This window comes from Polyodon spathula, chromosome 23 (assembly GCF_017654505.1).
Source record: "Polyodon spathula isolate WHYD16114869_AA chromosome 23, ASM1765450v1, whole genome shotgun sequence".
Taxonomy (NCBI): Eukaryota; Metazoa; Chordata; class Actinopteri; order Acipenseriformes; family Polyodontidae; genus Polyodon; species Polyodon spathula.
Genome location: NC_054556.1, coordinates 9,694,242 through 9,812,952, shown reverse-complemented (window position 1 = coordinate 9,812,952; position 118,711 = coordinate 9,694,242). Strand labels below are relative to the sequence as shown.

The 118,711-nt window shown below is 38.0% G+C and overlaps 1 protein-coding gene and 1 long non-coding RNA gene across 4 annotated transcripts; one reads left to right on the top strand and one right to left on the bottom strand.

Annotated features, from left to right (window-relative positions):
* Positions 1 to 6,925: 6,925 nt before the first annotated feature.
* Positions 6,926 to 83,456, bottom strand: LOC121297874 (semaphorin-3F-like). 3 transcript variants are annotated; one of them, XM_041224462.1, is made up of 19 exons: positions 83,071 to 83,456; positions 76,027 to 76,180; positions 33,888 to 34,048; positions 33,394 to 33,456; positions 31,343 to 31,462; positions 29,787 to 29,876; positions 27,884 to 27,977; positions 25,825 to 25,944; positions 23,457 to 23,596; positions 22,086 to 22,200; positions 16,419 to 16,488; positions 15,010 to 15,154; positions 14,232 to 14,454; positions 12,759 to 12,847; positions 12,406 to 12,447; positions 12,033 to 12,190; positions 11,383 to 11,450; positions 10,978 to 11,111; positions 6,926 to 9,591 (listed from the first exon to the last, which is right to left on the bottom strand). In XM_041224462.1, the coding sequence occupies exons 2-19, from the start codon at positions 76,136 to 76,138 to the stop codon at positions 9,118 to 9,120; spliced, it is 2,418 nt and encodes an 805-aa protein (XP_041080396.1). In that variant the 5' UTR covers positions 76,139 to 76,180; positions 83,071 to 83,456; the 3' UTR covers positions 6,926 to 9,117. The 3 variants fall into 3 exon arrangements, with proteins under 3 accessions (XP_041080396.1, XP_041080397.1, XP_041080398.1); XM_041224463.1 differs by having other exon boundaries at positions 83,267 to 83,456; XM_041224464.1 differs by lacking the exon at positions 29,787 to 29,876.
* Positions 50,869 to 65,057, top strand: LOC121297875. Its single transcript, XR_005947234.1, has 3 exons — positions 50,869 to 51,056; positions 51,353 to 51,400; positions 62,977 to 65,057. It is a non-coding gene; the product is annotated as an uncharacterized LOC121297875 (long non-coding RNA).
* Positions 83,457 to 118,711: the final 35,255 nt, after the last annotated feature.

The window sequence follows — 118,711 nt, the reverse complement described above, 5'->3', positions numbered from 1 at the left end:
GCATGATACAGTGTAGTAAAGCATAATGAAATTATGGTAAAACACAGACAAGCTTTGTTACTCACTTGGGACTATGGTAAAACATGGTTAAATGGTAAAGAGCAGGATATCAATAGTATAAAAAATGGTTAATTACAAAAATAGCTGTACTGTGGCATAGAGGAAAATATATTGAGGGAACTAATGCACACTGTCCCAGTCCAGACAGAGTACTACAGGGTCAGGACCACCGTTCCAATCCATTGTGCTGTCATGAGTGGCAATACCTACTTATATTTCTGCCAGGGTTTCTTCAGGCCTATGAAATGCAGCCACTCATGTTTCACACAAGTACTGTACAGGCCTTCTCGGTGCACGGCTTCCTTGAGTTGGTCTATTCCTCTCACAAGCTTGGCATGATTAACACCTGGTGGTCCAATGTAAATGCATGTTTGTTTTTAGCATGACACCTCAGACCTTTCAGTATAGGAAATTCTCACCACTGTGCAGTTATATTTAGATATTGCAACTGTCCAGTGTTTTGTGGAAGGTAATAACCAGGCAGTACAGGACCAGATAACTAATAAAGGAAGGCTCAAGAATCACTTAGACTTTTCTACCTCCTCAGCCCCAGTGTGTTGTCCTGCTCAGTTGGAGCAAGAATCTGTTTAAGTAGGTTAATATAGATCGCCAACACAAAAGGCAAGGGCTCCATGGTTCCAGCATGACCATTCAATGACAGTCATCCTCCTTAAATCCAAGGAATCAGAACTGCAAGAAGAGATTAGCATGGCCACTGTGCAAGGATGACATGCACATTTGTGAAGCATTCAGGCAAAAAAAATGCTTACCGGCTATTTCAATGCGCTGAATATTAATAAATATTAACATTGTTAATTTCCTATATAAACAATGAAAAAGCCAGCTGTTTTGTGGTAGTGTGATGGCACAGTGGGCTAATTTACTAGCATGTTGCGCTGCTCCTCCTTGGAGGACTGTTTAAATCCAATTCCTTCCTTAATTTCAAATAATTGGTTAATTTTAGTCAATGATAAAGGGCTCTTTTCCATGGCAGTGAGATGGCACAGTGGGTTAAATTGCTAGTATGTTCTGTTGTTACTCTTGCAGTACGGGCTTCAAATCCATCTGATTGTCCTTTATTTTCCAGAAAATTCGTTAATTTCCTATATAGACAATAATAAAGAAGGCTTGTTCATTAAAGTGAAATAGCACAGTAGGTTAATTCACTAGCATGGTGTGTTGGTTCTTCTTTCAGGAACTAGATTCAAATCCAGCTGATTCATTCCTTTATTTTGAAAGAATTGGTTAATTTCCTATATAGACAATAATAAAGGAGTCTTAGTTGTAAAAGTGAGATGATACAGTGGGCTAATTCACTACTATGCTGTGTTGGCCCTTCTTGTGGAAACTGTGCTCAAATCCAGCAGATTCTTTACTTTTTCAAAGAATTGGATAAATTCCTATATAGACAACTAAAAAGCAAACTTACCCACGGAAGTGAGGTGGCACAGTGTGTTAATTCACTAGCATGCAATGTTGGTTCATCTTATGGGAACTAAAGTTCAAGTCCAGCAGATTCTTCCTTAATTTTCAAAGAATTTGATAATTTCCTATATAGACAATGATAAAGGAAACTTGCTTGTACAAGTGAGATGGCACAGTGGGTTAGTTTGCTAGGATGGTAGGCTGTTGTTCTTGCAGGACTGGGTTCAAATCTATTTGAGTCCTTCCTCTATTTTTAAAGAATTAGCTCATTCCCTATAAATCCAAAGAAAAAGTTTTTAACAGAAGGAAGATAGTTCAGTGGGCTAATTCAGTGGTATACTGTATTGTTCTCCATTGGGTGCCTGGGTTCAAATCTTGCTGATACCTTTTATTTTCCAAAAATGGGTTAACTGACCTTATAAGTCAATGTGCAACACAAGTTTCCTGTAGGAGCTGGTGGTGCAGTGGACTAATCCCACAGCCTGCTCTCCCTGAAGATGGTGGTTCAAATCCAGAGGTGAGTTCCTCAGGTAAGTAATAATGCTGGTTGTAACTAATAGTGTTGGTTGTGTCTCCCCAGATGAAAGAGATGAAGTCCTTCCTTGTGGAGGGATGAAGAGGGGGGGGTCTGGCCCCCCCCCCACTTGGGAGGAGAATGGTAGGTTGGGGTATTGTTGTCCTGAAGCTACAAAGCAGCCTTGTCCTGCAAGCAAGAGTAATTAAAAATATCCCTTGTAGGTGATGAAAACTATATTCTTATTGTTTGTGGGAGAAAACCTCTTATTTATAACAAATATTGTTTCTTTCTGCAACATCCCAACCTACCATTCTCCTCCCAAGTGGGGGGGGCCAGACCCCCCCCTCTTCATCCCTCCACAAGGAAGGACTTCACCTCTTTCATCTGGGGAGACACAACCAACACTATTAGTTGCAATCAGCATTATTACTCACCTCAGGATTTGAACCACCATCTTCAGGGAGAGCTGGCTGTGGGATTAGCCCACTGCACCACCAGCTCCCACAGGAAACCTGTGTTGCATGTTGACTTATAAGGTCAGTTAACCCATTTTTGGAAAATAGAAGGAGTCAGCCAGATTTGAACCCAGGCACCCAATGGAGAACAATACAGTATACCAGTGAATTAGCCCACTTAACTATCTTCCTTCTGTTAAAAACTTTGCTTTTTCATTGGATTTATAGGAAATGAGCTAATTCTTTGAAAATAATAGAAGGACTCAAATATATTTGAACCCAGTCCTGCAAGAGCAACAGCACAGCATAGCATACTAACTCACTGCACCATCTTACTTTGGCAAGTAAGTTTCCTTTATCATTGTCTATATAGGACATTATCTAATTCTTTGAAAATAAAGGAAAAACTGCTGGACTTGAACCCAGTTCCTACAAGAAGGGTCCACTGAACTACTTGAGTTCCACAGGCAAGCTTGCTTTTTTGCTTCCTTTATCATTGTCTATATAATAAATTAACCAATTCCTTGGCAATAAAGGAAAGAACCCACAGGATTTGAATCCAGTTCCCACTGGAAAGACCAATGCAGCATGCTAGCAAATTAGGCCACTGTGCATCTCACTTTTGTGACTAAGTCTTCTTTATCATTGTCTAAGTAGGAAATTAACCAATTTTTTAAAACCAAGGGAAGGAATCTGCTGGATTTGAACCCAGTACTCCAAAATGAACAGCAACATATACTATTGAATTAGCCCACTGTGCCATCTCACTTCTGTTGAAAAACTGTCTTGTTCATTGTATATATAGGAAATTATCCAATTCTTTCTTTGAAAAAAAAAAAAAAAAAAAAAACGGCTGGATTTTAACCCAGTTCCCACAAGAAGAATTAGCCCACTGTGCCCTTTTACTTCCATGGAAGTGCTTGCTTACCAAGTTTTTAACAATAAAGGAAGAAACTCCTGGATTTAAATCCAATGTTCTCTAGTTTAGATATCTCAGTCTGATTTTATGAAAGTTTGCACACCCTCCTATCTTTCCAGTACAAAATGCTTTAATTCACACTGATAGCATCTGTAGGTTTCAGTTACGGTAAGAACTATTGTGCACAATAGCTGAATTTTAAATTATGAAGCAAAATGTCAATGTTAAAAAATAAGAACAAATATTAACGCTAACTCAACTAAGGTGCACAGTGGAGTGTCCTTCCTGAGCTCGGGTTACTTACCAAGTGACTCCTTGCACATTGGAGAGTTATATTTGTTGTGTCCATAGGATATCGTGGTTGAATCTGTAATTGACACTCAGGGTCCCTAACCTCCCTCCTTATTGAAGCCATGCCTTTAGCCTAATATAGTCCTAGTTTTCATTGTTATGTAAACAGTTTTCTTGTACCGCACCTATGTGAAGTTGGTGGAAACAAAACTTATAATGCTTTAGGGCTGCTGCCAAACAACTGGTTTGCTGACAACAGTCCAGTAGTTTACATACTGGTACTGTAAAATACAGGAATGTATATAACAAATCATGTTATAGCTGAACATCATGTATTGCACTTTCAAGAGCACTGCTTCTCATAAATGGAGTCAATTTGTGTGCATATTGTTTGTAGTTATAATAGCCTAGGTTATGGATGTTTGCATTGCATATAGTAATATATACATACGATAATATATAGATTCTCTGTCTTTCAACAGACCAAAAACAGCTGGCCTATTAGGAGATATTTTTAGTATTCATTTTCTAACTATTTGAGAACCCCCCTCCTCCCTTATCTCGCGTGAATATGTAGAGGAACACAAAGCCACTTTGTAGTTTGGAACTTGGTTTCAGGATACTGCATACATACATGAAATGTTCCTTCTACACTTTTATTTAATTCTGTTGCCCTTTAAATATGCTAGCAACAAGCAAAACACATCATGATTTATAACTTATGAAATAGCAGTTATATATTGTGTACTTCTAAATAACTATGTTTATTAAGTAGAGTGCAATTCTCAAGTTAGATAAACAGAAAATATAATGGATCTCAGTGAGCGAGATTTACAAATTCCATATGTGAGAAAAGCCAAAAGCAACACAATTTTCTTCAGAAATCTTAAAAGACAAAACTAATCAACTCTTACTTTAATCTGCATTAAATATACAACATATATTGCTGAATATGTCTGCACAAAGGATGCCAATAAGCATAACATTTTTAGATATAACTATATAGAAAACTAAAATCTAAATATTCCCATGACATGATGGGTGCATAACTCATCTTGCAACTGATTTGTGGAAAAGGAATTAAGAGTTAAATGACTTGTGCCTTACTCCCCAGTTACAGTGTTTTCGGTGTCCTCCAGTTCCCAGGATATATGTTTATTAGTATATAGTGAACAGCTTCCATAATCCATTTGAATGTATTCCTTGCATGCACATTAGCTGTGATGCCAAAGTCAGAGATCAGGATGTTGGCGTTGATAGCTCAGGATCTTAAGGTGTGACCTCCTGGGTAGACGGTCACACATTCATATCCTGTTTAAAGTGAATCTGGATAGGTACAAGTATTCCTGCTAGCAAATAAATTCTGCTAGGACTTCTGTGCTGTTGGGGTTTAGGGTTAACCTTGATCTACTCAATCTATCAGCACCAAGGCATTGCGTGTTTGATTCAATATGGACTGCATTATCCCAGTTATCTCTATAGAATCAATACAAAAACAAAAAACTGTTGTATGAAAATAAAACTAAACATAATGGAATGTTTACTCTGTCCGTTTCTTCTTCCCTGAACCATGACATCTGAGACTTAACAGTGTATGTTTGGCGTTTCAGAGATAGACAGTCAGAGATTATTGACCCCAGATTTCCAGATCTCATCCCAAAACCAATGCATCCAAGATTTAGAATATCGTTTGTTGTGATACTGCGTGAGAAATTCTGTATTTATTTATAAAAATGTTTATTCATGCACTTTAACTGAAATTCAATTTTGTGTAAACTAAAAAATGATGTCCTATTTACATTCATGTAAAGTAAACATTCATGACACATTGTGGCCAGATCTCTGTCCAAAGTAATACATACACAGACGTTTATTAAGAAAACAACTGTTTAATTAACAACCAAATGTTGCAATAATATATAATGTAATATATAATATAAGTAAGAACAGAAATGCTTAAGTTGTAAATACATTCTTAAAGTTTGTATACATTCCTTACAGTTGTGTATGTGTCCATCCATAACGTATTTCACAATTTAAAATATACGCGTTAAAGCAATGTCTTTCTTGGTTCTCACTGACCTTGGTATTTGTGTCTTGTCATCTTGTGTCTTGTCTTGTCAAGTATTGTGCCTTAAAAAAACAGCTAGTCTCACACTCTCCTGCTGGTAAGTGTGCTCTACAATAACATCCTCTTAAAAACTTTTTTTTACTCACTTGGCTGGACTACAGCAGGTTCGAGAGCTATTTCCAGGGTCTGTGCATTATGATGCTCCAGAAAGAGAAAAGCAACAGGTCACATTAACAAGTGAACCCTGACGTCAAGTGTGGTAGGAGAGCATCATAGGCCAAGATGTTACTGGCAGTAAAGGACACTCAGAAACAGGGAGGCTGCAGCAGTGAAGCATGGTTCGCACAGCACCGATCAAACACTCATCCAAACAATGGATTATCCTTCCTTTATATAAATGTGGTCATTCCCCAATTATAACTCAATTAACAAATTAGAGAATGGCCACACCTGTGATTGTTGGCAGGGATACATTTAACCCCATCACTGCCAAACTTACATTCACACGCCTATTGACACAGTGAGCGTCACCGAAATCATACAATTGAATTCTTTTCAGAAATCATATAATTGAATTCTTCAATTCAATACAAACTTTCTCAGTAGCCATAGCACGTGTGTCTTAGGATAACTTTCTCAATTCCCCATGGATACAGCGTGTTTATCAGCATCTTGTACGTCAATAGCTTTAGTTCTACACTCACTGGCTAAAAAACTAAATGTAAAAAGTGTGTAGTTAGAAAATTGTCGACAATGTATGTGGTCACAGGCCAGCCACTAGACTAGACCTATAGGATGTGTGGAAACGTGTACAATTATGTAAAAGCAGAAGGATTGCAGTGAATTGACAAGGAGCTGAACAGTGGGTTCCCATGTAACCAGCTCATACCTCTCAGTTCTGTTCCTGGAACAGCAGTTTGCAGGACAAAGGGAGCCTACAGACGTCAGCAACCTATTACAACTAGCAACATAAACCCGTAAAACTGGAAAAAAGACACCGGTTTTCGCTCTAGCAATTCTCTGCAGGCTGCATGATCCTGTCCACTATTAAGGCCATTTTGTGATTTCTTTCTTGAACAGTTAATATATTTTCCTTCCTCACAGTTATTAAATATATACTGTACATACCACACCAAAAGCATTCCATAATCATCAGAGAACATCAATTTAAATAGAAGAGAGTTTTGTTTTTATAAAATATAGAGCTTTAATTTATTAGTCAGCAACATCAACAATGGGAAAAACAATGTCATTTACACAAGAGCCAGTGAAATAACATCACCTGCGCATTTTGTCTGATACAGCAAGTCTTTCTTAATGAAACTAACAGCAAAATAATCCAACGATTAAAAAAAAAACATTTCTATTAAAAAAAATTACCAACAAATTATACAATCTTCTATTTTAATGCGCAATTTTAATTTATAAAAAAATGGTGGTGGAGGGGGGGGGGGCGGTTCAGAAGCAAGATACAATGTCTACAGAAACGAGAAGAGAAAAGGAACATGGGTCAGTTTGAAAAGCTCAAAAAGTCAAAATGGCTATAACAAAATGCCTTCCTGCTTTTGACGTTTCAGTTTCATTCAAACGTTTCATACATATAAAATTCCTTTATGCAGCACAGTGTCAGTGTCACAAAATGATAACAGAAGTTCACAATCTCCTGTGAGTCTACCAACAGATGCATATCTCCCTTTATTTATATATACAGTACATAGAAATGGCATGCATTCTCTGAAAAGCCAGCTTCCCACTGTTTCCAGTATGTGTAACATACCTTTCTCAAGGGAGCATGGGTTGTATATACATACATCAAGCTACGTGTCTATGTGGATCATATGCTGAATGGCCCCAACTGAACTAGCAGACATATTTCCTTTTCTTTCTTTTTTTAACATTCACAGGTAGAGGCAGCGCTTTAAAATAATAATGCACAGACTACACTGAATGCAAGAATATACAAACTGTACCAAATTTGAAGGGATTCAGTGTACTTAGAGATTGTATGCTGTATACACATATATACCACAGTTAACTATACATTACTTCTCCAGTAAGTCATCTTTATCCAATGTACATTTTGTGCTTTAATAACATTATTATTAATGAAAATAATTAGTTGAGTTTCCTAAAAACTTAAATGTGAGTTTGGTACAGTCTGAATTGTAACATCAATGCTGTAACAATCATTTTAAATGCATATTTATTTTCAATAAATACTATGTTAATAGCAGACAAAAACCTTTTGTAAGCCAATGCATACATACTGCAGTTTAAGGGTCAATTTCATATCAGCTCAACAAGGCGAATGTGTAGTATGGAGTTTCTTTGTATACTTTGTCTGCAATATTTTGTGTCTGATTTGCCTTCAGTTCTTCCTCAGTTTATGGAGGTTGGAGATTGGGTCTTGGTGGAATCAAAAAGACTGAACTTGTTACTTTAACTCCTTCTGTGCTTTCAAACTGTCGCTGTCCAAAAAGATACCACTCTCCAAAAATATCTGCTGTCTGTAGCAAGACACCATCAAATATCTCGATTGCTGGGACAAGATTGGTCCATGTGCCAGGAGTCATTGGGTTCGAGTTAATGTGCATGCATGTGAAACTTGGCCAACATTAATATATTTTAAACATGAAACATAAAACATGTCAATCTTAAAAAATAAATATTTGTAATTAGAGGGGTTTTTATTTTTTTTTTGACTCTTGATTATGTTTCAGAGTAGCACTGGAAGTGAATTAAAGAAATAGGGGCACAGACTGTGGTTTGCTGTACTGTAAGTCAATGTAGTTTCTCTCAGACGTCTTTAACGGAAACCCAGACAGCAAGAGGATCTGGACCAAACTCAGTTAACGGTTGTGTTTTGGTCACTCACCCTGGCTATCTCCGTGGCTGTGGAATAAAGATGAAAAGTGTAGAAATCCAGGTGATTTCATTGGTAAATGACTCCAGTTCGATCCAAAACATTAAGAACCCCCTCCCCTCCCCTAATTTACAACAAAACCCTTTCAGACCAATTTATACTTCAGTATACACACTTTAAATGTAACATTGGTTTTCTGTAGTTCTTTAAGCTGTATTAACAAAACAAAAAATACAGCGCTCTCACAATAATAATATTTATTTAAAATAATAATAATAATAATAATAATAATAATAATAATAATAATAATAATAATAATAATATTATTTGCCCAGAAGGTACCTATACACAAAGAGCCTCTCCTATTTAAGTACAAAGAAATCCACAGAATCATACTATATACAACCTACAATAAATACTGCATTTCTTAAATTGTTAAAGGGAACCATGTATTTAAATTTAAAAGATTTTTTTTTTTGTTTGTTTATCTGTTTCAGAGTCTCTCTGTTCGTAGGCTCATGTTTGCTGTCCCCCGTCCTGGCCCTGGTGATTTCGGCGGTTCCGTGGTTTCTTTTGCTCTTTGAGTTCTTTGAGGTCTTTCCCTTTCAGAGCGCCCATCAATGGCTCTTTGGGGCCAGCCCCTGCCAGCTGCCAGTAGTCCTCGCAGTACTGGTTGATGAGCCCCATCTCTGGCTGGCTCAGGATCTGCAGCAGGTCCTTGTACTGTCCGGGGCTGGGGGTTCGGGGGCTGGAGGGGTTCAGGCTTGGGGATCGGGGGCTGGCCTGCAGAACAGCGGCTGACAGGGATCCCGACTCGGCTAGCACGGCATTGACCGCTCTTCTGGATAGCACCACAAGCTGCAGCCGCACCAGCATGTGTTTGAAGTTGTTCTCGGTGGCGGTGCACAAGTAGAATCCAGAGTCCGAGGGCTGCAGAAAGCGCAGCAGCAAGCCCTGCTCCGTCTTCAGAATGCGATCATCCGAGCGCATCTGGAGAGGGAGAAACGGTGGAAGGTAAGGAATGGGCTCTTTATGCTAAAAACAAACTGTCTTTGGTCACCACTCTGACTAAACCTAGTGACCAAAGTCAATTTAGTTCAGCCCTTCTTTATTCCTTTTACAGTACACCAGACTGGGCTACTAGAGTTGTGCACACTAATGACCCCTACGGAGAATTAGCTCACACTTATTCCTAGGAGGCAAGATGCAGAATGCAAGTACTTAACACATAAAACAAATGCTAGTATGTACACTGCACTTATCTTTGCAGTTCATGTAATCACATAATCACTTTGCTTAGTTTGGTAAAGACTGTGCACAGCACTTACTGTTGCATATTAAGGTTGGTCCTACTAGTCCTATATTAGGGAAAGGGGATCAAGTGAGAGGGAAAGAGAACACCAATTCAATCTTGTTTTTTAACCACACCAATCAAAGTGATGAAGTAATTATAAGAAATGCTAAGTAGTGCATGTCAATACAGTGTCTTGCACCAACTTGTAGGTACAGTCTAAATGTCTAATTAATCGACATTGTACACAGACATAGTTTTTAGTGTTTAGTTGTAAGCCCCTCTATCTGTTTACCTTGTGAGGAGTATTGAGGGATTACCACCACACACACACACACACACACACACACACACACACACACACACACACACACACACACACACACACACACACACACACACACACACACACACACACACACACACACACACACACACACACACACACACACACACACACTGCAGTCGTTCCCAATGCTGTCCAGTCCCAAGCACTAACTTGTAGTTCACATGGCTCTTAGAAGCCGCCCTGTGTGGTTTGTTATTTTTGGAAATGAACAAAGATAAATGCAGACGTCATGGCAGTGCAGGGTTCAGGAATCGGGACTGGCCATGGCCGTGTACAGGTTGCACATGGAAATGAGCTGCCTTAACAATGACATCAGGCAATTACTTTAGAGGTGTTTCCCTCCCCAAGGACCCAGCCTGTTTTTCTTTTTTGACCATCAAAAGACGGAACAAGCAGTGGGAGGCCCCTTTGTTCTTGTTGAGAAGAAGGATGTTTTCTTTACCTCCTCGGTGCAATGACTAAACCACTGAGCTGCACGTGTGCCAAGGACGCTCCTTGGCTGTTCAGCGTGCCAGTCTCCACACAGGCCTTTTCCTGTTCTTGTTGGCAAACGAAACTACACCCCCTCCTCCTTACCCCTTACATCATTTCATGTAATGAGATAGTGAGAATAGTGTATAAATGATGTAAAAGGGCTACTGGCAGCACTGGGCATTATAATTGATTTTCCACTGAAGGTCAGGTGCCAGGATGAAGTAAATGGTGCTGATGGGTTAGCGACTGTTTGTACTCGTACCTCTTTCTTTCTGTCGCTGTTTTCTTTTTGCAGGTGCCACTTGATAGATGCTTGTGGAGACCTGGGCTGGCACTCGAGGAAGGCACTGCTGCCCTCTACTCCATACTGCACCATCTCCAGTGTGTTCTTACTGGCTGCCAGAGAGAGACAAACACTGTAAGACTCACTCTTGTCTCATTCTTGTCAAGAGATGCTAAGGAGTCACTTGGCTAACCTACGGGGTTGCTGTGTGGAATATGCACTGTAGAGTGTGAGACAATACGTATAGCAGGACCAGCTGTTTCTATAATGACATGTTTACACAGGTAAAACATTCTGCTGTTGAATTTGATCCTGCTGTTGAATTTGATCATACATTTCCCTGTATTCTTGGGGTATTATTTTGATCTCTGTAATACGACGTACTGTTGGAGTTGTAGCCTCTGCATTGCCTGATGGGATTGCCGTGTTTCACATCTTGTCTTCTGCTGCGCCTGAACAAGTTTAATAAAGAAAATAATAAATTCAGTAATTGTGAAGCCGCCACTTATGTGAAGGTCAATAATGACAATACACATTGAATAATTTTCACTGAAATAATAAAACAAACCAAAATTATACTTGTAATCTTGAAATTACTGAGAGAGAAGAGAACCATATTGTATTCCAGGACCATATTGTACCCTTAACTGAAATCCTGAGGTATTCCTTCATATGGTATCGAGGCATTTTTATCATGTTCATAATATCCTGGACTGTCAACGCAGTTATGACGGTTAACCAAAAAAAGAAGGTTTAGCAAACTCTTTTTTTTTTCTAAAAATTCTGTACATCTCAAACTAGATTTTTATAGTGCAGTCTTATAGGAGTTTATTTGTTGGGAAATGCTACTGGGCACATTTCTTGATTTATAATACTAACATTGTCTTTCTCCTTGTCAAACAAATGGCGACAAAAATGATACTGATTCAAGCAGAACAAGCATCCAACCCAGTGACAGGCCTATGAAGCCACAGCTGGGGTTCAGGCCTTCTACATTTTAACAAGCGGAACCAGGGGCATTCCCCTTTCCCTACCTCTTGGACGAGGCTGAGTAGCGGGAGCAGAACTTGCCGTCCCAGGCGCAGTAGGGGTCTCTGGCCAGGCAGCAGTCAGCACAGGCCTCCCCGTACACATCGCAGCGATGGAGGGCCAGGTGAGTGACTCCCACTGCTGAGGCCACATACAGCTGTTGCTGTGGGAACAACATGCAGACAAAGGTAAACTCAGTGATAGCAAAATTAACAGAACTGCTTTTTTTATTGTTTTTGTAAACCTATACATGTATGAGTACATAGTGTTTAAATGTTGACAGTACATATATAATATACAATAAAAACGATGTGATTTATTTATTGGTAGAAATTCATGTGATATACACATATTAAAAGATACTGCCAAACTGCTTACCCGTTTTGAGGAAAGCTTCATCGTTGTAATCGGAATAGGAACCTGGAAGAAATAAGAAAAATGAAATCCATCCTTTAAAATTGTATGTCACTTATACTGAATTTGGACCAGGTTCCAACACTAACAAGTCATTGGCATGCAGAGAGAGACACTACATTATTCATACTCAAACTAAATTTTCATTAACAAGTAAGAGCACCAAGGGACACAAATATATCCTAACATTGTATACTGTAGTTATTCATACTGTGTCTCCTGCGAGTTAAACTAATTCATAACCCAGCTTCTGTATCCAAGCACGGAACTACCCCTGCCCTGTGTATAGTAAATGTTCTAGTGAACGCTTTCCTTACCTTGAAAACTTCCACCTCTTCCAGGATTAGTTCCTCTGTTTCCATATCATCCTTTGGGAGAATAATCACCTTCTGCACTGTCCCGATATCTGTGAGAGAAAACATTTGGAAAGGTCATTGGGTGGGTTGAAGGTTTATTTTATATATATATATATATATATATATATGTGTGTGTGTGTGTGTGTGTGTGTGTGTGTGTTTACTGTAACAGAACACTATATTATACGGTGAATATAACTAAAAATGCATATCCCTATGAACAGTGTAGAGGATGGCCAATATGAAGTTGTTCCAGCTTTTGCAGCAATTCCATTGAAACTTGGCAGGTGGAGGTACCTGTGTTGAACTTTTCAAAAACACCACCACAGAGAGGACAGAGTTTTTATAGCCACACTGTGAATACATTAAAACATTTCCATCTAAACGACATTTCACTTGGTGCTGTAGCCCCTGTTCACATAGGCAAGAGGAGAGCACCCCGATTCCAATATTACATAAGGTACAATAAGTAACCTAATGTCATTTGAATTCATTAGTGTGTTTTAAACTCATTATTCAACAAGTACACACAGTGATTTAATATGTGAATGTAAGTAAAAGCAGTTGGTGGAACTGTTAAGAAGAACGATGTAACTCCATCCCTTGAGGTTGTTGCATGCAGGTTCCAGGGCCAGAGGAAATTTCAAGGGTGAAAAGAAAATATATCTTGAAATATATAGACGTCACTCCTCTGGACTGCTTTCCCTAAAGTTGCAATATAAGGTTTGGGACACTATAAATAGTGTTTACCTGAGCTGTACTCAATTAAATGGGGAGAAGCAGATTCCACTCACGAGTAAACATAATTCCAGGAAAAGCCACTGATTGCATTTTAAAATGGACCTCCCAGTCTTCCATTTGGAGTCTCTGAAAGTGGAGCTAATCTCCTGGATTTCAATGTCTCAGTCACCGTAAATATATAGTGCATAGCAACGTCAGATGTCAACACAAAGTTCATTCAAGGTTGTTGATCATTAAAGGTGCTGTAGTTTCATTAGGAGCTGGGTGGCTTAGTGGATTCGTAATGGGATATGAAAGTCATGTCTACCACCTGTACTGTACCAGCTCTGTGGATAAATATAGCTTGTGTTACTTTTTTATTAGGTCAGCTTAAGTCACAAAATGTCTCTTCACTGAGGAGAAATTAGTCTACAAACAGACCTGTGAAAGAATTTGTAGCTGATTCCAAATGTGGTCACACAATCTCAAATTTGTACATATGCCAAAAAATGGATGTCCCCGAAAAATAAAAAACAAAACAAAAACAAGTTTGCCACAAAAAATACAACAGTATTGATAGTAATATCATTACAGGAATTTCCCAGTGTGAAACTGGATTCGAATAGGGAATCCAATTTCACAATAATAGAGAAATGTCACAAAAGCACCAGATCCAGAATAGAATCTGGAAGTAAAAATGAAAAATGAACTGACCTGTCCCCAGGAAGAGGACCTCATAGCGCCCATCTGCTGCATCCACCTGGTCTACAGTTATAGTGGTAAACTCGTAGTTGACATTGGTTCGCACCACTAGGGGGCGCCTGTGCACTGGGTAGACAGCGTTGTACATGGTGGGGTGGTTCCGCATGAAGTTAATTACCTCGTCAGGGTAATCTTTGGTGGATTTCATGTTGGGGGTGAAGGTACCTCCAGGGCACTAGAATTCATAAAGACATTATTATTAATACAGCTAGTAAAATTGATTTTAAATATTCCAACCACAAAATAAAGGTATCTGCAGTGGCAGGGAAATGTATTTTTTAGAAATGATCAACCAAACACCCTCATCTTTGATTCAGATCTAAGTCTGTCATGGATGAAAAGGCTTCTAATTAATTAGTGCATATCTATTTATATAGATGTGTTAAACCGCATTCATTACCTAAGGGCTCATGAAATGTTACACTTTTCCCTAACCAGCTATTGACTCAAGTTCACACCCTCAAAGCAGAGAACATCAAAAATATAGATAGAGCCCTGTGTTTTTCGCAACTACTAAATAAAATGAAATGCAACATATAATAAAGAAATAGACGAAATGCAATATAAAACTAAACAAAATGAACGCAAATACAAAACAAGCAGTCACGCATTTGTAACAGCGCTGGATTAAAATGCTGAGTTTGTGTTGGAGGATGGGGATGGAGAAGAGAGCACTGCTTGAGAGTGAGTGTGTAGTCTATAGCACAGCTATATCAAAGAGAAGCCTCACCGTGCCAGGGCGGGGGTAGGGAATCTTGCCGCTGTAAGGTACCCACTGGTAGTTGGGTCCCTCCTTATGAGCAAAGGGTCCGTTGAACACCATTCGGATGTCAGCCATGGAGTAGACACACACCGCTGACCCTTTAAACACAGATCTGCAGGGGCGACCAAACACAAAGTAGAAACACGAGTTAACAGTGCCTAACACTAGACTATAGTTCTGGGCTTTTCGAAACCCTAACAGCTGTGTGTCCCTCACCAACTAGAAGGATGCAAGTTAAATCTCAAATAGCTTATTAAATACTGTAAGAGGCAAGGGGGAATCAAACTCTTTATCTAAAACTATTTATAAAAGGCAAAAGTACTTATTTATTGTGAAAAGGGATACTCAGTCCATATCGTGAAAGGACATTTGATCCATTCATAATTGCGGTGCCACTTCATTCACTGCAAGGAGACTGACTTGACCAGTGCTACTTTTAAAGCCTTTTAAATCACTTCTGCCTATAACTGAAATCGTGTTGTTGCTACTGGATTGTTTCACAGTTTGAAAGAAATACTCAGGAGACCGGAGATACAGGCAGATGTATCTTTGGTTACAGACCTTGTCTTCAAAAACATAGTGAAACTACCCAGAAGGCAAGGGAAGAGCAGTTGTTACAGTGCAACTGAACTGAAGCTCATTTACTACATTCTATGTTTCATAGAAATTGAGGCAGCTGGGCGGGCTTTTGCTGGCCAAGTATCAAAATACCTCAAGTGAAAAATGGCAAATTTACAAAAAACAGGTTTTTTTGCTGCGCTTATGGATTTCTTTTGTCTGTTTCTAGTTTTGACCTTCGCGCTAGACCTTAGCAAATCCCAGTCCCAATCAAATCGCCATATGATAGAGCACTGCAATCATGTCTCAGAACGAAGAGGTTTTTAACTACCCAGTGCAATGTCTCAGACAACGTTACATGAAACAAGCAAATATGGAAGATAAACCATGGTTAAAAAATGATTAGAAGTTAGGCACAAGTGTTATGGTTTATGTTATTACCAATTCATCGCTTTCATATTGTTTGTGTCTTACTAATGGAAAACATTAAACATGCTTGTTTTTCTTTTAACTAAAAAAAAAAGATATAACAGTTTTAAACTTGATGAAGCTTTCTGTTACTGTTTGTATATGAATAGGACATTTAATTAAGTTAGAGGATAAAGGATGATATCACAGAAATGTTTTAAGTAGGCTTAATCCACGAACAATACATGATCATTGTCCATACCATAAAGGATAGCTATGGATAGCCACTGATGGTAAATGGCCAATTGGCATTCAAGATTATTAGTCATGAACCATGGAAATTATAAGATGTAACAAGGATACCCTCTTATTACTGAGAACACAGTTGAGTAGAACACTATGGCACTCACCCTGATGCAGAGAAGACAGCGTATATGACAGGGTTTTTGATGTCCTGTGTCTGCTGTATATAAACATCCTCTGAAAAACAGAAAAAGACAGCACTTTAATATAACATAAAAAAAAAAAAAGTTTGAAACTGAAGCCCTCTTTCTGTCTGTCTGCCAATCTGTCCTATCACAGGGCAGACATAGCTGAGCAAGGAATCCACCACTGTTGAAGACATTGTTATCTTTAGCAAAGTGTGGGTTGTGGAATACATTTAAAAAAAAAAAAAAAAAAAAAAACTCAGCCCAGAAAGTCTGTTATGATTAACGAAGATGCTTTTGTAGAGTGCTTGATGAAATGTAAGAGATTTCTTTAAACAAGGACTGGCCACAACCAAGCTTCTCTCTTTGAGTTAAAGAGAGACCTGAAAAATAGACCAAAAATGTAAAACCATAATACTAAATAGCAAGACTTATGCAAAAAAAGGAAAAGTAGAGAAAAATTTCTACATAGACCCTTAACACAGCAGAAGTAGGTTTGTAAGATCGCTTTTTAGGGAAACACCTGTCTTTGGTTATCTAAGCCCCTGTTTTATGCAGTTGGGGGGCCCTGATCCTTCAGCAAGAGCTAAGGGACTTAAGGGCTCACTTTTCTCTGAGTTACTGGGGCTTTTACCGCCCGGGACGTTTGTCTTAAATGTAGTAGCACAGCTGCAGACTGAGTAGCTAACCCATTAATACTGCCGGGACTCACGCATCCTCTTCAAGAGATCTACGGGACAGATGAGGCTTTACACAGTGTTTCTACTTCTGGGGTGACTACAGAGTTGAAATTGATAAAGCGCTACAGGAGAACAGACCTCTAAAGGGTTTACAATGGCAAAAGCGTGGTCAGTTCTCAAAGGAGAACATCACTGATGAAACATTAACAGTATTAAATCCAAATTATTTCTGTGCCGGGGGCGTATACTGTATGTGTTCTCACAGCACCCAAGCCGCTTTCATTCCAGCAGCGTTAATCTCCACAGTGCAGCTCTTCAGATCTATGGGTTCCCCATGCTGTCTAAACATTTGTCAACAACCTCACAGCCTGTCAGGACGGCACTTTACCGGCTCTGCTCCGACACGCTGCTGCATGGTTGGAATTGTTCAGGGATCCATGAGCTTGCTACATTTTATTCTTTTTTTATACAATACTGTCTCACTTTTCAAGGTGTTTAGCTGCAAGGTGACCATTAGACACCCACCTACTAGAATGCCCAGATCCTGTCATACTGGGCAGCCATATATAAAAATAACTGGTTTCTTAAACTAGGAAACTAAGTCAACACATATTTTTGGTTAATGTCTTCCATCTATATGGATTTATATTTTTTAGAGGTTTATCAATTGTCTTGTATTAATGTGATTGCCCACCTTTTCAGCTCTGCTTTGCTTGTGCACAGCAAATACAATTACATGCAATTAAGTAAATTACTCTACTTGTGGGTTCCTTTAAACAATGTAATATCTTTAACACAACTAAATCATTACTGTGTGTGAGGTAGACCACCACCATCATCATCAACCAGAGATGGTAGAGATGGAAGCTTCACTCATGAGGTACTGTAGGAATGGAGAGGAAGCCTGTGGCTGCAGAGGATCTACAGTCAAAGTCCTACAGCTCACCCCTTCCCCAGGGCCCAGGTTTTCTCAAAAGGTGGGGAATATCTCATAGGAATTAAGTAGAGTCCAGAACCACAAAACATTTAATATTCAACCATATTTCTACAATAGTGTCTTTATGTGAGCTCCTGTTGAAGGAACTGCTATATATTAGAGGAGGAAGAAACAAGATACAGATCAAACTTCTGGCAACTAAAAAAGAAAGATATTCATAAAATATCTGACGCCAGTATTTGGGCTACAGACTAAAACACAAGGAAACTTGGAACTTGCGGCATCATTTACTAATCTTTAATTCTTTTTTTGTGTGTCCAAGCAAAGATATTGTGCATTTTAACTTTGTGTGTCTTTAATCTAATTACATTTAAGAGAAAATACATATATTTGGTACAGGTAAAACCTACTGTGTATTTGTATTATGTAGAAGAAGGAGTATCTAGAGCTTGAATTTCAACCCAGAGTTTAAAGTAACCTTCTATTTAGACAGAACCCAGTTAGACAGAATTAATACACAGAGGGCATGGTTTAAAATAATGAACACAGCAGTAGGGGGCATACACAACCATTATTAAACAACCATTATTTGGTAGATAATTGACTTTGTAGCACCTACACCACAGGTAACACCAGCTAAATAGGATTTAAATTAAAACTAGAACACGCAGCCAACAGTATCACCTAACACCTTATTTCATGTTACTGACAACCAAAATCACTTTCTCACACTTTCAAAATCAGTTTTCTCTTCATTTGTTTTTGTCTTCTGCCTTCGTGAGTAATAATAACATAACATTCACATTTTTCTTTCTTTTAAAGAAAGTTTATTTTTTCTGGATTGCTGCCTGTTCTCTATCAAGGCACTACCCCAACTCATTCTGAATTTAGCGGCTTCTCTCCTTAGCTGTCTGACTATGCCTGTCTAGGCACATTCAGCAATGCCGACTGAATTAACTAAGCACTAGCACTGGCGCCCCACAGACAGGCTTAGTCTCCTTTTTGATAACTGCACCTTTATTAGTTGCGTGGATTAACTCCTACTTGACTGCTATTGACTTTGGGACTCGAAGTTCGGTTTGTGTTGACTTTAGGTACCTCAGCAGAAGTGTTGTTGGTGTAATTCTATAGTAAATTGTGAAATGAACATTCTGCAGCCTGTCATCCAAATACAACACCCTAGCTAAAGAGACACTGGTGACCAAAAATAAGTGTGCCGTTGTTGGTTTCTTTTGGTTTCTTTTATTTTATTGAAAGTGGTGGGTTAAGAGTTCATTTCTGTTTGGTATGTATGTGCTCTATTTTATTCTTTACAATTATTTTAGTTTTTTTTTTTCTCGAAATGATGGTACTTGGGAGTCGTTTTTGGATGAAAAAGTTTTAATTTCATCTCCACATTGTTATTAAAACAAACAAACAAACAAACAAACAAAAAAACACCCAAGGCATTAGTCTTTATGTAGGCTAGTTTACTTTTTAAGTACTTTGCAAGTCTAAAACTAGAAAACAAGGAACTTAAAATCAACAGCACTTTGTAACTATACAATTCGTTTGCTGTCTTGCAACAAATGTTCCTAAAGAAATGTAATATTATAATGTATTTAAAGGCTATTATTTTCACGCTGTGTTTGAGAACCTAAAAATCTCTGGCTAGCCTGTTCCCTGCCTAGGCTTGAAGAAAGGTGTAGGGTATTAAGACACTGAGCCCTGTGTGCTCCTCATCAGCTTTCTAGAGATAACAGTAAACTGTAGATTTAGAGTTTTATTAAGTTGATATTGGAGCGTCTTTGTAAATAAGCAGATCTGCCATCCACCAGTACAAAGGCATTCACATAACCTGTATAAACAAAAATCAAATGTACTGAAATCAGTTTCAGAAATCATTTCTGTATGTCACTGTTATGTAATGGCTTTCAACTTTAAAGGGATGCAATGCTTATTGCAAGCTGATAGGGTCCTGTGTTCTCGATGTTAAGTGTTCAAATCACAAGACAGTGAAGCCCTGGGGGGCTTTATTGTGATACAGTACAAAATTGATTGAGGTTGTTCAAACTTCAACACAGTGATGGAATTTAAAGCATCATGCTGTGCATAACCTAGCAGTGAATAAATAACATCCTGCAAACCTAACAAAGGATGCATAATGCAGCAGCTGACAGAAACTTTGCAATGACCGCAGATTTTCACATGGCTCAGTAGAAACTCTTTCTGGCCTAGAATTCAATTCAAGTCATTCCAGCATACTGACAAAAGGACTGAATTGGCATGAACCAATGTTATTTGAAAAAAAAAATCAATGGTCTATTGTATTTTGAATAGGATATGAAGAAGCTAGAAGGTAAGCTGATAGTCACTTTCTATCTGGAGTCTCTTGAGGGGTGATGTGAATTGAATTCTAGTTAACTTAGCATATGACACATTACAAAAGGATTGGGTAGGCATGAAGTGAACTACTATCTCAACAATAAGAGTCAGCTAGTGCTGAGTTGCAGCATATTGGTTGGGTAGTACTTAAAACCATGACAATGTGAAGAAGACAACCAAGGATAAACAGATTCTCCTCTAGTAAAATTACATCTCATCACGAACATTCATCACATGCATGGGAATTACTCCACATTAAAACTGAAGCAGGTACCCACTGGATATGAAAATAAACAACACCACGTTTAACTTTTGGGGAATGATTTAAAAAATTACTTTTTAAAAGATAAAATGCTGCCAACCTTGCCTAGAATGACTTCATATCCCATTGCCCATAGCTACCCTCTGTCGATAATGGCGTCTTGCTGAAATACTGAGATTCATTGTGCGATGTCCTGTTTTTTATTTTAGTTCTGAAAGGGGATCCTCTCTCCTTTCCCCGATGGACAGTGTCTGGAGGAGTGGAATCGAAGGGTGTGGAAACCTGACCCCAGCATGGAACAGAGACCAAGCCAAACGTTCCCCTCACTCCTCAGCTGGCTGCGATTTGGCAGCCATCCCAGATAAACTAATGAGTTTGAAACCAGCTGGTAGAATTTCAGTATTTTAGATCCATTTGTTTTAAACACTCATCTGGGAAGAGCAAGCGAGAGGGAGTGAAGGGAAGAGAGAGAGAGGATCCCCATCTTTCGAAGTGCTCTAAAAAAAAACATGTTCTCCCACCCAGTAAGGCACAAGAAGTAAAGCAAGGCCAATGTTAAAATGAGATGCTGTCCGCTGCTCAACATATGGGTGATATATTAGACAGATGTGGGGTTCACCATTCGTACCATCTTCCAAAATGAATTTCCCTTGGATGAAAGTAAACTCTGCTGACACACACATATTTCTGTTACTTGACATTTAACATCCTATACTGGCACAGCAATTTTATTTTGTCTAAACTAAAACCTGGTATTTAGAAACTGATGACTGCTAGCAAGCCTTCATTTTATTAGTGAATGCATAGAACTCACCTTTCTAAACCTCCCTTAGGTCTGAGATACCAACATCACCGTATCCGTACCCTAGTAACAGTAAAAATGACCTCATCCTAATAAAACAAGAAGAGAGGTATACCCACAATAAAAGTCCTTATTGTTTAGCAAAAGAATGCAAAAGATGCTGACACCATTAATCCTGCCGTCAAAGTCTACAAACGGCTGTTTTTTTTTGGTTTTTTTTTGGTTTTTTTGTTTGTTTTTTTGGTTTTTTTCTGAAGGCTTGCAGGCTCCACAGGTATAGGGTTGAGGCCTGTAGAGCCTTTGTCACCAGTTATGCAAGGTTTGTGTTTCCTCTAGACCTCACTGGTGGGGGAATGACAGTCTCTACTGGAGTAAATAGACTGAAGCATAGCTGAATGCAATTTCACAAAACCAATTAATTTATATAGGGTAAGAAAAAGAATAACTTGGCCGGTACAGTCATGTGTAAAACAGTGAATACATGGTTTGATGTATGTTTGCTACTATTCCCTTAGTTGAGAATTAGACGTGTTTCATACTGTTTGACATTTGAGTTAAGGACGAGGACAGATGAAGACAGATAGAAAAACAAAGCTTCACTTACGGAGCTCGTCGAAGTGTGTTTCAATTCCGTCAGGCCCTGAAACTGAGCAGATCAGCCTAGCCTTGAGGAAGGAACTCCATTTGTTCACTAGACAGCAATGTCCGCCATCATCATTCTGTGGAGCAGAAACTGCCATTAAAATACATAATACGATACACAGGGGGCTCATTTATTTCAACACTTCTTATTTATTCTAGCAGCAAGTCAATACATTGGGAAACACTGAAGCTAACACAGTTTGCAATAATATTTTTTGGGACAGCCAGTTCATATCAAGGCTTCCCAAAAGATTTCATTTTCACCCAAGTGCTGTGACACAAATTGAAACAATTTAATTCAACTTGGTCAACCTTAGGGGATCAACTTTATAACGTGCCTCTAGCGAATCAGTTTGACAATTAAGTGGTTTTGGTTTTGAAATTGGTAGGAGGTTCAATTGTTATATAACCCTAGAAGCTGTGTCTTACAATATATTAACAAACTGAAATTGCAACAGAAGGGCTGTGTGAATGCATATAACTAATCGGTTACAGGCATTTTTTCATAAGTTCATAATGGTGCCCATATGCGGCAGGTAATGTTACACTTTGAAGGTCACAAACATAACCCGTGGTGGTAGTCACAGACCAATTAAATTTTTTCACAGTGAATGTTTTTCCACAGCTGCCTGTGAGACAGCTAGGAAAGCTGCTTGCATCTCTACAAGAAGCTGAACACAAGACCTTTACTTCCACATCAGTAAGATGAAATCCCACGAGACTGGCCAAACAAATATTGAGGCAAATTAAAAGTTTACATTCAAGTGCACTGACTGATCACGGCCTTATAAACATCATGTTAATAACAGGTCTCGCATCGGTTGTGATGTATAGATGACAGGATAAACATAGAGGCTTGTGTAAACTAAAGCAGGCAGTGGTTTATGGAAGGGAACAATAAATACCACATTGTTTGTTTTCTCTACCCCCCCCCCCCCCCCTCACAGTATTGATGGGGACTGTGCACCGGAAATTATTTTATTTAAAGATCACTGTGAATCAATTCAACCCTAAAAAGTCTAATGGGGACTTGTTTTTGGAGAGGGTCCAGATTTTTAAGAGCCCATTTTCACTGTGATATCATCTGAAGCTGCATTTATATTGGAGTAAGGGGTGGTCCAGGTGTTTACACTCTATGGAAATGAATGTTCTTATGCAGTATTTAGGCTGACATCCCCCTCAATACATCGGATGCATATGTGTACAGGCCCTGTCCCCATGTTTGGGTTAGAGGTAGTAAAGGGGGTTGTGCCTGTAACCTCAATATAAGCATTTTTAAATTAGCATGCAAGGATTTTGATGATCTACCATCAACAAGCTAAGAGAGACCTACCAGACAGATCCTGCCAATTCGTGAGTGCGCCACGGGGCTTTGTCCCGCATCTGATGACTTCTCCCGGAAGAAAAAGTAGAGTTTATCATCATTCTTCTCTGCACTGTCTGGGATCAGCTGGGCATGTATAAATGCAGGGTCTATGGCAAACACACAACGGAATAAGAGATCTTCTGATTGATAGTTTAAAACAGATGAATAGAGAGAATACATGTGGCCAAATCACTGTAACCTTATATTTTACTCTTTGGTTAATAAATAAAAAAAAACTTTTAGTAGATGGCGCTGTTGTACCACATGCGCCTCTGGTACACAAAACATGTAGGGGTAGATGTACTAAAGTGTTGCGTCTGTCGCAATCGTTGCAAACCAGTCAGAAGTGTAGCGTGAAATGTACTAAACAAACTCAGTGCTGTTAGCATAATTTTAACAAATGCTTTGCAGCCGCAGTTCTTTGCGCTTTAGCCTTAAATGAATATGTAATTCTGGGTGTTCATGCAGAAATTCATAAAAACAGGATGGAGATTCAGTGCAAGAGGGATCAAATATGTTGTAATGAGATGTACTAAAGCTGCGGACAATTGCAACACTTACAGTTGCATCAATTAGTTAGAACTTTTGAAAGCATGTTTTAAACTAAATAAACTCTGAAATATTACCAGATTTTTTTAAAAAAAGATAAAAACCAAAAATGCAGAACACTATGTGCACTGTATAGGCTTACTGTACAGATTTATATTTTTACAAAATATAATGTGTAGCGTACCCAAAACACATTAGTATTATTTCAGCTCAAAGATTTATATTTAAAAAAAACACGAGAACTGTAAATGTATGTGTGTGCTATTTTATTTTATTGTTTTTAAACCTCCTTATGTCAGACAAACATGTCTGGTTTAGCGTGGGGCTACTGTATGATTATGTAAAGCTTTTTGGGGCCCAACTTTTGACTACCCTAATGGGCTAAAATGCCTTATATATATATATATATATATATATATATATATATATATATATATACAGTATTACAAAAAATGAAGATGGAACAGAATGCATTGTACAGATTACGTTTACATTTAACAAAAACAAATATTATTTTGATTCTTACACCCATGGATGTATAGACATTATACTTCGGACACCCTCTGCTGCAGCAAACCACAAATCCACTGACGCTATTTTATTTGAAAAATTGTCGTACAAATCTCGCTAAGATAGCGCAAATAGTATTTTGATTAGTATATTGCAGCTGCCTTCATTAACATATTCTTTCTTAGTACATACGACCAAATGTGCACTTTGCGAATTGTCGTAACCAAAATGCAGACTGCGGTATGTTTGCACTGCGACTGGTCCATCTTAATACATCTACCCTGTAGTGCAGTAGGTGTTGATTTGCTTCAGTTGGGAAATGCACAAAGTAAATTAATGTCATACAAAAAAGAGCTTTACATATGACTTCTTGTTTTGGATCAAATATTGAATTAGAAACCTTCAAACACATCTCCTTTGTATGATGGGCAGATTTCTTTTTAGATCAACATGGGCATAAAAAAGACAGACAGGTGGACAGACAGATATATACTGTCTGAAATAAATTATAAAAAGGACACCTGATCCCTCAGGATTTAAGACTGTAACCTTGGATGTCTTTCCCAAACCTGCTCTGCTCCGTGCCAGGTCTAATTAATGACTTTGTGGTTAGCTTGTATGCCGTGTGCGTTGAGAGGTTGAGAGTTTGATCTGATGCCAAGCCTTGCTCAGATGAAATGCCAGTGTAATATGACCATCCACCTGTCAGCTGGGAAGCTAAACTATACTTGATTAGATAAAACTATCGTCATGGGGAAGACTTAGCTGTCCCATAGATTTTGATTGGGTAACTATAAAAACTGAGCAAGCATCATGCAGTTATGTCCACTGTGTAGCTTAGGATTTATCTTCCAAGTCTGTCTAGCAGAAAACCAGGATACCTCTGTGGAAATTACAACAAGCATCCACCTAGGGGCACTGTGCGCAATGCTAATCATTTTGCATTATAAATATGAATTTAGTCATAATCCGTTTTTCACATATCAATATGGTCTAGCTATGCCTTATGTAATACACATGTTTATATGATGTCACCGCACCAGGTCATTGCAGCAATTGTAATAAGGATGTGAATCTACATATCGTGTAGTGGGGAACTAAACAGAAAATGATTATTGTCCCAGGAACAATAGCTAATGTAAGTCAAGGTGTTTTGTTTTTTTGTCTGGTAAATATGCTGAGTGAAGGTTATGGTATTTAAATATTTTGAAATAATATATTAATTTGAACATTACACAGGTCAACGCAAAAGCATACAGTGCGTTTATACTGGTACCATTGAGCCAGCGAGAGTTGTACTGGTCTGTGCGCATGGCCGTCTGCGTCCCCATTGTGCGGAAAATGGCTGCATCCGTTCCCATGAAGTCGATATAAACACCCGCATAGAGCTCGCCATCTGTCCAGAAGAGGGAGAAACAGAGAGGGGAATCAGAGATCAGACAGCAGACAGACAGCTTCAGTCCTGGAATTCAACCAGGGAGCCAATTTCTTCGGCTCTTTGATATTCAACTACCATCACCCAAGGCACAAAGCAAGTCAGATCTTCTTACCTTTCATGCCCCCGCAAGAAAACAGGCACCCCGTCCATCCCTGCCCCAAATTCTCTAAAGACTTAACTGAATAGTTTTGGAGTGTCATCACTGACATTTTTGTGTCAGTTACTTCTTTAGTGCTCTGATGCACCAGGAGAGAAATGGGACAGTAGATTAGGGGGTTAACCCATCAGCACTGTGTTTCACACACCTTGATTCAACAATTCAGAACAGAACAAAGGAACCATCTATTATGTTTTGTTTTTTTGCAACATACAGTAACTATCATTTTCACTTATTGAATTTAGATATAGGACAGTAATTCGTAACAATTGTATTTCTTCTTTATCAACCCTTAGACCTAAAAGTTATTATAGTACAGAAGCACAAACTTTACAAATTTCTATTGAATTTACTGCAAAGGAACAGTGTGCTATGAAGGCTTATCTAAATTAGGCAGTCCCAACCTGCGGTCTCCTACTGTCACAATAACAGCAGCACCAAATGTGAATTTATCCAGGGACTTTCATGTAGGACTTTGTCTCAAAGTTCTTTTCAGTTGAATTTTAACACAATTCATAAGGTGAAAAGCCATACAAAATAAAAAGGCTTTGCATTAGTTTTGGAAGCTAAAGAGAGAGAGAAGTGGCTTCCATAATAGGCAAACGTCATTCCAATGGGCAAGAGAGGCATATGGTCTGAAATAAACTAATGAAGTCTTAGTTCCTGACTTGAGTCAATCACAGTGGCGAATATGTGACGTGAAGACTTCATTTAACTACTCTGGAGAAAAAGTGGGACAGTTGCCTCACTCTGAAGGCATGGCAGGTTCAGAGGTATCTTACAGCATAGCAGCGATGCCAGAACATACAGCTAGCCTGGGACTCACAGCTGCTGTAGCCCTGGCTCCATGGTACAGCAGGTGTCTCAGCATGGTAGTGGGGTTGTGTATTCCCATGCATGGAAAGTGGGCAGACAAACCAGGGTTAAAATGAGCCACAAACTGCAATCATTAAAGAGGAACTCAAATTCTTTGCATAGTCCCGCCATTTTGAAGCATTGAGCGAGCTTGTCCAAATACCAGCTGGTAAGTCATGAGAACTTTGATTGGGAAAGCAGGGAGGGGGGAACAATTTATGGCGCAACATGTGTAATCCTTAACAGAACCTTGTTTCAGAGTCACATTGATGTTGTGTCACTCAATATCTCTGGGCCTAATCCTTGTCATTGATGCTGATTAGAGCAGAAGGGCAGTAAATTTGTTTTAACCATGCTCGTTAGTTCTGCTTGGGGCGGCTGCTGGAGTGCCAACATGGGGAAAGTGCAGAGACATTTACACTTGGTAATTCGTGGCTGCTTGTTTCTTATGTAAGCAGTAAGGCCCTCTGAAGTGGATATGACTATCTGGTAATGTCCAGTTTAAGTTTCCCAAGGTCAAACCAAAAGCTCTCAACAAAGAAAATATTGTATGCTCACAGCACAGCCAAGATCCTTTTGGGCTATATAGTTAATGTTTTTTTTGTTTGTTTTGTTATAGTTTTACTGTCTGCTGAACTCTCACCGGCAAGTATGACAGCCTCCCAGTGACCACAGTGGCAAACATCTAGGTAAACCTGTTCTTATTTAAACCACTATTACATTATGCCATTATGTTGAAAATTAAATCATAAATAATGAGATAAGAACAAGATTAGCAACAGTATGCCCTATACATTTTTACTGCCCCAATAAATGAAATACTTGAGTAACTGTTCTATAAGGCAGGTGTAGAAGGTGTACTAGAGGGAAGAAGCGGTGACTCACTTATCAAGGCTGAGACGCTGTTGAATTTGGGGTCATACGAGCATTTGCCTTTACCAGAATCCACTTTGCCAGGCTCCAGGTGGAAGATGTATTCCTGGAAAGGAAGGCACAGAATGCAATCTATAAACACTATAATGTACTCCATAGTAAACAAATATTGATTCATTTTATGAGCCCATTAGAAACTCCATAACGTTTTACAGACTTTGGCCCAATTAAAAATAGCTCGTTGAGAGACTTTAGGCTCTCAGCTATCTTCTACGATGAAAGGACAGTCTGTCTGTAACCCATAAGTACTTGCATTCAACTTTTTGCATTAAACATAATGCAGTTCTATGTATTATATTTACTGGCTTTCACATCCCAGTATTGAATTCTTGGTATTGAATTTCCCAGCAATATCAAAAGCTATCATCCGAGAAAGAATGCATTTAAGAAATACAAACACTTAAGAAATACAAACATTTCAGTAAGACGTTGACTCAAATAAGACCAGGCCTTTTTCCAAATACTTTTTCTTGCCATGACAAGAAAATCACAAACAATGCATTTACATGGTGCCGTCAGCCATCAACACAAAGTTAAATTAAAGTAGTATTGTAACCTAAACCATGATCTATCAATGTCACCTTGAAGCTACCATGTAAGTATGATCGTACAGTGCATTTCACTTCTTAAAAAAACAATTAGGGACTAGCAAGCGTATTCAGATGTATTCCAAGCTCCAGGCTTCATTCACACACTCCAAAGCTTCATGCTTCATGCTTAAACAAAGAAAACAGGGAGAGAACCTTTTACAGCTTACAAGCTCAGATTTGAAAGAATCTTTTAACAAAATATTAAAAAGTAGTTCTTGAAGCGGAGCCCTGGGTCTGAAAACATCCACACCTTTATTTCAGTAAATTTCCTTGTTTGGACGTGATTAAAGGCCCTTTTTCTTATGTAAAATAAGTTCTGCTAGGTCTCATTGTGTTCCATATTAAAAAAAAAAAAGTATTTGAAAGAGGTCAGGACTGTACAGACATTCATATACAATGTATAACCATTATCCCATATAAAATACATCATTCTTCAACACAGAGGTGCAGAGGCACAGGTTTTTTATTTGTGTGACAATGCTTGGCCTGTACACCACAGACTTTGCGGATAAACAGAGGACTTCACTCTCCAGTGCTGTCAGGCACCAAATTCATTATGAATTCAGCAGTCATGATTGGATCCCACCCAGGCTAAGGAATGCGCTGCATTTCCCAGCACAAGCCCCATTTAAAAATAATAAACTTAAAAGCCCTGTCCTGCACAGTCCTCTTGGTCACCAATATGGTGTAACTATTTAATCAATTTAATGTTGTATTTTTGTTAATAAAAGTTTACATTTCTTTCCACGTAAAAGTTTCGCAGTAAGGCTGTTTTACAAGTTGAGTCCTTAAGTACGGGATAATTTTTAAACATGGAAACTTCAGAAGAACATTGTTTCTGGATCCGCATTCAAAGAATGGCTTGGAACAATCATCCTATACATATAGGAATCTGTATCTCTGGGGGATTTTAAAGACAAAACATGCTTGTTATGGCAAAACACATGTAACTGAAGCTAATTAAATTGGTTGGAATGATATATGAATGATGTAACTTGTAGTGCCGGTTTCCCCCCCGGGAACCCCTACGAAAATTAAATGATCTGTCATTTTGTGTATAAAGGCCTATACTTGTATGCCAATTTTTAAATAAAATGAAATAAAAAGGGTCAAGGGGCAGAGACATGCACCCCCGATAAGGTCGTGCTGGGTCTGACTCGGTTTGGGAAGGCCCCCTGACTCCCTGCCGGGACGGGTGTATGGCTTGGGGAGAGGCAGGACAGCCTATGCATGGGAGGGGTGAGTGACCTTAGGCCGTGTCCCACCTTGTGATCATTCGGCATGGAGGGTGAGGTGATGTCTGCGGCTCTGCTGGCCCTCCCTCCTGGTTGGGGCATCTGCAGGTGCAGGGGGGCCTAAAAACAGAAGGACACAGGGGATTAAACTAAAACTGCAAGCAGTTTGGGATTGGTTCATTTGAATTAGAGATTTGTCAGAATGAACTGGAGTTACAAAACTACAACAAAGATGGAGACTAAAACCCCTCCATCATCACTCGAAGAGTTAACAGTTTGGATTAAAGCTTTTTGTCTGATTTTGTTTCCAAAGGGCAGGTACAGTGTAACACCATGATGCATGCAGTGCCTATGTAAGCAAAAGACTTATTATGGTTTCTTCTACTACTTGGTGCTTTCATCAGTAGACATTGAAGCCAATGTTCACCAACCCACATTCATTACTCTTACTCCATATACAGCTCAGCCAGATAGTAGGCATTTTATGCTTTCCTTTAGCATTTTGGTAGAGGAAAATAGGTTCTGTAATACTCTATAATAACTTTTTATTCAATGAAACAATACTTGATAGGCTGACGAATATGTTTTCTGCAAGTGAAATGCACTTTGGTTGGTTTCATGGGGTTCAAATATCAAATAAATAGCTGGACCACAGTGTATATGCTGTTTCACATGGTCGTGTAACTTTTTTGGAAATGGTAAATGGGTCCTGGAGGGAACAGTATAAGGAACTAAAAACCTAGCAAGCTAAATGAGTCTGAGCCCTTACGTCACCAATTTGGCAAAGGAATGGAGAGAGATTCCTAATAAAACTCTGTTCATGAGATTCCTAATAAAACACTGTTCATTTTTAAAAAGCCCCCTAGCAATCATTAGAGGATAGCCAAAGCATACGTGTGTGTGTGTGTGTGTGTGTGTGTGTGTGTGTGTGTGTGTGTGTGTGTGTGTGTGTGTATATATTATATATAGATATATATATATATATATATATATATATATATATATATATATATATACTTTGGTGAATCCTCTAGGAGATTCCACATGCACTCAAGTCAGAATCATTGGCTCAGACTTGGAAATTTAAACCTTCCTCCTAAACTTCAAATTAATTTATGAGACTAAACAGGCAGAGGAGTAACTGTGCGCTGGGGACAGCAGCTGCCTTTGCTCGGATCACAGGCTGGAGGGGGGTGGGGAGGAATAACAAGGCTGGTGATAGAAGGGAGGCCAGTTTGCTAATGACGGACTTTCAGAGGCTTCACTGATGAGCAGCACTGACTGGGAGACAGACTGACCCAGCAGGATTGGGAAATAAAAACTACCCGAGAAAATACGGAAATAGAAATAATGAGCCTTCCTTTGATGCCTATCAAAATGAACCAACCACCTGTCACATGAAGAAATCATTCCTCAACCTGAAATAGTTCTCCTACTTTTATTTTGGCTAGATTCTCAAATAAAAGGATGTGAGTCTCACTCCAAGTGAGAATCAACATTATCAACTGGCTGAGCTGGTATCTTAACTATAGAGTGCTTTTGCAAAAAAACCTGTTCTGTTGTTTTAAAAACATACAAATCCATACCAGAGGCTTACGTCCTCGGTTGATGTAGGTGCATATGGGATTGTAGGCCCCGGTTCCACAGACATATAGGTGGGTTCGGTTCCATGGCTCAATCAGGCGGATAAAGTTCCCACACTCCCCCTGGAAACCAAAGACAAAGAGGGAGATTAGCTAGGAATTTATTTTCCATCAGGACTATTCCTCGTAACACTTTGACCCTGACCACCTTACTTATTCTAGGGGTGATGTCCCTAAGCAGCCTTTGAAATAATCACAATATTTTGTTTTGTATTTCCCTGTGCTGTATTCCAAGTGACCCAGCCGATTGACAAGCTCTGGGGGTCTATCTCCTCTTGGCTACCAAGCTGTTCTTGCTCTGCCAATCATACTGCTAGACCAGGCGAGGTCAAGGGTCAGTGTCCCAATGGTTCTGCTTGTTCCTTGTCACCCTTAAGGTCAACGGGGTCAAGTTTCTGATTCCTGAATTGAGTGACCCCCTGATTGTTTTTTTTTTTGTTTGTTTTTTGTTGAAGTGGGGGACTCCGACTCTGGAACATGTCTTGGGCTACCGAAACCATTCAATGATCCGTGGTACATCAACACCTCTCCTTAACCAAACATACTGCTGCCTGCATCCCCCATATCTGCCTCCTCTTTATTCAGGTCACTCATGAAACGGGTAAACCAAGAAAAAAAACTCAAGAATTAGAAAAGGCATCCCAATAGAGAGACCGTTAATCTAAGGAAATATTGCTCTTTTTATTATATTCCACTGTGTTTTTTTTTCAAATGCTCCCTTAAACCTCACACACTTCTCTTTATGCTCCTGCTTTTCTTTTGCTATGCATTTTGTCTGATCTGACAGCACAGCCCCTTTCATCATTTCCAAACACATACAGGTTTTGCCTTCAAAGCATCAGATTTCTCTCACTCATTGAGGAGCATGGATCATAAATTGATTAAAAAGGCTGCATTCTGTTCTTGGGATGCTGATCACTTTCAGAAATATCCTAAGCTCACTTGTGTGAAATACAGATATTTTGAGCTCTGCAGCTTATATAAGAGAATGCTTTAGCACCATGACATGAAAAGCTATTAGGGCATCCGGCAGATTTTTACAGCAGTCTGCCAACTAGGCCATCACCCCATGAAATGTGTTTACAGTCTAAGGCATTATACTTGGAGTAGTGTGTACAGAAACTTTTAAAAATCTATGACAGAGGTGCTACACATACCATACAAAACTGACCATAAATGAACAATGGAAGATAGTGAAGGTAAAAATGAGGGGGTTTCAGATTATAAAATGAAGGTTAAGTGTGTAAAGTATTAACAAGCAGAGCAGCTTTGTAGCATAGGCTGCATTAGAGCCATAAGCCCAAGACGCTGGAGTGTGGAAATGAGTTCAACCCAGGGGTCTCCAGGGGACCTCAAGACAGTTTTATGTGACATTTAAAATTTTTTTAAAAAATCCATCTGCTCCCGTTTGGAAAATAAATAAAAAGACGGGAGACCAGGCCTGCGAGCGCTGCTGTGAAATGAAGCACATGCTCCCTTGAGCTCGCAGGCCATTTCAACAGCAATTGTTTTGTTAAAGCATTCTCCGCGCCAGTGTTTGTTTTTGCAATTGCTCCCCATGCTCCATTGAGCTGTTTATTTTTCAATCTAATAATGTGGCGCGCCTTCCGGGCAGTAAGAGCAAAGGGCTGGGAGGGGTGTACAGTACTGTCCCTTGTAATGAAAAAAACTGCAGGACTACACTTCAGGCCTTGTGTAGGGAACACATAGATTACACTCTATATATAAAGGATATACAGTGTAAGTAGATATACATACAGTATATGCACTATGGAACTTCAAACGTAGTTATGCAAAATGAAATGATTCAGTGGTGATTTGGTAAAGCAAAACTATTAATACACCACCCTTTCTTTTCGCATGTATCTATGTAAAACATACAATTATTATTACATAACCATGGTACATAGAGAAGGTGAATATGTATTATACAGATATACAGATTAATATACAGATTCACATACCACACAACACTGTCTGTAATAAATACTTACATTTGTGTCTTTCCCAGATAAAACACACTCGTCCCTTCTTTGCTCAGAAACTGGCCAGTGGATCTGAAAAGGACAAGAATTGAATAAAGGGATGAACAAACTCGAGTCAATAAAATAAAATAAAAAAGTGTCAGTATATCAATCTGTTACATCAGGTACGAATGCAGTATTACAGTATTCTTTCTTTTTTTACGCTTTTCTGCCAGTACTAGGAGAAACCAACACTGTCCAAATTCTTGATAGTTAGGTAAGATAGTTGTTTCTGTGGGTAGAATTGAGGTCTCATAATATATGTTCCTCATCACAAGGTTCCTATGCATACAAACAGTTCATTTACAGATCATTTGTATGTTTGTCGCACATATTGCATAAGAACCCATTGCAAATGCTGGCACAATTACCTGTTTTTCATAGTTACCTATACATAGGACACTTTGTTAATACTCTCTAGAAACAAGGTAACAGAAAAAGATTGCCAATGAGGTTCCTCTTACTATAAGTGGCTCCTTGTTGATATCATGAAGGTCCAAAGACAGGATGTAATCTTTGCTCCCGACGTACATCCGATCATGATCTTCATCCATCCGCAGGATCCGGTAGTCTGTCGTGTTCAACAGGAACGAGAAGTGGTGGGATGTGCCAGTGGTCTTCAGCTCTGTTATTACAAACATTCATGAAGATTGTTCATTTAATGAGCAATCCATTCTGTGCTCCTGGCCTGCAACTTAATAATAAGCGTCAAAATACTTTGAACAATCCACTATTGTTATTCACAGTAAAACCAATCCGCCAGAACAAATAATTGAGCACGTTGCTTGGGGCTGCTTGAGTTTTATTTTCTAGTACAGTGCCAGTCAATAGACAAAGCCATTGTGTTACAAAGACCACCCCTTTAACACAAACACAACTGAACGGTAAAGCAGGTAACTAACAAAATGCTAGTACATAACACACACACACACACACACACACACACACACGCACGCACAAGTAATTACTCACAAACAGCAAGACGGACTTGCTGAATAATACACCCTTGATTGGCTCTTAGTTAGATTATAAACACTCTTCAACTGGTTTCAAAGAAATAAGGTCCATGCAAACACACTTCTCTAAACTAGAGCACAGTCTGAATAGATCTTGTTGACGTTGGATGGCTCAGTGTCAGAGCATTATGTCATAAGGGAAAAGGTCTCAGGATTTAATACATACTTTGGACAATGAGCTTTACCAACAAAACTACAGCATGGGTTATTGCTTTGGAAACAAGACTATGCATAGTACTTGGAAATAGTGCAAGTCTCCTAACTTTGATTCCAAACTTATTTCACAGGTATCTGTAGCAATGCCTTGGACAACAGGAAGGATTTGTTTTACAATTTGTCACATTGCCCAGCACTTCTGTGCAAATACACATTCCCATTTGAACCACTTTGCTGCTTTTTTTTTTTTTTTTTGTTCGATACTAGCAGTGATTAGGGGGGCTTGCTTTTGGACAATAGTCAAGGTTTTGTGACTGGGGAGGGTGCAATGAGAATAAATGTCTAAAACAATTAAGGGCCCCATTTTTTTTTTTTTTTTTTTTTTTTTTTTTTTTTTTATTGGAGGGTAGTGTAAATAACTGTGTCATCATGTTTAAATATTGTCCAAACTGATTTAACAGCATAGGATGCTGTAAAGTTAATAATGAAATGTCTGTCCATCTGTCTTTAGAATAATTGGAGCAATTCCCATGGTGACCACCTTCCATTCATGTATTGTACCAATCTCTGCTTCGAAGTATGGCATCTGTGAGTCACTCTCTCTCACAACCCCCCCCCCCCCCCCCCCGCCCTGCCCTGCCCTGCCCTGCCCTGCCCTGCCCTGGTACTTGCGGAAAGTAGGATAGACTGCAAAGGGCTAGAGATGAGCTCCTGTGGAATGGCTTTCATTAAGGGTTGCATATATAGGCACTGAATTCCAGAGGCCAGAAGTGAGTTTAAGCTGCAGGATCCATGCTTTCTTCAATCCAGCTGTCAATAACCTATCAGGGTCTATTTGTCTTTAAAGAAAGGCACATTGGGACCATCTGCTGGGTGGGCCAAACTCAACTCCAGTCTTAGGTATCAACAAAAGGAGCACAGGGTGAGGAGTTTAGAGATGGTGCTGAGTAAAGAATTGACAGCGATGGAGGCCAAAGTCCACTGAATGTATTTGTGCTTTCGTAAAAAGGGCAAAACAGACAAGTTGTGGCTAAAGCAGTCAGACACTAATGATCCCATGTAAGGTACAAACTTGATCTGATCTACTTTGGCCATAATGTTACAAGTTTTTTTTTAAGTCTTAATTGCAGAAATTTGTCAAGCTAAATATCTAAAAGGGACAAAAGTTTTAGTTTTTAATTCTTTCAAAATCATCGCGTATTGGCTAATTCTGGTCACACTTTCTATCAACCAGTGAAGAATTACAAATAAATGCTGAGTAATTAAGAGGGTAATTATGTGCAAAAGTCTCCCAGTAATAACTGGTAATAATGATATGGTTAAGGTTAAACATGTGTTAACAATGTAATCAATCTTACCAATTCTCTAAATAGAAATTAGCGGATGTTTAAAATCATATAGTAGTACAGTGAGACCCCGTTAATATGTGGTTGTCGGGATCCATTCATTAGGAGACCGAGTTATTTGTGTTTCGCCATATAACAAAATATTGTTCCCGAAATGACTGCAATGCAAACAAGCCAAATTAATATTGTAGCGTACAGTGGAAAATGAAGGAAGGAGACGCACACAATTTACAGATACTCGAATCCACGGTTTATTGGCACGATTATTCCCGGCCCTGGTTAGCCTGGGCCATACCAAAAACAACAAAGTCTTGCACTCTCACAGCAACCCATTCACAAAGCTTGTCTCACTCTTTAGTGCAGCGTATTTCTTTCCTAGAGCAGCCCTCTTTGGAATCAATCTTATCAAGAAAACCTCTTTGCTTTTCCTCGTCTTTTAGCCATCAACACAATGTAGATTCTACAACATTGATATCTTTTGAAACTACTTGAGTTTCACCTTTTCTTACTCTGTCCACCACACTGTGATTCATTTTAACAGAGATTTTAACGATTTTCGTTTTTTGCTGTCTGCTATGCTTCGTACTGTATATCTGGAACATTCACCCAACGTTTGCGAGTCACATTGCATTATGGGGGAAATGGGAGCTACGACCTTGATGTGTTATAACCGATTCTGCACTATAAGAGGTCGCTTTATAACAGGGTAGCACTGTATATAGCTTCAGTTTAGTAATGTCTGTCATTTTACATTTTCAGCTCCAATATATAGGCAACGATACTTCTAAAATTAATATTTATATTAATTATTTTCAACCTACCGCACCATATATTAAACAATGACTGCATTCTTTCTACTGTCAACAAACCCAACCCCTCAGTTGAGCCATATGATTTAATCAGTCAGGCATCTATTGACTTCTGAAGTCCCTTTCTGACAGCAGACATTGCAATCGGCGTTTGGTATTGTTTAAATGTGTACAAGCACTATGAGAACCACAAAAGGTGTCACTTACTTTGCTAAAGCCCTGTCAATACAGCTTGAGAAGTACAACTGACCCACCTCTCAAAATACCCTGGAAGTACCAGCATAGTTGAAGAGTTGAAGAAAGCCATCAAGCTTTCTGCTCCCCATTGAACTCATGACACAGAATGCATCCAAAACTTGTGTTCTTTAAATAGCTAGTTACAGTGAACTATTGCACTTGAAAATATATTGAATATTCAGTGAAATGCTGGGGGAAGCCCTATTTTACATCCACCACCACTTAGATCAATAGAAAAGACCTCCATGCTTGACCTGGATCTTGGCTACATAATTGATCCATGGCATATTGCCAGTAACTACTTATAATATATTTTCTTACTAAAGCTTTAAATTATGTTGCTTGTTAAACTGTTGTTTTAATCGAGTAATTTAAACTATATAATCTGATACACTGTTTCCATAACAGACCACCTGAGGAAACAAGAGTCTAACCATGCTACACTCACCAAGCCTTAATTGGCTAAGATGTTTCATTGACATATGTACATTTCTAAACTGTGACAGCCTCCATTAAATGCCACTATATGAACATGCACTTCAAGGTCGGGCAACAGGATTAGAAACTTTTATTTTAAAAGGATTACCCAGATTTCAATAGTAGCCTGTTTAGAATTCTTGAAAGTTGCCTTAATACACCCCCTGTGGATGCTTCTCCAGTTGCAGGGTCCTTAACCTTTATAAACCCCCAGCAAATGAACAGCATATTTTGTTTAAAAAAAAACAAAACATGGGAAGAAGTCTTCATTAAGAGAGAAGTGAAACTCTCTGAAATTTTCACGGAGTAACCTGACCTTGCAGGACTCTCAAGGTAGGCAGCAGCAGCGCAGGATGGGAAGGTAATACCAGCTGGAGGTCTAGTCCCAGCAGGCTGTCTGACGGCAGCCCTGTTCTCTTTCCAGTCTAATGAACCCAGACAATTGGGCGTGCTGTCTGGGGCATAACAACCCAGTCCCCTTCTCTGACCTTTTGAAGTCTGTTGGGCACTACAGCACTGGAATCCCAGCACAGCCCATGGTACCACACGCTTTTCCCATGTCTTGAACATTTACCATACTTTACCTTGCTTTTACTGTGTTTATTATATTGTTCTCTTTTTACTTGGGCACACCATATGATTGGTAATGGTTCAATTCCTTAATAAAAAATAAATTAATAGTGGTTTTGTAGTTGTCTTTAAATGTTGAAGACTACAATGCTAAACATGTTTTGTTTTGGTCTACTTTGAATTAAGTTCTTCTAATTTATGCAAAGACTCCCCTGCTGTATCAAATTGATGTATTTTGGAGACAGTTTTCAACTTGAAGTGTAGACTTCAACTAGACACACATATAGGAGTGATTGAGCACACAATTTTAGGATAAGTGGGTTGAATATTGAGCTAAGTCTAATCTAAACGATTCTCGATTCTTGAACAAGATAGGGAATGCTGTTAGTCAGTATTAGATTGGATGGGGCTCCTGGTTTACCGAGGTTTAAACCAAATCAACTGCAGAGAATAATACATAAAGTGATACATTTCTGCAGCCCTATCTACTCTGCTAGAAAGTCCTGCTGAATCATTATTGTGTTCATTTATTTATCCTGGACAGACCCTTGAGATTAAAAATATTTTTCAAGAAAGTCCAAAGGGACGTGCCCGGGCTGCTAACAATCCACATGTATTTATTTATGAAATGTGTTAACCAGGATTATACAATTGAGACTAAACATTCAACATTTATTCATTAATTCAAACATTAAAACAAACAAAAAATAGTTCAATGGCAGGGATCCCTATGCAATTCACAGAGCTTGCAATATCCCACACTGCCCAACTGAATCCATGCAGCTGACATTCAGATTTGAAGGGCATTAGCAGCTGAATGGAAAGCTGCAGCTGCTCTAGCCCTGCCATGCCCAGTAGGGGTCACTGTTTGGCAGTATGAGAGTTGGACGGGTGTTGGGTATGGGTATTTAAAAATGCCCAAAGGATAATGACCTCTCTCCACTGTCAAAACTGAGGCTTTGCATTCCCCTGCCTGCTGTCCCTGGGCTGCTGCTACCCTCCGATGCCCAGGCACAGGTGTGTGAACTCACAGGGCTGGGAAAAGAAGTCATCCACCAGATACTTTAATCCTCACAAATACCAGCACACTGCCCCGCACCTGCACTGCTACAAATCCTCTCCATGCCACAGACCCCATCTCAAATCAACACTGTGTGCCACTGCAAAGGCGTCAAGTGTGGATTAAACTCTTACACCTCATCAACAGCTTTTAAATAAAATAGTAGGTAACAAACACTGCAGATGGTATGTGCTAGCTGACCTGCTCTGAAAAGCTGCCAAAGCCTCTTTGCTGTGATTGAGTCGTTCTTATCACTTCCAATGTGATCTGCAGCTTCGTCAGACATAAAGAGGGTTATGTTATCAGTGGAAAATGCCAAGCTGGCCGTTTGAAAATGAACAATGCAATACTAAAAACCATCAAGGGACATTTTCACTTTGCTCCAAGATCCTTATGTAAATCTGTTATAGTAAGTAGATCCTACTAGCCCACCCAGGTTCTCCATCAAGAAAGGCACATCTCCACTGAACATGGAGGTCCTCTAATTCTCTTTCCCCACACAGCACCCTATTACAGCAATAAAGACATAGAGCTGTAGCCCTGGGTTAAATCTGTGTAATTTGTCACGGTGTAAATTAGATGCATTACCTGATAGCCATGCAACCTGTTGAGTAACAGAGCTGTGCAGTGGCTAACTACAGGAAACACAGGTTCAGGGTCACGGCAATGAGATACGGGTGCGATCGACATGTGTTCAGCGTTAATAACAATGTTGCATATGGCTCTTTCTACATAATGTAGTGAGGGTATTAAAGCAGGACTGATTTTCACATTTCCCCAAAGGGGGTGCATTTGGAATGTGACAGGTGAATGTGCTGAAACAAAAACACCTTCAATCAATCTACACATACATTATCGTGATCAACCACATACAGTAATCATGAATGGTGCTACATTCTAATCTTCTGTTGCTTTTCTCTGTGTTATCAAACTATACTGATGAAGACATCTGAGTTTTAAAACATAAAATCATGCTGCTGTTTTTTATTGTACACTTGACAATAAAAACAGAAATATAAATAAAAACAGCCTAAAAGAATCTGATTAAAACTGTGGGTGAGCAGCTTTCCAATGTTCTTAGTAAGAATGTAGAAAATGTAGGACTACATCCCAGCAATATGTTCTTAATTTCCATTTACAGCAAATTCTGCTCAATGCTAATCCAGGCAATCTCCCCCCTGCAGTTCAGCAGCATAGTGCACCAGTTAGCTCTGATAGCCCAGAGAATTCATTACCTGCTGTGATGGCAAATCGTGCAATAATTTGCTCGCCAGCTTAAAGTAACTCCCTCTTGGCGGAAACTACAGATTGCAGAGCATTCTCATCAGCTGCTCCCTGCAGCTCTCGTGAACAGTGCAGCATCTGCTGCTGGGATCCAGGTAATTCACACCTTGCATTCAAATGAGTGAGCTGTGCATTATTCTTCAGCTCTGCTTGGAGTAATGTAATGCTAACAGCTAACTCCATTTCACTTTTCTAGACTGACCTAACTGAAACCTAATGCAAGTTTTCCCTTTGCTGAGACCATACTCAGAGTGGTTAGAGTTGGAGGGAGGCATCACCTCCAGGTTAGCAGCTAAGTTATTGCTTTGTTTAATTGGAATGACATTCTTATTAAGTAGGGGTCCTCAAAATAGAGCAGTTACTTAACAACCCAACATTAACTTTTCTGGCATATCCCTAATATAAACGTATAAATATAACAATGTAAGGCTGCATACGCACCTGCTTAAAAACAGAAATCTTGGCTTAAACATGTTGCTGTACATTACTGCATATTTGTCTCTCGATAAATAAAAGAGGTAATTTAGAAGCAGCTTTGCTGCCAACTTCAGGACATGTTTTGGCATGCTATTCAATTGAATCTCCATGAATGCAAGACTCAGGGTGGGGTGGGAGGTAGTATTTTGGTTTTGAGTCTGTGCCAATGGCAAGGCAATACTCAAAAAACACACTCAAATAATTTCTGCCACCCCATCTCACTGCTGTTTGTTAGAGAAGGGCAAGACCCCCACAGCAGCAGGACTTTCCCATACAATTTCAAAGACATTGTTTCAGCATACTTTACTAGACTTGGAAGAAATATGTTATTTGACAAGATGAACTTGTTTTAAATAGGTATGAATAGATAGATAGTTATCAGTGCCAAACACAAAACAATGAATGGGTGCCGAAGTAAAAAATCTGTAGGAATGCATACCTAGTGCAGAACATATAACTATTACAGACAAAACATGACCTATGCTGTTCTTCTTTGGACAAACAAACACACTTTATTTGATTGAGACACCATTCCACTCCTGTAATAAGTCGAGTGCTCTGGCTATGAAGATTCAATAATGATGTCCTTAGCCAAGGCCTGGAGAGAAAACAGGTGGATATCCTATCACCTCAATAAAGGGTCACCTCCCTCTTCCTCTCAAGGGTGCTGTGTAAATCAGCAGGTCCTCCTGCGGAACACAGCCGCTCAGCCCCCACGCTGATGTCCCGACATCTCCTGAGACGCTACAGGTGGAGTTGAAGGCCAGGGCCAGTGAACGAGTTACCAACTCCTTGATTTAGGGACATCAAATGGTGCGGTGGTGGGGGCTGCCCTTGATCATGTTATTTATTACCTCATTCCATACTTTAATCAACATATTTATTCTCAGCCTAAAGCAGAAAGTGCTGTGGTTTTGGGCCACCAAAAGTTATTTTCCATTGTATTTATCCAAGTTTTTCACTGTGCAATTATGTGCACCATGAAGACAAAACAAGCAACATTACAAAACCAATGGGTAACAACTCAAAGTGATAAATTAAGGGCTCCATAAAAAATCGTGTACATTGCACCCTAGAGAAAGCAGCTTTGATAACACTATGTAACACAATTTTTGTTCCTGGGTAGCAAGTGTTATTTCCTAATTTTTAGTTATTTCCTAAACTTTGCTTTTGTGACCAGGACAGTGATATTTCAAAATATCACTATTTCCAATGGGAAATGTGTGTCTTTTCGTTCACATAAAGTCAGAAAAAAACAACATATGAATCCAAATTAACATGTATTTATACTAAAGTAATACAAAAATGACTACAAAAGATTTAGAAGTGAGTAGTTTTTCGAGATTGACGATTATATTGTAAATACAGTGTAATCGTAAATCTCGAAAAACTACTCACTTCTAAATCTTTTGTACTCATTTTTGTAAATTTGTTACACGGTGTAATTAGTGTCCATGTGTTTATGATGTTTCTGCTGAATCTATACTTCATTCTACTCTAAGTTATGGCAAAATTTGCTTTAAGACTACGTACTGTTTTTAGTTTAGTATACCTGCTAATTTTTTCTTAAACGATAAGCAAATCCAGAGAACATGACTTCTCACGCCAAGCACTTAGCATTTCAACATAATACAGTATGTGAGCCAATCTGCATGAGTTGGCCTAAGGCTTTCACAGGGCTGTGCAGCTTTACAATTTCGCAATTTCGACACTGCAAGGCAGCCTTTTTTCTGCAGTTGGATGTAACCTTCAGGTGTGAGTTGGCAACAAAAGTTTACTCTGATAAAAAAAGAAAGCTTATCAGGTAGATTTTTTCTATGCTTTTAGTAACAAGAAAGTCGGTTGCTTAACTCTTCAGACACAAGATTTAACCAACGGATTTGTTGTTTGTTTTGGATTTTCTCCCATTTTTTTCTGAAAGTATATAGACACTAAACTCACAGGCTACTGAGCACACCCTGATAATAGAGATGGGGCTTGTGCAGCTCCAGACCCCCCACAGACACTACTACCATCAGGGTATCGAGGTACTGGGCTACATCCAGGGGTAGAACCATCAGCTGCTCTACCCAGTGTGTGGGCTATAACTTATTAAAGTAGAGTCCCTGCCTGCCAAAACCTTTAGCAGGATACAGCAGGCTTCCTTGGTTAAAAGTGGGAACCATCTAGAAAAAAAATGTAGCGCCTGCTCTGAAAATGACCAATTCCATTCTGTCATCAGTTGCAGTATCAGGGTTTATATTACATCAAACAAAATTAATTACCTTTTTAGAGAAAATTAACTCAGTCAAGATATGCGTGTTAATTTCATAGCTCTGCATTCAAATGGGTTTATACTGCTGTATACCATGCACTCACATGTGCCTGTGCAGAAGTGTGGGGTTAGGTGGTTAATTCTGCATTGCAAAAAAGTAGCTTTTGCCTACTTTTGTATCTTGCTTACAGTCCAATGTAGTCAGTGGTCGATTCCATAACCCTCAAATGCAAAGGCCCTTATAGTTGTTTGTTTGTGCAGTAAATATTTATGTTGGAGTTAATCAACTGGACTTCCTGTGGTTAAAAGATAAAAGGACTCATCTCTAAGGTACACAGCCCAAGACAGAGATAAGACTAACAAGCAGACAAGTGTATAATTGCCATGGGATACATTCTGCCAAGTTCCTGGAAACAGTCTGATACAGGTTTGAAAACTCTGACAAGTATTATGATTCTGGCTACTATTTTCAACTAACTAAAAAAAATAGTTTTTATGGTCCTTTTCTTCTGAAGGCAGAAGTCTCTTCTATAGCAGGAAAGTGCTTTGTATACACATACAAGACAAAACTTTGTAGAAAAACTTCTGGGATTTTTCCTCCATCAGACTAAACAGAAGACAATCTAAAAAATAAAATACAAATTCTGAGAAAAAATGTCCCATATCTGTTTATATAATTATTATAGAATGTATAATTATTGATTAGAATGACAAATACCGGTAAGTGGCTTGTAATTTAGACTAGACAGTACTGTAATAAGCCGAAGCAGCTAAAATCCAATGAGCCATATTAACACACTAGGTGTACACAGTGGATATGCAATATCAAACTAATGGGCTTCACATTTATAGTGACAATTTAAGGCTTCAAATTAGATTTGATGTAGATTTCAGATTAGATTTGACTACAGTGATCAAATGACCAAATCCAGATTGATTACTGGATGATAATGGACCTGTGTACAAGCCTGTGTATAAATAAGTATGGCAATAATCATTATTTACAATTAACAGTACCTCAAATTAGTAAATAGTTGATATGCATTTGTACTATAAAGTTAAGGTAGTTCCCATGAATACAAGTTAAAATAAAGCTGTTCAGCTGGGTATAATACTCCTTTAGCAAAATATGAGTTGCATAAAACAAATCGCTTTAAGATAAATGTTATACCGATACCACATCTATGACTAAAACTAGAAGCTGAAAATGTCCAAAACACACCCAAATAAAAACAAGACTGAAAATCTCAGTCAAAAGAAACACTGGAAACAGTTCTTTACCAAGCAAGATCTACTCCACCCCTCACCATAACTTGTAGAAGAACTTTAAAAAAATGAAAAATGAAAAATAAATCCTGGGCCCTGTGGCACTTAAATGTTCTATTAATCTCTCTCCAGCTCTACTGCTGGGAATACATTCTTTAGTGGAGAACGGTATCTCTATTAAGATAAAAATCTTGCGCAGCCGCTTAATCCATTCTTTTGAAGGCAGGGGTAATTAAATATATTGTTGGTCTTAGACCAGAACTCAGATAGCAGCATGTGTAGACTCTATCTCCCAGTCCATCTCTGTGATTCCAGGCGTTGAATGGGGACAGTGCTGGGAGGAAGGGCACTGACAATAACACATACCTGCCCTAGCATTCTCTGCAAGTTGTTTAAATTCCCTTTCTGCACTCTTCTTTGGAATCTTTTAGAAGTCAAGGCTGCTGAGCTCAATGTATACGATGCATACAACTGTGTGCGTGTGTGTGTTTCTCTTTCTTTACATATGAGATTAAGTACATGCTTGTATGGATGTAATGCTTAGGTTTCCACTGCTTTCAGGTGTAGCTAAGCTAAACTGGTTTGTTGGACGTGTAGAGAGAGATTGATTTCTTGATTTCCATTATTACTTGACAGGTGTCAGAGGAGAAATTAGAATTTTGTGAATTAAACACAGGAAAATGCATTGCTTTAAAAGTAAGTAAATCTAAACAAGATCAATTAGGCTACAATACACAGTGTTGCTATGCAGTTTACTATAAGCCATCTCCATGCAAATCTTAAAAAAATAAAAATAAATACAAAACAAATGGTAAATGTACAGTAACCTGCAACTGATGGCTTCTTTCTTAACTCTAGAAGTCCCTGCCTCACTGGTTCTGGTTTCTTAATATCTCTGTCACTGTACTTTGCGCAACATATTGCCAACAGCCGATAAGCAGCTCAGTTTGAATATAGCTTCGACTATTTTAAACAAACGGCCGGTAAGCATTGTGTTTATGAAGCTTGCTTTGTTTAATTCAAATGCATTTAAAAGCTACAACAACACACCGCCAATATCTGCAAGCGTGTGCTCCATCATATAAACACATTGGAAAAAAAAATTGTAAAACACAAAGCCTTCTCAACTGGTGTCTTGAAAGATCACTGCTACACACAACTGACACACGCACACAGCCCGTCTCTCTTAAAAGGGAACGCACCCAAAGGCTGATTGCTATGACGCTTTCTTTCTATTGCGGACACTGCACTTGCTGCCAATATCTTTACTCTCGTAGCCTAATTTTAATATTTATTTATTTAGTGAGGCAGTTAATTGATCAGGGCGGTTATGTGATGGTCAGATATGCGACGCTCCACTGTATTACCCAAAGGTGTCAACTACAGAGCCCACCCTATGTATACCTCTATCTTTGCCCTGCTCCCATGATTCAAAATGACAGAAACAGGGAAATAATATTGCCTCAACAGAAGAGCTGCAGCAGGCAGCCACGAGATGGATCCAGCAGCATTGAAAACTTGGTTAAACAAAGGCTATACCAGTGAGGATTTTGTTTGAAAGAGTGATGTAGTTTTAAATCTTCTGCCATAAAATTCCATGAACCTTTCCCTACAGCCCAAGTGCTGCATTAGGTCAACAGGTACAAAAGGATTGTGTGATAGATTTCAAACCATACTATATCAAATACTTTACATTAAATAGTACCCTTTCTGTGCTGGCATACTTTACCAAATGAGCTCAGCACAGCAAGTGGGTACAGTTACCTGTAAATTAAATACATTTTCAGGGTGCAGAATATTTCTGCTGCTTACTCCTTTGTAAACAAGATGATTGATCTCAACAGGTTAATAATAATAGAGTTTATAAATAAATGCATAAACTGATTGCAGCTGGTTCAAATTGCCGCTGCTAGGATCCTTACCAGATGTAAAAAAAAAAAAAAAAAACATGATCACATTACCCCTTGTCTTGCCCAGCTGCCCTGGCTACCTGTAAAATTCAGGATTACTTTCAAAATGCTCCTGCTTGCCTGCAATGTTCTTCATCACACAGGTCCAGAGTATCTCTCCAAACTGCTGACCTGCTGTGTCCCTGCCCGCAAGCTGAGGTCCTCTGACTCTGGCTTGCTTGTTATATCCAAGCAAAAGTGCACCACACTCGGAGAGTGCTCTTTTAGCTTCTTGGCTCCGACTCTCTGGAACACTCTCCCAGCTTTAGTGCTGCAACTCCCACAGTCACTCGCTTCAAATCAACTCTCAAGACCCACTTGTTCTCGCTTGCTTTCAATGCTCTTTAAGACTGATATCTGTTATTAGCTGTTGTCTAAATTACTATTTCAGGTCACTCCATCTTATTCGTATGATTCTGTATGACACACGCATCCACAATGTCTAGAATTCACATCCTTGCCCTGTATTTAATGTAATATGCCTGTATTTAATGTAATATGCCTGTATTTAATGTATTTGCATTTTCATTTTTCTGTTTGTATTTAATGTACTAAGCCCTGTATTTCACTGTATTTAATATAATATGCATTGTTCCTCACTATCTTATAAAGTGCTTTGTGATGGTGGTCCACTATGAAAACCGCTGTATAAAATAAAGATTGATTGATTGATTGATTGATTGGATAGTCACCAGGCATAATAATTTGGCCGCAACAGCCTTTCAGAATCTTGGGATTGCAAACAGCCCAGCACTAGCCAATAACAAAATGTGGCCACTCAGTCAGGAACATAAGAGGTAAACTGATGATAAAATAACAATATAATAAATCGGTGACAGCAAGAAACTGGTAGTTAAATAACCACAGACTGTATGCGTAAACAAAGTTTACTTCAAAGTACTAGAGACAGGGGACAGACAGGGCAGTGACAAGACAGGGTGACATGAAGTGCAGATAGGCCTCAAGGCCAGCCTTATCACCAAATGCCATAAAGCCTTTTCAATGTGATCCCAATCAGCCTTGTTATCAGAAGTTGCCCTCAGGCCCATACTATTGGCCTGGCAAACAGACTCTCTAATTAAAGCCCCATTGATTTCCAATTCTCTTGCAGTCCAATGACCCATTTTAATATATTATCAGATCTCAAAAGGGCCTCCACAACAAATGAAGAATTCACTGATTGTTCATTTAGCACTACACATTAGATCACAAAGCCATAAAAGATCCTAAAAATGCAGTTGTATTACGTTTGTCTAACATAGGTCTTATCTCCCCAACCTGGCAAGAAGAACCTCACTGGAAATGGACATGGTCCATGGCTTTTATGTATATACAGTATTCTTAATATTTTCAAATAGTAATACTGTTCATGTCATAAGTTTTGTTGCAGCTTTCAGAAAGCTCCCATTATTACAAGATTTTTGACAACCAAATGTCACTGCTAGAGTACAAGCCCTGCTTTGAAGACACCTGTGAACTTACACCGAGGGAAATAATAATTTTAAACAGCTAGTGGACTGTGATAACGTATCCCATGTTTTAAAACAACTGGTATGGCAACAACATGTAAGAGTTCAAAAAGCTACTTTCAGAGTCCACCTTCCATAGAGCATTTAGGACCTGAGAATATAAAGGATTCTGATATACTGACTTTATCACTATTTTTGTCTGTGCAATACCTGCCATGCAGTTACTGACAGAAGGCTTCAGTCTCCAGTGTTGCCAGTCCCTCTTTTTAAAACAGTACTAAGCTCATCACTGTGCTCTATCTGCCAAGTGCACAGTAATACAGGGGGCTTAAGTCTCCAATACATCACTTTTCACAGACACTAAATGCATAGCCATACATGAAACATTTTAATTAGGTACCCACGTTTCTATCTGGCAGCCAAATGCTGTGGAAATTAAAGAAGGTTAAAAGGTGAGGCTGCAATAGTGGTGATTCAGCTGCCTGGTTATCAGGGATAAGATGGAATGCCAGGGTTATCACAGTGAGCCTGCATGGGATCAGAGAGCAGCCACAGTTGAATAAGTGACATTAGAGTTGTCCTGAGCAGAATCACAATCAACTGGTTAGCAGCTGGGCAGAGGGTGGGGGGATTACTGGTACTTGAATAAACTAGATCTTTTTAAGCCATTTATCCAACACACTCTCCGGATACATTAAGTGCAACTGGACTATTACAGGTCCAGTTCCATCACAAGGATTACCTGCTATCAACCACCTAGGATTCTATCAGAAAACCTGGTTCTGTTCCATCTACTAGGAGCATAGTGGGTGAATCTGGGCTTGCTCCATCTACCAGTACTTGGTTACTGAGTTCTGCAGATTTATTCTTTTAGTCAGTTCTTTATTTTAAAATGGATATATAATACAATACTCTTAAGATGTCTTCTGCCCCCAAGGTAGTTACATCATAGCTTAAATTCACAATGGTACATTCAGGTAGGCAAGCATACAATGGCCTTGTACAGTTAGAATGATTAAATGATTTATTTAAGGAAGCTTTTAATCTCTGTTTACGCAAGCCTATAGAAGATGTCAGGCATACATCATCAGATCATTAGTTACACTTGGAAGGAGCTTTCAAATCAAAAGGTTTCCATTCAAACGTCACTTGTCATCACTGTAAATTGAGCAGGACAGAAGAACGCAAAGAGTAACTGCCTTTGGATACAGGCTATACACAGTTGGGCAGGGCACTTCCAATTACCTTAAAAACACATACAGCCCTATAAAACTGTATGCTGATACTTGATGTTAAAATCTTTCCTCTCTGCATATTTGTTACAGTACACTGATAAATCATTGGTATCAAACAAATGGCAATTTATGAATGCAGGTGGTGTACACTGGGCAGGACACTCATGGTCGCAATAAGTGAGCATCAAGATGCTAAATTATCATCTAGAGTTCCACTTGACTGTGGTAAGGCACCAACTGCAGATGGCATGCCCCGCTGAAAGGGACTTCTTGTTTTCTTGTTACATAAATGGCAGAAACAAGATAAGTCCCACCATGTAATGATTCATTATTGGATTGACAGGTGGCAGAAAACATGGCCCACTACACTTAAAGTGAAAAGGCTTAGCTAAACATTTCAATTTAGATTAAATGTCACCCACTGTGTCACCTACACCAAAGATTTCCAGGGCAGGCACAGATTACAGGAAAAGCACTAGGCAGCCTACCAGATCCTCCCTAGCTTGAGAATTCATAAACCCTTCATTTAAGTCACAAGACCGGCCAACTCATTTCTGATTGCAGATGTTTTCACATGGTAATTTTAATTTAAAGAGAAGAATGTTTACCCAAGTTATAAACCATGAGTCATACACAATGCTGAGGTAAAAGTGCCTAAGAATTTATAATGAAGTACCTTGCGAAAATAATCTCTCACAATTCTTTTAAATAGGCTTTGCGAATTTAACTGGTTTTGCTAGCAACCAAAAGCCAAGAGGGCCACTGGATATATAAGTAATTGCCATGTTTTTAAGGTATAATTGAGGTCACAGCTGTAAAATTCACACAAAATTGCAAAAACCAAAGCGTCCACCAAAAACAGCTCAATGTTTTACAAAGCAGTAATTTCACTGATTTCACACTTGAATGAGGAGAGAGAACCAATCAAAGATATGTAACTTGACAAAGTAAGTTAACAAAAACATGAAAAGCAGGTCAGTAGAGGTTGGGAAATGTTGATTTTAGTCTATTCAGCTACCCAAAAAATGTAGTCTCCAAAAGCTGAAATGTTTGCTGTGGCGGGTGTTGACTTTAAAATCATTCTAGGAGACATGCAGATTGATGCTGTGTGGCTTGGGACTTCCTGTTTTTTTAGTTGCTTTGAATCCATGTTCTAAACAGTAGTCCACTACACATTGTCCACTGGTATGGGGCGAAAATGTAAAATACACAAAAGATGAATGTTGCTGAACTGATGGTTAACTCAAGTCAAGCATTGTTTTTGTCTTTTCTTATTTTTTCCCCCTGCTTTAAAAAAAAAAAACATTTACTATCATGTTTGACAAATATTTTAACAAGTTTTTTCAATGTCTTTTGAATTTTAGAAATGTGTTGTTGGTTGAGATATAATCCAGTGCAAGCCAGAAACCTGCTGACATCATTCTTTTTCCAGTGCAGGATACAGAACCATACAAAAACTCCAACACTACATATACAGCATAGCATATACAGGAATAATACCAGGAACATTAAGGATTAACCCAGTCTGAAGTCTGAATGAACTCTGGATCTTCTGAGGTAAAACTCCTCTCCCTTCAAGCATCAAGTGTTCTCTGTCCAGTACCTGGATTTACAATACCAAACCCTCCCTGACAGCAATACAACCTGAATGTAGTCAGTCCATCAGATGAACAGCATGCTAAGCAAGTGAGAACTGTCTTTGACCTAGTGTCACTGCCCAATGATTTACAATCTGTGGTAAACCAGGAGGAAACAGTTGCATTCAAAGTGTTCCTCACAATTTTGATGCCAAGTGTTTTCCAGTCTTGTTCTGCACGAGAGAAGAGGGGTTACGGCCTGGTAGGGGGGGGGGGGCAATTGTTCCAACTTCCTGTCAGCGACAGGAAACGGAGATGATGTTGCAAAGGCAGTAGTATTCACTCTTCCCTTTAAGTTTGGTTAGCCGTTTAATGTTGGGCCAATTTTGTACAGAATGTACTTCAAGTCATTTCCTCCTGATCTGTTCGCAGTTTGTTTGTTGGCTTGCAGGTTAGGACTTTAATTTTATTTTATTTAGACTAGCTTTTTCACAAGTCTCTAATGTTACCGTGTGATACACTTGTATTCAATGTTGTGCATGTTTTTCAATAGTATGAGTAGAATTATGTGTTGGGTATTGACAGGGATGCAAAGAGGAACTGTAAATGAGGATGGTAAATCATGAATAGCATAGATAAACCAGTTGCCAAGAGTGTATTGCCATGGGATTGTTGTCAGAAATTTCAAACCCCAAGCTGTAATGTTCTCCCATATAATTAAATCTTTATGTCATTCCATTTTTGCAGCAGACAGACCAAGAAGACATAATCCTGTTACACTGCTCCCAGAGCTGGGTAGGTACTAATATGTGTAAATTCTATAGAGGAACTGTGAAGAAATGTGTTGAGTTGCAGTATGTTTCCTCCACAAGGTGTCCCATTTCCCATGCCACCGGCCTAGGAAGCTAGATTAGGAGCTAAATCCGATTTTCCCACGGTTATGTAAACAGACCCATACATTTCCGCTTCATCTTTTTCTTTTCTCTTTCTGAAAAGCACTCGCCCGAAATAAATGCGATTAGCATTTAACAAACAGAGCTGTGTTTTTGTCCCTATCATTTCCTCAAAAATACCCCGACCCCTTGCCAGGTCAAGGCTGAAAAGTGCCCTATGTATCCCTCCATGGGAGGTTAACCCTATAAACGCCAGCTTCAACTTGCAGACATGGGTGATTCTACATGTGCACACTGAGCTGGGTGGGGAATCAATGGCATTTTTTCAGGGCAGATCATTTCCGAAAGAACAATGGGCAAGGTGGGTTAACAAGATTCTCTACCAAGGAACTCTCAGAGTCCATTTGCTTGTTTCTCTTTTAAAAATAAGGTAACAGGTGATTAACAAGCTATGAAAAAAAGGAAAGGAGATCAAATCTGCCACCTCCATTCACCTCAAGACATAACATTAATTTCACATCTTGTAAGGCATCACCCAAGTCTTCCTGACAGATCCAACACTTCCTTACTCCCTCTCCTGGCTATCTGAGACTGCCTTAGCCAAAAGGGGGCATGGGACATAATGTGCTGTTGCTGATAATTCAGACTGCCATGTTTTGTTGTTATGTATAGAAATAAGATTAGACCAACATAATGGGGTGCCCTCTTATACTCCTGTGGTGGAGATAGGAGATGATTTGATGTGTCCTTCTTTGGAAGTTGAGATTTAATTTGAGAGGATGTTGACTAAACAGGCAGAATTTACCTAAAAATATAACAACACTTGGTTTGTCACTGTTTAAAAAAAACTGTGATGAATATGTTTAAAAAAAGGTATCACTATAATGCAATTCTTACACACAGATTTCAGAAAGTAAGGGAACAGCTTATGGGTACATACTGATGATAAAGTGTTATATTTAGAAAAGTTGTTATCTTTCGCAATATGTCTAATTTATTTTATAGACAATATAATTTGAGTATGCTAATTTTCATGGCAATTAATGGTGGAATGTCAGCACCAAAAACAGCATGGATAATCAGATACAGGAAACTGCTGAGCCCTTTTAGAAAAAAAACAAAAAAAACTAGCATGTGAAGAGTTGTGTTCCTCTGAGGTGGAATAAAAAAAGGTATTAGTACAGAGCCCAACATGGGGGGATTGTGAGCACCATCGCTCCCCTTAAACACTTCCCCAGATGTCTTCCCTCAGACCCTGAGGCCTTGCCTGCTTAAATCTCTCATCTTCGCTTTGAAATCTCCTTCCGAACTCAACAATGTGCTGTATTGCTCATGTGCATTTCTCTCCGCAAATGTAATTTCTTTATACAGTAGGATAGCGAGTTTACCTTTCATTCTTGTCCAGCAAACAGCGTTGGAAATGACTGAAGAACATGCTCTTTATTTCAAAATTCTCATTCTTCATATAGTAAATACATAAAACTAGATCAAAATCACATTCTAAGCAGACTAATATGGTGTACAGTACATCAGATAACACTATTTGATTCCATTTTTTAAAGTTTAAAGTTATACAGCAGTCTAATCCTTGAAGCTACCACCATTCAAACCAAACCAATCAGACTTTACCCCTCATCTTCCAAGGCTGACATAAGACCCCAAATGAGGATCAAACCAAATTAACTCCTTACCCACAGATATTGATACCAGTCACAAGGTTATTTGGTGGGTCAATAGAAAAACAGCATAGTCAAGAATTATATTTATTTTGAGGACCACAGAAGCCTCAGGAGCAGAATATAATTTTTCTCTCCTTGTTGATCCATCCTCTTGGCCTCTGAATTGGGACACTGTCAGACTGTGCCCACACAAAGCAGCAGCACCTGCCTTGGGACCTTGCTAGAGCTAAAATTAGCTGGAGATGAGACGGAGAGAGAGAGAGAGAGAGAGAGAGAGAGAGAGAGAGAGAGAGAGAGAGAGAGAGAGAGAGAGAGAGAGAGTGCAGAATACCAACACCAGTTATCTAGCATTGATTCTTTGCTTCCAGCAAAGGCAAAGCAAAGGAGGTGGCCAGGGCTAGCTTCTCTGGCCTTGAAAATCAAGCACTACTCATTTTGGGACATCTTTCAGATACTTTGTCAGTCCATACATTTTTAATTAATTGATGAAATGAATACGGTTTTAAACCACAGCACATGTATACACTGGTTGCATGAATGATATTTTAATTTTAATGAATGAAGCAGAAAACAGTAATTATAATTAGTCATGGAAACACTGTACTGAAGGGGGGCATTATTTTAGTTTTTATTTTGGTGTCAATGCCATGCCAGTATTTCACTTTTTATGTGGTATCTACAAAATGCTTTTGCAGGTTTTACTACTGAAGGAAACATGAGGTGGGTATTCTACACAATAATAAAATCTGCAATAAACCCATCATTCCTACATTCCATTTAGCAGCTGGGTATTTATGAAACAGTCACACGCAACCACACACACGCACCACAGAGAAAATGCATTATTCTGTTTTCAATGCACCTTTTGCAGGCAGCAAGTTAAACATTTTTTGGCTTGTTTTTTTTTTTCTTATACAATGCATATAAAGCAATGTTGATATATAGCCTGACCACTCTAGGACCCTCTTATAGGTCTAGCTTAGTTTTAATTGTGGTTGCATTTAAGGGGTGCAGGTTTCAGTGGGGAGTTTAATCTGGGCAGAATGAAGTGTTAAACCCCTTTTAAAATGCTTTGTTCTTTTGCTGGGGGCCTTCCCCTCCCTCTAGCTGCTGGAACAGAATGGACAGTCTTTAACTGGTGGCACTGAGATTTGACTGAGAGGCTCAAAGGGAGATAAGGAATAAAGAGATATTCAGTCCCCTGCTGCAATTTCATTCAAACTGAAATCCCCCTGAAAACCAGCGAGAGATTTCACACCGACAGATTGGCTAATCGCTGACATCTGCACAGAGCTGTATGGGACACAGAGACTGTCAGTAGAAAAGGTTTACGTCTGAAGTCTGCTGGGAGGTCAGGGGTTCGACCCTAGTCCTCAGACTAGACATAAGAACTGTGGGATATGCTGGTTGTGAAGGGGACGATTGAAACAGACACAGATTTTGTAAATTATTATTTCTTTGTTTTCATTTTGTTCTCAATTATTTTCTGGCATAAGACAGATTGCTGCATGTCACCCGAAAGGGCCTGGGTCTAAAAAAAACATTTATTAGACTGGAGCTGAATATAAAAACACAAAAGATATTGAATAAAATCCAGTGCAAAATCATGCCTTGGAGTCAGCACCTTTTAGAATTTTAAAAAGCTTTCATGAAGTGAAAAAAATGGACTCAAAGTAAAATCTTTTTTATGACAATCAAATAAATGCTTAAAAAAACCCAACATTTTTTAAACTCAGTTTGAAATTGCCACAGCCGTCAACTGCCATTAAATCTTATTTGCATATTTTGATTCTCTGGTGTGCATTTTCAAAGTCAATCCAATTCAGCTTGAATATGATAATGAAAGTAATCTTGGATGCATACTTTTCACATCTAAAGAATGTTGACACTGGAATGCCCTATCTATATTGCCCCTGCTATCAGTAGAAAAGATGAGAGAGAGAGAGAGAGAGAGAGAGAGAGAGAGAGAGAGAGAGAGAGAGAGAGAGAATTGCTTATCCACACACTCTGTCAGTTGAAATTACTGCAGGTCACTCTGATGAGCAGTGCCCCCTTTGTTTTGGATGTGAAGTGACCTTCTGCAGACAGGGGGTCAAGGGGTTATTGTATTTAACAACTCATTAGAACCAAGGCAAATGGCCCCAGGGTAACTTAGAAGCAGGTCAGGAATTCTACATATAAAAAAAAAAAAAAAAAAAAAAAAACTTGACCTCAAGGCTTGGAAGAAAGAAAAAAAAATAATGAAAAAAAAAAGACCATTGGCAGGTATTAATAAACCAGAACTTAGATCCAGAAAAAGGGTTTGCAAGATATAACACATCGCAGTACTTTTAGGAAATACTAAAAAGAACATATCGGCTCATTTTCACTGTATGAAAAATATGCTCTCTGAATAAACTGTTTTGGACATTAAAACAGAAAATTACAATGAACAATGGATGCAAAAGTGGGGAAAGTGTTGTGTATAGAAAAGTTCCCATTCTAAGTGTCTAAGAGGGAAAGTTTCACATACAGTACTGTAACTCAACAGGCTGCTTGTTGTCACGGGGGGCACGTCCACAAAGCCAGTGAAAGACAGTGAAAATCCCACAAGAATATTTCATTAACTAGAGTTCACCTGAGTGCCTCCACCACTCCCTCTTACCTCTGTTAATAAACTCTCTGCCAACATCCTCCTGAACTTTACTCATCACCTGTTCCTATATTGCTTAGTTGCACAAACTCAAAAGTAGTCTGCTGAAGTTCATTAAAAGCAAAGTGGAGGGATAGTGAAGGCAGACATGTGACTGGCAAGCTTACATGCAACTTACAGTCATTTTCAGAAAGTTTAAATAGCCAACCTTGCACCAAGCATGGTACAGTATATACAAAAACAACCATGGCAAAGTAAGCAATGTTAACACATGGTTGTTTTTCAAAAGGTCATGGAAATTAGCGCTCAATAGGTTTCATCCACAGTCTGTGTTTGCCCAGGTCTCTTTGTGAAGAGGAGACTATTTTGCAAGTCTCAAGCCAAAACAACATAGGCCTTCTCTCCCCAGATAACAGCTAACCTGTCACAGCTACAAAAACTGAGCAAACTTATGGAACCTCCAACCTACCTCCATTGTGCCACTCCTGCTTTTTGTTTGTAGACTCTGAACCCAGCAATTCTCCCATGACATTCGACCAGAACTAATCCCACTAGACAAACATGGTCACCAACAGGATTAATACACCTGGTGACATGCAACAGCGAATAAACAGCTATTATGAAAGGCCACCAGGATCATCAATCGCAACTCCACCTTCTGGCAGTGACAGGCTCTGAACATGCTAACTTTGGTTATACATCTTCCATGTACGTAGCCTGCAGGTAAGAGAGGTAAAGCAGAGGATTGCTCGCAATGCAGATTAAATATCAAAAGAGAGATACAGCAGTCACCACAAATTAGTTTAAATGCTCAATATGGAAAGGCAATGTCCTTGACTGTCCATTGGAAGGCGTTATCCCCACTCGACTGGCTTATTAGCAGACAAGCGGCAGGAATTATTTAATCAGCAGAACTGACAGGGTGGCAGCCTTGTGGATTATTACTACTTTGCCATTTTCTTTTACCAAGTATCCTCTCTGTGACTGATAGGCTCCCTTCCCTCTCGCCGGTATTCTGCGGAGATCAGCTACGGTCCGTTTCGCTGATCTTTCACATTGAGAAACAGGCAGGATATCCTACATAATGACCTATTAGCCTTTCCTTGCCTGAGATGCTAGGGACCAGAAATCTTGAGCCAACTCATTAGAGATGGGGGGGGGCTGTTTTCTTTCTCTATCTAAAACAGACTGGCATGTCAAAGGTAACTCAGAGGGATAGGGGGTCCTAAATCTGGACAAGTGAAAGACTGCTTCTGCAACTTAATGACTAGATTTTTTTTTTTTTTTCTGTCGCTGCTTGAAGAAACTAGTTCACTCAACACAGGCATAACTACAAGACATCATTAAAGTAGAGCAGTATAAAAGAAAGGAGGGAATTATTGTTAATCCCAGTAATATAATTACAATTTAATTTATTATTTCAGATGTTTTAAAGAAGGGTTATTACTAAAGTGGAGATTAGATTATACTCTGCTGTCTGTAATGTGCGTCACTGATTTTAGTCATTTAGGGGAAACAAACATAACTACAGAAACACGATATAACCTAATGGTTGAGTGTAAGTATTTACACCATATACACATATAATTCTTACTTTTTAATTGCATTTTATTTGATGTTAAATTGACTTATTGTTTCTACAGTTCTTATCATAATAAAAATGATTCTAAACATTGCCCTGGCCACTAAAACAGCTAATAGCAACCTCCTTACATTTAATTGGAGGTAGTTCTAAAGCAAGAAGACTTCTAACGCAAGACAATGTGAGAGAAAGAGAATATTCAATGATATAAATGCTGCAGGTCCTTTGTAACTTGTGTTAATTGTCAACATGATTTGTTTTAGTTGCTGAAAGAGGTCACCAGGCCTGCTATGGAATCAGAAATGATTTCAATTACGTTTGTACTTCTTTGATCAGTGGGTTCTGATTCTAAACATACACAGTTTGTTCTTGTCTGAACCACATCCCCCTGCTGCCGTTTTGGAAAAGGCCAGCGAGAATTAAGATTTATATATTTTGAGAAACTCTGCTATCGCCTGTGTTCAGTGAACTTTGCAACAGTAAATTCCCCTAAGATTTCACAAGTTTCATTCTTTCAATTAACATTACTCAAAATTCAATCAAAGCATTACTAAAGCATGCTGTGGATAAAAACTTCAATAGCATGTCAGAATGCCTTTCTTCGGTGCAATACACTTTTTATTTTTATTTTTATAAATACAGTAGCTGACAAAAATAAATGAATACTCCACATACCAATTAACTTCTTAAGCGTGTTGCAGTTGAACTTTTTCACAAAGTTACTATTCGGCCATATAAAATACATATGAACCATAGAAAGGCATGCGATCCAGTCATCAAGACTGCCCTAATTCCCTTAGAGTCTCCCTTTCACATGAAGCCCTGCTCAGTGTACTACAAGCTTCCCTACAGAAGAGGATCAGCAGTGGGAACAGGGTTAGATGCAATGACCATGGTGGAGCTCAGCAATCAACTACTCGACCTCTAAATCCAGGTTAGCAGCTTGCCGGGTGAGCAGACAGCCTTGTCAGCTTGGCTTTATCAACAGCTCAGAGCAGTGCTTTTATCTAGCAGAACAGCAGTCCCTCTTATACCAGGGGCCTGATGAAGTGCCACAGATTAGGAGGGACAGGATTGATTAAGACATGTCCTCTTAAGGGCATGAAAGCTCTTTCATATGTACCACTGGAAGCCCTTGTGTACCTGTATCTTGCACGGCCCAAGAGCCCTCAACTTCTCTATTGGTACAACTAGGTCCCACTCTGCATTTAAACCATTCCTGTTCTGACAGACCTATTAGCCTTCCCGTGTTGTTCCCAACAAAGAACATTCTACTGGCATAGGTGGGTCTAAGGTAAAGCAAATAAACCAAAATATTTGTGAAACTCTATAGTGCTGAATAGCTGGCATATGGGAGTCTTGGTTAAAACCAAACTCCACTACCCAGTGTGTAGGCTGGTGCAATTCAGTCTGAATTGCACTAAAACATACCAATGCCTAGATACACAAGTAAGAAGAAAGACTCGCTGAAGGGTAACCTGCTACCTTTGGGCACCACTCTTAACCTGCTCTCTGCTTAATCAGCAATGTTCATCCTGTCATAATTAATCCCAAAATCTAAGATGATTCTCTGGGGGGTGTATGTGCGGTGGTTGGGCAAAATTCCTCTCCAAAACTAGTATGTAGGCAAGAAAGATTACATTCAGCCATGACAGGAATTACTCCTGGCTCGGTTTAGAAAAACTTTGCTAGTTTTTACTTCCTCAAACAGGGCAAGTTAACTCTATGTTGCATAGCATGTGTCCAAAAGGCCTTCAAGCACAAAAGTACACCATATGGGAAACTAAAAAAGACCATCTAATTCAACGTGACAAAATGCAAAAAATGCAAAATGCTAGGGTTCAATGTTTCAATTCATATTAAGCATTCTGTATAACTGGGACAAAAGGGTTGGGATAACAAGAGTGTAACAAGACTATTCCGTTGTGCTCTCACCTTAACATGTGAGCATCATAGCCTTACATTCTCACACTGTGCTCCTTATGGTCACCTACCCCTTGATAAAAATAATACTAAACAACAGATACAACTCCCAATGGGTAGCCAGTTAAGTCATTTTAGACTTTACTGTGAGGTTAATTTGTCACACCTGAGCTTAGACATATTCTTGAGGCCACAACAGGTACAATTAGCCAACACCATAGTAAAGCTTGGCTAAACTGCTATTAAATACATATCATACTGTAGCTGCTTCCCATCCTACAGACAGACGTCAGCCCAATGCGTGTCTTCCATCTCCCATCCAGAAACAATCAGGATAGTGTGAACGTTATCAGTGCCATTGCGGCTATGCGTCAGAGACTTGCTGTCACCATCGTCTCTACCCAGACTACCAATCAACACAACAGATAAGAGCCGCTGTCATGCCATACAGATTTGGACAGCCGGCTGTAGCGATATCCTTCTCTCACGATATGTTTACCATATGCTCTGCTGTTTTCAGATTTGATATCAAACCTAAAGAATACATATAAACATAGCGTCTCTTATCTTAAATCACAGATAAAGGATGAAGATGTTTCTTATTGCTAAGCAGCGTGTGCTGTTGTCTAAAAGTATTCCAACTCTACAACTGAAAATGCCTCCCAATATTAACTGTATTACCATGATTGGTAGCATGTGTTACCACTATCAATTGTTCAGTACCTTGTAAGGTTTTACAATGATTCTGCCTTTTCATTTGGGCCACCAAGCTGACGCAATCTCCAGAATAAAACATAAAGGTTTGCCAAATCTTAATCATCCCAGTAAATGTTCATTTATTTAAAAAAAGATAATGCCTTCTTCAACCAATTTTCAAAGTTTACATTAAAAACAAACAACTAATTCCAAATACTGTATTTAAAGTCTTTGCAACTGCATTCAAAATGTGCTGGTTGGCCGTTAACCAGAATGCACTTCAAGTGGTCTGAGATGTTTCTTTTTTTTAAGAATGAATGGAACGACTTTGCTGGTTGTAAAAATAAAACACTGTTGGTTACATTAATTATAGCAATGTTCTACTCTGTTTGCTATTTCAAAATGTTAAAAAAAGGAGAATTATGTGAGGTTTGAAACATTTTTACCATGGGAACTGCACAGTTAAAGGTCAAAGAGAAAAAAAAATATTTTTTACATCCAATTTAGTAATATGCAGTAAAATATATTAAAGTAAATTAAAGTGATCAACTTTCCTTGTGACTCAGTCTAGCTCTGTTCATGTTAAATAGTTCTGGGACTGAGGAATATGCAATAGCGAACAACTTTAAGAAACCTCCTTAACTAAATTATGTATCACAATCCTTCACATTCCTGGTTGTAATGTCTACCTCACTTGTACCATAGGTGTCATTGCTTGCTTACCAACTGTGTATTAATCCGTCCAGTGTTTTCTTCTGGGCCAGATTTATTAACATTACTACATACATAATAAATAGTGAAATACAGCAGTAAATTACCACTGTGTTATAGCTGCAATCGAAGTAATACAAAATATTGTTTTATAGGCCAAATAAAATGTACACAAATGGAAAGGAGATGTTGCCTTCTCTCACAAATGAAGTGGGTAAATAATATTGTGGAATGCCAGAAGCCCATTCATTTCCATCCCTGCTGTGCAATTAAATCTGTTAATTTTGTTTTACTTCTGGTACTACTGTGTAATAGATATAAGAACAGAGAAATAAATCCAGTCTAAATAGAATGTTTTCCTCACAAAACTCTTTTTAAATCACTGCCCCAAAAGAAACCTAACCCTTGAACTGCTTAAGTCCAGAAAAGTCCAAGATTTTGTTTTTAAATACTGCTTGGGTTATAGATGTTAATGAGTGTGGAGATCTAATGTAACAGACAATATAACCCTCAGAATTTGGCCCAGCTGCTAGCGTGTGAAGGTTCAAGGATAGAGATGGCACTGAAACCTGGGAAGAGGACAGAACACTGCCATGGTTGAAGAGGGCCTCTGAGTCTTGTGCATTGCTATTCCCATCACCTTTTCACAAGAACTATATCTGTAAAATAAAATAATCCATAAAAAAAAAAACATTAAAAACAATAAAATCCCTCTTAAATTGTTTCAGGAGCAGGCCTGCCAAGGCTTGTGTTTTATAAAAGTCCACATTTTTTTTCCATCAATTAAACAGAACCAGACCTGCACTTGATTACAGTACCTAAGGGTTTGTTTGTGGTGCCAATTGGCATTTAACAGACTCTGTTGGCTATGTGCAGGACACGTCTGAAGATGCAGATATCAGCTCTCCCCCTGTACACCTAATGGCCAGTATATTGTTACTGCTAACAGCAGGGGCCAATAGCTAGAGCATGATATAAGCGGGTAGCTGTTGTAAATACCAGGCTCTTCAACCCTGTAAACTGAGAACTGGACAAGAGACTGAAATAAGCTTCAAATTAATGATGAAATACAAAACACCACCAACTGCAGCTGCTGATCCAAAAGATTTGGCTTATCTGCCCTGTGTTATCACAAAAGGACTGCATCTGAGACTGTCACGGAATACAGAAATTGTGTGACGATGTCTGAGCCAAGGCAAATGAAAGTTTGAAAGCTGTACTCACTAAACAATACTACCAAATTAAATCAGATGCCAAAACAGCACAACAACATTTAAGAGTAGCTCCAGATTTATGAAGCTCTTGTATTGCTTTACTTTTTTTCACATTTGTCGCATATTGTACTGTAATATTACACTATGTATTTTTATGGAACATATATTTGACCATTTCAATGGTAATCAGCAGTCTGCACAAAAGATGTAAATCTTTTCAGGAAGAGTACACTGTTAAAGGTATATTTACACTTACAGCTTTATTATTCCAGCTAGAACATTGATTTAAACCAGGCCTATGTATCCACACTGCAATGCCTTGCTCTATAAGCCACCCACAGAATAAAATGAAAAGGTCCAGATTCAAATAGCAATTGACCTGACTGACACTATATGTTGATATGAAGCATAATGAATAGGTCAGATATTTACAAAAGAACTAAGGAGACCAAAGGGCAACCACTGGCACAGTTGAGTGCAAGAAGGGGTTAACTCCGTAATGTCTGTCAGTCCCGAGTGTATCATTAACTTGCCCTAATGCCACACACAAGCAATCAGAATATTATAACTAATTTGGGTGTAACTTAGTAAGTGCTGGCTGAATTTTTTTAAAAATATGTACATTTCAGTGCTACTGTACACACAAAAATAAATAATTCAAGATGCTCGCCAATATGAAAATTTAATTCATGGAACTAAAGGCTACTGCTGGATTTCTTTCCCTGCTATTATGTTAGTTGATTACAGTATTCAGTGCCCTGGACTACTTGTATACTGGTTGCTAAACCAATGCTGCAATGTTGCATCTCAGGAGGTCTGTCTCTGTTCTCTTCCTTAGCAGCATGGGGGGTCCCTACTGTTATCTAGCTCGCCCAATAATATAACCTCATCAGTGCCTGGTTTGTCAAAATAAGGACTATTTACAGGTCAGTTGAGGGGTTCAACCAAGGACAAAGTGAAATGAAACACCCTTTCTTGCTCCATTGGGGATCCCTGCTCTCACTGTACTTCTAACCTGCCTGACCTTGTCTTGTTTTCCAGAACAGTGAACACCCAATGAGGGATGGCAACTCTTGGAAAGGAATTAAAACACAAAAAGCCTCACTATCTGTTTTTTTTTTTTTTTTTTTTTTACTGGAAATTGCCTCAATGATGCAATCCACTTACCGATCAGGCAGACTGATCAACAGGCAGTCTTCATTACCGCATTCATTCATATTCTCTTTTCACCCAATAAACAACGAGCTTTTGAGAAAGGAGGTCTAATTAAAATTGAATTTGATACTGGTGAACACAAACATGGTTATTTTATTCAAATATCTGCCTCAGAACTAAACAACACCACTCTTTCTTCAAAACTGGTTTAATGAAACAGCAAAGGACTGTATGTCACCGTGTATTGGAAAAACTACCAAGGAAAACTATCAACTTTCAACAATAATCCTCTTTCTGTTGCACTTGGCTTTGGAAAGTACTGCAACCCTCAGGGCAAGGTTATTTCCCCTATAAACCTCATCTGCATGCCATGGTTGTGCAGTATACTCCTTCTTTGATCCCAGCATGTGGACTGGAGTCTCTGTACACAGGTCTGTATCTTGAAAACAAATATCTTCAAAAATAAACGCACAATGCTAACCTCAAACACTGGAAATTGCAAACCAGCAGGATGTAGTTTTGTAGTTTAAAAACCTAATCCTGTCGCATCCACAACCCTGGACAGGTGACCTCTGGCCTGGCTTTGTTATAAATATGATTTCCGAAACGCAAGGCTCTGGAGTAGGCGATTTGGGATGTCTGTGTGCATTTGATATGGGATACGCTTTAAAATAAAACCTGGAAACCTGATAGGCCTTACATTGCGGGTAGAATTACTATCCAGTCAAATCACTCAGGGTGGGAGGGCCGTGGACACTGCAGAAGATTCAATTAACCTTTTCCTTTTCTAATGCTTTTAGTGACTAACCCACTCACCAGTCTTCTATACATTTAACCTGTTTTCACAAAGCAACCCATGAAGACCACTCTCAATAGCCCCTTGGCATTTTCGCACGGCTCCAAACAGCTGATTCTCCAAACAGCTGCTTCTCCAAAAAGGGGTAAACATCACAATAAGTAGAGAAGGGACCAAGAAGAAAAGCAGCTCAAAGGACAAGAGAGGCTCATATCATATCAGTGCTAGCTGCACAATGGCAACTGGTGAGGGACCGTCACCTCCCACCACAACTTACACCTACTCAGGACTATCACAAACACACAGTATTCGCAAAATAAAACAGCATTTTAACAAAAAGGACAAAGCATCAAAGATTAGTAGTCATTCGCCAATGGTGTCTTGTTAAGGTGAAGCTGCACAAAGGCAAATTAGCTGATGAATGCTTAAGGGAACAAGTTTAATTGTGTGGGAAGATCTTTCACATATGTGAAAAAAACTACCACAATGCATAGAAACACACCCACACCCACAAACAAGCAATACAGAAGACACAAAAATGTTGCAGTAGAAACCAAGCCAAAGAGCTCCCAAGGGAACAGGACTGCTGGCTTAATCACAGGAATTATTTCAAAGTGAAACAGTTTTCACATTGACTGAAGTTGAATTAACCTGTTTATCCAATATGTACCAAGTTTATTTTGTAGATTCTTTTGCCAGCTTCCCCTTTATTTTGTGGAAGAATGAACATGCATAAGCAAATAATTATGTGTAAGGTGATATCACTACTTTCTGGTGCACAGCAGAATAAGCTAATACAATACACACACACACACACACACAAATCTAGCATTCTTTAAGAAGTTTCTAGCCTTGTATTGGAATACACTCCCACAGCAAGTTATCGGTGTTCTCCTCAGCATGTTTCTAACACATAATCAATACGAACTGTACTGAAAATCCCTCTTTGGCGATTTACCAACCTCATCAGCTTATGATCAGAAACAGTAGAGCACCATTCCTCAGCACTTTAATATAGTGCTGGAGATTAATCAGAGTCTGGAACAGGTACGTAAAAGTGTCCCTGTGAAAACTTGCAGTATTTGTAACTAAAATACCACCCTCTGTGAAAACGATTCACTAAGGAGATGTATTCATTGGCAATCCACCAAATGCAAGCACTGGTTTATTTTGTTTCAGCTAGTCAGTGATACAGCAACTGAACACTGTCCTCCAAGCAAGCAAGCAGCAGGGCAACCCAAATCCTCATCTCCACATGCTTTCTGTCTTTGAAACGCAAGGTTGAGCCCCTATCTTGCTACCAGCTGAGTAACAGAATCCAGAGTCACCAGACAGATGATAATTAATGATGGAGGGCTGGATAAACAGGGAAAAGATGTCCTTCACCTCTGTACAACAGAGTCCATTGTGGGGTCAAACCATGCAGGTGACCTTTCCGGAGAACTTCCACGGATTGGAGTATTTGGAAGGAAGGGTGCTTATCTTTCTTCCTCACCCCATAACCAGTCTTTAATCATGCTCTGCTACATTCAATCAGAAATAAATATATATATATATATATATATATATATATATATATATATATATATATATATATATATATATATATATATATATATATATATATATATATTCAGTGCTGCCAGTCAGTCAAGTTTCACAGACACTGAGTTTATTATTATCATGAATTTACATAGAGGCCCTTTGTACTGAGAACTGTCCTTTTCTCAGACACCAAATTCATCTCTTTGTTGTTTCTCTGTGAATAGACATACAGTCCCCAGTGCTGCCTGTTCTCATCTTTTAGAATCATTAAATCAATACCTGTGCTGTACCTGCCCTGTAGGGCAGATATGCAAAAATAAGGCTAATTGCTTAAAAACGTTCTGTTATAAAACAACGGCTATAGTTATGCTAAAAACAGACATTGACAGTAGTAATGCCAAGAAAAAACTTTCAGAACAATACTTCTGAACACTGACCTGGATAGAGGAGTTTCAAGATAATGGGCATTATTGAGGATAACAGAAAGGTACACAATACCTCCACTGTGATGGTGTTGCTATAAATATAAACACTTGTGCATAAGGAACTGGCTTGAAACCTGTAATAACTTACACTGTATGGCATGTGTGTGAAATATTTCATTGATGATTATGGATGCTGTGACTAAGCCACCAAACCATGTGTTATGCCTACACTGAGAACAGTGCCAACTCCCAGTGCTTTTGATCCTTCAGCAAAGACTGACCTCTTCCTCGTTCTAACAAAGAAAATGGGCTTAGTTTTGCTTTTGCTAATTATTAACAGGATAAGGAGGAAAATTGCCACAGCAACCAAAATAACAGCAATACACCCTCCTTACCCTCCTATTTTGCAAATTCTTTGTGGATAGATTCATAATTATGAAGCAGAACGAGAAAAAGTAACACAAGCATGTTAGAGAATGGATTTTTCATTAAACACTGCCTGTCTAGGCAGCAATCTTGTTCCATCACTTGAAAATGCCTCAGGTCTCTTTGCTCCCCTCCTGTTGTTTACATTTTTAGAGTTCAGTCAAACACAAAAAAAATATTGTTTTACTTAAACAATTTGTACCAACACTTGTACTTGCGATGAAATGAAGAGCTTTGAAGAAAATTTCTCTTTGAAGGAAAAAAAGAAAGAAACTTTTAATCGTTCCAGCTATTGAAATATAGAAGCCCATTTTTACTATTGTTTGGAAATAAAACTCGCTTTACATTCTGACCCAAATTACAGTTGCTTTTACAGTGTGAAGTAAACAGTAGCTCATCTTTCTTGCCACCCAGTAACTATACGGAGCACGAAAAACACCCCCTTAAGTGGAAACTAAACTGATGAAACAACAGCGTGCCTCTAAACTGTTACTGCATTCCAGGTCCTGTTTGAGGTCTGTCCAGTCTAAAAAAACAATCCCTCCATGGGCAATTTACTTTAATAAATCACTCAGGCACATATAGAATGTCTCTGGCTCATGATTGCAGACAGGCAGTCCCCTCATTCTTGCCTCTACCCCAATGAGACTCACAGACTTAGCCTGACTCAGCTTGATTTTCCTGTGCTTTGAATAAAGTTGCCTCATGATACAGCACTGAGAAAAAGTTTGTGAACCCCAGTGATAATTATGGAAATTCCATAGTTTTACCATGATAGCCTACTTGAATCAAAACCAGTCTTTTCTTAAATATCCAATAGAGTTAATATTAACCAATTCCATGTCTTTTGAAACAAAATGATGTATGAATTAGACAAACAATGAGTAATTAAGATTCAGGGTATGTGAAAAAGTAAGTGAACCCCTTGTTTTATCAGCTCAATTAAGGGGATAATTAGACTCAGGTGTTTATATAATTAGGTAGATCTTCAGGGGTAAGTTTGGGAGGCCCCACCCTATACAAAGATCAGAAACTTTGTGAGCTTGGTATTCACCATACAGGTGTGTGAAAACATGTCATGCCACGATCAAAATAATTCTCTAAGGACCTCAGAAAAACAGTTATTGATGCTCATCAGTCTAGAAATGGTTACAAAACTATTTCTAAGGATTTGGGGATCCACCAATCCACTGTCAGACAGTTAAATGGAGAAATGGAGAAAGTTCAAGGCCACAGTCACTCTACCCAGGAGTGGTCGTCCTACCAAAATATCTCCAAGAACAAACCAGAAAATCATCAAGGCAGTCACAAAGAACCCCAGAGTAACATCCAAGGATCTGCAGGCCACTCTCGCCTTGGCTAATGTGAGTGTTCATGACTCAACTATCAGAAAAAGGCTTAACAAGAATGGTGTTCATGGAAGGATAGCCAGGAGGAAACCACTGCTCTCTAAAAAGAACATTGCTGCCTGTCTGAAGTTCGCCAAAGAGCACATAGATGATCAACAAGACTTCTGGAACAATGTTCTATGGACAGACGAGTCAAAGGTAGAACTTTTTGGCATCAATGAGAAATGTTATGTTTGGCGAAAACCAAACACTGTGTTCGAACAGAAGAACCTCATCCCAACCCTCAAGCACAGTGGTGGGAGTGTGATGGTTTGGGGCTGTTTTGCTGCCTCAAGACCTGGATGGCTTGCCATCATTGACACAACCATGAATCCTGCATTGTATCAGAAGATTCTAGAGGAGAATAGCCAAAGTCCGGACCTAAACCCCATCAAAATGTTGTGGCAGGACCTCAAGCGAGCTGTCCATGCAAGGAAGCCCTCAAATATCACAGAGTTGAAGCAGTTCTGTAAGGAGGAATGGATCAAAATTCCTCAAAACCGATGTGAGAGACTGACTAACAGTTACAGGAAACGTTTAGTTGAAGTCATTGCTGCTCACAGGGGTGCCACCAGTTACTGAATCTAAAGGTTTGCATACTTTTTCACACATGGATATTGAATTTTTAATCATTTGTGTATAAGTAAATATTGAAAAAGTATTATGTTTTTGTGTCATTTGTTTAATCAGGTTATCTTTTTTATTAGGACAGATTAAGATCTAATAGCATTTTAGGTTTGAAATATGTGAAATATGTGAAAATCCTAAGGGGTTCACAAACTTTTTCCCAGCACTCTATATCTTTTTCTAAACAGTTCCCAGTTGCAATATCTGTTGCATGGCATCTGAAAGTACAGTATCACATCACTAGGAATGTTTTTTAACCTAAGTCATGACATTATAAGTGACCCCTTTGCCTTTATATCATAGCTCCAGTTTTTCTAGATATGCCTGCTTTAAAAATAACGATGTAGAAAAACACAGTCATTTTCTTTTCTTGATGCTTCCTCCTTAAAATCTTTGTGCAGTGAATTACAGCAGTGAATCAGGTGTGGCCTAAATACAGCATGGGCTCAGCAGACAATACCCTGCACAGACATGGGGATCCTGTCTCAATGCTGTAGGTCTCATCAACATCACGCTGCAACATTTAAATGCAGCACAGGCATGCGCTCCCGAGCCACTGTTCCTGGACAGATTATAACGAAAAAGGTGATTATGTTTACCCGATGCAATAGCCGCCAAACCTATTGAATTATTCAACCAATAAAAGCACAGCCTATTCCTCTAAGCCGCAGGGCTTGCTTTTAGAAAAAAACATGTAACAAAGTTAGCTGCTGCAAAAACATCTGAATTCTCCAACAGAGAGATATGCCATCTGGAACATCTCACATTGCATAGAATTTAGTAACGACCAGGGGTTAGACACAAACCCGCCTCCTATAGAGAATACTATTCTGTTCCAGCAGTCATACACTACTTATCATTATCATTGATCAGGCATGTGAGATTCTCTAGCAATGCTCCAAACACTTTATACATAATACACTTAATAAATCACAGAGCTGTAACAACTTTGTAACCCCTCCGGTTAGAATTACTACCAAAGTAACAAAAAAATGGATTTTAGGATATAAATAATTAATTATTTGTAAAGATGTGCTGAGAATTTGATACAGTTTAGAGTCGAGTTCTGTCCTAAGGCAAGTACATTGCACATTAACGATGTGTTATACAGCAGAAAACTTTACTCCATCATTGATTAAAAGCACCAAGACAGGCCTATGAAGCCAAGTTGGATCTATTGTTTCTGACTCTAAAACACCACAGCTTGCCAAATCCAATTGATTTTTTTGGCAATGATTTAAAAACTAAATGATTTCATTTGGAACATGTTGCTTTTTTCCCCCTGCTTTGAGACATACAACAGAATGATTAACTACTCCATGAGATGTTTGCCTTGTTATCGGCTTTAAAACATTACAGCCGTGCACTGGATCATAACCGCATTTTATTTATTTATTTTGTTTACATATGCAACTGCACTGTTTTCACCCCACAAATTTATAATGCTTTATACATGTTTAATAGATTATATAAGTTATGCAGGGCTGTAAAATCATTTTCAAATGCATTATTTTTTAATAGGGGCATTACACAAATCTTTGGGCAGGTGGAGGACTCTGATGATTTCAGTGGTGTGAAATATGAGTTAAAGACAGCAGTGGAGGGACTGACAACCTCTGGCAGTAATTCAACTGGGTAGACACTGAAAAGGGATGAGTTCAGTGCTTGTGAAAGGTGAGAGACTGGCAGCATATACAAGTCTACAGTGCTACTTCCTGTGAAACACCTTGATGAAAGAAAATTGTGGATAACTTTAGTTTATTCCTTTCAGTGTTAGGCCATTGTCGATAGATACACAAAAGTTGTTCCACATAGTACTGCACATGAAGATTTTCAGCAACATTGATTAGTTGGTATGCTGTTACCTTTAGTTTCTCTGTGTTGAGTGAACTGAATTCAGCACAGAGGTCCCTAGCGAATCAGCGGGTGTTGTAAAGTTCTTTGCCTCTGGGTATGATGATATATTTCCAGTCGGGCCCCAACAGCACTGTGCTGCACCGACTGAGAAGGAAAAGGAAGAAAAGCTCCCTCGGCCCCTGATAAGCAGCCAGGGCTGTTCTTATTACTCGGTTTCTTTGCGAGATGGAGCCAGCCCTGAAGATGTAATCAGTTTCTTTGCAGTAATTCTAATTTGATTCAGTTTTTCCAAGTCTCTCACCCCACCTTGCTGCCAGCTGCATGCTGTAAACTCCAGCAGAGAGTGTGGAGTGTGTCACCCCACAGAATAGGAACACAGCACACACACACACACACACAGTTGGTTGACTGTATAAATGGTGTATAATCTTACAAGTTAAACCTACCTACCTAAATTATTTTGATTATAATATACATTTTCTGGCTGCCAAAGAAAGACACAACTAATTAATTAACAGTCACAAGTTTAGCTTTTGTACTTTCTTCCCTATATTTGTCACCACATAATTCTGCTAGTTTGATGTTTAAGTGTTCTGGTGCACCAAATCCTCTATATACAATATTAAGGGTTGGCCTCACCCCAACCAGCTCATTAAGTCTGCCAGCAGGATTAATTACAACTCAGAAACCCGGATGTTCTTGATCCCAGACTGCTGGACCACACAGCCTTCTGAATTTTCTTCTTTATTAAAAAAAAGCCTAATCCTCAAGCCAGCCTAATAGAGTTAATGGTTAGTTCAACAACCTTCTGTTCCTGAGGCAGATTTGCAGGCACTGCCCAGGAGTGAAGCCCATGACTGGGGCTTCCTGTTCGTCACAGTCCCCTGAAACCTGTCTTTCTCACAGTAGCCCTGGGAACTAAGGGAGGCCTGGATCTTGAGGGTTTGATTCCCTCCCAGCCACCGCAGCTCCCTCTATTTCTCTTTCCTGGTTAACAACAATATAAAAAAGGGTGATTCAGAGTTTTTCTTATTAAACAAGAAATCTTTTTGCCTAATTGCTGCTTCAAGTAATTGCGGTTTGGGCTGTTTCCAAAATGGTGCCGGTCCTTGGCTAATTCAGAGTTATTGTTTCTCCACAGTTTAGCATCTACAGTAGACCTCCATGCAGCAATAAAATCGCAGTGCCAGGGAAGAAGGCAGTAACTGCGTTGACATCATAGAGAACTCCCATATACAAGCTGAACAGAAAATAAGAATAATAAAAAAAAAAAAAAAAAAAAAAAGTAGTAAGCACTTCATATATATTTTACATCAGGAACCCTGTGTTGGAAGAAGGACACTGAGGGTGCTTACCAAACTGAGCTCCAAAAGCCCATGTCAGTTTTGAAGGAAATAAATTGTATTTTGTTATTCCTCTTTGCTGATGACTAAACTGCTAATTCCCAAAGACAAAGCCTTCAGCTCCATAAGATCAGAGGGCCAAAGACTCGTATCCTAATCCTTAATCGATATTGTGACCATATGGTGACTGCTCATTTCAAGCTTTTAAAGTAGATTTGTCAACAAGTGGATTATTAAAAGGACCAAAAGCTACCTTAAGGCCAGAAGGACGTTGTACAGAGGTGGGTTTGCCAATCATACAATAGGCTTTGAATAACTCCAGAATTACAGTACTACTCAATTGAGTTGATGGATGCTCATTGTTAAACCAAGCTTGGAAAAGACCCAAGAGGGTAATTGAAATCCCTGCTAGCGAGCTTTTGCTGCTTGTTTCTCTCACCAGGACACCTATGTCTAACATTTCAACCACCCATTGATTCTCCGGTAACTCTAAGCTCAAGTTGAACCTTTCCAAGACATTTGGCTCTGGCTCCACTGTGTTTTTGAGTCTTTAAAGACCTTAGTTTATTTTTGCAATCTCTCCTCCTGACCTCAACCTGACACTGAAACTATGCTATAGTTAGATCTGAGGATAAAAATAGGGATGTGCTTCCATATCTCAAAGTAGGAATTACAAAAGGTTAGCCAGGAACAGTATGCCTGGAATTCCATTGACTGGAAAGTGAGAACATTCTTTTTGTTAAAAATATCCCTCCTCTGTCTGCGCTAAGGACCTCTCACACAGTGTTCAGGTAAAAAAAAAAAGGACCAACAGTGCTCAGTTAAATAATTTGGTGAAGCCATCGCTGTCACTGTAGATAAGGTTTAAAAGATCAACAAGTGCAAATCTCTAGGAGGCAGGTTTCAACTTAAGCTAACCAAACTCACTGTGAATGAATAATGAATGACCACACTTTCAATTAATTGCATCAGAAACCTCTGAGATTATATCTTTACTCTCAAACCTTCCTATTACCCAACCTAGGATCTACATCTATCACCTATTTTAATTTGCACCAGCAAGGGTTCCTCCTACCCTTTCTCCACCCATGGCTACACAGCCAGGCCATTAGGATTGCATTAGAACAAGAAGACAAGGACTTTTAAACAGAGTGATGGTCCTCAAGGTGAGCCAGTTACCACCTCAACAATGAAAGACAGAGAGGATCTTCCAAACCTCCTTTTTTAAATTCCTTCACAAACCCAGATTGGATTAATTAGATAGCTGCCATCAATGCAGGCATGTTCTGTCCTGTATTTACTAACCACTGAGCATAATAGTCAGACAAAAGGCACAGTGTGTTCAACCATTACCTTTATAATTCAGACTGATTCAACTGTTGTAAACATTAGTTGTTTGTTTATTTGGGGGGATTTTTTGTAGTAGTACAGGTATTAATATCAATATTTTACTTATTTGTTAAAGGTTTTTTGAACTCAAACATTTAAATACATACAATAAGTCGGGAATCAGACACTTGCTAATTTCTTTGTGCTGTTCATATTAGTACTCGACAGTTTTACAGAAGTTTGTGGGTTTGTTTGGTGGTTAGAGCACAGGAGTTGCATCACTGGAGTACATGTAAAATAGGGGAGTGGAATTTGATATTTGCCACTATAGTTCTGGGTCACTTTATCTGGCCATGACACCATCATTTAAGCCCGGCTAGATTAGAGATAATTTAAACAAAAAGTGAAAATTCAACTCCTGCCCCCACTACCCCACACACTAACTCACTCTCAGAGTTCAACTTTCTCTCTGGGAATGGAATTTACACTGGGGTCAATGTCATTGATCATGTGAGCACTGGGCAGTCACTTTTAAATTAGATCCCTAGGCCCAGAATCCCTGCTTCCAGGGCAACAAAAAGTAAATTGATTATCCATAGACACTCAGGTTTCTGAAGCCAGCGCCAATATTTTGTCACCCACTGAAGCTCGAAGGTATTGATTGCCAGAGACCCAACTAGACTGTCCTGCCAATAGCTCATCTTACACTTTATGAAAATGTTTTTACTGCTGCATCACGCTGCCGAGATTGAGGTAAGGTAGTCCATTCTCAAGCTTCTTAGCTCACAGCTCAAGCAACCCAGCTTAGAGAAGCTTGTTTATGTAGCTTTGATACATTGTGGGTAATACAGGCCAGCGTCATGCTTAAACTTACCCTGATTGCACATCAACAATGTTGACCAGACCCTGAACCCACTGCTTTCCCTACAGCAGTCCAGCACTCTTAATACCCTGCAACCGAAGTGTCACACATAACACTCCATTTTCATAGCAGTTTAAGGCATTTCAGGCTTTACCGTGAACTTGGTTAGATATGATCTTGCCGAATTCATCTTATATATGACCAATTCAAATCTCAAACCTCTTCGAACTGACGGCAGAGAATCAGAGAACCAATTGCAATTCACAGTGTTTTTATCTAACCAGGATGAGAACACATTGTTACAGAGGGATCAGAAAATGTGCTGTGTTAAGGAAATACTGCCTGTACATTTATCCCATTCTCAAGCCTCTGTCATGTCCACTTCCCACAGTGATCATGAGTGAGCAGGATTTCACACCATAAAGCAACCAGGAGTTCCTCATCCCCTCCACATTTTTTTAAAGAAATTCAGGAGAGCCTAGCCAAAGCAGCAGAATCACCAGGGAATGATTCTAGAACCTGCCCCAGGAGAGGAAACAATTGGGAACAAAGAATATCAAAGGCGTTCAATATGTATTTTTTAATTTTTATTACATGGAGTCACTTGTTCTGATATTTAACATAAGTTCCTCTGGATTGCAAAGTCAAGGATTTTACAACATTTAACTAACCTTAAACAAAAGGTCATTTACACAACCTGGCATTGAATACATTGGAAAATTATAAGAGTGAACATAAAATATGTGGAAGAAATTTGGAACAGTGACTCATAAAGACTTTTATTTTGCTTGCTGTCACTAATGATTATGAACTAACTAAGTGTCCAGTTCAATAAGTACATTCTTGACTTAAGTTTGCATGCACTGCATCCAAACATGAGCATAGCTACTCTGTGTGCACTCCGGGAGAGATTTTCCAATATAAGCAAATTGCCCACACCACAGCTACAGTGGTCATAAATGCAAATTACCCAGAGTGGTACATCTGGCCCCTCTTAAGATTTTTAGTACATTACAAGATACTGAGCAATCGTTGCCATATAGCAAAAGTTAACCTTATTTGTCAATTTTGTAACGCGGTTTAAAAAAAGAAAAATAAGAACATAGTAATAAAAAAGAAAATTGGGGCTCTAGAGTATCCAGGCTGAGTGAGCACTGAGCTGTTAAATCCTATATGAGTAGGAACAAAAGCAGGCAAGCCAGCAAATATATCAGAAAGTATGATTACTACTATAGATTGCTGCTTCATCAGAAAGAACTCTTTCCAGCAAGAACTTCTAGAACCCATCACAGCAACTACAGACATCTTTAAAGAGCATCTTATCGGTTGCTGTTAATGTTGTTAGTCCTCTGTCATTCATGAATTAGCCAGGTAAACACAGGTACCTGAATACCCTGGTCATTTTCAACTTTTAGTTTTCTTAGTTGAGAATACTATAAAGGCCACAAAAGAGGAAACAGTTCTTGACAGATATATTATGTGTCTAAATAAATAAAATAAACTCTGTCCAGCAGATTAATATTTTAACAAAGTATACTTAAGTAGTGTTTAAGTTATGTATGAATTATAGATATTAGGAAACCGTTCCAGTAGAGCAAAAGTAAATCTGGATACCCAATATGTTCCGATTTGTTTAGGATGTTCAAAAACCAATTTAAAAAAAAAAAAAGCATAATGAAAAAAAAGAAAACTCAAGCATGTTGCCTGCATGATCAGTGAGATATTAAATCCTACTTGATTACGAAAAAAAAATGTCAAAGCTATGTAGCAACAGTTAATTAAGCCAAATTTTGCTCTGCTAGCCCAAAGAATACAAGCTGAACAGTAAAAGTTCTCTCCAGAATGTTGCTATACTTATCGAAAGTGTTATTTTCTTGTAGATACAGCAAAGCAGGCAGCGTCTTGCTCTGCTGATCCAAACAATTTGCACTCTGTAATCCCCTCTGCCTGCAAACTTTGTCGCCTGTATGCTAATCCATATAATTCCCACACTGCAGTAAGTAAACTGGATAGCAGATCCTGAAGCCAAATCCACTTTGTTAAACCTCACCTCAATTCCCTCGCAGCAATAGTATTTTGATCAACCCCAGGTTCAAGTTAGTCTCTTATCAATTTTGAAGTCATTCCCTTTTTTTCCACATTCACTTGGTGTTTGTTTTTCCTTTAACTGGTTCAGGATAGGTCTAGAATTTCCTCACATAGAGTATAGAGAGAAGAGTGCTCTTTATAACCTGATTCAAACCATATATTTGCTAGCACAAATATTAGGCCCCAGATTGGGTCATGAAGTCATAAACGACCACCAGCTTGATTATATTAAAAGGAGGGTGCGCCATACCTTTGAAGGTCAGCTGTACTCTTGGGGCCGACAACGGAAGACAGCTGGACACCAGCATCCAGTGACTGAGTGCCAGGAGATGGGTCACCATGCAGAGGCTGTGAATGGCCATGGTGTGAAGAGGTCCAATCCTAACCGAAATCTCCCAAAAACCCTGAGGAAACAAGGTAAGACATTGTTAATTATTCACATATTAGACCTGGTTTTAGTGCTTATTATTATAGGTCAGCTTGGAATAACTGGGTTTTGATTAGTGATTCCTTACACATAAATTTGTTCTTAGGGGCATAATCACATTTTGGGTAGATGGCTCAATATCCTTTGTGAAAAATATTCCAATACATAAATCACATACGATGCATAGTAGGTATACAATCAAAACGTGTACATTATGTAAAACTTATAGAATGTAATACTGGGGAATCAATCTTAATTTAAAAAAACAAAAACAAATGAACAACCAACAGCAACATTAAATTGCAAGCCCATAGCAGAGCACACAGCACTGATGGTTACTCCCGCATGTTTACTGTTGTAATTACGATCAGCCATGAGAACAGTTGTAGAATTACAGCCAGTCCTTTTTGTGCTGAACAGCCCTGGTGTTGTTTGAATTGGAAAATAAATACACCATTGCAATCACAGCCAGCTATTTTTGAGGGTTTTTTGGGAGTATGTGAAAAGTAAAAACTATATTTTCTTTAGAAATAAACAACTGATTCAGATTAAAATCATGTTTGGTACAATCATTTCATTACTCGTTCAATTTGTACCAAAACCCTACTGACTCGCTCCTCATCTTCCTATTAGTTTTCCTCCAGTTCATTATTACCTCTTCCTGTCTACCTTTCTTTTTTTTATCTTAGCTACACTTCACATTCTGAAAACAATTCTCAATCAGCATGGTGTTCCAATGACTGCCTCAGTAAAGCCTTCTCAACTGAGGCTGAGCCTGCACACAGGGTTCAAAAAAAGAAAACAGACCACTAGGTGTACATACACCTAAAATATGTATTTTTGTATATGTATTTCAAAGCAGGTATGTGCTACCCTGGTAGAGAATTTTTTTTTTTTTAAAGAGGGTTCAGCAAGAATAGTGCTGAACAAGAATGCACACCTTTTTTTGTATCAATATACCCTACAATGTTGCAAAATTACTGTGTTGCACTTCCTTCAGCTCTGACTAGATGGCAGCATCAAGCACCGTAGCTCCCTCTGGCGGATTCAGCTTAGCTCAAATCAAATCAACACTGACGCAAACAGTACACATGTTTGACATTCTTTGTTAAAAGGTTGAGAACATACAGCAACTCAGGAATTAAAGGGTTAAAAGCATATGGACATTGGAATGTTCATTCTTTTCCTTTTCTCCTCCTACTGTTTACCCACTCCATCCCTCTTTCCTGCCCTCTGCTCCCTCGCTCCCTCTCCACCTGACTTCTTTTGAAATCCACTCCCCCCGGGACCGGTTTCAACTCTATCATGTCTCTGAGGTATTTCCGCTTCACAATGGCACAAATGACAAACCCTCACATAGACAAATACTGCCCCCCATACTCATCAACGCAGAGCACAGTAAAAAGAGCAGAGTCAGCCATTGCCCTTTGAAGAGAGAATTTGCCTTCCCACTCGGTCCTGTGTATGCCATCCTTTTGCCCGCTAGCTCCTTTCAAAACCACCCCTCTGCTGCAGACCCCAGTGGGGTCCATATCATTAGTTCTGTGGTTACCCCACCCCCCCTTCCACAACACACCACAAACTTTTCTGCATAAAAGAAGAGCACTCACTCAAGTAAAAGTGTTTTCAGAACGGCCCATTCAAGAGTAACAAGGAAACTTAGTGCATTGTGTGTTTTTTGGTTTGGTTTTGTTTGTTGTTCATCTAAAATTGTAGAGCAACCACCAAAAGGTAAAATTAGTTTTGATACAGAGCCGGTACAAATATTGAAAGAGTGAGTAAGGTCTTAAATATTTGTTAGCCCATAGGACCCCTGAGTCACTCTTATAATGGTAACCACTATATTTTAATATGTATGTGTGTATATATATATATATATATATATATATATATATATATATATATATACATACATACACACACACACACACTCTGGAGCCTTTGTTCTGTGGAACTGGTCACAATAACTGGTCTGTACTAATGATGTAATGATAGCATGTATGGCGTGATACTCATACCTCATTCAAGATTTTGTATTCACAGTGTACGCCTGCAATGCACAATGCACACATTAGCATGAATAAATGTTTAACAAAGAAATGGGGCTCGTCAAGTTGAGGAATTCAAAAAGAATATCCTACTCTGAATTAAAAAAAAAAGGATCTTGGTCAATGCTTCTTGCTAAATATTCTGTTGATATTCTAAGAGCTAATCCAAGAATGTCAAAATACTCACAAAGACTATAGCAAAAATAATCCACAACCAATATTACTAAGAGAAACAAAGACACAGCGGAAGGCACTTAACAAAAAAATGCCGGTGAATAGACCGGATCTACTAAGCTTTTGATAAGCCAGTGCAAAACTGACACCATTGTTTACTAATGGCTACGCATTTTATTTTTTTACAAATAGTTTACGAACACTCTACCACTACAGATCAGAATTTTTACAATCCATCTGATACTATATCTGCCCCTTCACTGTGATCCAGCCATTGGTTTATACAACTATGGGTTGAAGGATCTCATCAAGGGTTTTTTTTTTAGTTTAAGACATTTTAGTTTATGCGCAGGTAGGTATATCATGTTTACAGGGTGTTATTGATTTACAACAGAGTTTTCTCTCTACTCTCAGAACCTGTTTCGGCTCCAAAGTCTCCCAAGTCAAATCAGCTCAACGGGGCTTTAAACAAGCTTTTTGAAAACTATTACAGGATTTCAAAATGTAAAAGAAAGTGAGTCACAAAAAAGGGAACACAGAAAAATTCAAACATTATGGATTGTACATAATAGAACTGTAATCCCATGGGATAATAGTTGGATTGACTCAAATAAATCTGCCCTCTCTCCCTCCCTCTTTTTCTTACCCTCTTGTATTTCTACTGTGTGGAAACCAGTCACACCTACCAAGCACAACAGGAAAAAGTGTGTCTAAACCCAGTGTTATTATTGCAATGAGATTGCAAAACAAGTGAAATGGTCTATTTCTGATCACATAGCAGTTTTATTAAAAAGCACCTAAAAACAATATTAGTTGACTAATACGAACAAGCTATAACAGTAATGTAATGCAGAAATTAATCGTTGGTGGTGGCTGAGTTTGATACAAATTATTAATAAAAAAAACTATATTTTTATTTGACTACAACTATTCTTTAGAAGTTATGATATGATCACTTATTGAGAAAATATTTTTTTTGCAAAGGTCAACTACGTAACATGTCATATGATCAACAGTGTCATAGTTGAGGCCAATAGCAGTTTTTGGTTATTTTGTCAAAGAAAGGAGATTTATCAAAGTTTTAAAGGGGCTTGACAGTGAGCGTTTGACTAGACAGAGTATCTGTATCCTACTGTAACTGCCATAACACCCCTTCCAATAAAGTGACCACACCCTGAACATAATGAGGGACAACAGACAAGGTTATCACTGCTACAGAAGAGCAACCCACTCACAACTGGGTTCCATTAAAATCCTATGTCACATATACTGTTCAGCTACCAAAATTGGATTTTAACAATATTCTGTAATCGGAATAAGATGAGAGAGAAACTGTTTGTCTCCATATTAAAAAAAAATCAGCTAATTTAATCAAGTCGACAAGACTCCACCTAGTCTAATTGGAGCAAGGGAGTTCTGAAACATTATTACTTGGTTGGGCAATTAACTACACAAAAACAACACAGCTATTCTAAACTAAATTTACAAGCAACAACTCTAGTATGTCTGTTATATTTTAGAAGCCTGTAATAAACCTTGGGAAATTAAATAAGCTTTTCCATTTTGAAAAGGAAGTATTTCTTTGCTCATCTGGTAAGACTTTGTCTTGAGATGGAACAAAACACTTGTCTATGGGAGTGGTTTTATTCAGATTTCATGGCCGAGCACTAAAATAGTTAGCCTATGTATTTGTCTTTACATGTAACCCCTCAATTTGAGAAACCTAACTTCTCTCAATGATGTATAATAATACTATCAGTTTTATTGCAGTCATGACTTAATTGCGTGTATTGTCAGTTATTCTACCTGGACACTATTTAGGCATCAAGAACAGCAATTCAATGTTGAGATTCTCTCTTCAGAAAGAAAGCTGGCAGATGAGACCCGACCTAAGTTATTGTGACAATTACTAATGATTGTAAGTTAATAAGGCAGATGGAGGCAAAGCTTGTGAGACAGATCCTCATTAAATTTAGAACTATGCATATTAACATACAGAAAAAAAGGATATATATAGAGTAATAGATGGGCTTCAGTGAATTATAGGAAAATAATTCCATCTACGGTTTCTGTGATGTCATAGATTATGAGATCGAAGGTCGAGTAATTTATTAACTGTCACTGAAACCCGACATGAATTGTTTTCCTGTAACTCACTGAAGAGGCCCATCTGTTATTTTTTTTTTTAATACATGGATACCCTTATGATGCTAATATTAATGAGCATGTGGTTCAGCAGGTTTGTTTTTTTGTTTTTTTTTGTTGGTTTTTTTTTCTGTGCTTATAGGTTCTATGTCGTTATCTGTTAGGGAGCTTTATGTGGAACATTGCCTTTGCACAGCGGTATCAGCCCTATGCTTTAACGCGAGAGGTCCTAGGTTCGAGCCCGCTCTCAGCCCATGTATAGATTGGCTAGCTCTGTGTCATGCGCCTGCCTGCAGTAACCCATTTCGCTACAGTATTCTCATTTTGTTGGTCATTTATGTAGTGTGGGTGTTGTATTGAAAGTGATGGTCTTGAGTCGTCCAATGGGTCAAAGTTCAATATTTTCCTCTAGAGGAATTATCACTTTTTGACGTCGCTACTGTGGTATTATGCCTTTTTTCCCCAAATGGCTCAGGATGCAAATATAGCCTTCATCAATGTATTACACACACACACACACACACACACACTTACACAAATTATACTGTTTATTGCATCTAGAGGGGCCTTAAGCAGTTAATAAATGGTTTGTTTGTTTTAATACTTGAGCCTTAACTTAACTACTTCTTTTTAAGACCTTTAAATCTGAAACAGATGCTACGATATTTTATTTCCGTTCTCAGTTACTGAAGTGAAACAGATCGACCACACATTTTTATAAGTCTCAACGCTGAATATGCTTTAGTCTAATCGTTGTTTTTAGCACATATAACTAACACCAGCTTACAAAATCACTATAAAAAAGTAGACCAATTTAAAAAAAAAAATGTGTTTTTAATTTCCTTAAAAGCATTTCTAAGCGTTTAAAAACTTCGCTATACAAGCTTTGTTTTTTAGGGGGCTTACTTTGTCAAACATGCAATATGTGTCTAGGACCCATTGGGGGTACACTGATCTGCTTTACAGAGGTGTAAACTCGAAATTAACTCAAGCGGAATCAGAGGAACTGTATTTTCTTTTTGCAAGGGTTCGTTATAATTTCACCGACATGACCTGATTTATAGAGCTCAGGGTCATAAAAACCATTTAAGCTTTTAAAAAAACTCCCGGCACGATCCTGTTCCGCTAGAAATAACGTGTCAGCGACGAGCTGCTCAATTCTGCAACCCAGGGAATGGGATCGGGTTCCTGGGGCAGCCGCCCCTATCAACGTGTCCGTTCCTCTATCCAATTGCAGTAACTACATCTGACAACAACTTTGTAAACGACTCTCTACAGTATATCCGTATTGGTTTTACATGAAATACAGCCACATGCATAATCACTGTTTAAAAACGAGGTGTGCAGATTCAGCAGCAGACCAGCTGTGGTTATCTAACGATGTACACCTCCCCGCCCACATAATCCCTACTTATGTACCAGTTAAGTGACAGGTAACTGATAAATCACAGTCTGCTAAAGTGTATCTTTTCTTTTTTTAAGATCATGTTCATAACCTCACCAGTAAGTTATTTAGCCTATAGCAGAAGCCAAAACAGTCCCGTAAAGCAAACACGCTGATGTGGTATTACTGTCTACAAGCTTCCGACTTTAAATGATACAACCCCAGGTGGTTGTTCAAAAACCGCTTCGTCTCACCCATTTCTGATAATACAGGACGCTCTGAATATTGTGGGCGACGCACGCAGGTTAACACAGGCACGATGTATTGCCAAGTTCAATATTCAATAAGCGTGTACAACGGCAAATTGCACCACCTCGTTTTACTAAAGAGTTTTTATATATATATATATATATATATATATATATATATATATATATATATATATATATATATAGAGATATATAGAGAGTATGTTTCATTTGAATTTTACTTGTGTAGATTCGGATACTCTATAGGGCAAATTACTGAATTGTTCAAATAATTATTATTAGTGGTAGTCGTCGTAGTAGTACCAATAGCACTATTAAATACTAATAATGCAGAAGTCTTAACTATAATACTTAAAGAACGTTTGCAAGCTGTCTATTTGTGTATAGGCTGTTTCATAAACATCGTCCCCCTATGGTAGTTGTTATTGTTTATTTTCTTTTTTAGTATTGCCAGCGTTTAAAAAAAATATGTTGATAAATACCTTTGCAATATTTACTGCTGTCTTATCAGCATACGATTTTCAAGCACCGATAACTTTAATCCTTCTTCCATAACATAAGTACATAAACACTGCCAGCTACCAAACGGAAAGATCAAGATTAGCCACTGTCGGCGTTAAAATATTTGAAAAAATCACCTAGCTATATCACCACAATGTAAAATTAAATTAAATTAAATTAAATTAAATTAAACAAAACAGTGTATTGCTATATGGCGTTTAATTTACTTGGAACTGAACAATACCCATCATAATTGAAAAACTATATTATCATGGTCTTACAGTAACACAAATATTGCACACTTCACATTAAAATAAATACACTGAATAGATTGATAATTAATTACCTTTATGTTATGACCAGTAACAGTCTATCTTAATCCCACTTATACATATACAAACAGACTTGTATATAGAGCAGTATCCAGTGTAACGGGTTTCCCAAACACGATTTGAAGAAAAACGCGAATCCTTAAAAATATAAAGTAATGCGCTATGATAATGTCCTTAACAATTTTCTCGATTCTTGTTTTTCATAAACACCTGAGTTATTGACTTGGGTCCTGCTGCATACAATCCAAGAAACAGAATTAATTCTTCAAGCGCAGATCTCAGTGTGCCCTGGGTGCAAGATGGTCCCAGGTTGGCAATTCCTTGGAAAAGAAACAGAAAGTTGAAAGTATTCCCGTTCCCTGGTTCACTGACCGCTTTGGCAGTTGTCTTCCGCACTAAGGAGCTCCTGACTGCTGGAGAAAAGCTCTGGCAGGTGGATGAAATCAAGTCATTTGCATAACCCCTACCACAAGGCGTGGACTTACCTTTGCTGCCACCGCCCACAACCCCGCCTCCTAATGCTGGCAGCGGCGTCTCCTTTACATTTGACTTCTTACATGCGCATGAAAACCTTGCAGTCGCTTTATGTAGACAGTGTATTATATAATCAAACATGCATTTCTAGATATATTTTGCACACTATCGTATTTACACTAGCCAATGTTACCTTTTATGATAAACAAATATAGAGGTCATGTTTATTTCATATGAAAATCCGTTCACCCAAACCGTTTATTTCATTTTAGTTAATTTTTAGTTCATTTTAATGTAGCTCATAATAACGTTATCAGGCATCAACAAGACCAGACTATGTGTTGATCTACAAGATTTATTTGTATGTTGATAGTATTATAATCAAATACAGTAATCAAGCTGACAGCAGGCACACACACACACACACACACACACACACACACACACACACACACACACACATATATATATATATATATAGAGAGAGAGAGAGAGAGAGAGAGAGAGAGAGAGAGAGACACACACACAGTTATATCTTTTGTAGCAAAAGTTTTCCTTTTGTGGTTGAGGGAAACAGTTACAAGAAATAGATGCCTATTGTAAGGGTGTTCTTAGACATTTTAATCAGAGGGGCAAGCAGTGTGCAGATATAAAAATAACTTTACAAGCTGCTTTTCACCAGACATACCTATCACCTTGTAAAAGAAACAAACAATTTAGCTGCCAGGAGGAGCAGGTCAATTATTTTCTACGTTATTTCCTGATCATTGTTTACATGAACATGTAACATTTCCTGGCAACGCTTTATTTAAATGGAACACACGTTTTCAGTTCATTGAACACTTGAATGAAGACCCTTAGAGATTATGTAAAGTTCAATTACATTCTGGAGCAGTGTGGGAGTGGACAAGCGTGTGGCTGGGCAGTGTTCTGACTGCAAGCCCTACTGGGATAGGTAGCACATTGGCAGCTAAGCTTCTCTGTGCTGCACATGACTTTCATTCCAATGCTTTGCCTTGCACAGAGCCCCAGGCAACGTTGCCTCGCTCTGGCTGTTTGCTTTTAATCAGCTCTTTTTATTGTTTTTATTTCCTGTCCTACTGCTCACTGCCATCTCAAACAAGAGAGGGAAGGGGTTGAGAAGTTTAACCTGTATGCCTGTCTGTGTAATTAAGTATCAAGCATGTGATATACAGTATTATACATGTATGTTTGATTATCAATCTTTGTATGAGCAAGATGGATAGTTTATGGGAGACATGCACAGTTCTGCAGGATGAATTCATATTAGCAATATAAATGTACACATTAAACACAGTGAAGACATCAAATTAAAATTAAAAGGCATGATAAGGCATCAAATTAAAAAGTCTCCAATTTTTTTTAAGTGTCACATGTAGCCTTTTTTAATGTTCCAGTTTTCATTGAATTGTGCGGTAGGTACAGTCGAAAAAGTCCAGAGTAAGCTTTTGAGTGGTGGTGGAAGACAAAACAGGTGCCCACATTAATAAAAGGATATTAAAACCTCTGCCTGCAAAATTATCTTTCTCGCTGGGAGGTACACTGTTCCCATGCATCACATTGCATGTGTATTGAAAGTGAAAACTCACCCCCCGTAGCGAGGTAAGATGATGTTGCACCTTTAGTAAAATAGTGAGCCCACGAGGCCAGGCTCTGTGTGGAAAGCCCTTGTTACCAAGGTGGATTATAGGCAGCAGGTTAGGAACAGAACACTGTCCCATTTATTCTCAGCACGGCTCAAGTTCCCCAGCAACACAGCCCTCTTATTGTGGTTCTGCGTTCAAGGACAGGCTTTTCACTTTTGAATCCTGCCACACTCGGAGAATACTGACCCCTGATGACCACCAAGACACCAGCCCCCTACACAGCCCCTGATCCCCTTTTCAAGTGATGATCCCTGGATTAGAATTTCATTTGATTAAGTCTCCTTATTCACTGTTTCCAACTTCTCTTTGCTCCTTATCTTTCTTTTCTGGAGGAGGACTGCTTTTTATACAGTTAAATCTCCCGGCTTTCTCTCCATCCCTTTCTTTATTCCAGGTTTTAGATCTCCGCATATTCCACGCAATGTTTTTGATTGTTTTGCTATGGTTATAATAGTCTCCAATGTGAAAGATGTATCAAGGTCATGTTTAAGTCTAACTGATATAAATATTAAAATAATATTGCAAGAAGCAACATCAACACACTTTTGAGTCATTAAATAAACCTCATAAGTTGCTTGAAGCTATTTTTTTTATTTTCCTTTTACTGCTTTGTATGTTGCGTGTAGTGTATTATTGTTGGTGTTTAGTCATTGGTACACAGGATGTAATATGGGTTACGAGCACGAGTGTTTAAAATGTATATTTGTATTTAGGCACGAGGATTGCACAGCACTTCACGTGCTGGTAAAATGTAATAATATGTGGCGCCTGGTTAGTACATATTACAGAGCTAAATACCAAGCTGTATACCTGTGGCGGAGTGTCCCGCTCCCTTTATGTTTATAAGTGCTTTTTGTTGTATGTTGTGTGTTTAATGTTGGTGTTTATGTATAAAATACACGGGATATAAATATGGGTTGTGGGCACAAGTGTTTAAAATGTATATTTTTTATTTAGGCATGAGAATTGCACAGCACTTCATGTTCAAGTAATAATATGTGAGCACTGGGAATTGCACTTTTATTAATTAATGTGCAGTTGTACTGAGACTCCAATTGAATGATTGATTAGCAATCGAGACTCGGTACAGCTGCATAAAGGCAGCATGTTTTCACTCACTCGGGGTTGTGTGTTTGGTGAGTGGAGAACGGGTGTGGAGAGGAGAGAATTAAAAACAAAACAAAGTAAAAGTAAATACTTGATTTCACTTGTTTATTTTGGCCCTCAACTGCCGTGTCCTGTGTTTTGTTTGTCTTGCAACCTTTTATTTTCTGCTCTGTTTAATTATTAAATGCTAAGTGCAACCAAGCGCTCAGCTTTACCAAACTCCATGTCTCTCTATTTATTCAGTGTTGGTTCCTAGTTTTGGTCTGACGTCACCCACTACAGCCGCTTTTTGCACATTTCTTAAAAAAAAGAAAAACCTATATAACACTTGTAAGAAGCAACTTGGTTTCAGGAATGAATTCCAACCATGATGTACTGTGCTGTCCCATCCAAACTTAAACAGAATCAATGTTTAAATTAACATGTTAAATTAACTAAAGTTTAGTTTAAACTATTCTATAGGAACTCCCCATGAATCCTCGGCAGGATAATGGTGTAAATAAACAATATTCTTAGTTACATTTACACAGAATATTTTTAATCAATGTCAATAGGAGGAAAGTGGATGTGTTTTACAGTTAAGCTCACATATACATTCAATCAAAGCAGTGTTATCCTAAAAATGTATCTTTAATAAAGAAAGAATGAAATCTTTGGCACAGGACCCAAAGCATTCTGTCCAAGGTTACCAATTGCACCTTAGCAACACAGCAGTAGGATTATGTTGTGCTCTTGGTGAAGATTTAGGGGTATTCATGCCACTCGAACAATATGCATGTGTGTTAATCCCTTGCTTGCAATTACAATTATGGGCCTGCTGCATACTTTAGTTGCAGTGGCATTTAGTGGTGACCACTAAATGTGCATTTTAGAACACATAACCTTACATGTAGGTTATGTTGATGCAGTTTTCAACATCAGCCAGCAATGCAAAGTTATAACCTCCCTGCTCTGTTTGTTGCATGTTCTGCAGTATATGTGTATAATAACATCTTGTGATCTCGACACATAAGGATTCTAAGCCAGCACAAAAAAGATCACCACAGCAAATGAACAACAGTGAATAACACACCACAGCAAATAAAATCAATAAAAAAACAAAAAAAACAAATACAGGTCCTGTTTTATATCGTGCAGTGTGATGTATGGGGGAGGGGGATAAAAAAAAGTTATAAATATAAAAACAACCCCCCTTTCTATGCTTTTCTTTGTAAGCCTTAACATTGCCATTTGGCATGACCTGATTGCCATTGTAAAGACCAACTCTATTTACAAAACTGGTTATATGCATAATTGCGATAATTGATGGCCTCAGATAATCATTTGCATGCAGCTTGTGGTGTCTATTGTTTAATTATGACAAACATAGTTTGTCATGGGTATAATTGTGTAATTATCATATCAAATTAAAGAGATTCAGCTGGGTTTTGGAAACAACACAGTGCAATAACTTCTGGTGGTTTTATGAAGGGTCCCTCTTTTCAATTTAAGCCCTGATCTGACTGCTGGCAAACCACAGGGTGTGCTGTTTTGTGTTATTTTGAAATCAAACCGGGCAAAATGGTCCTGCATGTTAAAAATCAGTTTCACGGACCCAGGTGCCAGCAAGTTGACTGCCTTGTGCGGTTATTTGAATATCTATCTTCACTCCAGATTCCCATTCAAGTAACCCATCCCTTACTGTTTTCAAACTTGCATTTCTGATCGGGTTGAATGGCAAATTAAGCATTCTCAGATCAGATCTTTATAGAGACTCCTCAATGACATTCAGCTAGCTGCCTCTCACTAGAATGCAGTGTCTCTTTGTAGTGGGTCTAATTGGAAAGACAGGATGGTTTAAAAGAAAATGACCCATCAAATATTTTCTATAATACCAGTACTCCTTATTAAGTGATGTCAGCTGTATAATTGCTAAAACAAGATCGTATAGCCCATGCAGTACTTAAATAAACATGGCTCCCATTAATAGGCTCTTTATTTGTTCTTTAGACTTCACCTTTATTAAAAAACAATGTTTACTGCTGCCTTACTAAGTTCCATGTTATAATGAGATGAGTAAGCTTAGCCCCCTACTGCATACACCCAATTTTGAGGCTCCCATGTAAATATTGACCCTTTTAAATTGTAATAACAATAGGAATGGACAATAAATCACTTGTTTCAATAGACAATAAATCACTTGCTTCAAAAAGCCTTGAGACAGGCACTGTGAATCTTGAGTGGTACAAAAACCCACTGTTAATTTTATCTAACCTGGAATAAATGCATTGTTGTTCATTGGGGCTAGTTATATGATTTAACAATTTAGGTAAGATTAGTTTTAGAAACCAAAAAATATATACTTTCAATCGTAACTTATTTTGCAAAAAATAAAGCTTCCTGCAAAATGTTTTTAAAATAAATTACAAATAGGAATGCACACAGACAGCAAAAAGAATGCAGAGGAATTTGAACAAACTTCTGCTTGTGAAGGGGAATAGAGACTGTAGATTGCATGTGAAGAGGGAGGAACAATCTCAAACTACAAGGAGACGGAGAGTCAATTGCCCTGGAAAGTTGTGTTTATGTGTGAAATGCAGCACACAGCTGATTGAAAGGAAAGTGTGTGGCTGCTGCTTGTTTTTTGAACCTGGCAGACTACTGGCCAACTACACTCTAAAAATGCCCCAGTAAAGAATTACTGGAAGAGCATTAAATTATAAGCAGAAAATATATTTAAGTTAACCGCTGGTGAGATAAATTGTGCTAGTTTAACTTGAAACCCTGGGTGCTAATCAACAGCAATATTTGTTTTATTTATTGGTCTGTTCATTTTAATTTGGATTTTTGTTATGTGATACACGAGTCCTGGTACCTTACTGAAAATGTGTATGCTGATTTAAACATTGGTTGTCGTCTCAGACGTGCTTTTGGTTATCACCCATCACAAAAGAATGCATACTACATCGTTACACCCATAGCAATTCATGTATTTCAATAAGACAATTAATAAATAACCAAATGTGGAGCAATCAGGTGTCAGTTATTTTGTTAACCTCTGTAAGAAGGTTCCCAAGACATACGTGATTCATTTTGAAATTTAAAAGCAGTAGCTTCCCAAGGAAGATCAAGATCAGATTTGAACCCAAGTGGCAGTGTGGAAGGTGAATTCAATAAAACTGAAGTTGAGTCAATAAAACTGGCATGCTCCAGATACAATGTGCAGCGGTAGGTAATAGATGACATCTTCAAGGTCAGCTACAACCCAGAAAGCAAAACAGAAATTAAAAATTGTTATTTTTTTCTTTCTGAAAACAACTGACCGATATTCAGCATAGCATTTTATGTAGGATTTCTTATTTTAGGTTTTAAACGCAACATTGATAAAACACCTCTGAAACCAAACAAATTGAATGGGTGTTTATGCCATAAACACCAACAAAATGACCAAAGACTCCTACCTCTTTTGTGTTTACTTACCCTGTAGATGCAGTTTACTGCAGTATTCAGGATGCTTCGACATCTCAACCTTTTTAAATTCTGGAAAAACTTTTTTTTTTAACTTTTTTCACTACCTTTTAAACCAAATTACAGTAGCTGAATGCTTTAATTTTGAATGAATAGTTTGTGACAGAGTTGCATGGAGGTTTATGAAAAAAACTGTTGCCATTATTGAGAGCCTCTTGGGGTCTATATTCGCTGTTCCATGTCTCACCCCAGATATCCACTTCCTGCACAAACCATGGCCCTCGAAAAAATTTGATTTGATGAATATTATTTTTGACTTTTTTTGTTTCAGGCATCAAATGTGAAAAACAAGGAGTAAAAAAGAGGGTCTCTCCCGAAAATATATATATATATATATATATATATATATATATATATATATATATATATATATATATATATATATATATAAAAAGAGCTTGAGCAATAACTTGGGCCCAGATTGACGGGAAGCGAACAAGCCAGACAGGCTGCTGAGGAGGTTGGGAGCTGGGCTGTTCATAAAAAAAAATTAATGGAAACCATGGAACAAGGTAGCGGTGCAGAATCAATCTCTCAATCAGATTGCTGTCTATGCCATACAATCAGCCAGTATGTGTTTGAAACACACGGGGGGACATGTGGTAAAAATAGGTTATGGAAAGAATGCTGTGGGGGAAAGATGTTTATTGGACTTGTGTAACAATTTTGAGGTTTTGTATCAGAACAGTCTGTTGTCAGTTAAAGAAATCCACATACAAAAATATTTTTTTTATGTTATTTCCAGGGGGGTGCTTGCAAAATGAAACAACTCATCTATACATTCTCTTGATCTCTGTATCTCTATGTATACACCATTAAAAAATATGTTTCAAAGAAAGCTGTTACCTCTGGAAGGATTTTGCTAGGTGTTGTTGTGTACAGTTCCACATGTAACACAAACAAGAAGAAAGTCAACAGGGTGGCTGACGCCATGTGTGTTTAAAAACAATTAGCAGCTGACGGGCTCTCAACACCCAGGGGGCCCAGGAGCCCTGCATTCTGTCCATTGGTCTGCTATGTGAATGGCTTGGCTGGTATTCGGCTCCAGGTGAGTGCCAGCTCTATTTCTAACCCTCTGCGGAGCTAACAATGTACTATATGAATTTGTGCAGCCTTAGGGTGCACTAAATACTGTAGCCATCCAAAAATTGGAGCAGAACCTCTCCTTAGGCCAAGACTCTCCCCTCGTTTTGTTTAAGTGTGCTTCAGAGAAACAATACTCTCCAGCAATTGAGTTGTACTGCAGTGCTTTGAAGGGCTAAAAATGCTTGAGGGACCTTGGATTATATGACTTTTTTTCACTAGCTTTTGACAATATCAGATTCTGTGGATATATGGTGGTGTCTGTATGGGGGTGTCTGTATGTTTGTACATCCCTCCATCTGTATGTTTCAACTTTTCATTGGTAATTCTTATTCCATACTGTTCTGAACATGCTGTTGATGTATGCCATGTTCATCAGCTCCCATCATCCTGATAGCTCTAATGTTGACCTAAAGATAATTTTTTAAAGTGCTTCAAAAATTCAGCTTCGTAGAGTAAGTAGCTTCACAATACATTTTATTAGATTGTTATTAGATTGTCCTCTTTCCTTTTTATAATGTTTGCAACCATACAATGTTTGCTGCATAATAGACATGTGAAATGCATGCTAGCTAAGCCAAAGTGGCTTTATATTAGTAAGCACCAGCACCATCTAATGAAACTATATATAGCAGGCAAGAGCAGTTCCTAAACCCAAAGGAATAACCTTAACAAAACCCTATAAAAAATAGTATTTGGTTAATTTCAATGAGAACCACTCAGAGTAATTGTAAATGTCAGGAGGAAAGTAAAAGTAATTTGACCAGCCTGAAACCAAGACCACGTGGGTTAGAACAAATGTATGAGCCTTGTAATAAGAGTGATGTATAGCAACCTCCTATCAGAGATAGATGGGGATAGCGATTGAGAGAGGAGCAGATAGCAGCAGATAACATCCTCGCATCGGAAGTAACATTAGGTTTTTGAGCCCTTGGGAGCGATAGAAAGTAACCTGGTAGCAGAATTTGATTAGTGTATAGTGCATTTTGTAGTACCACTGTGTTGCAGACTTGGCACAGAGAAGCCTGGAATTGAGGAAGGAGTCAAGAAATTAAGCTGATTAAATGCTTCTGTATGGACAATCAAGTGCTGAAAGAGTCACTGAGACTCCCCTCCTCCTCCCTGCTACAGGCAATAATGGAGACCAAGATCACTCTGCAAGCGGACCCCCCCACGGTGCTGTCTTACAGAGCCTGTCATCACTTCTCCGGGATAAGTCTAGGACGTCAGAGAGACAGGTGGCAGAGTCACTGAGAGGACACTGGCTCTCCAGTGATAATGTGCCAATGTGGGGCTCCGTCTGGGAAGGGAACAACCTGCTCTTAACTTAAATAGGACCTGCTAGCAGCCTGTGCTGACCTCTATTACATAGTATCATCCCCTCTCTGGTTACAAGAGCATGGCAAGCCTCCCCCCTGCACATAACATTCACAAAGGTTTTAATTAAACATTTCTCAGTGCATTGAGGCTGTTTATGGGGTATTGTGCAGTAATAATAATAATAATAATCCAACTTGAAATAACAAGGCAGTAATTCAATGAATGGGTTCTGGTGGCATGATAAACCAAACAGCCATCCAATTAATTGTCCTATATTGGCTAACAAGGTATAGTGCTGCATCATTGTGCAAGCATCAAAAGAAAGTGCTCTCAAAATGCAGTTACAATGTTGTTTGCCATTGCAGCTAAACTACAGTTACTGTCACAGCAGTACATTTTCACCAGTGATGTTAATGCATTGTCACAGGGCAGGCCTGTTTCCAAAAAAGATGGGTACAGGACAGTGTGGTTCTTGAATCCTGGGCCACCAGTATGGGGTAAGGGAATGCTGTCCTATGAGCATGTTTACCTATTGCCATGAAAATCGTGTGCCCCGTGCTGGGAGTGATGAAGTGAAGATATGCGAGCTGGCCTGTGCTGCTCTGCTGTTCTCCAGAAAGGGTATTATGCACTCCTTTGTGCCAGTACTGTAACTTGAGAGAGTTCAGTCCGGCACACTCTACTGACACTAGAAGGGCTTTATTATTACATTGAGTTAAATTAGTTTTTCATGAAAATATAATGTGTGTATGTCATCAATATCAAACTACTTTCAAAGCCAAGACTGTTTGATGATCATATGTGATCTGTGTATTAAAATCACCATATAATTCTTGGGTTTGCCATGAGTCTAATATTATCAATGTAAAACACACCCTTTTCATGGAATGTTCCTCCCTACCTTTGTCATTCACCGTTCCCGTCACCAGATTTCAGTGATGAACCACACTAATTCACACGTCATATTTTTTTTTATATATATTTGCCCATCCCATACAGGTTTTTAACAATAATAAACATCACACTACATGACTAAACTGGGAGTATCTATGGAAACCACTTTGGATGTGAAGGATGATTATACAATACCGGCAGTAGTGATGGAAGCTAGTTTGGGCAGTAGTGGTGAATGTGATTGATTAGTCAGTAGCTGAGTCACCCCCAAGTTTCCTGTCTCTCAGGCCACACCATCAGGGAGGAGACAGGGGTTATCACAAGGGGTCCTGGGAATGGACACTGAGTGACATCTCTCTGCCAAACAGCATTCACTTCCTAACTGCAGTGACAGCATTCGGCCTTCCTGCCGCCACAGCCACACCACAGCTAGAGTTAATGCTCTCACTAACAATTACCATTACATCTACGAATCTCAGGGATGTTGCATTGCAAGATAAGCTGAACAGCGGATTACTGCCTGAACCTATGTTCACATGACAAAACAACATATGCCTGCAGGCATGATGACAGCTGGTAAGATTAACCGATAGACACTCAGAACCATTCAGAGGAATTGCAAACATTATAAAGAGGGACTTAAATAAATATAATTAAACATGAATTTAATATGTTTGTGGTATTGTGAACAGGATGGCTTTGTAGGGGTGACGTCAGACCAGAACATGGACGAAGAACAACAAAGGTAGGGTGGTGAATCTGTGACGCTACAGCGTCCAGGGTTTTATTGCAAATAATAATAATACTCACAAACAATAGGTTTTAAACAAAACACACAAAACAGGACATGGCACTTGAACAAACAAAACACACTAAACAAGACAGTGGACGAACAGACAAACAAGTACTGTGTTGGCACTTCCAGCACGCTGTAGCAATTGTTCTCTCAAAACCCCCCAAAAACTCCTCTCTCTCACTTCCTCTCCACTCATGAACACACAACCCAGTGAGTGAAAACATGCTAATGGTTCACTGCACTGCACTGTTATTATCTGCATCCAATTATTGTATAAGTGGATTTGATCTGAAACAAAAACACATTGGAAAAGTGAAAAAAATACCAAGTTATCAAAAGTGGAGATATCAAAAACACAAGCCAAGTTAGAAGAAATAATTGGGTCAACCTTGGCCAGCCAAGCAAATAAGCACAACTGTAAAATCTGTAGGGGTCAAGGTTGCCCCAATTGTTTCTATTAACTTGGCTTGTGTTTGTGATGCAACTTTGATCCATTTTTATTGTGCCTGAAAAACACAAGCCAAGTGCTTCTGATGGAAGTTAGAAGAAACAATTGGGGCAACCTTGGCCCCCATCAGTTTTACAGTTTTGCCTATTTGTTTTGTATTGGTCAAGTTCACCCTAATGGGCATAGTAAAGTATATTAAACAAACATGGAAACTATGGTAAGTGCATAATTACAGTACACATTTACCATGGTAAACCTTTATAAGGGATGGTTCAATGTGTGAAAGTTAAATATACATGTTTGACACTTTCAAAGCGAAAGCACTGGACAGATCTTGACGAGTTAAGGTATGAAGCAGGTAGAACTTTTTTGCAAATATATATATATTGGGTAAAATATACTTGAAGGTTCTACAATTATCTAACGTCAAGTAAAATTATGAGTGGAATAACACAATATGAATGGATTTAAGAAGGCATTGACTTTTATACCCACCACTTTCAGTTCACATTCAAAATCCCAACAACACCAAGCAGCAGGTAAGAGATTGTGGTGGGTGTTTTTAATTGATTTTATATAATTATCACATTTTGTTTCATTAAGAATGTACAATGGATTGCTTTGCCAGACCATTTGTAGAGAAAAGTGTAGTTTTTTTTTTTTTTTTTTTTTTTTTTTTCTTACTTCCGGGGGGTCTATCAACGCTACTGGCAGCAATTACTCCCTGTTGAAATTGGCGTCAATTACAGCCTAATGTAAACTGACCTTTAGGGCTGGCTGCAAGCAATTCCTATCACTATCATATTTCCAGGGAAATGTTGGTGTGACACATGATGCTGTTTTATATCCTTCCACACTGCAATAAATACCTGACAATATCATTGTTTCAAATGCTGTGTGGTGATACTTTGAGTAATATGTTCACAATCGTTCTGGTTGAGTCTGGAGACAGACTAAGTGCAGGATGGCTTGTTTCTTACAGCATCCATTAGTGGTAAAAAGAACACCATCGATAACAGCTGAGACTTTTTCCCTGCCTCCCAATACAGGGTATGTGCATTCTTGTTTGCTCATGAAAAGCATATTTTTCGCATCACACATATCTGAAATTGCTACCTACCCACGTCTGCACAGGTTTGTTAAGTAATAAAAGGCAGATTATTGTTTATCATGTTAATATTATTAACGGGGCAATGGTTAACAATAATTAACTGTTCTTTTCACTGTTTACCTGTTAATGAGGTTAAGGGTGTATATAGAGATAGGCAATGACATGAATAAAAAGATAACATTTGCAATGAAAATATACCAAGTCAAATTTAAGATTTGCACAAAGATAGTCCTACAAGCGTGCCCTCCTGCACCATACAAGCAAACATTGTCCCCCTAGATAAATGGTCTTGCACTACAAACTTTAGAACTTTGTATTAGTTGCAGTCATTGATCTTTCATATAAGCAGAATGGACAGAAGTGTAGTGGACAAGGGGATATTTACATAAATACATACAGTACCATGCAAAAGTGAAAAACACACAACACAGCTGTAACAGTGTAACATCACATTTGCTGGCTTTGAAGCATCACTCTGTACATACAGTACTTTCAACTTAATCAGTTTTTTTTTATTTTCAAAATGAATTTTGGTGCTATTGAGAAGTACTAGATTGGCAGCATTTGAGAAGAAATAATTGCACAAACAGTGGACACAGGTACAAGGCTAGAACTTTGTCCCATGTGAAATTATGCATGTATGGGCAGGTATGGGAGGGAGTATTTCCCAAATCAGAAACGGTTACGAGCATCGCTAGAGGAATTGGGCAGCATCATTGATTTTGGAAGTTATTATAGAGCTTCTCAGGACTTGTTTCTGGTGCTGTTCAGCTGCATTGTAATGAGCTGAGCATGTCCCTGCACGGGCAGCTTTATGAAGTGTAAACCTTCATGACTTTTTCAATTTGTAAATGTTTCTGAAACATTTCTGGAGGTGTAAATGGGGCTTAAGATTCCTCTTGATTTGTCATCCTGAAAATTCCACCCAGGATTAACGTCCACCTGCAATGCACAAGGTCATTTTAGCCTCAGGTCCCAAGGCATCTCTCTTTGGACAATTCCTTAAGACTGATTTTCACATTGAGAAGGGCCAGTATGCACACATGACACCATGACAGAATATGGGATTTACAAATCCTATGCTGTATTTTTTGCGAAAGAGACAAAATGCATGTTATAGTTCAGTTTTTCTGTTCCTGAAAATGTAGGAGAAATATTGTTGATGATAGACAGACATTGATAATGTGGCGGTATTCCCCACCCACGACCTCAAGCAACATGTACTATAGGAGTTTTTGTATTTGATGTATATATATATATATATATATATATATATATATATATATATATATATATATATATATATATATATATATATATTTATATTTTAAACTCCCAGTTTTTTATTGTGTGCCTATTTCACACATAGTTTCTCTATCCCCCACAGCAGGGTATAGAGAAGGGTATTCAAAACATGTTTGAGATGAAATTAGATGATGCATTTGTCTTCACATTCTTCTGTCTACGACTCCAGTTGCTTAAAATATTAATGACTGAATGGATTAACATCCATTGCAGCACCTTGTGGATCTATGGTGTATGGTTTGGATCAGGGCAAAACTGGGGTTACTCGCACACCTTTTAAAGTCACAAAATTCCTCTATATGCTTTACCTGCCCTATGTACAGACAAAAGGACAGACAGACAGATATTGAGGTTCAGTCTCCAGTGCTGTCTGTCAGTGACCCATCTTACATCATCCACAGAAACATTCAAATTCCTAAAGGAAAAAAAAAGTACCATGCTCCAATTTGGAAGGTATTCTTGATACAATATGTTCCATGTAACATCGAAGATATACTATTGTTTGACTCCAGAAAACATACGCAAGTTAATTCCCTCAAAATATAGATATTATAAATGTAGAATAAACTGCTGGAGAGCTCTGGCACAATTACAGTGCATGTGCGGCTGTATGCCTGGGCCACATTATTAAATAATTACCAGATGAAATGGGCTATGGGCACACAATTATCTTTTTATTTTTATGTGTCTCCTTGCTATGTATTGAGTATAACCAAAAAATAACTGTCCTATGCAGCCTTCTCACTTCCTACAGTCAGTTTGTGTTTTATTGTGGTTATTAATTGACATCTATCACAATGCAGCACTTCCATTATGAAAGTGGTTACATTTATAAATAAAAAAAAAGCTTTTATTGGGTTATGAAAGGTTATTAACAAGGGGTGACAGTATATTTAATAGCATTTTAGAATCATGTCAACAAATTGTTAGGTTTCTTATAAATGCCTAGTTACATGGTGCTATAATTCGAACTCTCAATAAAACTGTATTGGTTGCATTCTGTAAACTGTTTTGTTACAAACACTATTAAAAAAATGAAAAAATGAGATGTTATGATAAATAGAATAAATACTGTGCTATAAATACTACTGAATAGAAAATGGACTGTGACAAATTGTCTGATTGGTTAAAACAATATATTGCCTAAATGCTTTTTTTTTTTTTCAAACAAACACACCTGTTTTTTAAATTTTTTTAAAACTATTTAAAGTACTGTAGATCTGTCTAAAATGTGAGAACACATAAATCAGACAAACTCTGCATTTAAGATACTGTCACCTGATCTTCCTTTCAAGGGGAGTTTTATTAGGGAATATACATATGTTCTTAGAAGCCAAGTTATGAAATGAGTGTTCCAGTTTGAAACAGAAAGGTTTTGAGACACTTACCTTATTGGAGTCAAGATCCTGTCTCAGAAAACAGATGACAGGCTTTTAAAATTCCTGGAGGGACATTTTTAGTGCTGCAGTAAAATGTTGAACCCTGCAGTTAACATAACTCTACAAAAATTGTAATTTGAATGTGTTTACCTGTTACTTAAGCAAACTAACCCAGATTAAAGGGAATTATCCTGTATTAGTTTACTGTGTAGGGAAGGTAAGAGCCCAAGATGGAGGCAAAGACATTCTCCATAATTAGGGTTTTACTGTGATTTGAAACAAACTTTATTTATATCATAAATTGCTTTTAATCTGATTGGTTTTTTAAATCTTGATATTCTATCTGGTTGTTATATGGCCATCTAATCTGTGCTATTGCCCTCCATTTAAGCTTCCTGATTGATTCAGATGTTTCTAATACAGTTTACAAGTGTTTCTATGATGTCTTTCATACCACCTAGTTGCCACTACCCCTGCTACTACTGTCTGTAGAAGGATGGTATTACACCCTGAGATGATGCAATTCAGGAAGCAAAAAGAAAATTACAAAAGCGATCGAATCTTTTTTTTTTTTTTTTTTTTTGTTCAAAGATAAATTTTGTTATACTGATGACATTTAACACCAATAGAGTGAATATTTCTTTTTTTTTAAAACCACATTGGGTGCTTTACCTGAAAAACAATCTAAATGTGTGTTTCAGTGAGAGTGTGTATTTTTTGGTACTGTACCTCTGTGTTTGTGTGTTTATGTATATGTGTGTTGTAAGGGAGGTACACTCAGTGCAAGAAAAAGTACTTTTGAATTATAAAAGATAAAAGGGGAGCTGACTAATTTCTCCAGACACTGGGACAAAACTTCAGTGATCGCTTTGACAGAGGTACTCCATTCAGAAACAGCAGGAGACTCCTATCACATCTCTGGCTATGGCTCCCAGCAGAATGCCCCACAGTGGGGGTCCTATCCTATCAAAGATACACTGACCCTGCACCTCGTCTGGCCAGGAGGTTTTGTTAAGCGGATTTGGGCTGTGTTGTACCAACAATGGGATTAGAGGTCCTCAAAAGCCAGGAACCGAGCTCTTTTTTTTTGGTTTTCAAGGCTGACAAAAGGGAGATGCATGGCCCTTGGGTATTGTGGTAAGTGCAGTATGTGTGTACGTGTGTGATGGTTGGGGCCTGGGGATGCTGGGATATTGATCTTCTTCATTTTTGGACAGAATGTTCAGATGGTGGAGAGAGTTGGTATCCGCCCAAATGTCAGCAGCCTCTGTGCCCATAAAGCCCAGAGTCAGAAAAGTCTGCAGCATTGAACATTTTAATACAAAAGTATTAATGTTAATTAAAGCTAAATCAAGCCACAACATTCCTACCTATCTTCCCCATAATGGTCCATTGTCTTCCACTTTATTACTTGTCACAAACAAACCCTGTACAATGAGCAAGGGAAGCTTTTTATTATAGACTTTTGCTTTTTGTTGTTACAAACTATTCATTATCTAAATGATCTGTCTGTATTAACATATAGAGAACCTTAAGGAGGTATGTTTAACCATTGGTGACATTTTACTCATTCATCCTATCACAAAACCCTTGTCCTGTTTGTGTCTTATGATTCTGCTCTGGCCAGCAATTTAAATTAGGTTTGGTAGAACTTCATGGCAATGTACTGTTATTGTAATCCCAAAGGTGTGGTACTTATTTTTGTTTCATCACCGTTCTCTACATGTTTCCTCACTTTCACTATGATTCACTACCTTTTGCTGTGCTTCTTCCATGGTGTATTGCTGGAAACTGTTTCTAAGCCACTTATTACTTCTTTGCTTGTGTTTTTTTTTCTTCTGTTGTAAACTCAAGTTTCAATTGATATAAATGATAGATCCAGTGACTAAACAAACGTCTATAGAGGTTACTGCCTCATTTTAGTTTTTCATTCAGCTGTCAGGGAGGGATTACGTAGTTTGTGTTAGCTGTCATTTGTTTTATAATTTGATCTGACTGCATCAGCAACAGTGTCTATCATACTACCTTGAACGTCAGCTCTATTTGGCGAGAATGACAGGTGAAGAATGACAGATGGGAATACACTTTACCTGGACGAACCACGCATCTATGACTTGAGGCGCTAATAACAAAGAAGAGCAGTTTTCATAGGAGGCCACATTAAGCCTTTTGCCATCCCTGTAATGTTTCAGTAAAGCCATTTTTGTAGCTTGCCCATCCTAGTGCTTTGAATACAGACACGCACTGATTTCTGTTTATTATTTTTTGAAGGTGACTGTTGTAAACCATGACAAAACAGCTAATGTTAGACATTGCTGTGGAAATATACAACATACAACCAGAGCTTTGTCAAAACACATTCAGGCATAATCCGGTTAAACCATGCCTTAGAAAACAGGCTAGAATCTAAAAATTATAGCAGTGTGTTACATCACAAGTTAACAAAGACCATGCTTTTTCAGTGTATGTGTTTCAAATTTTGAAGAATACTTGATCTTGGCAAGAGTACCACATAGATTTTATTATAAATCTGTATTGCCAAAAACAGTCCCACATGAGTTTAAGAATCTATTGATGAAACATAAAAAATATAAATGTGCAATTAAATATTTGGATAATTGTTAACAGAGGAATAACACGATATTATCTTCCTATATTTTATATAGCTTTAAGCTTTATAACACAGTGATCCATACATAATTAATTATTTGTAAAGGATCCTTAAACTAAAGTATTACCAAGAATCCTGGCACTGCTTAAAAGAAAACTTACAAACTGTATTCTAAACGTAGGTTCCTATTCACAAAACTGTAAGGACTGTTTGAAGATATATTTTGTTAAAAACAAGATATTGAACTGACTATCCCATTAAACATTTTGTTAGTGGGATCAAAATCTTTGTTGCAGAATCCATTCTCAATTTTATCATCCATGGGGGCTAATCCTAGAGTTTAGCTAAATAATAGAAAGAGATTTAAAAACCACAGATACTAGTTTCTCTGATCCAGAAATCACCAGGAGGTCTTGGCTCCACCTCAATGTTTGTTCCAGCCAAAGGATCCTCAAGATGTTGACAATGTAATAATTATTCAATGGGCCAGATTTACTGAGGTTTTTTTTTTTTCAAAAATTTTTAAATAGTATGACCTGTCTTTGGTACTGTACATTTAAGAGCTTTAGTAGTGAAACCTGTTAGCCTTTCAAATAGAATCTTCAATAGTCTTCAGTGTTGAATAGCTCATGAATAACTATGGGAAACTACCCTATTAGACAATTATTAAACAAGAATTACTAACTAGATGTAATAGCTTATATGTCAGTTTAGTACACGCTAAATTACTTTTTCATTAACGATAACATTTTAAAAAGTCACAAAGTGCAGTTTTAAAATTTTTCCATCGGATAGTCAAATAACGTCAATCAAATCGGTTTACTTTTTTCATGTGAAAATGTACTTTCACTTTTTAACTCAAGAAGAAAATATCTAACAAACGCAGATTCTGGAAACCATAAAGCTACATTATTATTGCAATTTTTAATTTTCCCTAAACACTAGTCATGTGTATGAAAACATATGTACACACATTCATTGACGAGTTAGTTTATTAGCAAACTGTTTATTGTTTTTGTTCTTGCTGTTGTTGTCCAGGCCCTCTAATTATTATTAGGATTATTGCAAAGTACACATATTCCTTTGAACACAGACAAGGTTATGTAGTGTACCTGATAATATAACTTTAAATAGCACAGCAGGCAAGCCTTCCGTACTTTTCTCCTGTGGGGCCTGGATTTGAATCAGGCTGAGGTTTATAAGTGAAATGAGTTTTGTGGTCTCAACTCAGCACAATCAGTAGATATTAGCGTGCATTCCAAAAACACCACAGAATTGGGCACAATTGGCAAGGTCCTGTTCCAGTAAAAAGTGTTATGCTATGGATTCTGCCACCTCCACGTCTCACTGTAGCCAGTGCAATTATCCCTCGTCTTTTAAGAACAATACATTCTCAAGCACCAACATTTGAAAAAAAGAAGAAAAAAGCACAGAACAACACTAGTATGAAGTAGTACCGAAGCTGATAGCCAGTGAATATAATATAACAGATATACCAATTACACCCTTGACAGGATGAACCGACAACTTGTTTATTTATAATTATAATTAAGTGTTCAAAGAGAGGGCAACAGAATGTAAAACAGTATTAAGATACATTACAAATGAAAGCTTGTAAATGAATAATTAATAATGACAATACACTGGGGGGTTTGTCTCAATTTTTTAGGGTGGGAGTGGGAGTCTGTGATGGCAGACTGAGAGGGAGGTCCAATCTCCAGGAGGTGAGGCCATGAACCGCAGTGAATGCAAATAAAGATAAATGAGCATTGTTGGAATCCCATTCCTCTAAGCACAGGGGAAAGCTCTTATTGCCAATCAGCTTGATAAGGGACAATGGGCAAGGTGGTTTCCAACCATATAGAAAAAATAAAAAGATGATAAGGAAAGACATATAAGGTCATAGCATTTGTAGGAATGTGAATATGCAGTTTTAGGCAACCTTGACGTATCTGTTCCATTGTCCCAACCTGTTTTTAATTCATTTAATTGACAGTAACTGGAATATCCAAGCTTGCTAAACACTAGACAGTACCATTTATAGGGAGTTTGTTGGAGTTTCACTTTTAGCACCAAAATTAAAACAGAAAATAATAAATAATCTTACATGACAAGGGAGGCACCGTAATTGAAATGCAAGCTACAATGTAATAACAGGCAATAGTAGCACAATGCCGTTGTTACAAGAATGGTACAGAAATGATAACATTTGCATACTTTGACTATGGTATCATAATAATAAAATACACACTTCCATATCAATTCCATATCTATTTGCAATAGAGGAAATTGATTTGCACCCATTGTGTTGCTAATGCTGGTCTGTTCCTTCGCATGGATACTGGTAATATAAAAAATGGTACCACATTTATATTTTTCACTGAATACATTGTATCCTTTTTTACTTTCCATATATGATCTTATAAGCTTCATGTAAAAAAGCCTTTCTAAAAGTGCAACAGAGAAAACATTATCTTTTTGGTGAACGTATTTCACTACACATAAGTTCAATCACTGTTGAGAATGTTACCAAAACTATATATTTAGTTATACATATGTTTTACCCTTTCTTGCTCATTTACTGCCTCAGTAGGTTGAAACTCCAGAAGATATCTTAAGTCAGCCTGTGAAGGGATTGTACTGTGGGGGGCTGATGGGAACTCATCTGAGAGAAGAGCCCCTTCATCTCCCGCTCACATCCTCATCTCTGTGGTACCAGCAGGGGTGTGTTGCTATGGTTACTACCTTGGCAGGGATGCTAATGATATCATGCTCTGGGACTCCCCTTTCTCTTCTTGTTTCTTGCTTGACTTTGCTACAAGGTGAGCTCCAATATGCTCTTTGACGACCAGCTGCCCTGAGCTTTTTTATTTCTTGTAATTGTTCCCAGTTTTGAAACTACAAAACTTATCTATCTAATATATAATATATATATATCCTGTTAAGTGTATAATAAACTTTCTCTCTCTACAGTCACAAAGAACAGATCCTAATATTCAAATTCTAAGCTGGTCTGAAGGAGGGGGTTTACTGCTGTATGTAATTAGAATTATTTGTTTCAAGTCTTCTCTCTTTAACAATGTCATTAAAAAAAGACTAAACCTTTGCTCTAGCGCAAATATTATGGTTTTAAAAATGGATGAATGTTCAGGTCCTTGGATGCAGAGATGTACAGGAACAAAGAGAATATGTGTTAAAGGTACCCTTGAAAAATGGCTTCCAGAACATTGTAGATTCTGATGGTCACTGACAATACATATCTGCAAGCTGATGATTTAGAATGCAATTATATATATATATATATATATATATATATATATATATATATATAATATATATATATATATAAATAAACATGCATGTAATTAGTAGAACAAAAACATTTTTCAGTTGCATTGTCAAATAATGTTGATCAAATTGGTTTACTTTTTAGTGTGCAAATACATTTTAAACTTTATTAACACAAATGTTGGCAACAAGTAAATAAATATATTAAAGAAGATGTATTGTTTTTACACAACATAATCAAAGAGTTGAAAGAGAAGCTTACATTTTTGGTGGAAATTTTGTCAACTGGAACACTTTGACAGTTGATATGGGATTTGAAATGCCTATGACCTCCTTTTATCATATAATGTGGAAGATGACGCCCCAGACAACCCTTAAGCAAGACCTGAAGCTTATTGTTCAGAAGGAGTACCATTACAAAACTTTTCACACTCAAATATTTTGTAGCTGAGCTCAGAATTGCAGTCCCCATCTTCCCCATTGACAGGAGTATTCTTGATTCTACAGATGACATGTGATCATTGTTTTTCTTTGCTGAGAGAATTACAAAATGCAGACAAAGAGCAGAGTGATAATCCTCTCTACAATGCGGATTGTTATTTCCTGGTGCATTCACACAATAGTGTGCTTAGGGAGTCCCTCATAGAAAGGAGAATGGCACCTACAAATCGGATAGTGATGGAGCATTACTGTAAAAGCAATGGTGGTACACAAGGATTTGTTATGCTGTATGGTCTATTGATCTTATGGTAATGGAATTGATGGGGTGTCTTTCATGTGTAGAATCTCAGGGCTGGAGTGAAAGGGTTAAACTATTTGCTGCACACTGCTCCAACAGGAATGTGTATCTGTGTATCTCATTGACTTTTACCTTGTCTAGCTTCCCTTTGACCTCCTGACACTAACATGTAAGGGTCTTGCGTGTGTTTATCTTTCACAAAAACATGACACTGCAAAAGCAACACTGTAACAGCCATTGTGGCACAGCGGGAGTAGACATCAGGCTATTCAGTACCATTAAAAAAAATGCTGCAAATGTATACAGTATGACTTCCTTTGGAATAGGCTTTCAAAATAGTAACATCTGAATAAATGAATGGCAATGGGAAGCCTCAAATTATAGTGCTAACTATTGTGTATTTAATATTACACATTTATGGTAGATTAAATACATCCTCATTAATAGACATTTATGGAAATACTGCCTGCCTCAAGAAATGCTGTATGCCATAAATGCATTTACTGTTTCTTTCTTTATTTCTTGGCCAATTAGGATTTTCTAATATCCAACTCAATTATCTATCCATATCCAATCCAATAAATACTTTAAAAGATTGTGCAGCTTTAGTAGAGTACAAAAAACAAATCTATTCCCATGTTTGATCTGGTATCATACAATTTGATTGTAGTGGAAGTTCACTATTTATTCTAGCATAGTTGCTTATTAAATACTGCATTTGTTTGCCATTAACAAGACAGGCCCAAGTGCAGTACATCCCATTTTCAAAAGTGTCCCACAAGGGGAGAACCATTTCAATAACTCTCAGTAATAGCTGTACTAGAATTAACACTTTGCATATCTTAAGTAAACATACTTTGTGCACTTATGGGGTTGCTATTAATGGATGCAATATAACGTGGTGCAATTCGGAAACATTTACAATACATTTACAAGCTTTAGTCATGCACCAAATAAAGCTTTGAACCATGGAACTGTCAGTCATTCGCTTGTTGCTGACAGAAAACCCCAGGCTCTTTGAACAGCACTCTGTAGTACAGGATAATAATCACCTCATCGACACGTAGGCAAACACAGGGCATTAGGGCAATTCACTACACAGGTCGAAGTTGTTAACTTTTCACAGGGAGTTAATAAGGTGACAAGTACTGAACACCACTACAACGATAGTGACTAGAGGTCCCTTTCAGAGCAGCACATAGCTCAGCCTCATTTTTGTCTCACACATGCCGGATCACATTCTTTAGCCTTCAGCTTTTCAGACCCCTTTTTTCAATTACAACAACTCAGTGACTTAATTTCAGTTAGATGATTCTTATAGTCAGACATAGAGGGGTTCTGAATGTAGGAGAGTTGGCCGGTCTATAACAACAAGGTGTACTACAGTGGGACATAGATTAGGAGAATTTGGGGACTCTGTTACAGTTGGTATTGAAAGAGGTGTATAGTGAGGTAGAGGTACAAAATTCAGGGAACTTTGGGGTCCATTTCAGTGAGGTTGAGACAGACTAGTAGAGACAGAAACTGTTGAGTATCAGATGAACTAAATATTAAATTGTATTCTTAGTTGTGGTTCGATACAGCGGGATGAACAAAAGGAAATCTTATTGACTAGTTACCCAGCTGGAGAACAGGTAAATGAGACATCCTGCAACTAGCCAAAGGAACCAGCTGACAAACTCCATCACAGACTGATACGTTTTCTCACCAGGTTGACAGCATTAGCTGTCAAAAATATTCTTTAAAAAAGAAGAAAAGAAAGCAGAAAAAGATTAAAAAAGAAGCCTATGACAGTTTGACAGCTCCCCAGCCTACTCAGAGAACAATTGTTACTGGGCCCTAGAGGACTGTTGCTATGGCAACTGGACTACAACTGCACTCATAAGTGCAGGCTCTCGACCTCAGCTGTCAAAAGGGAGGGGCAGGTGTCAGGAAGTTTTCTGTCTCACAGGTAATGTTAGACTTGCTTTTGAAACTAACCAGAGGCTAAGCTCCACTGCTCCAAATCCCTGGCAGTTAACAGTTCAGGTTTGTATAACCTCATTGCAGGTAAAGTTCTTCTCATGAGTTCTAGGCTCCGAAGTTAAGTGGTCAGTGTGTGACGGCCTTATGCGATATAACCACAAAATACAAGACCAAGATATGTTAACAACCACTGGCTCACTGATCCAATACCTCAAATGGTCTTACAGTGTAGCCTGATGTAAATAAAATTAGGGCTGGCAACTGAAACAATAAAAAATGGAATTTCTAAAAACTCAAGACCTTTTTATCATTTTGAGTGTTTTTTTCTCAAAAATTTAGTTTGCTCTTTTTAGTTGTATATATACTATAGCCTGATTTGAGCTGACTTCGGGGCAGTGGTTCAGTGGTAATTGCTGTGGTCATTGATTTCTTTGTTCCTAATACAGTCATAGAGGTAGCTGCATCTGCCTATTGTTAGTCAGTCTCAGTAAAGATGGGCATGGCTGTAGATTTGACAGACTTCAATAGACATACTATAGTTGTTTGGTTGGAAAGTGCAAATTACTGATGGTGCAAATGCCTGATGTCTTAAAGGCAATGGCCATTCTGGAGAACAGACTTTGGTGCATATTTCTTTCCAGTGATCACTGAGGAGTGGTCACAATCTCTTCAGAACATTTTAAACATCTTGATGAATGCACAAATCCCATCCTGGATCTTCTCTCTGTTGCACTGTGCTGACACCAGTTTGTGCGGTCTAAGAAGGAGAAACATGTGATTACCAGCTCTTAATTTGAGGGGCAAAAAAGAAAAGATAATGTTTAAAAAAAAAAAAAAAAAAAAAGTAATATATTTTTTAAGTCTAATATACCAGAGTTGTTAAAGTTTGAGTATGAATTGGGTTTTAGACTTCAAAGAGAGTTTAATAGGTACTAATTTCCAATGCTGGAGGTGAAGAGAAGCGTTTTCCCATCATTTGCAATTGGTGTGTACTGCTTTATAATGTTCTGGAACTAAAAAAAACTCAGTTCTCTGAGGAGCAAAAAGAAGTCCCATATATCGAACACACATTCACACACATATTAATTTTAAAGCCTAAAGACTACAGAGCTTCAAGTATCTTATTTTATATTTATTGATGTGCCTTCTCCTTACCTTAAATGTGTGTTGTTTGCACTCATTCAAAGGAGTTCTGCGTTCTGTTGCAATGACACTGAGTTTTAATCATTTTTCTGCTAGTTGTGGACTGCTGTCTTTGATTTTCCTCATTCAGAAGACCCTGTGATGATGTGACCTCTTAAATATGTTGGCCCCATCTGCTCTAATACAGTATAGTGAAGAAAAGTTGAAAAGTTGTTCCTACCACATCAACCTAAAGCAAAAAAAAAAAAAAAAAAAAAAAAAAAGAAAAAACACAAAACTAATTTTATGTCAAATAACAAACACATATTGTGATTTTGACAATTGTTATAACGTTTGCAATTTAGTAACTAGCAAATTACAGGAGCGCTACGTTATACATTATTTCTTTTATATATATATATATATATATATATATATATATATATATATATATATATATATATATATATAATAGAATTGTAAGTCTTTTACTTCGTTGAGTGCACAAGCTGTCACTTTGCAGTGGGTGTCTGTCAAACTATCCATTATGTACTTGCTTAGTAAAAGCTTAGGGAAGTATTTGCTAACAGGGTGGCCAGCAGGCTTCAAGACATTCCTTACTCCTCTTTGCATTCGACTACTGTTTTCACAATCACAGCACCTCTACCTGCTGAAGTGAGATTCAGATTCTGAGCTATGGATGTCTTCTTAATAATATTAATCTTGCATTTAACCTATTTAGAATATTCACATCATTGAATAACTGCATACAACCTCCAATAATGTATTTTTTTTTTTTTTTTTTTTTTAACTACACAAGCAACTTTTTTTAACAATATCCCAATTCATAGGGTAAGTCTTTGGAAAAGATTTTTATAAAAATTTTGACAAATACACTCTATTTACTATGAGAAGTTGCCTTGCGCTATATATATATATATATATATATATATATATATATATATATATATATATATATATATATATATATCAATGCAGTGACCTGATAGGATAGCAAATATATTGTTTGAGCTAACTCATTGAGTGATAACTCATTTGGTAGTGAAACATCCTCAAGGGTAAGATTGATTAGTTTCTGGTATTCAGAATCCTTTAGTTTCCAACACTGCTAGTCACTCACATTTACAAGCATCACATTCACCACTGTACAGTGTTTTGAAAACAAGCAGGCAATTGCTCAATGGCCCTTTAGAACTTTTTCCAAAGGAATTCATTCATTTATGCGCCTATCCTGCTAAGAAAAAAAGGTAGACTCGCTCTCCTGGAATATCAATAAACAACTGAATTCATCACGCAAATCTAAAAAAACTAACATTAAAAAGAATGGACAACATAAGGCTTGCACCTGTCTGTACACCAACAATATGATTCATGAGATTTAAAGAACAGGTGGGTTTAATACTGTACAGAAAATATTGTTTATGTGAAGTCAGATGCACCTTTAAAAACATAATTTGTTTCAAAACCACAGGGATGAAAAATGTTACAGTTCTCATGAAACAGGAGGACAATGGGCCCTATTCATAAAAACGTATTTAATTTATTTAAGATGCACTTGCTACCATTATCTGAGGCTAGAGAGTGTTTTGAAGTTTTCATGAATGTGCCTTCATCACAACAAACTTAAAAAGTCTTCAAAGTGGAATTGTCCCACAATCACCTTTATATTCACAACAGTTTTTGAAGGTTTAGTTTTCTATTCACATTGGTTTCAATGTAAATTTTTCCCTAAAGTTAGTTTTGGCTAACCCCTCTGGAAACGTGCTTGCCATTATGTAATTTGTTGAACCAAACAGGCATCCTCCTACAACTGCAGTAGTTGGGGGCTGTATATGACATTATCAAGCTCTGTTATAGCTCAGGAAGCTTATAAGGTAACAACTTCTTAAATATTAGAGCAAAATGTTTTTATAAAACCTCATCAGAACTACATCTTAAAGGTTGGGTTTTATGAACAGCTAACCAGTACAAATGTACCCATAGTTTGGTTATAGCAAGGATCATTAGGCTATTCATATGACAACAGTGACCTGAGAGGACGAATAAGTGGTTCCTTTGAATACTAATCAACTGCCTGCATGTTGCAAGTGCTGCTGCCCTGTCATTTTAATAGCCATTATAATTACTAGAGTAATTGTGGCTTTGCTTGGCTAGGAAGACAAGTTTTGTCCTTTACCACTTTAAATGCGCGGCAGCTTTCGGAAACAAACAAAAAATCCCTGTGGATACCACCATCCATTTAAAATTATAGTGAGATAGTTGGGTGGCAGAGATGGCCTAATACCATAACAGTCAGCTTTATATTATTTTTTAAATAATAAAGTCTGTTTTCAATTATTGACTTTGAAACTGTTCTAGAATCTTGTTTTTTTTCTTAAACAGAGGTAGAAATAGAAAACTTTTAAAGGCACTTTTAAAGGATTACTGGGCCCCAATCATTATTGTCCAAGGTGGCAGAAAAGAGTTTACAATAGTGAGACACTTTAAGGTTCAAAGTAAATTCAGCTATTTTATTGCACTCTCTGGCAAAAAAGTTTTACATCACCTAGAATTTTAGGATTGAGACATCATTAAAAAAAAAAAAAAAAAAACTATATGAATATAAGTTACATTTTTTTATTTAACATTATCTAATTAAAGAAACTAAAAAAATATCACAAAAGTCTTCTGGAAGCCATAATAGTAGTACAGTATTTCATGTTAGATTTTGAAATGTCCCAGTGTTTGTCAGTTTTTCATTAAGTATATGGAAACCTACAAAGCGGTATGTAATTCAATACGTTAACGTAACATTATCAGCAGGTTTCATTTGACTTATGAACCAAAATGTGTTAATTAGGGTGACGCAAAACTTTTGGCCATAGCTGTACTTTATGTTGCTGAGCAAAAACATGCTGATTCTGCTATTTGTATTGCTCTATCAATGCTCTTCCTGTCTGCCTAAGTACAGACTCTCAGGCTATGGGTCTTCTCCGATAGTAAATCAAAAAGCTGGTCCTATATCAAACGTTGTATCTCTGCATCCTTAATGCAGTGCTAATCCTTCTCTTCTCCTTGACAGGTATCCTGCTTTAAAGCAAGGCAGGTAGAGGGAGGTTAAAGGGACAGCAGCTGACATTTCCTTTCATCTGCGGCCAGCGCTGCTCTCACTTTCATGTCACTTTCTGCCAAACAGGTCCTCTTTTAATGTGTTAAAGACTTCAGCATCCCGCTGACTCCAATAGCAACGTCGTTCCCAGTCCAACGGTCCATCTATCTATCCATGACTGCCCCTGATGGTGAAAGGCATGTTTCCCTCATTGGCCTATATTAATACAGGCTCTCTCTAACTGGGGGAATGGCCTGCCACTTAAACCCTTGAGCTGTCAGTGATAAATACCTGACATCTCGGTAACGGGGGCTGTTTTACGTCTGTTGAGGAGCACAAGTGTCACCCTGAAGCACAGACTGCATTAATCATTGGGAAACCAGCTGTCAGTTTTACAGAATGAAAAATGATATTCACCTGTTATGGAATGAGCTCACATAGCCAGCGTGTAATGCCGGAAATGTATCACAACAGGAACGAGGAGGGAGTCTTCGTGAATCCTACCAGAGGGATGCTGTCCTAGTTAATCCCAGGAAGAATTTAGAAGCTATTTATAACCCATTGTTACTTTCTTATTCCAAGAACTGATCGTCTTTGTATAAAAGTAAAATTCAATGGTGTCTTGAACAGAGACACGAGTATGGCATGGTTTCAAAGATGGTCTGTTAGATAAAGTTAAAGACTGTGAAGCAGTGTGGTTCAGTTTGCAAGGCAGTGTAATAGGAGTAAGCTGATAAAGTGATAAGAGATGCGGACTTACTACAAATCATATTTTGTTAACAAATGCATACCTGTTTTGTTATCAATTATACATTTTATTATATAATAGAGGTTGTGGGGTCCAAAGAAAGAAAGAAAAATAACCCTCAGTAAATCTGGTCAAGTGTGACATTACAAATGTATTTACAAAGCATTTCTAAATGTTGACACTACAGGATATGAATAATTTTACACACAGATGAAAAGGCAGATAAATATGTTTTTAAAGAATATTTCTGCCAAAAAAAAAAAAAAAACAGAACCAGTACCACATTTCTGGTAATTCAGTGAGGAGGTGGAAGCTTTAAATTGAATAAAGGGCCTCTTCTTTCAGTAGAAACAGGCCTTTTTGTAATTACTGGGAAGTTATGCTGTATTTGATCGTCTCCCACCATGTGCTCACCTCTCTCTCTCACTATCATCCAAGTAAAAAAAATTCAAAAAAAAAAAAGTAAACCCTCTGTTGTTCTGGCTCTCATGATTGAATAATGATGTTCAGTGAGTGAACTTTTTTCCCAAAAGTGTTGTGTGCAGCTGAGACCGCAAAAAGAAATACACTGACTGCATTATATAAAAAAAAAAAAGTGGTCCTGTCTCCAATCTGGGCCAGATCAGCAGGTATTTACAAACAATAGCCCTTGTCATCATCTTCTTAAAGGTGAGAGAATTTCTTCTGTCCAGAGTTCTCAATTTTACTTTTAAATGTTTTGCTTCCTGAGCAATGTCAAAACTTATAAGCAGACGACCATTTCAGCTTGTGCTTTCTTTACATTAATGAAGGCACTAGCCTAAACGTTGTTTGTCTTCTTGAAGAGACTTATCTTGACAAGCCTATCAAGGCTTGTCTCTTGCTAGCACTATTTGCCCCAGGGCAGAACCAATTACATTTTCAATTTCTGTACCTCAGTGTTTTAGTTGTTACATTCCTTAGAAAGAGGTAACCTCTGCTGGATAGCTTAGTGTTTCTCACAGAGCTCATAGAAAGTGCAGTAATCATCACAATATTCCACTTCTTCCTCCAAAGCACTATTCATGCGGGCATGTCTTTAATTACAGGCTACAATCGTAAGAATAGCAAGAGCGCCTGTTCATTGCACACCTAACCTACATCAAAGGTAAAGGATCATTCTGAATTTGTAAACATTTTTCTAGATGAGGGTTAAACCAGTATAACACGTTTAAAGATCCAATGCAACCATCCTTTATGGCTTTACAGCTTCCTATTGCTCAAATAAGGCCATACATTCTGTATTTAAAACTGTATCACAAAACGTACTTTATCTATGTACTGCATCACAAAGCTTTCTTAATAACTATATGTATATTATACAAACAAAGTTTGTAAGATATACAGTCAGCAAAGGTAATTAATCAGTTACTCTCATTTAGCCCTCAGGGGAACCTGTGATGGGAGGGGTCGGATAGATAAGTGCTGGCTGTAGATTGAATCAAACAAAGTAACATCACAAACTATTACAGATTAAATTACAAATGAGAAAAAAAAACGAAAAAATAAAATAATGACATAATTTCCAAAATAATGACGTAATGTCCTGCTCTACAGTAAAGTAATTCTAGAAACAACAATGAGGATAATAGTTTCTTGAAATTGGTTTACTTTATGAATCAAGTTACTTTTGTACTGATCTGAAACATGCTCGGTCCATTTTCATGCAAATAGACTCAATCCTGTACTCTTTTGTAAGTCACAGACCAGCTTTAACTGATTTGTATGTCACTTGATGTTCTGTTTACATGTAAACCATTTCTGTTTATACCAATTACAGTTGTAATACTATTCCACTTATGTCACAGTCTAGTTCTAATGCTGTTCTGTTTTTTTCACAGTTAATCCTTAATAGTGTTTTGTTTACGTCACAGTCTAGCTGTAATACTATAATACTAGTCTATTTACATCACAGTTGAACAGTATTACTGTTTGGGTTAAAATCCGCTAATGCTCTTTGATCAATGTCTCCTGCCAGTGCATTATTTGATTCAGGATTTACTGCTGTCGGCAAAGAAAAAAAGACTTTAGTTTTTATAGAGCAAAATAGGTTTAGGATAATGTTGTGCTTCTATCAGTCCTGTGAAATGAAAGTGAAATTAAGTGCTCTACTCACTACATGATCAATTCAACACTTTTAGGGAAGTAGATCTGTCACAATGGCCAGAATGGAGAAGTTCCATTCAAGTGAAAGATCACTGGGGTGATATTGGGGTGCAGACAAGCCTCTGAAAGCACCACTGCAATAGAAAAATAGTCCAAAACTTGTGGTCATAAGTAGATTGTGCATTCAACTAAAATAACTTTTCTTTTTTGTCTTTTGAAGGGTACTCCAGGAAAGGATTATTAAAAATAGCGGGGGGGGGGGGGGGGGGGGGGGGGGGGTCTTCCTTCCAGGTGTGACATAGAATTAAGCTTTTAAACACTATAAAGGAAACTTTAAAAGATATTTCAATCATTTATAATGAAAGGTGTTCCATCAGTAGTGATGTGTTTGGCCTTCTTTTGATGACAATCTATCTTAATAGATAAGCTTAAGAGTGTGGGCTTAACAAAGGGAGCATTGACCATCAGGGAAATGTATTCTGCATCACTGACTTCTGGACAGTACAATAAGCCAGTGATTAGTGAATTGGCTGGAGATTTTATCAAAGGTATTTGTCCTTTGTTGTTGTGATCATAAGTTAGGTCAATGATTACTTATCATTAGACCGTGGGGAGGATTTTCATTCTGTTTACTCCAGTGAATAGTTTAATTTCATTTAGAAAGAAAGAAAGAAAGAAAGAAAGAAAGAAAGAAAGAAAGAAAGAAAGAAAGAAAGAAAGAAAAAGAAAGAAAGAAAGAAAGAAAGAAAGAAAGAAAGAAAGAAAGAAAGAAAGTCAGTTTTGTTCAGCTTCTGCTCTGGGCTTAAATGGGATCAGTGATTTAGGTACAGACTTGTTTACCTTGAATGGATGATGCCTTCACTTTAATGCATTCTAAACCTACTGTGAAGTCTATGAATTTGAATTGAAATGGACCAAGCAGAAAACAAGCCATATAAATGGCTTTTGTGTGACCTCATTCACCTCTATCAGTTTGAGATGGGCGCCACATCAGAACACATGAAGTCATTATGACAGAGCACACCTCTGTGTCTACCTTTCCTGTCTGACACAGTCAGAGCAAATCAGCCGTTCTTTTTAACCTTTTCAAACAAGGCTTACTCGCTTTGATAGCACAAAGTGCTATTGTTCTTAGCTCTTTTAATGTTTTACAGCTGCTTATTACTTTGCTGTGATTTTGTTTTACTAACTGTGTAATTTGGAAGATAGCTATTAGTATTGGTTTGGTGGTGCAACGGGAATGTTCTGCTTAAGACACTGGACTTCACTCCTGGGACCTGGTTGGAATCTGATGGTCTCCGTCCACATCACCAACTAGCACGGTGTTACAAATTGAAACATCTCATGTTTGTAAAGAACTGCAACAGAGTGCATAGTTTTTACTGTGAAGAGGTTTAAATATTAGAGGTTTGCAGCTGTAATTTCTGTTTCCTCCGAAACTGTGATTTTGTATAGAGATTTTCCATTAACAAATTGCCACAGCTGCAAAAGGAGCAGAAATTGCAGTTGCACACCTCTAGTGGTCATTTCTAAAACCTCACTTCAGAAATTCAGTTTTCAGAAGAAGCTCTTGAGGTTGAAAAAATAAATGACTTAGTACTGGTAAATAATAATCTGCTTTAAGCAGAAACGTTTGAAGACAATGTAATAGTATATGAAATAGGTAAGAAAATTAATATTCTGAAAATGTTACCTAGATGGTACTATAAAAAAAAACGGTTAGCTGCTTTATATAATGTACTTACTTACTGTTCCATATTATTTTTTTAAAATTCCAAATCTATAATTAATTACAATTAAATGCATCCCCTCACCTCTATGTTGTAATGGAACCTGTAACTGGCATTTTACATCTTTTCATTAAAAAAAGCCCTGCAGCTAATTGGGTATGCAGAGATTTAAAAAAAAAAAAAAAGTATTCCTGTTCTTCACAATAAACTTTGTTTTTTAAATAGGATCAAATATTTTCTTGTTGTTATATATGCTGTATATATTCTACATAATAGCAGATGAGTTGTTTTCTTTACTATAAATAAATAAATAAGCACAAACTACTGTATATTACAATATCATTTTAGCATGGTAATTATTGGGGTCACCAATCCATCTGGTTAAACTGGGGTTGAATTCAGAGTTCTATTGAAAACATACAGTATTTCTCTCAGCACCTACTGCCTACACATTCTGTGTCAATCTTGTGTTTCTCATTTGGTTCTTATTTCCGTAAGAACGTGTAAGCTTTTTACTTCAACTGTTTTGGGTGTCAAAATACCCAACCTCGTTTGTGTTTCATTGTCAGCTTGGACTCTATCGAATTCTGCTCCAACATTTCATTGCATTACTCCATTTCCCTGGGGAATGAGACTTCTAAATCAATATAAGAGAGGTTCTTACTAAAGGGGTTGAGGCTGGAGATGGATATGCAGTGTGAACACTTAGCCCTGAAGCTACTCTGCACAGGAGACAAGAGTCATAAAGCCGGGAGAACTGGAGCTGGGAAATTGCAATAATAGGGACCAGATGTTCCCTGCCAAAAGCTGTTACGTCTTTCACTCTTTATTTGTGTGAAAGCGTTTCCTGAAAATGAGGGTTAAATCGCCTCCCAATAAATTTTCATTTATGAAATCCATTTTCTCATTAACTTGAACGGGCATATTCAGATAGTCACCCCTCCTCCACCCAAAAAATTAAAACAGCTTGCCTATTAAAATTATGCAATAAAATAAGTTAGAGGTTGTAAAAAAATTGGGATAATGAGGTAAGAAATAGTTTCAGTCCCAGCCCTAAATAAATATACTGCATCCAGGGGAGAGGTGGAGTGTGGAAGGGACCATATGTTCCTGAAAGCACTATTCCCTGAATCAGAATGCTTGTGAGCCTACTTTTTTTATTATTAAGTTACAATCTAAAAATGTTTGCATTGGGAAAGAAGAATATATAAAAAACAGTAAGGGGCAGACATGCATTGCCAGTTCAACCTCACCCTTGAGACTACAGAATAGATAACCATCTCCTTTTTATATTATTATCAGTTTATTACAGACTACTATGCATGTTTTAACTCTAAAAACATTCAGCGTGGTAGTAGTCCTGGAAGCCATAACAGAAACCTATTTTATAATATCCCACAGATATAAGCTGAACAATCTATAGAAAAATGATAAGGAACCTGCAAGAAAGTAGTTATGTAATGACAAGTAAGAACATGTTTTGGCAACTCTTGCTGGGCCACTGAACTGTTTTTAATGGGAGGGCTATTCTTATTACAACTTTAATGAAGAATTTTTATTAGAAGGTAATGTAGTTACTAAATATTTGGATGCATTCTGCCCTCATTATACCTGCGTTCCTTAGGCTAAATGAGGTTGGAAAGGATTTTAAAGAGTTTTAAGCAGCAGAGAGTCAAGCAGCGCCTGGTATCAGATATCGCTTTAAAGAAGGGACTGTGATGATAAGGGCAGTGGGTACAGTATATTCAACCAGGGACAACATTTCTTAATAGACCATTCAAGTGAGGATATACGGTACTCAATAGTGCTGCAGCCTTATTGTTAGATACTTGTTTACAGCTAGCCTAAACATATTGAGATACACAAATGCCAGGTATTATTTGTAGATACCATACAGTATCTCTATACAGCTGATCATTGTAACTTCTTTTTGTATATATGAACTGTTTTGATTAGATATCCTATACTGTACATAAATGTATCACGGATGTGCAAAATATGAATAATACATTCCAGATGATAGTTAACAAAAGGCATTTGCAGTGATGCAAAACCTTTTTTGGTGGAGGGCAGCTTTAACATGTCAGGATTCAGGATAAGAACCAACCTTCTTGTAACCTTTCTTTCTAGCAGGTTTAATAAACTGCCTGCACAGAATTATCTGTGAAATTACTGAAAAAATAAACATATTGTGCCCCCGCCCTGTGCCAGCTGATTTAACAGCTCAGAAAGATGAGTTAATGCCAGACTCGACATTGATTTCATGGAGGGGAATAATTAAATGGTGATGATGTCAGATACATTCTTTGGAAACAGTTCCTAGATTGTGGGAAAAGCTGAATTCTTTACTCTATTATCTGGGTTCAATTAACACTGACAAAGCTAAAGATGGGGAAACCTCTTTAGAAGAGAGATTCCACTAGTAACAACTTCACAACATGAGGATGGCATGTAATTAAGTGGTTAGTAGTGCCAACCTTTGCCATAAAATATTGTTTATGCCTTTGTTATTATTATTACTGTTGTGCTAAGAGTCCTTTGGTTCTACACTTTTTTTTTCAGTGTGTGAAAATATATCAATTCTCAATTAATATAGCAGCAGTGACTTTTTATCTATATTCTTAGAAATATCTGCATATTCTAAATTCAAGTATACAATAAAAGCAAATAATTAAAAACAAATGTTGCAGACTGTTGTTGGATAGCATTCCTATTTCATTTTGGAGGCTCAGATTTGTATCTGCCTTTGGTCAGTAGCAACACATTAACTATATACCTGTTTCCAAATGTGTGTGTGTATGATGTTCCAAACGTGTTTAACCCTTTAAAGACTAGACATTTCTGACATTAGCATTATCATCAGAATACTACTACTAGTACTACTACAATAATAATAATAATAATAATAATAATAATAATAATAATAATAATAATAATAATAATAATATGTTATATACAGTTGAAATTGTTTCTTTTGGTATAGGACAGTTATAAGCATGTTTCTCATGGCACATACACCAAATCTATAAAGCATATTTAGTTCAAAGAAGAGCTGAACAGTATGTAGTTCATATTTAAAATGTTTAAATTAGTGCAGCTAGGCAAGAAGACTTCAAAGTGAGTTGACA

Excerpts from the sequence above, each read along its gene's own strand:
- LOC121297874 (XM_041224462.1), bottom strand. The coding sequence starts at position 76,138 with ATGGCCATTCACAGCCTCTGCATGGTGACCCATCTCCTGGCACTCAGT. Across the intron at positions 31,463-33,393 it reads TATCTGGGAAAGACACAAAT|GGGGAGTGTGGGAACTTTAT; the intron begins GTAAGTATTTAT and ends TTTGGTTTCCAG. Across the intron at positions 29,877-31,342 it reads ACCGAGGACGTAAGCCTCTG|GCCCCCCTGCACCTGCAGAT; the intron begins GTATGGATTTGT and ends TTCTGTTTTTAG.